The 144,179-nt window shown below is 37.4% G+C and overlaps 1 protein-coding gene, 1 long non-coding RNA gene and 2 pseudogenes across 2 annotated transcripts; 1 reads left to right on the top strand and 3 right to left on the bottom strand.

Moving 5' to 3' along the window:
- Nucleotides 1-18,616: 18,616 nt before the first annotated feature.
- On the top strand, nucleotides 18,617-19,372 carry LOC149162893 (uncharacterized). Its single transcript, XM_089435301.1, has one exon. The coding sequence runs from the start codon at nucleotides 18,617-18,619 to the stop codon at nucleotides 19,370-19,372; it is 756 nt and encodes a 251-aa protein (XP_089291427.1).
- Nucleotides 19,373-43,507: 24,135 nt separating this feature from the next.
- Nucleotides 43,508-57,198, bottom strand: LOC149162894 (uncharacterized). The gene is made up of 2 exons (XR_016261945.1): nucleotides 56,039-57,198; nucleotides 43,508-43,839 (listed from the first exon to the last, which is right to left on the bottom strand). It is a non-coding gene; the product is annotated as an uncharacterized LOC149162894 (long non-coding RNA).
- A 137-nt stretch (nucleotides 57,199-57,335) lies between these two features.
- On the bottom strand, nucleotides 57,336-60,025 carry LOC149162895 (exocyst complex component EXO70B1 pseudogene; annotated as a pseudogene).
- An 8,258-nt stretch (nucleotides 60,026-68,283) lies between these two features.
- On the bottom strand, nucleotides 68,284-68,741 carry LOC149162896 (cyclin-L1-1 pseudogene; annotated as a pseudogene).
- Between the last annotated feature and the right edge of the window lie 75,438 nt (nucleotides 68,742-144,179).

Raw genomic sequence — 144,179 nt, forward strand, 5'->3', positions numbered from 1 at the left:
TCAGCCAGTTTACTTGCTTCTATCGTAGCCTTCTTTGTAACTTATGCCACTTCACTGGCTTCTTCTTCAAGACTCAACCTAGTATTTGGTTTTCCTCAAGTATCATCCTCAATATATTGATTTGTTCTTTCATCTCTGCAATTTCCTTGTCAAGTTCCTCTTGACTCATTCTCTTGCCATTTACCTCGACATCCTCCTTCTTCACTTTTCTTTTGTTGTGGTTTTCTTCAGAACCTCTGCTATGACTATTAGTAGTCATCTTCTTCTCCATCTCTATGAGTTCTTCACTCACTCACTATGAGCTTAACTAAAGCCTCTGCAACAGCAAGTCCTCCCTGTTGCCACTTACCTCACCAAGCTTTCCTTTGTACTTGGTCTTTTGGCAAGCACTTGGTTCTCTATCTCTGGAACCTCTTTTGAGCACTTCTCTCTGCTCCTTCTAGGCTTCAACTCATCTGCACCTTTTAAGAACACAATTGTCCTCTTTATCCAACCTCTGTTGGAATTCCTCAAGGTTCTACCACATTCTGCTTTCATTCAGAAAATTTTACCAGCTTCTTTTATCCCTTAGCAATTCTACCCACATCCTCTGTGGAATTTCCTTTGTGAGCTGCAACAATACCTCTGCAGTAACAAGTCTCCTTCTTGCTACATATGCCTCACTAAGCTTCTCTCCTCTGAGCTCAGTCTTTTGGCATCTCTCTGGTTCTTTCCTCTGGAACCAATTGAGCACTCCTTGCTCTAGGTTGTTGCAATCTTCTCACCTTCTTATGCTACTACCTATGCATCAATATAAAAACCACACACTCTCCAATCTTCAAATCAAATTAAAATAAAAACATACCATCTCACCTTCAAGATCTCTGCATGATCTTGTTCTACCATTCACCTGCACTTTGAATGGATTGTCCTCTGTTCCCTTGCATCTGCAAATTCTCCCAATATTCTGCTATACTTTATCTCTGTGTGCCTACTGTTTTTCATATTAGAATCTGATCTCCTCTTGCCTGCATACACATATTAAAACATAACTCTGTTCTAAATTCTTTTCAAAAAAAAATCACACAGAATTCCCTTATTTTGTTCTGAGATCAATTGTTTCAACCACAATTCTGCTCTGATACCAAAATGATGCCAGCCTAAGCTGACAATACCCACAGTATGCATATAAAATACATAATCTCATTTATCCTAGGAATTTCAATTACCCTACCTAGTCAAACCTTCATAAATTAAGGTTTAAGGCCCCTTAATAAAATCTCATGCGGAAATGTTTCAAAGACTATTCAATAGTCTAAACCTTAATTAACCTCTCCAGCGGAATCTTATTCAACCCTCATAAACTTTGGTTAATTCTTAAACCCGCGCATATTAACCATACCCTCTTACTCTGGTCTCAGATTTACTCAACACTAATCATACCATGGTTAATTGCCCTTAATCCGCTTTATTTCTATTATAACCTCATATAATAGAAATATACATAAACCATATTTAACCTTACCTTTCCACTTTTTCCATGGCCTTGACACATTTTCCGAGGCCCACCTTTATCGGTTCAATCTCCACCATCGATTTCATTCCATCAGATCAACAGTTGTCGCGTGATCTCCACTCATCCTCTGGAACTCAAATAACTTTAACTCGCGTCGATAAACTTCTCAGTTCCGCCTTTCCCACAAATCTTATCAGATTAATTCTCCACCGTCAATCTTACCTTTAATCCGACGGTTGATGTCTAAACCCGATCAACAGAGCTGCTCGGTGATCCTGCGTCGTAGATCAAAACCCATTTGATTCGACGGTCCACAATGATATCACACGAAATCTTGCGCGACATTTACCCGCCCTTACGGAGCTGATAAGGATTATAAATCCTTAATCTATAAAAGTTTGGGTCCGTTCTGAGATTAACATTCCGATCACTTTATGACCCGATATCCGTTGGATATACGAGGTCATCAAATCTACAGCCTGCGGGTCTTCAACTAGCACATGGTTAAAAGCACCTTAACCCCCTGCAGTTGACTGTGATCTAAAATGTTGAATATGAGATTGACGGCTAGGAGTGAGTGCGGAGCTTCAACCACAATCAAGACATCCGAACACTCCTATTTCCCGCAATTGCTATCATCGTCGATCTGACGATCCAGATCTACTCCTCTGTCATTTTCTCCTAACATTAATATCCATCGATCTCAAGGATCTGACGGTTCCCGTTCATCGTCACTTTATTTCTTTGACCTTTACGTGGTTTCTCAAAGTTCTTTGTCGTTTCAGGTTTACTTCAGGGTTTCCATCTTTCGTTGTTCAACCAACAACTCCCTCTTGAGCTTAACTCCACATACTTTAATCATTGTCACTATTGAATCTCAACTGTGATCCTTTGAATGCATTCAAGCGATCCAATACGATCCTTCATATCATTCTTCCTCTCTGTGTTATGCTCGAACTCCACCTACAACCTCTGTTACACAGTACTTACTCTAGTTCACACACAGATATTAACTCAATTACTCCATACATACATAAACTCATAATCGAGTTATTTGTATTAAAAAATAGGTATTTACATAGGAATTCTCTCCTTGGCCTGATCTTCTGTATCAGTGGCCTTTATTTTCCTACCTGCCTGTAGGCTTACAATCAAACCTTTAACTTGCAACCTCTAACTATCTAACTTGACTATCTTGACTAACTATCTAACCCCTGACTATGCCTTTTAGGCTTACATTTATACAAAAGGATTCTATAACCAATTCCTGGTTTAGATCCATAAACTTCTCAACAAAATCCTAAAATCTCATCTTTATCCCCAAGGATCCTCTTTAATCCACAAATCATGAAACCAACTCCTAATCTAAGATTTACAACTGATTCTCAAATCTTTCAACTATCATAAATCTCTCATGTTCTCCAACATTTGAGAACATTTACAAATATGCCTCACAATCTTGATTAAATCCCTATTCTAGCTTCTATCACTCAAAACCTTAATAATTACATTAATTCAACACTTAGGAAACCAACTTCCTTAAAACAAATACCCCCCTATTTCTACTAAAATACAATGATTTTCTTGAGCTGAATGCTCCTGCATTAGACTCTCAAAGTAGAAAACATTCATGATCTCCTGATCATGTGTCTTCATATGTTGATAGAAAACCTCCAAGGTCCCAAACTTTAGTTTGTAGTTGTCTGAATGCTCTGCGCCTTTGTTGTTGTTGTATGTTTGTTGTCTTTTGTTTCATCTTCCTCTCCTTGTCAATCAGGTTCAAGTTCTGATTGATCATCCTTCTTGTTGTTGTCAATCTTCTCCATATGGATTGTTTCATCATCAACTGCCATAGTTCTTCAATCTCCATTTCCAGCACATCCTTGGACTGGTCCATACTCTGCCACTTACTTCTACCTTTCCCTCTTTGTTTCAGGTTGTTGTTGTTGTTCACTAACTCTTCAAACTGTTGTTCTTCTCTTTGAAGTTGTCGAATTCTTACCCTTATTCTTACTTTTCCTCCTATGCTTACTTTTTAACTCATTCTTGCTTCCTCTCTTTCATCCTTACCCTCTTTCATGGTTATCTCTTTCTGCATTGAATCCTGACTTTCCAGCATTCTCTCCAGCAATTGAACATCTCTATTCCATGGATTAAATTCTTCCACATAATTCTATTCTTCCATCTTTACTTGGGTGCTCATCTATGTCAATTTTCCTCCAGCATCTACAACTAAACCTGCACTCACAAAACAATTATTAAAATCAAAAACATAAGGCCTCAGTGCTTCTTCTTCCTTTGGCAACACTTCAGTATGCTGCTCTGATTTCTCCTCTTCTATCAGCACATCAGTATGCTGATTCAACCTCTTTAAAGAATTATCTAAAGAAGCACTTCTCGGTTCCGCCTTTCCCACAAATCTTATCGGATTAATTCTCCACCGTCAATCTTACCTTTAATCCGACGGTTGATGTCTAAACCCAATCAACAGAGCTGCTCGGTGATCCTGCGTCGTAGATCAAAACCCATTTGATTCGACGGTCCACAATGATATTGCACGAAATATTGCATGACGTTTACCCACCCTTACGGAGCCAATAAGGATTATAAATCCTTAATCTATAAAAGTTCGGGTTTGTTCTGAGATTAACGTCCGATCACTTTATGACCCGATATCCGTTGGATATACGAGGTCATCAAATCTACAGCCTACGGGTCTTCAACTAGCACATGGTCTAAAAACACCTTAACCCCCTACAGTTGACTGTGATCTAAAAGGTTGAATATGAGATCGATGACTAGGAGTGAGTGCAGAGCTTCAACCATGATCAAGACATCTAAACACTCCTATTCCCCACAGTTGTTGTCACCGTCAATCTAATGGATCTGTCGATCTGACGATCCAGATCTACTCCTCCGTCATTTTCTTCTAACATTAATATCCATCGATCTCAAGGATCTGACGGTTCCCATTCATCGTCACTTTATTTCTTTGACCTTTACGTGGTTTCTCAAAGTTCTTTGTCGTTTCGGGTTTACTTCAGGGTTTCCATCTTTCGTTGTTCAACCACACAACTCCCTCTTGAGCTTAACTCCGCATACTTTAATCACTGTCACTACTGAATCTCGACTGTGATCCTTTGAATGCATTCAAGCGATCCAATACGATCCTTCATATCATTCTTCCTCTCTGTGTTATGCTCGAACTCCACCTACAACCTCTGTTACACAGTACTTACTCTAGTTCACACACAGATATTAACTCAATTACTCCACACACACATAAACTCATAATCGAGTTATTTGTATTAAAAAACAGGTATTTACATAGGAACTCTCTCCTTGGCCTGATCTTCTGTATTAGTGGCCTTTATTTTCCTACCTACCCGTAGGCTTACAATCAAACCTTTAACTTGCAACCTCTAACTATCTAACTTGACTATCTTGACTAACTATCTAACCCTTGACTATGCCTTTTAGGCTTACATTTATACAAAAGGATTCTATAACCAATTCTTGGTTTAGATCCATAAACTTCTCAAAAAAATCCTAAAATCTCATCTTTATCCCCAAGGATCCTCTTTAATCCACAAATCATGAAACCAACTCCTAATCTAAGATTTACAACTGATTCTCAAATCTTTCAACTATCCTAAATCTCTCATGTTCTCCAACATTCGAGAACATTTACAAATATGCCTCACAATACTTTATTAAATCCCTATTCTAGCTTCTATCACTCAAAACCTTAATAATTACATTAATTCAACACTTAGGAAACCAACTTCCTTAAAACACAAGACCCCCATATGTCTACTAAAATACAATGATTTTCTTGAGTTGAATGCTCTTGCATCATTTGCTTTAGTAAGCTATTCTTTCAAATTGACTGAGACACCCTCACTCCAGTTGAATATTATCGGCTCTAGACACTATATCCCATACTGCATGTATGATTTGCTTACTACATGTAGTGTCAAGTTGCCTGCCAATCTTGCGATAATGAACAAGATAGTTCTCAGAGGTAATTGGGTTACATCCTCTATGCTAATCTTCCCATCCCTAGTAGGAAGTGCTCGAGGTCTGCAATAGGAATTGATATAGTCTTTCACCATCTCGCTACCACTTCTTCCACCTAGAAGAGAGACGAGGGCACCTCACTTTGACAATCCTGTCAGAAAGTAAATATCCTCTACATGTATCTTGAGTAGATTCTCCCCAAACCTGAATGCCTGTGCCTAAATGAATGGAAAAGGTACTTTAACAACTCCATTTGTTACCTCATACCAGGTAGCCAGAAGAATTTCAATAACCCACAATTTTTTAGTGCCTAGATGGTAGCAGGGTCATTTGCTACATTCAAAACTTGTTCCTCATGTTATCTTTCTCACCAGATGAATGCCATTTTGTACTGATGGGTACCTGAAACATCAACAAGAGATCCATTAGGCTCTTTCCCATGCAAAAAACTTGACAAAAATTGAGGCAAAACTGAGAAACATCTTAGTAAAATGCACCCAACGCAACCCAGCAGTGCCTACCAGAGCGTTGCACCTTTGCCTACAGTGTTCCCCTGCCTAGGTGCAACACAGATTTTGACACTATGGGGTGCGTTGGTCCCAGGGCATTTTTTATGAACCCCAGGGACCTCAAAACCTGAAAAAATTTGCATGAAATTACAACATTGGACTAGAAAGATAAACAAAGGTTTCAATTCCTACCTGGAAGTGACGGCACTTGAAATGGTTCCTTAGATTGGCCGCAATCAGCTGAAGATAATCGAGGGAAAAAGGGCTCCAAATACTCATTATTGAAGGTAAAATGTGAAATGGTAAAAATGACAAGTCATTTTGAATATTTATGGTCATTTTCTCATTATTTTATTCATTTTTAGTGTTTTGACCTATATATGCTTCATTTTTACTATGAAATAGGTATGTCTAATCCTTCTTGTGGTATTTTGAGCAGGTTGACAGTCGTTAGCAAGTATTCATTATGTTTTGAATAGGTTACTTTGACCACAGAGTATACTTTTATCTCTTTTTCAAGCTCTTTAAACCTACAAAAAAGGAACCCCCTTGGAGTCCTCTTTCAGCTCTTTTCAGACTCCCAAAATATGAAAATATTGTCGAGCACTTGTCTTTTCAAACTCGTAAAAGTAAATGAAAATACATCTACTCAGTATAAGTTTAACCCTTTTTTGGATTGAGATTAACTAACTACGAAAAAGGAAAACCTTAGTCGAACATGGCTAAGAGGTTCTCTTGCATATTGTATTCTACCTTTTCGGACCTAAGGGACTACCTACGAAAAGCGACATCTGGAGTTTTCTTTTTCACCTCTTTTTCAAACTCTCTAAACATGAAAAACATGTCGAGTTTACCTTCGTTGGACTCGTTAAAACATCAAACAGTGATGGACTCATCGATCATGACAAGCTCAAACCACTTATTCTCAGGGTTCGTTAAATATACTCGAAGGGATTCATCCGAAGGATGAAATTACAGATCAAGCATATGTTATCCTCTTCAAGCTTGTTAAAAAATAAAGAGGTACTGACCAGTATGGTTGGGGAAATTGGGAAAACAAGGGATTCCATTTTGCTAATGGCAACGAGTATCTCTTGAACACGACACTCTTCCACTTCATCGTTGTGGCCATTGGGATGAGTAATATGCTTTTCTTTTGGTTATCATACCATTTTCAGAGCCTCCATTTTGGTTTTGGGTCAATGCTGCCAGCGCCATTTAGTTTCATGTCAGCGTCATTTTGATCATTCTGTCTCAATCATCATGCCTATTTCATGTCATTGATGGGGGATACATCAAGGCCTTCTTGTGATGGTTTGCTTCTTGTCGACATCAGCGCATCATCCAAGAAATTGACTTAAAAACACCCCTTGGTACCTTGGTGCTTGCATACATCAATGGCAAGTTTCTTCGCTCTTGGTGACAAGTTTACATCAATGGCCTTCGACCGAAAGATTTTTTGTGGTGTTCGACATCAACTTATTCATTCACACCATACATATTGTATTGTAGTACCTTGAGAGCCATTAACATCATCGGTGGTTTCTCTCGCATCTGTTAATGACTTACATAATTGATCGGTAATCAAATGGTGTCTACCATGTTCGACTCCAACTCATTGATTCACATGGTTAGACTCATACATTGGTTGGTCGTGCGAATGAGATAGAAGACCTCGGATTTAGTTTCCGTCATTCGGGCTACGATTTCAATATTATACAAAAATCACAATGTATGATGGTCATGATCATATAGACAGTCATTCAATCATGGATCCACTAGTTGCGTCTGTGAACACGTATTTTTATCATTGTACTTGTTATGTTAGCTTATGAGCTGAGTATGGGTATGCCTCCCTCAACAAACAAAGATTTCATGTTGTAAATGTATTGTAACATATGAAGCTCATTAGTTGTCCTTGATCCCTACTTGTCATAAGGTAAATCACTCCAGTCATCAATCATCATCTCTGACTTTTCACTTTAGGGGGCATTCTGTTATAGGCCATTTTTTCACATTCGATCAGTGAGTCTCCTAATGCGATCAATTAACATCCTATTTCCCTGTGTCACCATCTTGCATAAATCCCTATGCATGTACCTATCATTTCCCAGAGTTTGAGCCCTAAACTGCTTCAATTGAGCTAATTTGAGGACCAACGCTCCCTGTACGCTTACTGGGGTGCGTTCACCAGCAAGTTCCTCCAATGTGGCTTGTGTTGGTCACCAGCAGGTTGATCCCCTTTGCACCTGCATTGGTTATAGAAATTCGAGAGAATGATCGGGATTCCGGAAGCTTTCCCTTCTAGGAATTTCCATAAGTTGCTTCAACTACTTACCTTGGATTAAACATTCAGATACTATCATTCCCTACATTAGAGTTTTCACCACTTATCCTTTGATCCTATCCCCCCATCAAAGGTGGATCTCTTACCCTAGATTAGTAATTGGATAAGAACTCCCAACTTACCATACTTCTCTATATATTACTAGGCTTCTATGTGGTTGGGGTTGGCTTTTGGAGAGTGATTATGCCCTTATGCTGCTATAATGAGTGGTCATCATTTCATGCGTTTAGGGTGATTGGAGGAGCATATTGTGACAAGGAAAGGACAAGTCAACAAGTTGGAGGAGCTCTTTTATAAGATCAAGTGCTACTTATGGTTGTAATCTCCTTCGATTTATAGTCATGCAAAGAATTCATTGTTTCCCTATTTGTAATGTTGTTATTTCACTTATTTCAATACCATGTTGATCTATTGAATGAAGTACTTAGATGATACTGCATAGATCTCGTAGTTCCTTGGCTTGTGTTATCTGACTGTGCAGGTTCTAATTTTGGCATTTAGAGCTGGAATTAGAGTTTCCAAGCTAAAGAAGGAGCGAAGTATGTGAAGGATTCCAGGTAGGCTTCACTCTGTCATCTATTTACTTTAAGGAAAAGAATTGTGTTCCTGGTCTCTCTGTTGTTCTAGGTTAGCCACCAACCTAGGGGAGATACTTTTGTCCACGATCGTAAATCTCATATAACAAGTAAACTCGTCGAGGTACTGAATAGACTCGTTAGCAGCAGGGCCATGCTTGTGTAGTACTAAGACAACTTCGTCGGGCTATGGACGCTCGCTGGCAGCGAAACGATGTCAGGTAAATGAGATTATTTATATCAATAAATATATATTTTCTTTACACGTCATATTTGTACATCTGTTGACACTCAAAGAAGGCAAATTTAAAATTAATTATTTTCCTAAAAACATGGATTCATGGTTTTAGACTGGGTTTGTTTCAAGTACTTATCCTTTTAGAACTTATATTACTTGATCAATTAACGTGGGACCCATGGGAAACGTTTTAATGCTTAAAGGTTGGATAGGATTCATCATTTCAACCTTTTGGTAAATTTGGGTTCATTATCTTTCCTCGTGTGTCATCATTGTTGTGGAAAAACAACCATCCCCCATTTTAACTTTATTATGTTCATAATAGTAATAGGGACCCTCTATGTAAATTTTGGTCATTTCACTTCCTTCATGATTTTATTTTGTTATTTTGTGGGATTTTCAGTTTCCTCAGTTTTTTGTTTTGATCACTTCATTGTATGTGGTTTCTTACCAACTTTCCAATGGCTTTGATTTGTTGAATTTGGACTTATGGTTTGAAAATGTCGCTTATTCAAAGTTTGAGTAATTTTCACCACCTGAACTTAAATATGTACAAATTGTATTTTACTTTATTTATAAATTTAACTAATATTTATTTATAAATGCAATCATTTTAATTTACATTAATTAAATTAATTAAAATTAGATTAATTAATTAGTAAATATTAACTTTTATCTTTCCTCGTGTGTCATCATTGTTATGGAAAAACAACCATCCCCCATTTTAACTTTATTATGTTCATAATAGTAATAGGGACCCTCTATGTAAATTTTGGTCATTTCACTTCCTTCATGTTTTTATTTTGTTATTTTGTGGGATTTTAATTTTGGTCATTTCACTTCCTTCATGTTTTTATTTTGTTATTTTGTGGGATTTTCAGTTTCCTCAGTTTTTTGTTTTGATCACTTCATTGTGTGTGGTTTATTACCAACTTTCCAATGCTTTGATTTTGTGAATTTGGACTTATGGTTTGAAAATGTCACTTATTCAAAGTTTGAGTAATTTTCACCACCTGAACTTATATATGTACAGATTGTATTTTACTTTATTTATAAAATTAACTAATATTTATTTATAAATACAATCATTTTAATTTACATTAATTAAATTAATTAAAATTAGATTAATTAATTAGTAAATATTAACTTTTAATTAATTTAATTACTTTACAAAACCACCGAAACCACCGCAATCCAAAACATGTATACATATTGTAACTATATAACAAATTGCATAATCTAAGTTATTGTAAATATTATAAATATAAATATATTTAAAAAATAAAAAATATTAATAAAGTCCTAAAGCCTTCACCCAGAAGAAAACTAAAATCCAATTCCATAGGAGTTATGGTCATTCATGCTCCCTACTACATAATACATATTACACATCATTTATGGTCATTCATGGTCATTCAAGCATCATTCATGGTCATTCATGGTCATACAAGCATCATTCATGGTCATATGACCATGCATCATTCATGGTCATTCATGGTCATACAAGCATCATTCATGGTCATTCATGGTCATATGACCATGCATCATTCATGGTCATTCATGCTCATTCATATGACCATGGTCATTCATGGTCATTCAAGCATCATAGTTCTTATGAACTCACATGAAAGGATGAGGGCTTGGTTTTTATTTTAAAATAAATATAGGCTTGGTTTTTATTTTAAAATAAATATATATTATATTGGAGGGCCTCACCTTCTCTCCCCACTACCATAGTTACTCACATTTCTAATTCCTTTCGAGCTTCGAGACTCCTCCCTCCCCTCATCTTCCATCCTCCTTATAACTCCCTCCAACCTTATAACATCAAGGCTCATTAATGAGCAAAAAAACCACCTTTTATTTTAATATTTTATTAAAAGTTGTTTTTTATGATTTTAAACTAAATAATTTTTTAATATAATTTCTTTATTATATAATTTAATTTAATTTTTTTAATTTTAAATAGATTTTAATTATTTGTATAGTTTCAATTTATTTTAATTTGTAAATATTAATGATTTTATTTAATAATATTTTAATTTTAATTAATTTGCTATTAAATTTATTAAAATAATTTATTAATTTTATATTAGTAATTTGTATATATTATTTTTAATGTATATATATATATAAATATTCAAATTTTACTTTGACATGTATTTACAGTAAACTAACAATTTTGACTCCTTGACTTTGGAGAGCTCTATTTGGAGTTCTACTAGGCCAAATGAGGCCAGGGATGGCTCATTAGAAAGCTAGAATCCTTTAGAACAATATGTGAAGATTAACTCAACTAGGTCTAAACATTTAATAGCCTAAAAAATTAGCGGAAAAATGAGTAATGAATTTGTAACAATAATTGGTTTTTGTTAAGTTTGACTTGGGAAAATTTCATTGTCTTGAAGGAACTATTTTCGCTAATTCATTCTTTAGCTTGTTCAAGTGCTAATTAAATCTCTACAAAAAGCAATCACGACATGGAACCTTTTTGTTTCTTTTTTTCCAATTTAATTTTTATTTGACAATTTGTTGAGAGAGTGATTTTTTATTTCTATTATGCAAAATTAATTGGTTATCATTGTTTTGTTTTTGGATTGGTTTTGGCAAATAGCAGTTGGAAAGATCAACCCCAAAATGTCTTGAATCAATGAGATTGCACCAACAAAGGAAAAAAGGAATTTTTCCAGCTGAAAAATATTGGAGCAAATATGTCTCCCAACAACTCTCCAATTTTAGAATTCTTTTTGTAAATTATAAATTGCGATTTGGAGGATGGAGAGAGGGTTCCAGATCTAGCACTTTATAGGGGAAATTCTGTAAATATTTTCTTATGGGTTGCACTATTGTGACAATGAGACATTTCTGTAGAATTATAAGAGTTGGAAATTATGTCAGGCAATCAATTTTACACTATTGTAAAATTGATTTTTGACAAAATTTAAGACTTTGAATATTGTAAATGTACATAGGATTAGAGTTAATAACAATTGATCTCTTTTCATTTATTTCTTAATGTTTCTTTCAATTTGGTTAGTTATGTGCCAATTAGTATACTAGTGAACTGTATTTAGCACTATTGTTGGTATTGCTTATCTATATGCTAACTGTTGCTCTGTTTAAGGCTATCTTTGCAGAGCTAATAGGATTTGATCATAGTTGGACAATGAATTCATGGAGATTTGGTTGTGGTGACTGATAACTATTTATTCTCTACTTCCAACCTTGTCTTCATTTCCTTTACAATTGGATTAAAATGAAATTTTTCTTTTACCCAACATAAATCCTACAGTGAATTCATTCTATATGATTGTCTTTGGGTATATGCATGAGTTATTTTGATTACTATTTATCAGAATTTTTTCATTATGTATTTGCTTGAATGATCTTTAAGTCATTGAACTATTTTAATGGTTTAAAGGTATAATCTAACCCTAGATACAATCATAGTATTTTCCCCTCTATTAGATGTATTGACTCTTGAGTAGGAGCAAAGTTATCTTTCTCCGATTCAAGATAGGTTTTCCTTTTTTATTTGCATCATAAATTAGGATTTCATCTGCATTTGCATTTCTTTTTCCTTTCCTTTAAGTCCTCTTTCATAGAGGCAAACACCATTGGTGGCTTGGCTGAGCCATTAAATCAACTTGAGGATTGTTTTCTTGCATGTGCACCGCAGGAAGGTAGGTTCAATTTCCACTTCTTGTTGATGGTTAATTAGAGACATCACAATTCAACAGGGAGGGTGAGGAGGTAACTGGACCCAATAGATTGAGTCAAAACCGCCAAATCAAACGGAGAAGGGCTTAGTTGGGGCTCTAATTGGGTGGTCTCCCTTACAAGTTGATGAGGTCATTTTTGGACATCAACACTTACATACATCATCGTATTTCATATGTTTTGCTTCAAGAAAGCATGAATATCAATTAATACATGTTGTTCAAATTAAGTTCTAGTTTCTATTTAAAATTCAAGTGTTTTTTTAGAATTTGGGTAAGAGGGAAAAACCATCAATTATTAGAACTTTTTTGGTATAATTTCCACTAATCTTAGTTGGAGCATTCGTGAGCCATGGGTTTGACATAAAGAACCAAAAATTTTGAGAAGGTGAAAGATGGAGAACAAACCCTAACAAATTTAAAAGAGCAATTAAGAATTCTTTTTAACCTGTTAGAATTAGATGGGTGGCTAGCCAATTAAAAATTCATCCACAAGAAAACAAAATACTTTGAATCTTTTCCATTTCATTGAAACCCTTGCAAAACAAGTCAATATACTCTTTAACTAATTTGATAAATCTTACAAAAATTGAAGCAAACAATCATATTGATTACATATTTCACTTCAATTTAACAAACCCATTTAATCATCATAACAAATCAGGTTCACAACACAATCTGCCATGAAAAATGATTGAAATTGTATTCATATGTGCAAAATTCAAAAATACAAGGTGGGGTTAAAGAAAATACATGTAAAAGGAGCACAAACAGTCCAAGACTCACAGCAAAAGTCCTTCGTTGATAGCCTCAAAACTTCTAGCAGATTCTGAAAATTTTTAACATAGTTTCACCTACAACCCAGATTTCCCCCCTTGAAATTTCAAAATGAGGCCTATATATAGGCACTCAAGACCCAAGACCCTACTCTAAACCACTAGTGGTATTTAAAAACCAACCAAGGATCTTTACAAAATTGCCATTTGTATTATAACTAACTTCTAAAAAAATTTGAAAGATTTGTCGGGTGGGTCCCATTAAATTTGGTTGTACTGGCTCATTCATCTCTCTTTAGGTTGTACATTGGGTCTCTTTCTTCTTGCTTGGGTGTTGCTTGAGCTAGACACTACTTTGGTCAGGATTTCGACGATGTCAGCAATGTCGATGCGAACGTCGGCTACTGAAGTTGTGCCAATTGTTGTGTTTGTTGTTGTGGTGGAGGCCTTGAGCTGGACCCTGATTCAGTCGATGTTCCTATTGGTACTTGTGAAAATCCATTTTGAATTGCCAGCTTGTATAGATTTGACATGCTTCTTCATTCCTTACCCATGGGAACATCGCATGATTGTGCATCCAAGATGTGTCCCTCCATGGTTGTAATTGGCTCATAATCCACTTTTCCTTGCTCCTTAAAGATGTTCTTTAGCATGAACAAAAGCTCAAAGTGGTCTTCACATAAGTTCACGATATCCCTCCCTTGCAATGGACGGTCATCTTCTCCAAAGCCTCTTTGATCTTCCTTAATAGCATTCAAACTATTCACAAGGAATTCTTTCGAGTACGAATCACCATGTCCATCAAAGAAAGGTGGGAAATTTCTCTTATATAACACTTCACATCTACCTTTAAATTCTTATACGTCATCAACCATGGTTTTTTCTTTCTTCTCCACTAGTGCTATCAATTTTTGCTTCCTTTTCAACTGATTAGCCTCGGCCACTAAATGGGATCTGTTGAGGTTCACCTTTGTAACTTCTTTGGTCATAGAGTTGAGAAAATTTATAATCACACCCAACTTTGGTTGGCATCTCCCCAATCATACCTTTGAGTGTATTCATTTCTCTATGGGCCACCCTGACCATTTCTATCTTTCCCTGTATCAACTCTAGATGACCCCAATGCATATCATTCAGTGTCATGATTTTGTCCCAAATGATTTTTCTAGCATGTTTGAAAGAGGATTTGGTAGGGTGTTTTCTCTTCAAAACTTCCAATTCAGCATCAACTTTTCCCTTATCCTCTTGGGCTCAATACATTTCCTTTTTGGTGCTCTCAAGCTCTTCTTCTTTGGCTTTCAATTCTCTCTTTTGACTTGAGAGCAAAGCTTGCAACCTCTTTGTGTTGATTTCTAGTAGCATCGGATGTGCTCTAAGTCTCAAAATTTGCAGGGAGGCTTAGCCATGCATTCTCCAATACCCAGAAATTGTTTTGGGAAATTCCACCCGGAGATAGTTTTATTAAAATAATTAATTATTTTAATGGGACCCTAAGTCTAAACTTAGGAAATTAAAATAATTAATGGGTATTAATCTAAATTGTGGGTGTAGCTTCTAGAAGAAGACGAGGATCAAACCAAAATGAGTTAAATCATTGATTAGAAGTTAATCTGGGTCGTTGGTTGTCCAACAGTAAGATATAAGAAGAGGCTTGAGGGGCACTTAGAGAACCCACAAAGAAGATATCAGAAGTTCGATTTTCTAAAGCAGAGCAGCTGCCGGAGAGATTTTCGATAGCGATCTTTTGCAGAGAGGGGCAAGGATAGTATCTGGTGAGGAGTCTTTTCCTGGGCCAGAGAGTACAAGGAAGAGAGAACAGAACGACATCTAGAGAGAGGCTAACATTGGCCCACGCAGTGCTGACGCAGTGGAAGCGCAGAGCCTAGAGGGAGATGGAATTTCCTGCTGAGGAAATCAAGTTTCAGAAGCCGGGAGCCAAAGTGTGAGACCGGGAGGCTAGAAATCAAATTTTCTTGGCAGCAGAGGATCAGAAGGAAGAGCAGTGAAATCCCTAGTAGAGGTGACGCAGAGACTACATAGGGTTTTATGCGTAGAGGCTGACACAGAAGGGACGCAGAGCCTCTTTCCAGCGAGATCAAGGTCAGATTCTTCCAGTGACATAGTGAGAGCATCTCACAATTTGTTTTGTCCAGTTTTTCCCTGTATCGGATAGCCAGTGGGGCATCCAACGAATTGTACTCGGAAATTACTACTGCTTAATAATAAACCCTGAGTTGTTGCACTAGTTTTCCCACATTGGGTTTTTTCTTGGGACATTTGTCCAAAAATAACTATGTAGATGTGTTGTATCTCTTTCCTGTTCAGTTTCTTGTTTCCGCATATAATTTAATTAAGTGAGGATTGCAGTTGTATTTACTTCGATATTTACAATAGAACACCGTAAATAACTTGCATGGATTAAAAAGTAGGAGAAGTAACATCAGTTTACTGTAGCAGGGATTCCGGGTTTAGGAATTTTCACACTTTGCATCCTCTAACATTGTCAAGGATTCTACTTGTCCGATTAGCACATCTGGGGCATATTAAGATTTTATAGTCTCATTTGTCTTCTCTTTTAGCCCTTGAACCTGCATCTTCAACGGCGTGATCTAGTCCTTATACTGTTTGTTCTTTGTGAGGATTCATGCAACTTTACCCTTAACTCTTGACTTTCCTTTTCCACTACTGCTAGCTCTACCATCTCTACAGGATGTGTGTCATGGATCTTGAGGCAATTTCCTTGTCCTTTTCCTCCAATAGTTTTTTATACTTTTTAACATCCCTAGGATATGTGGCCAAATGTGTGATTTATCCTCTAGGGTTTTAATCTTTATTTTCCTAGTCATGTCGACCATCTTCGCATATTTCAATTGACCATTGGCCTTGCATCTTTTTGGTCGTAATATTTTCTCAAGAGATTACACCTTCTCCATGCACGCCATGCTCATCCTCCATGGAACACGCACTGAATATAAAATCCGTAGGAAAAATTGATAGGTGTAGTTAGCGATAAATGTGCACATTCACATGCATTAATATTTCTATAGCGACATAAAGAGCTTTTTCGTTGTGCTCCCGTGACCTAGCCAACGCCCCTGCCTTCCGCGTTGCCTCCTGCAGCTGCCCTACCTAGCAACTTGTTACTGTCAGGCTTCTTTCCTCCCCTCTGGCCTCCTGCTGGCGGGTTCCTTTCGCGCTGACCTCTCTTGTCCCAGGCTTGGCAGCCTTCTGCTGCTGAGCTTTCCTCTGCCCAATGTCTCATCAGTCGAGGGATGGCCCTTCTTCTCCGAATGGCGAATCAAACCAAGAAGCAGCTTTCGCCTCCTTAATAGTTGATCAGGGAGTTCCAAAATCCAGACCAGTTGCAAGTAAATTCGTTAAAAAACTAGATGAAATTCCTGAAATAGCCTTACCCCCTACTCTACCTCAGAAAGCAGCCATTTCTCTGGCCGAACGGGGACTGGTTGGGCAGTTCACAGGTCTGTGGCCCTCCCCCAGAGCAGTTCAAAAATGGGTGGAGAGAAACTGGAGCGCCAATATACAAGGGAAAATTGCTATCAGGTTCTGTGGAAGGGGCTACTACACATTTTTATTTGAATCTAAAGAAGATAGGAACCTTATTTTCAGGAATGGACCATATTTCATGGATTCGAGAGGCCTATATTTGAACAGGTGGTCTCCGGACTTTGACCCTGAGATGGACATCCCAAATGCAGTGCTGGTTTGGGTTAGGTTGCCGCATCTCCCACTTCACTGCTGGGGGGACGAATCAATCAAAGCTATAGGGAATGTAGTGGGCAAGTATATTGATAGATGTGAACCAAAAGACAACATGCACGCTTGCGCCAGGATCTGCGTGGAAGTAGATTTGGGAAAAGGGCTCTCGGAGGCAATCAAACTCAGGGTGGACCAGTGGATGCACATCCAGCAGCTGGACTACGAGCAAATCCCCTTCAAATGCAAGGTATGTCACGAGTATGGTCATTTCGCTAATAGATGTAGCAAGCTTAAGGATGTAGAGACAGTGGAGAATGCAGAAACCCAAGAAAATAACTAGGAACAAGTGAAAAGGAAGAAAACTAGTAATAAACAAAATGCCCAGATCCCTCCTCAAGCAAATGAAAATACTGCTACTTCCTCTCACCCCCTCATCATCCCGGCTCCTCCGGTTGAACCATCTTCTAATCCCTTCGAACTCCTTGAAGATGACCCTCCATCTCCTCACTCCCCTCCCCAGCTAAATGCTAATGCCAGTGCTTCCTCCCCACCCCCCAGCTTCTCGCCTCCCCCCGCCCCTCAATTGATAGAATCCTCACCAGAAATAAAGTCAAAGAAACAACCAATGCTCTGGAACAGCCAAAAAAAGCCAGGAGGAAATCCAACAAGGAACTTAGAGATGAGGTTGCAGCTAAGGACATGGCTATCGGAACTCAACAGCCTATGGACACCTTCTTGGGCAAACAGAAAGGGAGTGTGGAGAAAACGCAGCCAAAGGACAAGGTTGGGAACCACCATAAACCAAGTAAATAATGATCTTGGTCTCTTGGAACAGCAGGGGGTTGGGTTTTGCCTTAAAACTCAACGCAACAAGAGATCTGATAAAGTAGGAACAGCCGGATATTTTAATGATCCAAGAGACCAAAATCAATAACCGAGAATTTCAAAATTTGATAGCAACCCAAAAAAATTATGAAGGAATAGCAACAGATTCAAACGGGGCATCAGGAGGCATTGGTACGTTGTGGAATAAATGGAACTGGAAAATTATCAGCCAAAAACTCAACAGCAGCTGGGTTAGGACAGATCTAATAAAGAAGAATACAAACATCACATATACGGTTATAAATATATATTCACCGAATCATTATAGAGACAAAGCCTTATGTTGGGAGTCTCTAAAAGAAGAGGTACAAGATGCCCAGATTGACAACCTAATAATGGGAGGGGATCTAAATCTAATCTGGAATATAGAGGAAAAGCTGGGAGGCAGATTCATAGGAGATCCGTCAAGAGCTGCCCTGGAGGATATTATTGTTGAACATAAGTTGCTTGATATCCATCCCAACAACGGAAAATTCACATGGAGCAACAAAAGAACGGGCATTCATAACATAAAAGAAAGGCTTGATAGAATCTTGATCCAGGAGGATATTGCAGCAAGTTTCTCGTCCATAAAGAGTAAAATCATGCATGCCTCGGCTTCCGACCATAAGCCGGTTGCGCTCATTTTGGACAAGTGGGAAAATCAGGGTCTGATTCCATTTAAGTACAGCAAAATTTGGGACAGCAAGGACAGCTTCAGGAATTTGATCAAAGAGAGCTGGGAAGAAGAGGTTCTGGGCTCCCCACAGTATGTTTGGGAGACTAAGCTCAAAAATGTGAGAGGAAAAATTAAAAGGTGGGCCAGAGAAGAAGCTTTAAGGGACAAGCAACGAAAATCAGAATTGCAAGATAAGCTGGAGAAGTGGAACAAAGAAAAGGAAAGTCAGCAAGTTACTGAACAAGACAAAGCTCATGAAGCAAAAATGTTTGTGGCCCTCTATCAGCAAAATAGAAACGAAGAGGAGGAACTTAGACAAAAATCCAGATGCCTATGGATCCAAGCTGGAGACAAGAACACAACCTTTTTCCACAACAACCTCAAGATTCGTCGTGCAGGCAACCAAATTGACAAGATCCAGGTGGCAAGGTAGGAAATCAAGGGGAAAGAGGAAATAAAAGAAGCAGCGTTTAACCACTTTAAATCCCTCCTCACAGCTGAGGATCAGCAAGTGGATAGCGCTGATTTTCTCCATCAAATTAACAACAAAGTCAGCGATCAACAAAACAGCGAGCTCGAGAAGGAGGTAACAGTGGAAGAAATAAGGGAAGTTGTTTGGAGCATGCACCCGGAAAAAGCTCCAGGCCCCGATGGATTCACCATCGCCTTCTACAAGAGCCATTGGGAGACAATCCAAAAAGATCTGGTACGTATGATCAAGAATGTCTTCAAAAAGCACAAAGTGGGGGAAAATACGAAAACTTCTCACCTGGCCCTTATCCCCAAAGAGCCAAATCATGTCTCCTTTGATAGATTCAGGCCTATTTCTCTTTGTAACTCTTCATATAAAATCATCACCAAGATTTTGGCAAACCATCTAAAAAAAATTCTTCCTTGTATCATTTCGGAGAACCAAGGGGGCTTCGTCCCAAAAAGGCAAATAACTGATAATGTAATCCTCATTCAAGAAGCCATACACAGCAACGTCCAAAACAATGAAAGAGGAATGGTTATAAAGTTGGATATGGCTAACGCTTTTGACCGTGTTTGCCATCGTTTCCTTGCAGCAGTTCTACAAAAGTTTGGCATATCAAACAAGTTTATTAGGATCATCGAAGCATGCATCTCCAACCCATGGATCGCACCTCTGATTAATGGAAGACCCAGTAGATACTTTCGCAGCTCTAGAGGACTGAGGCAGGGATGCCCGCTCTCTCCTTTTTTGTACATTATTATGGCAGAAACTCTTAGCATACAGCTGGAAAATCAGCGTTTGAGAAGGGAGATTACAGGCATAAGAATTGCACGAGGTGTTAAAGAAATTAACCACTCTCTCTTTGCAGACGACACCCTTTTGATTGGGGGAGCATCCAGTATAATTGCTAGAAGGTTCAAAAAGGTGTTAGATGACTTCCTAGTTGTCTCTAGAGGTCTTTTGAACAATAAAAAATGTAGAATATACACCTGGAATGTGCCAAACAACATCATGCAAAGGATTTCCCAAATACTGGAAATCCCAATACAGCAAAATTGGAGTCACTTCATATATTTGGGTTTACCACTGGCCAAAGAAGGGATTAAGACAGAGACTTGGAATAAACAAATCGAGAAAGTTAGAGGGAAAATCCAAAGCTGGGGAATGATGTGGTTAAACTTGGCTGGTAGAACCATCTTAATCAAAGCGCTCCTTTCGGCTTTGCCTATCTACCAGTTTGCTTTAATTTTGGCTCCAGCTAGCATCCATAAACAAATGGAGCTCATAATCAGAGGCTTCCTTTGGCGGGGAGGGAGACAGGACTCCAAGAAGTTCAGTTTGGTTTGGTGGGATCAAGTCACTCTTCCATTCGAATATGGAGGTATCTCCATCCGTCTCCCAAATATAACAAACAAAGCTCTTGGTATAAAATTAGTCTAGCGCATGCTAATTGGTCAGGATCAGTGGTGGGGAGAAGCCTTGGCCAGGAAATACCTCAATGGTCAGAGGTCTTCGCTGATTAATGGGCTGATCTCGGACTGCCCTTGTACCCAAATTTGGAGACTTATCAAAAAAACCATCCCCCACATCCAAGATCAACTCTCAAAAAATCCTGGAAATGGAGAAAACACTTCCATCTGGAACGACAGAATCATGGGAGCAGCCCCGTTAAAAGGACACCACAATCTGAATGATCTTCATGACTAGATGGAGGAGAAGGGCATATCTTCCTTATACTCTATTTCGGAGTGGGATCAAAATAGATGGACTGCTTGGAAAAGGCCATCTCTTCCAAATCGCCTCTCTGATCAGTGGGAAGAATTGAAGGCACTTCTATATGGCTCAGCTCCGATAAACAAACAGAAGATGGATACCTATATTTGGGACCCCAGCGGAGGAGACTACTCTGTCAAATCTAGTTACAACTTCCTCCGCAATTATAGCAACTTCGATAATTGGAGCCTCTGGCCTGCTGTGTGGAAGAACGCTTGCCTTCCTAAAGTCAAGTTCTTTGTGTGGACATTGTTAAAAGGGAGGATTCTTACTGCTGAGAATTTGAGGAAAAAGGGCATTCATGGGCCATCAATGTGTGTTCTTTGCCATTCTGAAGAAGAGAGCTCCCAACATCTCTTCTTGAACTGTCCCATAGCCAGACAGTGCTGGAAACAGGTTATCAGCCCCCTCGAATTAAATATTGAGCCAATTGTACAATTGTCTCCGTTATTCAAAAATTGGGCTCACAACTATCCCCATGCAAAGCGAAACAAGGTTGCCATCATAAGTGTTTGGAAATGTCTCCCCTCCACACTTTGCTGGCACATCTGGTTGGCCAGAAACAAGTGTATCTTCAAGGGCAAAAAACCAAGTTCAGGGACTATTCTCTCCAAAACTTGGGCTCAAATTGCGGAAATGATCAACGCCAAAGGTATGCTTCCTCCAGATCAAACCAACTGGACACATGCAGAAAAGGTTTGGTACAATAGGATTCCCTCGGATGGCATAGTCAGGACTTATATTCCAAGGATGGTTGGAAACAAACAAGCAAATTGGAAGCTACGAGGAAATGAAAGGGAAGTAGAGGGATGGATCAAAAACCAAAAAAAATTCATACTCTTCTTTGATGGAGCTTCAAAGAACAACCCCAAAAGAGCTGGGGCGGGTGGGCTAATTCTGGATCAGCAAGGTGAAACAATATCAACGTTCGAGTGGGGGCTTGGGACTCTGTCAAACAATAGAGCAGAGGCTTATGGTTTGTTAATGGGAACCAGTCTCCTCACAAAGCTCCAAGCCAAAGATCCAGACTCTGCTATTATAATAGCAGCAATGGATTCTGGAAGAGAATTTAAAAATCTAGCCTTGAATAAGATAAAGCAGAGAATCAATGATAATGTCAACCTGTTAGGGAAAGTGGTCTATAAACATGTGCTAAGAGTTCATAACCAAGCAACGGATGCCTTAGCCAACAAGGCGGTGGACAGAGAGGTTGGGACAGCAAAAGAAAATAATGTTGTCTACGAAAAACCAATACCATAACCAGTCTTCTGGGGTGATATGGCCCATAATAAAAATCCTAGGAAAAACATCACTCATGGGAAAAAAAGGAAACTCAGTACTATGCAGACCCAGACCATGATTTTCCAGCATATGACAGACACAAAAAATAAGGAAATCCGCCTAGAGCAGCGCGGAAAATCTTCCCCGTTCAGAGTAGTAAGCAGAGGATCCTCATGGGGGAAAAATATCGTCCTCAAGACATGACAGAAGTGGGCATAAGTCTTTTCAAATGTAGGGGAATCAGCTTTGTCTCAAATCGCAATGTATCAGCTACCAGGAAGGATCACGAGGAACCTCCCAGCTTCTTCTATAAGAGGCAGCCCGGGATCAGGTTTCCTCATATGAAGAAGCCTTTCAACAGCGCTTGCAGAAGTTCAGGTTGCAGTGTCTGTTCCTGGAGGTGTCCGAGGAGCATCTTTAGCTTCTCTTATTTCCTTTTGCGCGTCGGCAGAGGTATTGTTGTTTTAGTTATTTGTCTGTGCAATCTTTCTGCTAACACCCTGCTTGTTATTGTGGTTTCGTTTAGTCTTGAGCTCAGGGCTTTTCAAGCTATTTCAATGGTGACTCACTGTTCTTCGCAGTTCAATCTCTCTCCTTGCCCCCAGATCTTCTCCCATCCTCACAGTTTCTTCCCTCCCTCAGCGACAAGAGTTTCTCTGGGCTCCAGCAGTAAATCTGATCCCCCTATCAGGTTGATCCTTCCCCGCTGCCTCATCCTTCCTCTCAAAAGCACTCTCTCCTACAGGCATCAGCAACAGTCAACCATTAGTGAAGATCTGCTCTCCAAGCATTACTCGAGCTGCACAAGACTTCGGATCAAGGGAAAAACTTCGACCAATAACTCTAGAATCGTTGCCTTCCGTTCACCCATATTCAGAAGATCTCAAGCACAGAACTGCATCGAGGACAAGAAGAGCCCCCCCTGCTCTCAACATGTCTGGCAATCCTTTGGATCAGATCGAGAGCAATAGCAATTGCGCGCTCTGCAAGGCAAACTGCTTCATGATCGGACGCTTCATCAAAAATTTCAATGAGCTCAAGGCTGAAATGGAGTCTGAAAATAAATCCAAGAAGAAGAAATTCGAGAAGCAAAAAGCAGAAATTGAAGGACTAAAAGAAAAATGTCAACATCTGGAAGAAGCAGTAAGATATATAAAGACACTGAATCAAAGTGAGCAAGGCGAAGCCTCGACCAAGCTCAGCAACAAGGAAGACAAGCCTCCAGAGGATACTGTTAATCAGTTTTGGTGACCCCTTTGATAATTTCCTATGATATGTAATTTTTGTTTACTGTTAGGGCAGTTCGTTCGACAATATAGTCATTATGTATTTCAAATTTTAAGAAGCTTGACCAGTGATTTGGAAGACGGGACTGCGTTCCCATTTTGCTCCAACCTCACTGACCTTCCCTCTCCATATGTACTGGGGCCTAGTCCCCCTGTTGTTGTTTTATAATATATCAATAATCGATCTTGTCAAAAAAAAAAAAAAAATTGCTTGATGCATTTGTCTCTGCACCAAGTGAGCCACTTGCAAGTTCAAGTCCAATATACGTTATTTGCATGTAAATACATTTGATGTACTTGGTAATTTGACATGGAAATTGATGTTTCTACTTTGGACTGCAGCATCACCATCTTGAAAATGCCCTTTTCATAATCCAATGCACTTTTGAGTTGTGTGGAAAGGAGAGGTTGATATTTTGCTATCTTGATGTCTCTTTTCCTCTCTTTAGAGGCTTGTTTGGAAATCTCTATGAATTGTTCTACAATTGACATGTGTCTGGGCTTGGACACCTCTCATGATTCGGTAGCCTCTAACCCCAACATGGCAGAAGGCCAGGTCTCCACGGTAAATGCTTGCTTCAAGGGAGCAGCCAGTTGACTATTATATAGAACCAAAACTTGGGACTTTATCTCTTCATCATATTCATCCTCTCTGTCCCCTAATGATTTACCTGTCCTGGATTTATTTGAGCCTGACACTTCTCCTTCATCTACATCCATGGGCTCAGAAATGCCCCCCTTCTGGCCAAAAAGATGAGAAAACTCTGACTTGGTCGAATGCATGATAGCTCTGACTTCTTCCCAAATAGTCTTGTTTGCACAATCTTGTACTATAGGATTTGGATCATGCTTGTGGTTCTCTCGATCCTTATCCTTTCTCAATTCATAGATGATATTGTGCAGATCATATCTCCAGGCTCCATCTTGTGGGGAGTTGAAGCTTACTAATATCTTATCTATGAGCTCTGAAACATTCCTTGAATTCACACTGAAAGGTCCCACCTTATTAGGAAGGAAGAATGTGTTTTTTGCTCTCCTTGAGACAAAGTGTACATTGTCACTAGCAAATTTCTGTCGGATGTACTCCAATGTAAAAATGAGAGGAGTCAAGAACGTCGGTAGCTGGTATGGTTGGCCTTCAAACCCATAAATTTTGATGATTATATAGTCCTTGGAAAGGTACTAGTCACCAACTTTAGTAACTGGTGTGTGTTATCACTCTGTAATTTCCCTAGGTTGAGGAGAGAAACCCAGAGGTAACCACAAATTAAAGCTGGGATCTGGCCCTTCCAACTTTAGGGAGGGGTCTCTCTATATGATTTATATTTTCTGCTTCAGATTTTAGGCTAGTTATTTAAGTTCGAGTAGGGTTCTTCAAAGTTTTTGCTGAAAGACGCAAAAAAATTCCATTGGGCGTGGAGTCATAAACCTTTGGGTAATCAATCACAAAATGACAAAGTAGATGTAACAAGGCAGGATAGGCAAACTTTTGGATCTTATAGAGTGTCTGTGGGGTGAATAGGATGAATATGATTTAAGATCAATTTAAATATAGAGCATACTAAGATGAATTCTATACTTAATATCAGAAAGAAAACATTGATATTGTTAACAGGCCAAAGAAAAGTACACTTAAGCAAACTTGTCCCTTAATCTTCTTGCAACATGAAGGAGGGAAAGACATATGGAAACTGAGGAAAGAAACAAATTAACATAAGAAAACACATCACCAATTGCTTAACACGGGACTCCTGGAACAAAACTCTCTGTATTTCTGTAAATTGCTCACTTTGAGTACAATCCACGGCTTATATCAATGTACAACTCTTTTCTTCATACAAGTTCCAACCCTTACTAAGTCTTATTACGACATATTTATAGGCTTCCTATTGAACTAACTTTGGATTCCAAAAAGGAATTGATTACAAAATAATATCTGACAATTTCTAGAAAAAATCTGAACAATAATCTAAAGATAAAATCTATCACTGGAAAACTGCAGGAAATCTGGAACTGCTAGAACATCTTCATCCTTCAAATCTGGAAATTGGTTCATTAAAATTGATCCTCTGCCTTGGAATCTGGTATGGTTGAAGTTGTTTTCACAAATCCTGCTAGCTCCCCTTTCAAAGCTAATTAACTCTGCCACCTATATCAACTAGTTGTCCCTTTAACTGTTATTTCTGAGCCAAAAAAATCTAAAAATAATTGCATGTGTGTTTATGTTTTCCACCTAGTTGATCAATGAATTATTTGTATTTTGGAGTTAAACCAAATTTATGTGTTGAACTTTTTTCCTGTAGTCTTTGCCTTGATCATCTTTTGAATACTTCATCATTGTCGCAAAATATTTGGGAAGAAAATACTTTGATAAATATTTCCAAATATTTTTCTTAAACTTGTAAATGAATTTCATAAATAAAATCTCAAAATATTTCTTTGAATGGTTTTTATAAACCATCCTCTTGTTTTGAAATCCATGTCTGGTTTTACCAATAAGGATGTTCCATGTGGCAGCAAGGTATTGGGCAATATTTGGAGGGAGGATCTCTTAAATTTTAAAACAAGTTAAAGCGACCAATGCACAGGAGGTGCAATTGAGGATTTCATGAATGTGATGAGCACAAATTTAATGAATTTCAATGGAAATTCAACTCACATCCTCGCTTGCAAGGTAAATCCAGCATGAGCACGGGATTTGACTATGGAAAACTAGGGTTTCCTAGTCAACACAAGGTTTCAAGGAGAGCACGAGGGTTTCAGTCCTAAATCCTGAAATTCATGGCTTTTGCAAGAAGACTGGTTTCAAAATGTCAAATTTGTAGCAAAAGTCTAAATGACGGTTCAAATTCTCCAACTCGTGCTCAAAAATCGTGGAATTAAGCAAAGTATTCATATGGGTGCACGAGTGGAACTGTAAGGTGGCCTAAGCAGAATGAAAAAGACATTGGGTCCCTTGGTCGTTTTATAGGAAAAAACTGACTTAGACATGTGGCAGGGTCAGACTTGGCGAAGTTTGGATGACGTCATGTTGACGTTAGCAAGGCGTGGGGTCGACCACATGGATGGTCAACTGGGATGATGACTAAGCGTGATGAGGTGTAACACAGTAGATGACTAAACAATGGGGTGGCCTGTGTGGAGAGCCATGTGGTGCCCTTTCGCAAGGCTTGGACCTCGACGTTGGAAAGTTTCAGGGGCGTTCGAAGGCCACGAGGAGATAACATGTGGTCCCCTCTTCACTTCCCTATGGCATTATCGCCCGTGCAAATCCATGGCACGGACCGTCGTGAGCCGTCGAATGGTTGGGCGCTCCCGCCATTCGATCTGACTAGCGTGCGGGTTTCAGCTTCGATGCCCAAGGTATGGCGTGTCCGCGATGTCGTGCTCATGGTTCTGTGGGTCTATGTTGGCATTTGTTGACAACAACACCCATTTGGCTAACTTTGGTGCCCTTCCTCCTTTAAATTACATAGAATCGGAGATATGAATCTTGCGCCTTCAAGCCAATTTTTTCAAAGTGTTACATTCTTGACACCAATAGTTCCTCTCGAGTTGAAATTCATTGTGATAAAGGTTGAACAAGAGTGTTATTGCCATGTTTAAGACCACTGAGGTTAGGTTAAAAGAAATTAAATGCAATATCGAAGTCAAGCAAGAATGTTCCTTATCCCCTACCCTTCTTGGCATATACATTGATAAGCTAGAAGAATATTTGGAAGATGCAAGTTGTGTTGGCCCCACACTCACTAGTATAGTCATAGCTTTTCTCCTTTATGTTGAAGATATTATTCTCTTGGTGATGATCCATAGCGATATTTGTCAAGCAACTAAGAATCCTCCAATATTTATGTTCCAAGATGATTATGACTATTAATGTTGACAAAATTAAATTCATGTAATTAAATCCAAAAATATTGCATGTGATATTTTCATATATGACAACTACTACTTGGAGAAAGTTCCTCCATACAAATATCTTGGAATCGACATCCATCACAAACTCAATTGGAATTATAGTATTGAGAAAAGGATAAATGGAGGATGGAAAGCTTATTATAGGCTTGAAAACAATTGTAAGCCAATGGATCTTTGGATATGGGGTTTAAAAAAAAAACTTGTCTTTGAGACTCTCACCACTTTCATTATTTATATGGATTTGAAGTTTGGGGTTGCAACATCTCTAGAAATTCATGGAAGAAAATAGAACATAACTACAAGTAGTCTATAACCTCCAATCTCAAGATTAAAGGAAAAAATTATGATCATATCCTCCTTATTAAAGCAACCATCTCCCCCATTAAAAGCATTGCTATGACTAGGTATCTTAGGTATAAGAAGAATTTAAACATTGAAAAAGAGGTTTCCTAAAATCAATGTTGCGGGAACCATCCCCCCTGTTTTGAGGGTGGATTTGTGTCCCATGCAGATATGTGGGTGAACAGCAAGCGGAACCGCAATTCTGAAAACCAAAATTGCGGTTCCATCTTAAATTCGCACTTCCTGGACACTTAGAACCATGACGGCTCCAAACCGCGGTTTCCACACAATTCCGCAGGTCTGAACCATAGATCTTCCATGATTTCGAAAACCACTGGCACAGTTTCAAGGGATTATTTTTTGGAATTTTTGAACCGTTATGTGAGGAACCATGCTTCCCAGACACTCTGTTATCTTTCATATTCATCCTTTTACTTAAATTTTTACCATTACCATGAAATCACTTAGGTTGTTTGAGAGTGGTTACAACCTCATCGGAATTCATATCGAGAAAATAGAATTTCATATCCCATTCAAAATTCAACAAACTTAACAGTGTTCAAGATTTCAGAGTCAATGGGATTGTTGAATTTCATTAGATTATATCATGTATGAGGGTATGTGATTGGCATTTAATCAAGAGCACCAAACCCTATATGTACCCCGGTGTTGGTGGTGTTAATTATTGAACTCCTTTGTCATGGCCTTCGCAAAAATGTACCCTTCACTCACGTCAAAATCATTGATCAGGCATGTTAAGCTTTTTCTACCATATTATAAGGCTTGGAATAGGCAGTTTAATCAAAATTGGGACATGTTAACTAATATACCTAGAGAATAGAAGTAGCGGAAAAGGATAGACAAGAGGAGAGGAATCTAGATTCTAGATGGTCGATGCTTGAATAATCATTAATGTACTATGGATGTCATTTTTATCTTGATTTGTGTATAATAAGCATGCTTTGATATATTCTACAAATAATTTTGCCCTCTAGATGTTTTTCTAAATATATATAATCGACGCTTCTGGAACGCTTCACTTCCAAGGAATTTTGGAAAATGATGCTTCTAATGCTTCGCAAACATCCACACTTCGTGCAACATTGCCTAAAATGTCTTCTAACTCTTAGCCAAAATCCCCACCTTCATCTCAAGCAAGGATGGCATAAGGATGCCCAGTCTTGGGCAAACCGTTGGGGTATAAAGGAGGATATCATTTTGCAAAATAAGGATAATATTAAAAAAAATATTATATCAAAATTTAAGGAGAATTTGTGGGATGACAAGGAGTTAGAGTGAAGAAGGAAAATAAGATATTATAAGGAGGTGATCAACCTTAATCTCAAAAATCAAAAATATCTTTTTGTCTTGACTAATTTAAGAAGAAAATAAACATTGCTAAAATAAGAACAATTCTCATGAGCTTCATAGTAAAACTACGCATTGGTCAATTCCTCAAACACCATTGGATGAAAGAGTCTATCACCTTTGTGACACTAAGAGGGTTGAAGATGAAAAGCACTCTCTTATAATATCCATCATATATTCACATTCAATCCAATTTTCAAAATATTTTTCATATTACCAACCTTCTTGACCTTCTAAATCAACAAAACTATGGTGATTTTTTTAGCATATAAATAAAATGAAGACTTACACTTGTCATTCTAAGCTCTTAGGCACATACCTTGTTTGGGAGATAAAGATGGAATGTTCTTTATGCAAAAACTATATTCCTAGACAATAGTGAATCTCTTAAGCATGCCATGTTTGGGAAATAAATATTAAGTCTTAATTCTATCTCAACTTGATTCCCAAACAAAAATGAAATGGTGTTAAGTTTATCATCTTGATTGATTTATCAATTTCTTCCTTCACTACATCATCATCACTAGTAATTATGAGATAATTAACATAGTCACAATTACCAAGTCCTTCCCTAAGTTTCATTTAGAGATTATGATATAGGGTGATTTTCTAAAATCATTATTTATGAAACGGTTATAAATGTTCTTGCAAGCCTACTCAAGAGGGTTATTTTAAGCTATGCAAATACTTCTTCAACACATGAACAAGATGTTCCTTGACTTTGACCTTACAACCTTGTTGCGCCGAGAGGTGCTCTCCAACCCAGTATGGAAGAGACGTTGTAATGTCTTGTCCTATCTTGTCTTATTAAACATTTTGACTCAGTCAAATTACATAAAATATAAAATAAATTAAAATATGATTAAAGTAAAATAGTCAATTTACCATCCATAGTTTTTGGACTCTAGATTTAGAATATAATATTTTAAAATACAATATATTTATTTTAAAAAATAATATAATATTTTTTTTTTTTTATTAAATTATTCATTTTTTAACTCAATGAAAATAAAATAAAAATAAAAATAAGCTTACCTGAAAACAATTTTATTTGGTCAACATAAAATAAAATTAATAAAAATAAAACATTAAAATAAAAGTAACTTCATGGTATTGACCCATGGTATGAGACCCTGTGGTATTGACCCATGATATTCATATGGAATATAGTCTATTTAAAGGGGGAGAATTAAACCAACCTAAATCCATCTTAACTCTGGATCTGCCAAGCATCAAGAGGAAATCTCTTTTCACTCAAAAAGTAGTTTGCATCTCAAGAGATTTGATCCCTCTTAGCGCTTTGTAGATCTGAAATTAAGAAGGATCTAGGTTGATGGTTACTTCATATACATATTGACTTCTTCAACGTGGTGGTGGTGTTCCTTAACTTTGCTTGCTTCTTGTACATATCATGTTTCATGCCATTGCTTAAGGAGTCGTCTTTAAATCTGTTTGGTGTACCTTCCATCTAAATTATATTGTTGCAAGCATAATCATGAGTTTAATTGCCACCATTTTGGATGCTGTGAATGTTTCACCATATTCAATCCCCTCCTTTTGAGCCTACCAAGTTGCAATTGATCTCTCCTTTACCACATAGTCTTCCTTAAACTCATTAATGGATCAATCTACATCATACTTTTCTTTATAAAATCATTTATACATGATGGCTTCTTCCTCTAGAAATATTTCGAACAAATCCCAAATATTATTTGTCATCAAGGAATCAAACTTTGATTGCATTTGTTTATCCAAGAATTAAACTCCATAAACCTCTTCAATGTATCCAATTCCCTCTTATCATAACTAAACCAAGTGAGCTTGATATCTTCTCTTAGACCTTGTCCTTGTGTTGCCTTCATTTTGTCGAGTCATTTCATCTTTCTTAACTCCTAAGGTTTTGTAGTATCAATTAAACCTTATTTCCTTATATTGTTCTTTAGATAAATCTTCCTTGCCCTTTTCAATAATTTCCTTATCAACTTGATCAAGTGTGATCTCAAAATTATCACCTTCATCAAAATTTGAGTCCTTATCAAACATTACATTATGCTTAAAATAATAGTATTTGATAATGGATCAAGAAGCTTGTGTGCCCTAGAGAATTACAATAATCTTGTTCATTTATGGATCAATAACTCTATGTACCTTAGAGAAATCATTTTATCTAACAAACAAGTACATTTTGCCTCTATTATAGCTTGTCCCCTTTTTCCTCAGGTACATAAGCATAAACAAAGCAACAAAAATCTCTAAAAATATTGGCAAGTGGTTTTTTACCTAACCAAGCAGGACATCCATGTAGTTCATCTTCCATTTTTAATAATATAAGTCTCATTACTCTTTTTGGTGTGTCCTCTTAATAATTTTGATCGTAATCTACCCTTCTCACTTTTGTGCTTGTGCATTGCAAAAGGCACTTTTCATGATGAGAAAATTGTTTAGTCACATATGATATTTGGAGCATTTTGTTTTAGCACTTCCCTAATAGAAAATGCTCTAGCCTCTTGGGCTGCTTGCTTGAAGCATTCTTGTGGATCCTCAACACTCTTGTTGGTGTAAAAGCAAATAGACCCCTTTGCAAATAGAGTGACAAAACAAAAGCCTCTAATCTACATCTATAATTTCAACATATAAATGAAAATAGATTGCCATGATTATAATCACAACATCATCTCAAACAAACACAAAATAAATAAGACTTTAAGCAAAAATCCTAAAAGAAAAAATGTCATCCAATAGATCAATCTATCTTTTTTATTAGTCATTTAGTGGATTTCTACAATACAATACAAAGATATTGCAATTTCATTCTAAGGCCATGATGGCCCACCCTTGTTCTTCTATTTATGCAGCACTCTCCCTCTTTTCACTCCAACTTATTTGTATTTGGCTCTTTAAGTCACCATTTTCGCTAATGTTGTGCCTTCTACCTTCCATCATCTTGTCATTCCTTTCATCTACCTTGAGTGTAACTACACAACATTCAATTTGCATAGTGTTCCAACTTCACCTAGCATCCACATGATGCATTCCTATTTACCAACTCCAAAACATCCTTCATATCATTGTTTGAATGATATATTCCTTCTTATGCTCAAATAGTCAACATGTACATAGCCCTAACTTGTCATTGGGCCATCAAACCTTCCCCATCACAATGCCTTAAAATCCTCATGTCCTTGTATGATGTATTCCCTTATTCCTAGGTGATTCCAATTATCGTAAAGTCCTCCAATGCAGCCTCCCAAAATCAAGCAAGTCTCACCACAAGGCATGGAACCTCCATTGATAATTCCTTTAAAACACAAAGTCGTATACCCCATTGAATGAGCTACCTAGAATATCACCCGCAGTCTTGGTTAGCATGATAGTTCTCCTTTGCTTCTCAAAAGTGTGCTATAATCCTTTTCTTTATAATGTGTTTAAGCTTGAATCGACCACCAAATTTCCCCAACTATATTTTGATTTGAATCCACCTGCATTTTTACTTGAGAATGTTGTAAAGTTTAAATAAGGATTTGTGTTGGTGAATGGAAAAGCTACAATCCTACCATTTATGGATCAACCATACATCCCCCACACAACTAGAATTGAGTCATGTCCCACAAAGACACTTAACAACTACCCTTTCTCATGTAGTGTACACAAGTGCTAGGGTACAACTAGCCTTTCTATGTATGTTTGATAAACAAGGTATATCCTCATAACTGAAACACCTTAAGGTCACTTCTCACGCAAATAGATCAAAGATTAGTACACCAATGTATTATGTGGTCAAAACCCTTAAAGAGGGAAACAATCCATGGCCCCAATAAATGCAACCACTTCATGCAATATATTAATCTAAAAGGAAAATAATTTACATACAAGTTTCTCCCAACTAATCAACAACAACTAACCCACTGTGCTCTTTAAATAAAGATCGTGAACCAATTAGGTGTTAAGCCATAAATCAAGGAGAAGATGAACCATTAAGTCACTTTATGTCTAGAGATTAAATACAATCATAATGTTGGATTAGATAATTACACTGCACAATAAAGAAACACGCTTTACCTAAAGACATATTAGACCTAGTTCATTTTAACTAAGTCCTAAGTGTAAATATTCTAACACACAAAATTGTACAACACAAAGTCCTCTTAATCCCAAATATTACACCTCTCTTCAACTCAATTATTCAAGAAAATTCAACTCTTCATTAACAAAACTCAGGAAGGACATAACCCTTTATTTCGTAGTTTCCATCTTCTTGTGCAACACTTCTATACAATACAAATTCCTTTGCAAGAGTCTTCTCTTCTCTAGCATATCAACATTTGCACCTTTCCTCTATCAACATCATCAACTCAACAACTTTCTAATGTCTCCAACATCTTCATCTCAAGCATCTCATGCTTTCTTAGGGCTTTCCAACTTCCTATCTTCTTCGTCATCTTCATGATTTTGTTCTCCATATACCATCAATGTTGCAGTTTTCTCTAATACTACTAGCAACAAAAGGATATGGGCCCCCCTACAAACAAAGACACATAGCACAAAGCAAGTCATATGTAGCATAATATCTCAACATAAAAATGTAAATATAGTGCCATAAGAACAATCACAATGTCTATCAAAACAACACATATTACTTAGGGAATCAAGTGGAAACACAAAGGTTAAAAACCATTATCCAAGAAATATATCCATCTCTTATATTATTTGTTCTACAGAATTTCTACAATACACTATAGAGATATCACATTTCTAAGCCAAAGGTCATCGTTTTCATTTCCTCGTTCTTCTATTTTTGGAGAGCTCTCCCTCTATGCCAAAGGTCATCGTTTTCATTTCCTCGTTCTTCTATTTTTGGAGAGCTCTCCCTCTATGCCAAAGGTCATCGTTTTCATTTCCTCGTTCTTCTATTTTTGGAGAGCTCTCCCTCTATGACTGCTTCTCATTCATATTTATCTTTGATATCTTCAAGTTGCAATTTTTTTTATGGTTTCCCTTTCACCTTCCATCTTATTGTTATTCCTTCAATCACCTCATGCATAATTGTTTGAAGTACAATCTAGAATGGTGTTCCAACTTTACCCATAGCCATGTGGTGTATTCTTATTCATCAACTCGAAATCCTCATGTGTACCACTACTAAAATTTTCTATCCATTTCGATGTTTTGATGGTTACCATGTATGCAACCCTAACTTGTCATCAGGCCATCAAACCTTTTCTACCACAACGCTTTCACATCCTCATGTTTTGATATAATGTTTCCCTTCTTTCTAAGTGGTTCCTTTTATCATAAAGTCTTTTGATGCAATATCTCGATATCAAGAGGGTCTCACTTCAAGGTGTCATGCCTCCAATAATAATTCCTATGAAACCAAAAGTCATCTCCCTCATCAACCCTACTTCCTCTTGTTGTATCAAAGTCTCAATTCCTTAAGGGTCCACCCTTCCTTCCTTAATGCTTTCATATGCCTTATCAAAGTATCAAGACCTCGAAGCTCTTTCCTAATCTTGCAAAAGCCTTCAACCACATTAATTCTTGATAACACTTGTCTAGCTTGCTATCATTTGATGCCTTGACTCCTACAAACCTTGGGCCCCTCCTTCACCTATGCTCTCAAGCCTTTACATCATTAGATCTATATTTTGATTGGGGTTATGTGGTCCCTTTACCACATCAACTTTGAATACAAACTGAACATTTTCCAATGATCAACAAATGTACATTAACAAATGTCTGCAAAAAATGCACAACATGGCAACAAATGCTCGTCTAATAACTCACCAACAACTTTATCATATGCATGTCAATACTTTAATAAGCATATCAAGGTTGTTACTTCATTCCCCAAACACTTCATCTCTTCTTCTATGAAATATATCCATCTCATTGTATTCTAGGTGGTGACTTCATCCATGTCAAGATGCTCCTACATCACTTACCCTAATAACATCTTCATTTAATCACTTTCATTGTCAACATGCACATGCCATCACTTTTGTCATTCTTGAGACTTCTCTTTGACAACATTGTGAGAATTAGCTCCTTGCTTTGACCATTCATGCATATGCTAGTTTAAATTCATGTTTGCTATGTCAATTTCGGAGAAACTTGCATGATATTAGAAGTTTTTTGGAAGTTAAAATTCTAAACCAAGGCTCTCTTTTTAATCTTTTATTAGATTCGCCAATTCTATAGCACAACATATGTGAGTGTTTTGAATACTACAATACTAAAGTTAAACTCTTTATTGGTAGCTTGTCTACAACTCATCATGGCGAAGATGTTGTCAACATTGGTCATCATTTCAATGGTTGATCTAGTATTCAATGGAATTCACCTAAAAGACTGTTGCACTAAGGACGAAAGTCTCAACATCTTCCCAAATCTTCAATAGAGGCCAAAATTATCAGATTTCATAATCTATTTAAGATGAACAAACTTGTCGTTAAGAGGGATATAGTAATGTCCCTTCTTGTGCACAAGTCAAGCTTAAGGGGGGTTGGTTAGTGAATAATCTTGACTTAAGGTTAGTATTATCACTAGTATCTAAAACTCCAAGGGTTAGCATAATTGGTCTAACCCTTCCTGCTAATATATAATACCCAAAGAGGTCACAACATCCATTCCCACAATGTCTAATATAGTTACCAGTTCGTATTGTGATATACAATTAATACCATCCTCCATCGAGAATATTGGGGAAGAGAGAGAAAAACTGCAAGGCATCAACAAGGTAGCAGCATCCTCATTCTAAATGCTAAAGTGTGGGAGGGTGATGGGTAATTATTTCTTCAGAAAATATCTATATAGTTTTTTTTTCCAAAGAAATAACTTGGCAAAATTCCCCTCATCCTTGAACTCCCAGATAAAGGACAGTATTAATTGTGAGTGTGCATGAACAACTATTAACCCCAAAGGACTTAATGCAAATGGACCTCGCAAACTCTTGCACCTTCGGTAATATGGTCAAACCAATCAGGGAATCCCTTGGGGCTTCTTTATCTCTCTCTTTCATGTTATAATGGATCATTACTATCGTCACCTAAACATTGATTATATTGAATATCTTGCTTAATGCATATTTGTGTATGTAGTGTAGAGCCTCATAAATAAATCCGAATGTAATATAAGTAATTCTAATATCATATAACCTATTACGCTATTCAGAGTGATAGTGACCAATTCCTCATTTTTCATCTCCACCCTAATTGCAACTGACAAATGACTAGTCGTGGAGCTCAACTAGTTGGTCTGTTAGATCCTTAATTCTAGTCAAATGACTAAGTCATAGAGTTCCCTCCAAACGTCTTAAAGCCACTATCCAGTTTCTACGATGCAAGACCCTAGTGACATTCTTAACTTACACATGGACTTCGATCTTTTCCAGATTGTATGGGCATTGCCCTCTCTCCCTTCAAGTGAGGAATCATCTCATCTACTAAAACCAATATGATCGACACAATAGCCTCCTCATCTCTGGTTGGGCCTTTCTTGCTCCCTCATCAATCCCTCCAAAGTCTGGTTTCTTTACCATTACCATTTCCAACAAACACCTGTACTCATGTGCAGTGTTGAGTTTGTGCTTCCAAAAGCTATAAATGACTTCCCTTGAGCTTGTGTCCATCTGCAAAATCTGTGTTACTTATTAGAGTCATATTTGCAGTGAAGAAAAAACCCTACTTAAAAGACCCCCAACTGTGTAATGTGTGATCTCTTAATCCATTGAAAAAAATTATAATGATGGAGCACCCAGAGGGCACACGCATCAATAATATGGAAATATACAGAGAAGGCAACACCATCCAGATAAGACCACTCAACAATATCACCCATTGCTCAAAACCAGCTTTTACTAGAGTTAAGGCAATTTGCAATGCTTTAAATCGACATGTGACGAAACTTAAAAGTCGTCAAAATTCTGACAACTGAATAGGCAACTGCATTTTCTGATGTTCAGGCAATTATTATGGCTTATACACTCTCCAGAATTGAAAATGTGCTTTTATTGCCCAAAAAATTTATCTGCCTCTTAGACTCTTTTACAACATCTTTCCCATATGACCAGACCTTATGACAATGGGAGCAGACAACAAATTTTAATACAAAAAAATCGAACTTTTCTAAATTTAAAAAAAGAGAATATCACATTCAAAAGAATTTAAACTTTTCTTCCCATATGCCATTGACTTGTCTTCTTTTGCGTCGCTGTGCCTGCCAACCGACTTCAAACTACTGTGATGTCCAGTTCACCATCACAGCTACTCTTCTCAACTTCTGGGTTTCTGCCTCCTTGTTTCTCAATCTATTTTTCTTTTGCCATTCACCATCTCCTTTCCTTATTCTGGTTTTTTTATGTCTTTTGATCTAACTTCTGCCACAGTTGACCTGTTGAAGGCGCATTTCTCATTCTATCTCATGTTTGTTCCATTTCTTGGCATTCTGTATCTGCTCTCTCTTCCTTCACTCTCTCCTGCTATCAGCATTTTCTTCTGTTCTTGGCACCTATCTATGTTTTTATGTTTTGTTCATCTACTCTCATCCCTTTCTTAGATTGACTTCTCTCTGCTGCCTCATGTCCTCGTCTGTCTTGTAAACCATTTTACTGCTTTTGGTTGTCTGTCAACTGCATTTCTTCTGTTACAGTGTATCTGCTTTTCTTTCCCACGGTTTCAATTTTATTTTTCCCTGCAGACTAACCGACTTTTCTTTTTGCAAGAGAACAAGTCCAGTAACAGAATAAATGCAATGAACCACCAACCAAAGAGAACAGTTTTTCCCAGCACAAAAATAATAGTCTTTCCACAATCAAATTTCAGTGACAAACTTTCCAGTAAAATACAAATTCTAACCAGCACCAAGAATTCATTAAACTGTGTAAAACAAGGAATCAAAATCTCAAAGGTTCCAGTTGTAAACAACACCTAATCCTATTCCTCAAACTTTTTGGAAGTTTTAAACCTTTCCAGTAAAGCAAAGCACACAGATTCTTTCTAAACAGACAAGTAAAGAAAAACAATCACACAATACTCAAAGATTTACTTTGGAAACCTTTAACTGGGAAACTAGCAAACATTTAGAGCCACACTTCAATCTCTCATTTTATTAACTTCACCATTCACAATAAATTTTATAAGATTTTGCAGCATCCAGAACCCTAATATATTAGCCTGGAATGGATTACAACCTTAATTCCTTAACCAAAATTATAAAACCATGTGCCAAAATAGCCAAAATAACCATGCATAGAATACAACACATACCCAACATTCTTTAATACCATGTTAATTAGTGATAGCATACAGCTTAGCAGCATAACTTCAACACCAGATTGTGACCGAGAGAGTGTGAGAGAATTATTACGAAGAATCAGAGGGTTACATGAGTGTGTATAGACATGTATATACAAAATATATTAGTTGTTAGTTTTCTTGAACCCAGATCAGATTTAATGTTTAACAAAATGTTCTCAGAACAGAAATAAACTTATTTCTTCAGATCTGAAATTCATGACAAGAAATACACTAGGTTTTTAACTCAGTATGCACAGCAGAAATAAATAAACAATAAGCCAGGCACATAAAAAAATTCTTGACACAGTGTTTCCCTAGAAACCCCAATGTCGAGAATACCTTGGAAACCCCAATGTCAGTGAAACCCTGGAAACCACAATGTTAAGAAAACCAGCAAACTTGCACTTTTTATTCAGCTTTGGAAAATTGATTACAGCAAACACACTACAGTAATTTACAAAAGCAAATTTACTTCAGGAATTTCCCTGTAAGGCCCAGATGTACACAGCCTCTTCAACCCAGCTAGCTCATTGTACGACCCCAGCACAATTCAACCTGTACGTCCAGGTGGTTCACGGTCTATACGGACCAGCAAAATCAGCTTGTGCAACCCAGCTGAAATCAGCCTATATGACCTAGCAATTTTCCCTGGTACGGCCCAGCTCAATCCAGTGAAATCGACCCAATTTGGCCCTGTCAAATTGGCCCAGTTTTGCCCTGTTGAATCGACCTATACAGCCTGGGTAATTCAGCCTCCTTGCTTGCTCATTGCTCCTCACTTTGTTGTCAGTTCAACCTCCTGTTCCAGCTGAATGCCCAGTTCTTGTGCCAATCGATCTGCCTCTCCAACAACCTATTTTCTCTTTTATAATTATCTAACCTAATCTCCAAAGTGATGGAGGGTTGAGATTGTATCTCCACACTTGAAATCTATGGTCAAGATATAATCTCAAGTTGACCCTTTTAATTTTATAAAAAAATGGCCAATAAAGTCAAAAATTAAATTAATGATGTTATGCCTAAGGTTCAAACTTAGGAAATAATTAAATAATTGTTGTGAGAAAATTTCTAGTGATTTCCTCCGATCAATGTAGAATCACCTACCAGGCTACATTTTCAACACTCCCTCTTAGCAAGTAAGGTGTTCTGCACCACCCCCAGCTTGTCTCTAAAGAACACAAATTTGCCCTTCATCAAAGCCTTGGTCAAGATGCTTGCTACCTACTCATCCGCCGATACATATTATAGCTTTATTGTCCCCTTCTACACAATCTTGAATGAAGTGGTACCTGACCTGAATGTGTTTCAACTTGTCATGAAACATCGGATTCTTCGAGAGATTGATACAACTCTTATTGTTACAATGAATCATAGTCGGCTCCATTTCCTAATTAAATAGCCCCACAAGAAGCTTCTAAAGCCATATTGCTTCACAAGTTGCCAAGTTGGCAACCATGTACTTGGCCTTAGCAAAACTCAAAGCAACTAAGGTTTGTTTTCTATTGAACCAAGAAACTGCTCTTGATCCCAAGTTGAAACAACACCCAAAAGTGCTTTTCCTATTAACTATGTTGCATGCCCAATCAGCATCAATGTACCCCTCTAACTTCACTCCATCCATTTGAGTATATCTCAACCCATACTCAATTGTGCCTCGAAGGTATCTCAACACATGTTTTGCAGCCACCCAGTGAACTCGCTTTGGCTCTACCATGAACTAACTGAGTGTATTAACTGCAAAACAGATGTCTGGTCTGGTATTGACCAAGTACATGAGAGAGCCAATCAATTGTCTATATAATGTAGGGTCCATTGTCTATATAATGTAGGGTCCATTGTCTCTGGTCTGGAAGCATCAATCTTCTTCCAGTTGGACACTAGTGGCATGGACATGGGTCTGCAGTCCAACATTCTAAATCACTTCAGAATTTCAGTTGTGTGCTTCCCTTGTCCAAGGAAGATCTCTCCAGCCCAGAAAATAGTGCATTAACCCCAAATCCTTCATGTTGAACTCTGTTGCTAGGTCCCTCTTGCATTATGCTATGAGCTTCTCGCAACCTGTGAGAAATAAGTCATCCACATACAGCACCAAAATGAGGCTCACCCTTGACTTGAATGTAATACAAGTTTGGGTCTGCCTCACTCTTGGTGAAGCCCATGCCCTGCAAGTAGCTATCAATCCTGGCACACCACACCCTGGGACCCTGCTTGTGTCCATACAACGCTCTCTCCAAACAACACACATGGGAATGCCTCCCATGCACTTCAAACTCCTCTCGTTGCATAATATAAATCTCTTCGTCAACCACACCAATGAGGAAGGCTGTCTTTACGTCCATCTGGTCAATAGAAATCACTGCCCTGATGGATGAGTATCTAGCTACTAGGGAAAAGGTCTCATTGCAGTCAATCCCTTCCTTTTGTGAAAACCCCTTAGCCACAAATCAAGCCTTAAACTTTTCAACACTACCATCAACAGTGTGCTTAATCTTGTAGACCCATCTAGAGCTAACCACAAATTTTCCCTCTGGTCATGGTACAACCTCCTAGACATTGTTCTTCATGATGGAAGAGTACTCTTCCACCACAACATCCATCCACACCTGATGCTCCGATGCTTATTGGAAGTTGGAAGGCTTAGCCTCAATTAGCACACTCATCAACGCCATATAGCCTGAATATCATTGTGGTGCCCTACTTTGTATGATTGAATATCTAGGAGTACCCCACATACTCATGAGCATCTCTCAGTGTCTGCGCTGCCCACTTGGCCTTCTTCTTCCCTGTGCTGGAAGTTTGAACCTGAGAGAGAGGAACCCTCTTCTCCTCGCCTGCTCCTCCTACTCAGCCTACTCATTCTACTCGCAGCTATGTTTCACAATATCCTGAAGTGTCTGTATTGTTTATGTCTTCAATGTCTCCTTCTCCTATACCTCCAATGTAGTGGAATTTGGGCTGCAAAACCTCCTAAGAGCCCTCTACTCCTCAAAATTCACATCCCTGGGTAGCATTGTTTTCCTGCATGCCGGAATGTAAATCTTATAGGCTTTTGAGGTTTCACTATACTCCACAAGAATCCCCTTCTTCGCAGTAGGTTCTAACTTGGTACTCTATTCTAAAGGAACATGGTTGTATACTAACCAACCAAAGATGTGAATGTGTGACAAATTTCATATCTTTCTTGTGAAAGCCTCCTCAAGTGTCAACCTACCCAACACTTTATGTGGATTCTGATTTTGCAATTAAACAGCAGTGTTGCAAGCCTCTTTCAATAAAAACATAGGCAGCTCTTGGTCATGTAGGATAGCCTTAGCTGCTCCAATCATAGCCCTGTTCTTTCATTCTGCAACCCCATTCTGTTGTAAGGTTGTATGAACTGTTATTTCTTTTTTGACACCCTCACATGTTGAAAATGTAACTAGTGTCGGTCTTCATAATGTAACAAAATGTAACTTTTATCATTGACATATTTATTATTATTATTTATTTTTGGTCAAAGCAAGTTCTTCATGCTTAAAAGAGTCAAAGAGAAATTATTTCGAGTCAAAGAAAATGTACTTCAGTCATGTCCCATTTGGACATTTGTAAGAAAAAAAATATGAAATTTTATTGAGTCAAAATCAACCAAAATGTACAAGTCAGCCCTCCTTGGGAACAAGTCAGCCTGGGCTTACAAGAGCCACCTATTCGACCTCCTGGACAGATATATATATAGAGGACAGTTTGATCACTTTGGAGCATATTCAATCATCATCATACAAATCTTTTGGGAAGAAAAAGCTCGCAAATGTGGGAGAATATGTGAGGAAAGGCTGAAGTTCTGACCAAGTTGCAAGCCTGAAATTTCAAGAGCAAGATTTCAGGAAGGCCTGAAATTTCAGGGGCCGAAATTTCAGGAAGCTGAACAATTTGACCTATGTTGACTTTTGACTTTGGAGGTGACTTGGAGGAGGGTTGGACTTGGAGTTTTGGTGGCAGTTTTAGTCTTGGACTTGGTCTTGGATATCTCATTTTGATCTGATTCTATAAGAGAAAGATTTTTTGGGTTTTCCCCCTTGTGGGGTTTTTCCCTAGCTCGGAGCCTAATTTCTAGTGTCTCTTGTCACCAGTGCGTTATGTTCTCTATATTTTTGCTATTGTGTAATTGCTTGATGACATAACTAAACAAGAAATAATAAGAAAATAATGCATATCAGTCACAAGTAATTACCATGATAAGAAATTCTATCATCATATTTAAATTTCAACATGGTATCAAAGCTATGGTAAGGACAAGAACACAAATGAAGAAGCCAGAAAATGAAAAAGTCTCCGTTGTGATCCAAATTTGTTCAAAAATAAGTCTAAACCTATGAGGCTACTATGATCCGAATTTGTGAAACTACTGTGACAAAGGCATCTGAATTTATGTAGATCAGACAAAGCTACAAAGATATGAAGGAAGAAAGAGACAGCTTGAAGATCGAAGTGTGTGATTACTGTTGGAGGATCTGAAGTCTGAAGTGCTACACTGAGCTCCTTATTTGTAATACGAGAAGCCAATGTTGGTTCTAGTTTGTTGACACCTTGCAGAGTTATCTAGGCCGAGACCTAGAGGGTTGTTCTAATTATAATTCTCTGTGATCCAAGATCTACTTGTTCAAGGACGAGATCTAGCATTTTGAGCTTCTGAAATCTATTTTCTGTGATATGCAAAAATCTTTAGAGCAATATGACATGCGAAAACACTGTATGTGAAGCATCATGGCATGAGAGTTTCCTGTGACACCATTTCTTTATGGAATCCAAGCTACTTGTCCAAATTAGCTGTGGCATCTTATGACACTATAACCTCATGTGAAGACTGAACCAAAAATCTAAGCATATAGTTGTTCGCCTCGAAAGAACCCACACACATCAATCAAGTTATATATCTCTGAAATCTACAAAGCATAAAGAAGGATGAAAGGACAGATTTGAAGGAGAAGTTCGATCAAGCATCTTACTAACAAGACCGAGCCTGAGGTGACATTCTGTGAAGCAATCTGAATCCTCTGGTGGCTTGAGCGAAGATTCTGAGGCATATATCATCTGTAATACATGAAGATTCAAGGCTACATTTGATGCGAGTTCTGCTCCCTACATATGTTGCAAGTCTTGTTCCGATATAAAACGAGTTTTGTTCCTGTAGATGATACAAAATTACTGAAAATGATGCAATACAATCCAAGTTCTGTAATGACGACATAAATTCCTGAGGACATGTAATTCCTGTGGCAATATAATTCTCTGTGAGCAAGTTTTTTGTTATATGATGTATCTTTTTGTGATACTAGTTTCTATGACAACAATGTGAGTTCCTATGGACATCTCCTATGAATTCACGCAAACAACTGAAGAATCAATTTGGCAATCAAAGCATCTGAATAAGAAGGAGACCTCTGAATTTGTAACTAGACTGAGCATGGAAGCTTGAGAGAAGCTTTGTAGCACTATATGTGTTTTTGTGTCACTGTATACGAGGACCTGAGGAACATTTATCTTTACAAAGAACAGACCTATGACATTCTGGTTTGGCTCACTAGAAGGAAGAAATCGAAATTATATGATAAGACTTTGAGAACTCTGTGAAAGAGCTATGACAAGATATCTGAAGTTTTATGAAGCACAAGTATGAGAAGCAACTATGTTACTGAGACTACTTTCCAATACATAAAAAAAGACCTACTACATCTATGAAGTCGACCTATCTATGAAATTTGTAAGGAACCAAGACAAACGACGATGCTAGCAGCTCAAAGAAACTTATGTGGTTCATATTCTAGTTGGATGACCCAAGGTTTAAGGTACCTTTGTTGAAGGAAAAATTATACAAAATATAATCTATGGACTAGATCCCTATGACAGAAGAACTACAAGGATGGACAGGTACTGTTAAAATAGGTACGTATAATCTTTGCAACTTTAAATGACCTATGCTAACAATAGTACATATAATATTAAGTCTTTTAGGTCATGCTTAAGCTAACAATTTCTTGAAAGATATAGATGTGTTAGAAAAGTGGTCTGTGTGGATCAGTGTTGTTAAAATCGCGATAAAATCGCGATTTTATCGGAAAATCGCGATTTTTTCGCAAATCCGATTTTATCGCGATTTTTATCGATAAAAATCGCCAATTTTTTTTATACGCGATTTTTTCCTTAAAAATCGCCAGAGGCGCGGGCAGCGGGCGTTTTATATGGAAATTCGATTTTTTTTTTATTTCATTGAGCAGTCCGCGCGGAGGAGGAGGAGAAGAAGTGAGGGAGAGGAGCTGAAGGGTTGCCGTCGGATTTGGGAGCGAATCCAAGCGTTTTTAGGAGGAATCCAAGCCAAGATCACCAATTTGTCCATAAACCAGGTATGTAGATTAATTTTTTTTTGTTTTGCTTCTATAAAAACTTTGTTTTTCATTGTTTTTAAAGAATTTTTGGAAATTTTTCATTGATTTGGGATGGGTTATTTGTTATGACTATGAGAACCAATTTTTTATTTTTATTTTCTCATTTTTTTTAAACATTGTTTATTTTTTTTGAATTTTCATTGTTTTTTGGCATTTGCCATTGGCATTTGGTTGGGTAACTTGGGTTTGGAAATTGGGATTTTGGAAATAATTAACTTGTAATTTTGTAAATGCTAAATTGTAATTTGTATTATGTAATCCTAAATTCTTATTTCCTAATCCTTATTTTTCCATAGGTTTGCAAATTCAAAAACAAACATGCCAAGGAAATTGGATCCTTTCTGGGAATATGGTGACCCTAAAACTCCGAATGATAGACAAAACTTGTATTGCAAGTTGTGTGGAAAGGAGATATTCGGGGGGGTGTACAGGTTGAAGTTCCACCTTGCAAAAATCCCTGGACGTGATGTGGTGCCCTGTCCTAATACAAATGCTGAAATTATCCGAAAAGCCATGAGAGCATTGGGAGAATTAGAGCACTCTAAAGAGGCCAAAGAAGAACTCAAAAGGCAACTAAAAAGGTCAGCTGAAGGAAGTGGGCCAAGTGGCACTGGTTCTACTGCAGCGTCAGTCAATCCGGTAGCTGCATCATCATTTTTTGTTCCTCGAACCACACCTGGTGCACAACCAACTATCGGTTCAATGATGAAAAGAACTGAAAAAGAACAAGTTGACAAGTTGATGACAAAATTTCTCCTCTGGAGTGATATTCCTTTCAGCATTGTAAGGAATAATCCATTTTTCCAACCTACTGTTGATGCTATTGCCAGTGTTGGCTCGGGGTACAAAATCCCTTCTCTTCATGATTTCAGAGGCCGGCTTCTTCAAGATGAAAAGCGTGACTGCACCCAAAGATTGGAGGATTTTAGGGAATCCTGGGCACAAACAGTATGCACTGTTATGTCAGATGGTTGGACTAACCAAAAGGGGAGAACCCTTATAAACTTCTTGGTTAGTTGTCCCAGGGGGACTATGTTTATCAAATCTATTGATGCAACTCATCAAATCAAAGATGCAAAAAATTTATGTGATTTGCTGGATGTGTTTATTTTGGAGGTGGGTGCAGAAAATGTTGTCCAAGTCATAACGGACAACGCTGCAAATTATGTTGCTGCTGGTAGAATGCTTATGGACAGGCATCCTACTTTATTTTGGACACCTTGTGCTGCCCATTGTATTGATTTGATGTTAGAGGACATAGGGAAAATTCCCTTTGTCAAAGAGACTGTTGACTCATCAAAAAGCATCACAAAATTTATTTACAATCACACATCTGTGCTTAGCTTGATGAGAAAATGCACCAACAACAAAGAGTTGGTGCGCCCCGCCATTACACGGTTTGCGACGAGTTTCATATCTCTTCAATCCCTCTTGAAATCTATGTGGGATTTGAAGAGAATGTTTGTTTCAGAGGAGTGGCGTTCTTCGCCAATGAGCCGCAAACCAGAAGGAGAGGCCGTCTGCAGACTTGTTTCATACCAAGAAGACTTCTGGGCGGGAGTGCAGGAGGTGTGCGCTGTCACTGAACCTTTGGTAAAGGTTCTTCGGTTGGTAGATGGTGAGAAGCCCGCAATGGGCTATTTGTATGAAGCCATGGACAGGGCCAAAGAAGCCATTCGGTCCTACTATGATGACAAGGGAGATGATGGGTTCCAGAGACAACTCCTTCTATGGAACGTCATTGATGAGCGATGGAACAACACACTCCATCGTCCCATTCATGCTGCTGGGCTTTTCCTGAACCCTGCATTTTCTTATGCATGTGGGTTTGATTTTGATGCTGAGATCATGGATGGATTATTAACCTGTGTCCAGAAGATGGTGAGAACTCCAGAACAACGTATGGAGATCTCTAAACAAATTGAGACGTATGAAATGTCAGGTGGCACATTTGGCTTTGATATGGCTATCTTTGATAGGACGGCCAAAATGCCAGGTATTTTTTAGTTTGTAACTTTGTTTCAAATTTCATTGTCTCTTCAAATTCCATTTTTTTCTTATGTTTATTTGTAATTTTGTTGTAGCCGCATGGTGGAAGATGTATGGTGGCAGAGTACCCCTTTTGTAAAAGCTTGCCATACGCATCCTCAGCCAAACATGCAGCTCCTCGGGATGTGAACGCAATTGGAGTGTATTTGAAAAAATACACAACAAGAAGCGCAATAGGTTAACAACTTAACACTTAAACATTTAAAATATTGCAAATTTCCAAATAAATTTTTGAATTCATTAAACAATATTTTTTTTTATAATATTAATTATTAATTATTATTTCATGAACTTTGTACAGGTTGGAGTCCCGTAGACTTAATGACATGGTCTATGTCTACTACAATCTTCGATTGTGGGTGAGGCAACTAGACAAGACACCTGATATGGAAGCCATCTCATTGGATGAGATTGACACCACTGCTGAATGGAGGGTTGAGACCGAGAGGCCTCTCATGGATCCCACTGAGGATTGGTTAGTGCAGGATGAGGGGGAGGAGGAGGAGGAGGAGGAGGGGGAGGAGGAGGAGGAGCAGGAGCAGGAGCAGGAGCAGGAGGAGGAGGAGTTGGAGGAGCAGGAGGAGGAGGTGACACCGCCTACCCGGGCTACCACTAGAGGACGTGGTCTCTGTCTACCTACAGTAGCTGCTACTTCTACAGCTACTTCTTCAGCTTGTAGAGCACGTCAGACTCCACTGCCATTTCCACCACCACAGGCACCAGCATCTTCATCTAGGGGGAAAGGGAAAGCAGTGACATTTTCTCGCAAGAGGGGCAGAGGAAATCAATAGGATTAGAGTCTTAGACTTTCATTTTATTGTATATGACATTATGACATGATGAGATACATTATCATATTTTTTGTTGATATTTTGAGGCTGAGTTGGGACTCAGGACTTACTATTCAGGACATGATTCAATGTTATGTGTGATTTTAGCGCTAGAAATGATATTAAACATCTTATATATTAGTTTTTTTATCATATTTATGTGTCAATGTATTTATTTTATGTTGTAGATGGTTTAGATATTAAAAAAATTGAAAAAAAATGAAAAAAAAATGAATATTTTTGTGCCAAACGATTTTTTCCCGATTTTTCCGATTTTTTCCCGATTTTAACGATTTTTTCCGCTTTTTTCCCGGCGCCGATTAAATCCCGATCGCGCTTTTAACAACATTGGTGTGGATATAAAAGAGATTGTTGATATGTTAGCGTACAAAGTATTTCATTGCATATGAAGACTAGGTTTTGTGATTAAGAAATGAAATGAGTTCCATCTCCTGAAAGAAGATCTTGCTAATAATATTTATAGGGTTTGAAGCTAACTCATTAGTATGCTTGTAGAATTTGCAATTCTCAAATAGCAGATCTTGAAGACTTTGGAGAATCTAGGGCTTGTAAACCCTAGCAAAGATTTGAGTTAGAAAACCATAACTAACCATTTCCGTTGTAAATAGAAGAACCTAGCTCTTGAGAACGACAGGAATGACATCACGCTGATACAAGGTTGATGAAAAGATCCAAGATTAAGAGGGAGTTGACTCTCCTCAAAGAGATAAGTATTCTACACCTCATTTCTTTAATTATTATTGCTGCTATTTTATCTTTGTACTTTTCCTTTTCTTCTTTCATAGTCTTTTAATAAAGGTTGCAAGTCAAGACAAAATCTATCTAATCTTGATTGGCAGATGGAAGAATTGGAAGAACATGGCAAAGCATGAAGTTTAAGGAGGAGGAAGAAAACGTTGATTAAATGGCAACACAAAAGAAGAAGTTCACCTACCTCAGCCAGAAAGAGGGAGCTCTGATTTGTTCAATTCAAGAACACATTGATTGGGTTGACAGTGTTGATGTTGATAGAGATACTATTGATAATTGGGAACTGATATGATCTCTTGGAAGAGCATGAAGCAGAATTATGTTGCAATACGAAGAAATAAGATGTGAAGGCTTGTACAAATTAGCTATGAAAAAGGCATTTGATGACACGTTGAATTCAATATGAAGATTGTCAAAAAACCAAGGCGGCCGAAGCTCGTTATGATGATGCAGATAGGAACCAAGAAGCTACAACAAATCTTCACGGAAGAACAAGTAGTCGATGCATTAATGAGTACTTTTGAGGCAAGCTTAGGCTTGTGGTTATTTCTCCCTGTTTGAGAGGGAGTGTGGATCTCCTCCCTAGGTGAGAGGGAGGGCACCGTATTCTCCATGTGTCATGTACTATGGCCAAAACTAACAGTCGTAAGCATAGTAAAGGAACTGGTAGGGAGAATGGTGGATTGGATAAGCATCTGGGACCGATATTCTTTGACGATTTGTAATTTGACTAGGACTAACCACCATAAGTCAAGTACATTAATCCAAGAAAAGAATAGTCCTAAGGACCGATATTTCCTAGTCTCAAATATTGTGACAATGTATTAGGAAAAAGTCCTGTGAGGACATACCTGGTGAACATCCAAATGGGGTATGTGCCTGAGAGGTGGTGGTGTCCAAATTTATGCCTCTCAACATTGTGCTCTGATCTAGTGAAGAGATAAAGAGTGTTAGTCAAGGCCTTGCTATTTTGACAATGTTGGTTATGATGATGTGAATCATCATTGATGCTTATCAATCTGGATCCTTTCTTATATGAATATTTCAACTTGAGAGTATCCTAGTATCCTGTTGTGTCATTATGAATACTTCCCTAGTTAAGAGGGAGTGTTGAAAATGTAACTAGTGTCGGTCTTCATAATGTAATAAAATGTAATTTTTATCATTGACATATTTATTATTATTATTATTTATTTTTTGTCAAAGCATGTTCTTCATGCTTAAAAGAGTCAAAAAGAAATTATTTTGAGTCAAAGAAAATGTATTTGAGTCATGTCCCATTTGGACATTTGTAAGAAAAAGAATTTTGAATTTTTATTGAGTCAAAATCCACCAAAATGTACAAGTCAGCCCTCCTTGAGAACAAGTCAGCCTGCGCTTCCAAGAGCCACCTATTCGACCTCCTGGACAAATATATATAGAGGATAGTTCGATCACTTTGGAGCATATTCGATCATCATCATTGTACAAATCTTTTGCACCTAACTAATGAAGAGAAGGATGAAGAAGGGAAGGAAGAGCTCGCATATGTGGGAGAATTTTAGTGAGGAAAGGCTGAAATTTTGATCAAGTTGCAGGCCCAAAATTTCAGCAGCGAGATTTTACGAAGGCTCGGAATTTCAGTGGTTGACATTTTAGGAAGTTGACAAATTTGACCTATGTCGACTTTTGACTTTGGAGGTGACTTGGAGAAGGGTTGGACTTGGAGTTTTGGTGGTAGTTTTGGTCTTGGTCTTGGATATCTCGTTTTGATTTGATTCTATAAGAGAATGATTTTTTGGGTTTCCCCCCTTGTGGGGTTTTGCCCTGGCTTGGAGCCTATTTTTTGGTGTTTCTTACCTCTTGTGCATTATGTTCTCTATATTTTTGCTATTGTGTGTTTGCTTAATGACATAACTAAACAAGAAAATAATAAGAAAAGAATGCACATCAATCACAAGTAATTACCATGATAAGGAATTCTATCATCACATTTGAATTTCAACATCACATGCACAAAAGTCCTTGAAGTCATTCGAGGTGTATTTGCCTCCATTATCGAAGCTGAGTCTCTTGATTTTTCTCCCAGTTTGTTTTCTACAAGGGCTTTAAATTCTTTAAACCGACAAAAAACAATGTCCTTCTTATTCACAAAGTATATCCAGGTCTTCCTGGAGAAGTCATCTATGAAAGTCACATAGTAGTGGTATCCACTTAAGGATACTGCTATCATGGGCCCACACGAATGTATCAGGTCCAAGATGCCCTTGGCCCTAGTATTGCTACTAGGAAGGTGGTCTTAGCACACTTTCCTAGTGTGTAGCCGTTGCACACATCTGTTGCTCGACCCTGAACTCTGGCAGTCCTGTCACAATCTCCTTGAGCACATTGACTGCTCCATGGTGCAGATGAGCCATCCTCTTGTGCCACAACTCGCCCAACTCTCGGTTGCAACTTACCAATGCTTGCGCAAGCTCAAACTGAAGTCTGAATAGGTTACCATTTTTTACTCCTATCACCTTGATTATCCTAGAATCCTTAGGTCGAATGTATGCCTTTCCACCCTTAAAGGTCACAATATAGTGCTTATCTTCCAAGGTTGTAACAAAAATCAGATTTTTGGTCATCACCGAAACATAAAGCACATCTTCCACCAGCAAGGGTTTACCAAACTCCCTCTGAAATTTGACAATGCCAACTCCCACTGCCTTGTATTTGACATTGTCCCCAAGTTCTATGTAGAAGTCCATTTCTTTCTCCTTTGGGATGGTGAAATACTCCTTCACTTTTGCCATGTGTCAAGAAGCCCCACTGTCAATATACAACACGATGGTGGCTACTGAGCTCAAGAGACAGGCAATGAGTGAAAACTCATTTTCGAATCTAGTTGTAAATTCATCCACTTCAACTATAGCAGTAACCATACACTTTATCTTACTAGGGTCCTTCTTCTCTCATTTAGAATTCGACCCATTATTTGGCCCTTTCTTTGGCCTCATCTTGCCCAAACCAGTTATGGCAAGAATTTCTTCCTTGTCAAATTTCTTCTTTTGGTCACCATGCTGAGCCCCTTCTCTGATCTCTTCTTGAATGAAATCATTCCACATCCTTTCCCAAGTGGGAAGGTGCTCTCGACCCATGATGCATTTGACAAACACATCTCATTGTTTCATAAAGCCATTCAAGGCTATATGCACTAGTTCTGGTTTAGAAATTTCTCCAACATCCACCATCTCATCTCGTAGTTGAGTGATCTTAGTCAAATAGGAGGTTATGCCTCTTTGCCTACTCACTACCCTTGAAATTAACCTACTTGTTGCTCCTCACTTTGTTGTCAGTTCAACCTCCTGCTCCAGTTGAATGCCCAATGCTTGTGCCAATCAATATGCCTCTCCAATAGCCTATTTCCTCTTTTATAATTTTTTGCCCTAATCCCCAAAGTGACAGAGGGATGAAATTGCATCTCCACACTTGAGATCTATGGTCAAGATATAATCTCAAATTGACCCCTTTAAATTTATAAAAAAATTGGCCAATAAAGTCAAAAATTAAATTAATGAGTTTATGCCTAAGGTCCAAACTTAAGAAATAATTAAATAATTGTTGTGAGAGAATTTCTAATGATTTTCTTCATGTCATGGCACTTGACCAATGTAGAATCACCTTCCAAGCCACATTTTCAACACTAGTTCTTTGAACACTTTACATTTCCACGACACTTTGAATACATAAGTGAAGAATCCATTTACATATATGCATGCATTTGTCAATTTTGTAACACCTCTGGTCTACTCCTCTATATGCTATGATTTGTCACATATAGACACAGGCACACACATTCAGTTTACCATTAAGTTTTACATATGAACAAATGTGACCATTAGGCCTAAACCTAATGTGACCACCACCTAACTCTATGAGTAAGAAAGTTACGGATCTCTTTGGTAGGTAATGTTTGAGAAGTATTATTGTCTTTTGACTTATCTGACAATACAAAAAGCAAATTGATTAGTGGTGTTGACAAGTTTAATAACAACCCTCCTGAAAAGGAAGAGCAGGAGGGATGAAGACCAGCCAATATGTTTATTGTCTTTGTGTAATGTGTAACTCTTATGACAAGCCAATGTGTTTATTGTCGTTGATATGTTTCATGGGCGATTGGTTCCATTATTTATCTTATGCATACCAAACCTAATATATGTTTTTGTAGTGAACACCTTGAGTCAGTGCATAGTTGAGCCTTGACAAATTCATTGGAAGGATGCAAATCATGTGCTCCAATATTTCAAGAGCGTGATTATGGTCTGAGGTATGTGGGAAATGGTGAGTTGGTGCTTCGTGGTTTTGGTGATTCTAAATTGGCAGTAGATGCAAGGTATTGGAAGAGTACTTCAAGTTGTGTTTCAATTTGGGTCTTAGTATGATACCTTGATTCAACAAAAAGCAGGGAGCAGTTGCACTCAGTAGAGCAAAGACATCGTATATGATAGTGTGCTCTACAAGTTTTGAAGTCATCTAACTTCACAAGTTGATAGCCGAGTTGACCAATTAGGCATTGGAACATATAGTTGTGTATTATGATAATCGAAGTTGCATCAGGCTATCTGAGAATCCAATATTTTATAATCTTTAAAAGCACATTAATATCATCTACCATTTCCTCAAAGAAAGTTCAAAGCGTTTAGTGGTTCTTGAGTACATTCATTCAGATTCACAAGTTGCAAATATTTTGACAAAGCACCCAGCTAAGGGGAAGTTTGAGATGCTAAAGGAGAGACTTGGCTAGGTAGATACTGCTTTCCTCACAAAAAGGGAGTGTTATTTTTACCCGTTATCGCTCCGCCATTGCTCTTCATCTCATCTCATGGAGATTGCATACTTCAGTATTCTTCCCTCAGGATCTGAGCACAGGACTGATGACAGTGGAAGACACACAACAATGACTGCTGTATGAGAGTTCTCCTTCAGGACAGCATACACAGCAGATAGAGTGCAGTTATGAGGTCCAGCTCTTTGACATAGATTCTGCATATGAAGTGCATGCATCACTTCAAGCTCAGGATGCATGTGCCCCAATTAGCATATTCTTATTTCTGTTTTTGCTTTTCCAGAACCAGAACAAATATCCTATTTTCTGTTTTATCAAAAAACAGAAGTGTTAGGGAGTCTTTGTTTTTAGCACAATGGAATAGATAGTCTAATGCGTGTATTGGAGGGGTTCTTCTAGAAAGGGGAAACAGATCCCAAAAAAGTCACATGCTCTGGGGCACACTATTCTGTTAGTGGCATGCCTTTCAAGGAAGCCTGCTCATGCAAGGTGGACACTCTGGTTTAGGGTTTGATTTAGTCAGCTCAACTATCAGTGTGTACACTGTAAACCCTATCCCTTCGCTTATCTGTGAAAGCAAGGTAGGGTCTCTCTTGGATACACACGCACTTTGGAGGGAGTTTTGAAAGTGATTTCTTTGTACAGTTCTCCTTCCAATTAATAAAACACAGATATGATATTGGTACTGAAGGCTTCTTCCAGTTTCAGCGGTTCATATATTTAGCAATGTGTTTGTAGATCTAGCATATATATCAGCAATTTTGATAGGTTTCAAGTTTTAAAGCTGTCTAGGTTTTTAGTTTTGCAGGTCTGCTTACCATGTATTGAAAATTTAACAAGTCTTCAAAAACCAGATTTTTCATGTAACCATTACCAATGATGCACTGGACCAACAATCATTGATCTAGCCATCATTTCTAACTAAGGCTTCCTTAATTGTTATTGGATCATCATCGTTCATGAGAACCAACAGAGAATCTGGAGTGACAATATTATTAGATGCTATATTTTTCTTGCCTCTCTCATACGATCTTTCCCGTTACAAGAGTTTAAGGTTTTTCCTTTCGGCTTCAAACATTTTTCGTCTCAATGGGTATATACTATAAATTTTGTGATAGTTACAAAATTTTCAAAGACCCTTAACATTTGGCTAAGATGTACAATCAAATTTTGGTGTTGAATGTTTTGAAAAAGAATAGGAAGAAGGGGCACAAAATGCAAACTACTGTGGAGCTTGTTTTGTACTCGCTTAAATTGCTGCTACAAGTTGCTCTCAATCTTCAAGATGAGGGTTTCATGAGAATCATTTTAATGAAATGCCAGATATATATTTCAATGTTTGACCAGAATTTTGGCAAAGATGTCACTACTATTATGAAAGTTATTTGTAACATCCAAACATATAAACCATTCTCTCATTGCAGCCTTAAACCCGTCTCACCTTGGATGGGGGATCAATTGATTTCAACTCAGCGTACAAAAACTTACCACCATGCAAGTGCTCAATCTTCCATGTGAACTTTTAGAACCATTTTTTTTAAATCCCCATCTAAACGAAAGTAAGTTTCCAAGCTTTGCAACCAAGAATCAATTTTTTCGACATTTAAAACTCCATAAAATGCATAATGAAAATCTTGGTGTCAAATATAAAGGTAGGTTGTTTTATAGGGTTAAGTTGAAACCTTTTAAGTTTTCCCATCATCTAGAAGGATAACCATCACGCTAGTCATCAAGTAGTGATCAAACTGTTGATTACTTTCACATAGTTTGCTGAGCTCTTATGCTAACAGGTACACGATCAGGGATCTCTCCAATTGCCCCCATCTTCATTTATTTCCTTTACATGTATGCATATTTACAAGGAATGAAATGGAGCAGCAGACCAGCTTTCTAAGGAAGGCCTACACTTGACTCAAGGGTTGTGACAGGTAGCTGAAGACTTGGGAGCCGATCACTACCAATTCTACCACAGGCCATTTATGGACGAGATACAAAATGAAGATCATGTTTAATTTTTGAAACTTTCACTTATCAGTTTTTGTGATGCTTCATAGCATATTATGTTAGTATATATGTTTGTTTACAGATTGCTGGCCTTCGGAGCACTATACTAGTATTTCTTTGTGATGTTCAGAAAAATGTAAGAAATATATGATGACAGGACAGTATATGATACTTTTTGATGTAATGCAATAAAGCCACCACAGGAACTGGGTAGTTTCATAACGAATATACACACTGGTGTGTATATACAAAATGTAATTCTTTTCACTTATATGAATGAAATTACTGTTTTTTCTGAAAAAAATAGTTAGAGATGCATGTACACGTTAATGTTAGAAGGTTGAGCATTAAAATAATGTAGTTGAGAGACACTCTAGGAAGACAATTGAAACTTTGAAAATCAAAACACATGTTCTGTAACTAAAAGTGACCCTGCAAGTTTTAAAATTCAAAAAGAGCTGTACCTGAGGGAATATGTACCTGTTAGATGGGGCTGGTCACAATTTTCATGCACTCCACATCAGACATGCCACTGCTTGCATCTCACCATTCCCGTTGGTAGGAAATTTCACAGGACTCATTAATCAAACAATGGTAATTCCGCAGAAACTTAATTGGACTACTTTTGTGCACCATCTGTGACATCATTGATCTATCGCAAAATTTGTAAAAATCGAGGTCAATCTTTCCGAGGAAAGGCCAGCATCACACTTGCTCCACCACATTGCTATACAGTCCATCATGCTTAATTGTGGTTGAAATTTGGACTTTCATTTCTACGGCACCCTACCACAACTTATTGAACGGCTAGGCATTGGCACATAGGAGTTTTGCTTGTCTCAACGGGCAGTTCTGTGACAAATGCAAGGATTGGAAATATCAAGAATTAAAACCCACTGCAGATTATTTAATAGTGAAGCCCCTTAAAAAGCAAAGGGATTGTACCAACATTTTCAAATAAATAAACTTCCTACTTTCTCTGCCCTGGTAGCTATAATTCTTTGAAAGACATGCTGCTCCTAACAAACAGGGAGCTAACAGACAACGCAGTATTGTCAATGTTATTGGAATGGAATTGAAAAATTGGGCCACAAAGAAAACAGGCAAGGAATTCCACAGCAGAGAGCTAACAGACACACAAGTACTGTCAATGTAATTGGAAGTTGAAAAATTGGGCTATGAAGAGAGAAGGAAAGGAAATCGAAAGGTGCAGTGACAATGATGTTTTCAGGCATACTTACATTTCAACAATGTAGCAGGATTTCTTTGGTTTGGGATTGAAGTGCCTGCACGCAGATAAGTACACAGTGGTACTAATAGATTTTATTCCTAACTAGGAATTGAAAGCTCCACGGGTCTGCAATGGAAGTGAGTAAAATGCCACCCTTGGCTGGATATAAACTATAGAACGGAACAGGAGTGATTGTTTTATTAACTGAAACTGAGTAAATCCTATCTTAGAGACACAAGGCCACAAAAGAAAGAACCAAAGAACAAGGCTGTGATACTGATAAAAAAAATTGTTGTAAGCTGTAGAGAAGACGAGAAAGGACAAACTTTCTAAGTGAAACTAAGGAGGCAAAACTTGCTTAAAAAACAAAAACAAAAACAAAAAACCATCTTTATTGTAAGATACAAAACCTCCTATGTAAAATTCCTGAAAGGTGACCTTAATCAGAAAATTACTACTGCATCGCATTGACAATTGATTTCTAACAAACCCTTTGAAAAAGCGGAATATACTAGAAGTTGAATTTTCTCGTCGGATAGGAAGCAGTTCACTATACAGTAACATTCAAAATTTACTATATAAACGTTTAAAATTTACAAAAAGGCATGAGCACAAAATTATAATGCCCTTCACTAAAGTGCTCATTAGCAACAGAATGCAATGAATAAATTGCTATTTGGTTACATAATTTTGCAATACAGGATAAGAAATAGTTCATAAGTTTTTCATATGTGAATGCATTGACTATTTAAACCACAATAAATATTAATGTGGCAGGAAGAGTCCTTTCTCGGCCCCTTCACCCGGGAACAACCTCAATATAACCACTTGTAAAGACTCCGCCAAGGGCTAATTGTTACAGGTACATGTGAACTATGGAAATCGCAGACAAAACACACACAAGACATCAGATTTTTGCAAAAAAAACAATGAATACACGTGTCAGTTAGTTGAAGATTTTCTTCGAGTCATTGAACTTGGTGCCCCTTCAAATAATTCATTGATCAAAGCCTCTACCTCTTCAGGCCCATATTTGATATATCTTTCTGGATGTCTGTCATTTTCTAGGTAATATTGAAACCGGCCCAGAAATTGACGATACGCTGGAATAACCATCTCGGCAACTGAAATCCGTAGCTCTGTTTGAAGTTGATCATCTGCAACAATCCAAGTCGACTGTGCTTTCTGAATCTCTTCAAACAAAGCATTGAAGTTTTTGAATCTTTCTTTCAGCACAGGTTTAGAGACACCACTGGAGAAGTTTCCACCAACATGGATGCCCTCGTCTCTCAAACAAGAAAGGACCTTGCCCCAAGCAACCCTTTGATAGCTTTTATGATACTGTCGGACGTTTGATGAGTGCTGACGCACCCAAGCATCACCTAACAAACTGTGAAGCTCTGAATCTTTTACTTTTTGAACAATATACCGCCCATTGTTCATAAGAAACACATAGCTCAAGGCCGGATCTTTATATAACTTTGACTTTGCATTTAAATTGCTTTCTAAAAGATTCATAATTGCAATTGTCTTCATAGACAACGGTGACAAATTTGTCCTATTGGTGCCATTTCGACATTCAAGAACATCCGAGTGCTCTATAGCACTGACCGATACACCATTCATTTCAGCTCCACCATCTTGTTTAAAGACCTGCTCAAGCGTATCTCTATAATCACATGCAAGCCTCATGTAATTCATAACATACCGAGTAAGAGGATGGATTGCCCCTCCAGGTACAGGATTCTTGGCCAAATCCCCCTGGATGGCATTCTCAAGTTCTGAAAACGTTCCTCGTGCTGCTTCCCCAAGTCGCAACCAGACTGCAGAAGCTTCTGACCTCAATGCTGAACAGACTTCACCAGAAAATATAGGATTTATTTTGGGAATAAGATCCCATAAAGTCTCATACATGTCCAGAATTTTGAAGAGCTTTTCAGGAGACCTCCGACTAATTGCAACAGCTTCACCGAAATTGAGGAATTGGATCATAACCCCTCTCGCGAGTTCCCCAAAGCAGGTCTCGGAAACCGAAGGAAAATCCGCAAAGACTCTGTCACAGAGTATTCGTTCACTCGACATGAAGACATTCACTGCCACTTTTAAAGTCTGCATCCATTTCGAGATCTCGACCTCTAGTAGCTCCCATTGAATCCTTTGTACCTCCTCAATACTCATCTTCTCAAATCCAAGCCTAATCACGCTTTCTTCCAAAAACATTTTCCTGATCATACAATAAACTTGGCAACACTCTGTACTGTATCCGGCACGCACCATGCGCACCACAATTTCGCTTAGCTGATTAACTATCTCAGAAGGCAGAGAATCGATCGTGAAATTCAAGTCACCAACCGGCTGTGCAACAGGCACATCCTCCTCCTTCTCATCATCTGCCAAATTCCGAAATGCCCTCTCATCACAACTCGAGTTAAAGGAAGCCCTGGACGCTGAATCGAACGCACAATCTGGATCCACAGCATTACTATGTTTCTCCAGAAGTGCCCTAAACTCTTCCTCGAGGCAATCCATAGCCTGATGGTGAATATTTTCCAAGCGCTGCAGAACCGTCAAATCCTTCACATCATCCGGTAACTGGCTGAGCCCATCAACTAAACTCTGAATGTCATCAACTGCCCGTAGGTATGAATAAACTTGTTCCAGCTCCTCGCTCCAATTCGAACCTTCCCCAGCAAACTTGAACCCTGAACCTTCCCATTTCCTGATCGTATCCTCCAAAGAACTCAGTTCCTCTTCCAGGTTTACAGGCAAGGCAAATTCATCATTTTTCCCATTGTTTGTCCCATCAATACGGGGAAACCGGCCATCCAACTTAGAAAAAACGCGGTGCATATCATCGGCTAGGGTTTCAACAATGTTTCCCACTGTATCGTCCTCCTCGGGAGAAGCCATTTTTTACCCCTGTTTTCCTTTTTCTTCAAATGTGTTCAATCCGGGATCCCATCCCGGATAGAGGTTCCAAACTTAAATTTGAAAATTGCAAGCAATAACTAGGGTTCGAGACAAATTGAAAAAGCAAAATGAAAAATACGACAGTGAACCCTGAAATTCTCGGGGTCAGGAGAGTATAGTGGACGACAGGAGAATTAGAAGTAGGTATCTGAGACCACAGATTTAAGCGAAATGCAGCAGAAACGTACCTCAGGGAGCCTATATGTAGCCAATAGGCGAATCTCACCTGCCTCGCGACACATGGGATTTGTACGCTGGCTACCCGTGATCTTGCTTTACCAATACCAACCCATCGATTTTTAAGATTCTACCGTATAGATTTAGTTCTAGAAAACATTTCCAAAAAGTAAATATGAATGTTACACTTTTTTTTTATTTACAAATATATATATGGTAAATATGGATGTTTATATATAAATATAAATATAATTTTTTATTTATATATTGTAAATATGGAATATATATATAAATATAAATATGGATATTATCATTATATTTTTATTATATATTTATTTAAGAAGTTTAGATTTCTGTGATCTATATTTGATTGTGAGAATAATTTCAGCAAAATCACATAGAAAATTGTTTCGAACCAACTAATGTGGTTCATCGATTTTTAAATTAGAAAATCATTTGGGAACGCATTTCGAACCCACTACTGTGATTCATCTATTCTTAAATTTCTAGGGTATAAATTTTAGTTCTAGAAAACATTTCAAAAAAGTAAATATAAATATGAATATGAATATGGATATTACTATTATATTTTTATTATATATTTATTTATAATATATTTATTTATTTATTTTTGTAAATAGGAATATTAATTTTTATTATATATTTATTTTTGTAAATGAAAATGTTAATTTTTATTATATATTTATTTTTGTAAATAGAACTGTTAATTTTTATTATATATTTATTTTTGTAAATAGAAGTGTTATAGTTTTATTTTTATAATATATAAAAGGATGGATGGTACAGTTTTAAATATATATAAAAGTGAGTATATTCACATTTCTTGAATAAAATATTTTTAAAAGGAAATATACTTTAACATATGGTTAAAGTCGTGGAAAAGCACTAAAAATTATTTAAGTTTTAAAAAATAAATATAAATGGATATATAGTCAAAGTTATGGAAAAGGTGTTAATAGAATATTAAATTATTTAATCGATAGTAAAGATGAAGTTAGATTGAAAAGTCATTATTTAATTATTAATTAATATTATGATTATGATTATTGTGGAGGTGTAAAGTAATAATAAAATTTAATTTTTATTTTTTTAGGGTAGATTTATTTTTATTTAAGATTTATAAAGTGTCGAGGGGATTAGATCTTTTTTTTATTTTAAATGAGGATTTTGTTAAAAAAAAAAAAAAAATCTAAAAGAAGTTTAGGTAAAACTTTCTTTTCATTTTAAAAAAGGTTTCTCTCTTAAGATATAATTTTGGATCTACCAAAGGCTAAGAGGGATCAAATCTCTTTTCACTCTAAAAAAGGTTTGCATCTGAGTTAATATGAATCTAAGTTGGTTTAATTATTAGTTATTGGATCAAGAGGTGCTTTACAACCCTTTATAGGGTATATGTGTAGGCCTTGGATGTAATGTAAGAAAGATTGTATGTCAACATTTTTAATGTGGACTATATTATAACTAATAATAATAATAACTTTAAAAACAGCACAATCTTCCATGTTCTCTTTAGTCGTTTTTAGTGCAAGAACATTTTTTAGATAAAAGAGAATCATAATACCATGGGCCAATATCATGGTTTATCAATACCATGTGCCATTGATTATTATGTTATGGATCTAAGCTTTCAGTTACTTGTTACAATACCATGGGCCTATTTCAATCTAATTTAATTTCATGATATTTTTTAATTATATCTAAAAGTAAAAAGGTTATAATTACTTTTGAGATATATCTAAACCCTCCATCCCTCCATCCTCATGACTACTAAAAATATTCTCATAGAGATTAAAACAAGCTTTTAATAAAATTTAAAATTAAAATACTTTTTTATATACATAGGTGAAATTTATATAATATAAGTAATATTATAAAGAACTAAGATAGATGCATCTTAAACAAGGATCCAAGCAAAGAGAAAACAAAGTGACTAACAATGATAGAGGAAGCTTTTAATAAAATTAAAAATTAAAATACTATTTTATATACATAGGTGAAATTTATATAATATAAGTAATATGATAAAGAACTAAGATAGATGCATCTTAACCAAGGATCCAAGCAAAGAGAAAACAAAGTGACTAACAATGATAGAGGAAAGATAGTGCATGATTATTTTAAGTTTTTAATCATTGTATTTTCTTTGACATAATTGATCCAAAATATAGGTTTAATATTTTACAACCAATTTTGCTTTTTTAATTTAGATACTTTTTTAAATATAGTACAATGGGATCACATTTAAGAGAGAGAGAGAGAGAGATGGAGGGGGAATAGAGTGGTGGGGGAGAGAGGGAGAGAGGAGTGAAGAGAGAGAGGAGGGGAGGGGAGAAGGAGAGAGTGGGGGAGATAGATGGATTTGGAGGGGGGAAGAGATGGAGGGAAGAACAAAGACATTGTGAGATAGAGGTGGAGAGAAAGATGGTGACAAGGGAGAGATGAAGACGGAATGAGGGAGAGAGGAGATGAGGGAAGAAAGAGAAAAGGAGAGGATAGAGATAGGGAAAGAAGGGGAACAAAGAGAGAGGGAGACGTAGATATCGAGAGGGGGAGAGAGACAAGGCGAGAGGGAGGGAGATAGTGATAAATTTGGAGGGTGGAGAGAGAGCGTGTGATAGGGGACACATAGAGGAAGGTGGGAGAGAAAGGGGGAGAGAGAAAAGAAGAGAGAGATGGAGTTGGAGGGGATGAGAGAGGGAGGGAATAAGAAAGAAATAGAGAGAGAAAGGTGGAGAGGGGGAGGGAGTGAAAAGGGAGAGATGGTGAGACAGTGAGGGAGAGAAGAGAGCGGGAGGGAAGAGATAGAGAGAAGGAGAGAAGGGGGAGAGAGAAAGAGAGAGGGAGGGAGGGAAGAGAGAGGGGGGGAAGAAAGAGAGGAAGAAGAAGAGGGAGTGAGGGAGAGATAGGTAGATATGGAGAGAGAGTGTGTATGTTTTGGGGGTTGAGAAGGAGAAACAGAGTGGAGACAAGGAGAGATATAGATATAGATGGAGGGGGGAGAGAGGGAAGAAGAGAGAGGCATAGAGAGGAAGGGAGGAAGAGAGATAGATATGGGCAGAGAAGTGGAAGAGAGAGAGAAGGGGAAGAGAGAGAGAGAGAGAGAGATAGAGAGATGGAGAGAACTTGTGTATGTTTGGGCACAATTATTTTATAATTGTACTTTCTTTGACATGATGGATCCAAAATATAGGTTTAATATTTTACAACTGATTATGTTTTTTTAATTGACATACTTTCTTGAACACAATACAATGGGATCGAATTTAAGAGAGATAGGGGAGGGGGAAGAGACAATGAGAGAGGGAGGGAGAGAGATGGATTTATAGGGGGGAGGGAGGTAAGAACAAATACATTGAAAGATAAAGGTGTAGAGAGAGAGGGAGTGACAAGGGAGAGGTGAAGACAAAATGAGGGAGAGAGGAGACGGAGGAAGAAAGGGAAAAGGAGAGGATATAGATAGGGAAAGAAGGGGTAAAAAGAGAGAGGGAGACAGATATGGAGAGGAGGGGGTAGAGAGAAGGAGAGAGGGAGGGAGATAGTGACAGAGTTGGAGGGTGGAGAGAGAGTGTTTGATAGGGGGAGAGACAAAGGAAGTTGGGAGATAAAGGGAGATGGAGAAAGGAAAAGAGAGAGTACTTGAGAGATAGAAGGAGAGGGAGAGAGGGAGAGAGAGATAGAGGTGGAGGGGGTGAGAGAGAGAGGGAAGAAGAAAGACATCTAGACAGAGAAAGGTGGAGAGGTAGAGGGAGTGAAAAGGATGAGATGGAGAGGCAATGAGGGAGAGAGAAGAGTGGGAGGGAAGAGAGAGAGAGAGAAGGAGAGAGAGAGGGAGAGAAGGGGAAGAAGAGTAGGGGAAGAGAGAGGGAGAGGAAGAGGGAGGGAGGAAGAGATAGATAGGTATGGAGAGAGCGTGTGTATGTTTTGGGGGTTGAGAAGGAGAGACAAGGAGAGATACAAATATAGATGGAGGGGGGATAGAGGGAAGAAGAGAGAGGAAGAGAGAGGGAAGGAGGAAGAGAGATAGATATGGAGAAAGAGAGAGAGTATGTTTAGGGGGTGAGATAGAGACACAAAGAAGGAGAGACAATGGGAGATAGAGATATAGATGGAGGGGGCAGAGAGGGAAGGAGGAAGGGAGATAGATATGGAGAGGGAGAGAGAGAGAGAAGGGGAAGAGAGAGAGGGAGGGAGAGGGAGAGGGAGAGATATATAGATAGATAATTAGATATGGAGAAAGTGTGCATATGTTTGTTGGTTGATATAGGGAGACAAAGAAGGATAGACAGAGGGAGAGAGAGATAGATATGGAGGGGGTGAGAGGGAAGAATAGAGAGACAGAGAGAGGGAGGGAGAAAGAGAGATAGATATGGAGAGAGAGAGATCATGACATGTGTTTGGGGGGTGACATAGAGAGACAAATAAGGAGAGATGGAGTGAGGTATAGATATAGATAGTAGTGGGAGAGAGGGAAGAAAAAAAAGATAGAGGGAGGGAGGGAGTGGTGAAGACAAAGAGAGAGATGGAGGAGATAGGGAGGGGGAGAGAGAGAATGAGAGAGGGAGGGAGATAGAAGGTGGAGAGAGAGGGAAGAAGAAAGAGACAAATATAGACATAGAAGTTAGATCTAGAAATTCATGAATATTTTGGCTTTTCACTCAAATAGATGTATCGATTAGTGTAGTTGTTGATTTCTAATCCTATTTGATTAATTGCATTAGATGCATTAATTTCAGTGTAGATGTCGATTTATAATCCTATTTGATAGCTTACACTAGATGCCTTAATTTCAATGTAGATGTTGATTTCTACTCCTATTTGATTGCTTGCACTGGATGCATTAGTTTCAATGTAATAATGATTTGTAATCATATTTGATTGATTGCACTAGATGCATTAATTTCAGTATAGATATTGATTTCTAATCATATTTTATTGTTTGCACTATATGCATTGATTCCAGTGTAGTTGTTGATTTCTGATTTGTTGCAACTAGATGTATAATATACATTCATTTCAAGGTAATTAGATTAATATTGTTGTTTGAAAAATTATTGATGGTGTGCATTGACTTCTATGTTACAACAATTCAGACATAAATAGAATACTTGAACTTTCATCCTAAATCAAATGTCACTTACCTTAAATGCTTGCTTCCTGAAACTATAAACTATTTGTAATTGGCTTCTTTCTTATTATTCCCATTTTCCATCATTCAACATTGTTAATCACTTTGCATTCAAATGAGGTAATAGAAAACAACTACCATTGAAAATTATTTGGGGTTTAACACTCCATAAGTCACAATGATTGACTTTGGAGAAAGCTACTATTAATATTGGAGAGCAAGAGAGACAAGGTATGATGTTTACTACAATAGCTTGAGTTAAATATTTGAATGGTCTATGATTTCAACTGCCCTTTTCATATGATCGATATGAAAAGATGGAAAAACTAATAGGTGTGACAATAAGAACAATAAAAGAAAATAGTTTGAGATTGATCACAATGAAGATTGTTTGTAATTGATTACATTATTATTATTTGCATTTATGTCATTCAACATTGTTACAATGTCACTTTGCATTCAAAAAATGTATTTCATAGTTTTTCATCATTCAAGTTACTAACAATCTCTCTCATCTCAAAAAACTGAGGTAACTAAGAAAATTTAAATTAAATTGACTAAATTCATCTTAGACATATTTAGCATATTTAAAATGATCAAAATAATTAGATGTTAAACAAATTTTATATGATTGGATCTCAATGATAAAGTTAGTGTTTTTTGTGCTAAATTCCAATTCATAATATAAAAAAAGTGCTTGAGGATTATGAGGTAAATTACAAGTTAACCATGAGTTTTTATGTCTTTATATGTAATTCATGAGCTTAAACATGGATTAAAACACTGAACAACATCATAACAAGAGAGAAAACATCACCACAACAATAATACACTCAGTAATTGATGAATGATTTCACCCCTTCTGGGCTACGTCTCCTTCGTCCAACTTCCAATGGCTTGACTCAATCTCGTAATGCTCAAAAGACTTCAGTGATAAAGAGTACATAAAGTGTGCTGACATAAAGAGTGGCTAGTTTCCCCTTCAAGGAAACATTCTCCTGCAAATAACTCTCACTCTAAAAACATGACAACCTACAGTCAGTCATGAAACAATCAACAAGAAAAGGGCTCTCAAATCAAGACCCCATACTCCATCTGACTATGAGCATAACAAGTACAACAATTCACTTGAAGTACTAAAAGAGAACTTTCCTCAACAAGACATAATGAGAAAAGAGAAACATGAGCTACACCATAGATGTCACAGCTGCTGCAGAAAACATATGAAGGCTAGAAAACCCCTACAAGGTCCTCTCCATTTTCAAAAGCCTTCAAAAACTTATTCAACCCACTGATTGATCCTAGCACCCATAGACTCAAACCTGCAAAAAGTCTCTTCAGAAGTGCTCCAATGGCTATAAAACTTATTCCATTAGCTTCAGAAGACCCAAAAATGTCTATCTAGCCTCTTCCTGAAAAGACCAAAAACTGAAGAATATATGAGCTTCCCTAGCCTTTCTGCTAGTCGCTCTACAATTTCCCCAAAATCCGGCATTGGTCCTACAATTTCGCCCCAAAATCCGCTAACGGAGCATTGATTTCACCAAACTTGGGGCGAAATTGTTGGAGCTTTTAAATGTCCTCTAAGGCCTTATTTCCGAAAAATATGGTCATGTAGGGGCCACGTGCACCAGGCTAAGTCCAACGACCTGCCCCCACCAACCGAGCCCCCACTCCTCCTCCCGACATGGTCTTATTGCTACCCATATGGCCAAGTTTAGGCCTACGCCTCTGCGCCTATTTCTTCCCGCGCACCCACGATTCTCGGCGAAGGGTCATGTGATAACCGTTATACTTTATATAACGGCTTGGTTCAATGGTTAAGAAGAACCATCATTATCCCATGTGGTTAGGGCACGACTCTTGTTGGCAAGAGGTCTCAGTATCGACTCCCGTGGAGTCCAGTTCATAAATTCAACCATATTTTGGTGGCCCCCGTGCTGCCACATGGCAACCTCTGGTTGGGCCACGTGGCAGCATGTGGTTGGCCACCATCCAACCAATGAAAACATGCCACCTCAGCTCTGTACCCTGTGACATGAGGCAAACACCGATTGGCCAAAGAAAACACAATCAGCTCTGCCACGTAGGCAACCCAGTCAACCTGCCACGTTAGCAGTACATACTACTGATTGTGCAGTGCTGCACATTTTTTTCCAAATTCACTTATTTAGGAAAATGAACAGAACATGTTTCAGGGAGCATATGATGTTTGCTTCACACGAAATGAGTTGTGTTAGATTCAAAACAATGAGCACTACGCGGTCATTTAGGTTCCACACCGATTCGACAACTTTTAATTTTGAGCAAATTTTTGAGCACCTGATCACTCCTCCCCATTGAAAGTTATTGGACCCCAAAAGATCACTTTCAGTTGCTCAAAAGATGAGGGTATAGTTCCCTCACCTTTCCAATCTTGATCCTTTTGGCCTTTGTTGGACACCTAATCCTAAGTGGGTTAGTGTGGAAGTCGAATGGACAAAGAAGTCCAAGAGACCTTGGGATCTGAAACCCAAGAGTCACATAATGTACTATAAATGTAAATCTCTTGTTAATAAAAAAATGTACTGCATGATTTATCTTTCATATCTCTTGTGTTGTCCATGTGTGTTTAACATGGTATCAGAGCAGGCGTATTCCTGCCCTGCATAATTAATGTGAGCCATTTGTCTTATGGCCTTTCTGTGCAGTCATTTCTGCCATCAATTCTGCATCTCAGGAATATTTTCTCATGAATATTACTTCAGCTAAATTTTAGCTGCTCCTGACACTGCCAGCGCTGTCCAAGCGGTTCTGAGATGTCTGTCTGCCACACCTGCGCTGCCCTGACATATTCTATTTATAATTCCTGCGCCCTGTTCAGTTAAATACGCTCAGACTTCAAAACCGTTTCATATTCTCTGCAAATTGGGCTCTGTCCATAATTAACGCCTCTGTCCAGAGCGCTACTCTGCCTCTGCCTCTGTCGCTCTCTGAGCAGTCAGACCATGCCATAATTTCTTCCTCGCCCTCTCTGGTTAAGGTGGCACTACCTAACGCTGAGGCCGTTATACCTGTGCGTTGATTTCTCTGCCCACATGAACGGATTCTTGTAGCTCGCCTGCAATACTGAATGTGCTTGAATAAGCCATTAAACTTGACTCCCTCTGTCCTGAGCGCCTCTGTCCTGAGACTGCGCACTGCCTGGTTTGAACGCCTGCGCTATTTGATATTTTTCTTGAATCCCATCTCTTTCAAAAGGTGGCGTTCTGTTCGGTTCAAGTCCATCTTCATCTCTGCATATTTTTTGGAATGAGGTTCTAAAGGTTCAAGAGGCAAATTCTCTCGCCTGCATTCCATTCGATGAAACACATTCAAAACCTGCGGAATCCTCCGAGGGCTTTCTTCAAGCTTCGCCGCAAGCCAAACACAACTTGCCGCAACCCGCTTGACGTTAAAGCGTGCAAATGATTTTTTGAAATAGAATCGATGAAAAAGAACCTGGCCTGTTGCCATAACTGCTTGTGGCGATCTAAGCAGAATTCCGCTTTCTTGAATCAATTCGCAACCGAATAAACGGAGAGTCATCTCCGTCTGTTCGTCGATTCCATCCTTTCGCGAGGGGAATTGGCAATCTGCTCGTCCGTCACATAGAACGTGTCGATTGCTGTGTAAATCATGGTGACTATGTGTATAGGCCCTTTCTGTTGCAGCAAGATGTTCCTGAGGCTCGTGAGGGTTGTTTACTGAGGACGTCGGGCTAAACTCATCAAAGTGGAGGCAGTGGACCATCTCTGAGGCCTTAACTGAGGCAGCAGTCTATCTCTAAGACATTAAACTACCTCGGAGGAATTAACAATGGCAGTAGCCAATATTTAAGCCAGTTCATTCTAAAGCCTTCTCTGAGCCAGTGAATTGACCTTAGCACATTAATTGTGGCAGTGAGTCCATTCTGAGGCCTTATTTGAGGGTTTGGACGATATTGCTTTGCTTATCCGAGGTGAATATTCTGTTGAGCACTTGTTCGGATTCGAACTCGGATTGTTACCTGGATTGTTTGCCTTGAAGGGGTTTTAGGAATCACCCTCTGGAGCAGTGGAAGGTTACAGAGCTGAAAGACGAACTCAAGAGGCGAAGCATAACATCTAACGGCATCTCCAACTTCATATCCTTATGCAGTGGGGTATTTTCTGAAGCAGCATTGTGTTCAAATGCTCCATAATTGGACGCTGATGTATCAATAACCATGTCTCCAGGATGAATAGTTCGATTCTGACCAAAGTGCTTTTCCATTGCATAAAATATTTCCTTTGTGAAATTTGCTGGTAATTTCTTATCTATGCGCATTGTGTTCAAATTTGCTGGTACTTTCCAAACTGATCAAATTTGCGCCCCTGAAAGAGCAAGGCATTGAAGTGTTTGTAAGGGTGGCAAATGAGTTCCTGAATATCTCGTGTGGAAAATGTCCATGCTAAGAACGCTTTTCTAGCTACAGGAGGAACATGACCAGAGATATGTGCTCCACAATCTGAGTGTTTCCCTTGAGGGGTTGGTTTCGCTTCAAGTAAAAGAGAATTGAACTTACCAGCATTTCATTCGAATGAAGGCACTAGATATCGAATTTGAACTGTTTTGAAGTGATATATATACGGTGATATATATTGGTAGCATGATATATATTGAATGCGTTGTTTTAATTTTGAATGTGCTTTTTATATATGTAAAGCCGTTGGCTGGGCTATCGATTTGATGTAACAAGAGCGCTATCTGAAGTATGTCCATCAAAACGTTTTGGTTTTGAGCTTGAACCTGTTCTTTTTATATATGTAAAGCCGTTGGTTCATGACTTGCCTCTCGGGACGACTTGCCTCTGCGTTAAACATTTTTGCTGACAGTATGATGCCTCTGTGTTAAATATTTTTTGAAGACTATGTTTATAATTGTGGTAGCATTTTACAATAGGAGCAGAGGTATATTATTTGACATCAGATCTTAATAGGGCGAGAACCATTCATTCTTGATAGGGAAAGAGCCATTCATTCTTGCAGGCCGAAAGCATTTCCTTATTTGAATCTAAGGGCATATATTATGTAGGAGTTCCGGATGCCTGGAAGACCGAATTCTTCATCATTTTAGGAGGCTGAGATTCATTGGGGATCATTTGTACCACTGCTAAAAGATCAAGGGCGCATTGAGTAAGGACAAGTCCAAGCCTTTCATTGATTAAAATAATGGGCACATTGTTTCATTGAATTTTGGTCATATATGAATGATGTTTATTGGGTTGATGAGCATTTGAATGATTTGAGTTAGTGGGTTTGAGAAGTTATGAATTTGCCTGCTGATGAGTAGATATTGGAATTGAGATAATTCCATATATGATGACTTTTAATGAAAGTATGAAATCAATGGTGAATGATTTTGAACCACATGAAAGATAAGCTTCCGCATGCAAATGGTACACTTGTGAAATTGCCAGCTATTGAGGTTTTTGATTTGGGTAAAAAAAAAAAAAGTTGAGATGCATATTACTAGTCCGTTTTAAAGAACCTGGATTCTGGGAACTTTTTGCTGATGCTGATTTGAAAGTGAAGGAGTACTTGAAGGATCCAAGCAAGTTTGCAGTTGTTGCTGCCCCAATTGTGGCATTGTACTTAAAACTCACTATAGTGCATTGTTTCCTTGATTCAACTGCTTCATAAAGAGTTTGATGAGCTGATTGTAATCTTTTATGTTGCACTCTGATCCTTTGCTGACATTTATAAAGGATATTGCAGTGACATTGAATTGTGAATGATTGTTGCTTCTTCTTCACTAGTTGATAGTTGTGATCTGTTTCTTTAACTTATAAGATAATGAAGAAAATGACCAGACTTGATAATGCATTAGAGTTGTTAAATACTCTGATACATTCCACTGTTGATGAGATGGTTAAGATCAACAAAACCTCTCTATTCAATATTAAAATATGTCTACAAAATGCACAGGAGAATATTGAGTTTTTGCAGCTTGAATCACAACTGCAGCAGGAAGAATTACAGCAGTGGAGTCATCATTCTGAACTTGTTTCTGTTCAGAACAATGAAACAGACTCCCATAAACAGCAAAACAATATTGCTGAAGTTCATTCAGATCCAGTGCCCAATGAAGCAGCAATTGTACATGCAGATCCAAAAATTCAGTCTGCACTTCCCAAGCCCATCATCAGACCTTGGGAACATCTTGTCCACAACAAGCACAGAACTGGTCTTGGATATGACAAGGACTTGTCCTTTCATATTCCAGACTATGCCAAACCCATTCAGTTTCGGAGTGCTGGATTCATTCATGATAGTTCACCTGCTCTTCATGACAGTTCACCTCCAGCTGTTCCAGATTCTGCCCCTCTTCCACAACAACAACAACAACAACAAAAACAACAGATCGTGAAATGCCAACACTGTGATCGAGTTGGCCATCTGAAAGATCACTGTTTTGATCTTCATCCATGTAAGCACTGTCATAAAACCAGTCATTCTTCAAACAGATGCTTCAAAAACAAACATCCTGCAAGAACAAAGATTCATCTTGGATGGATCGCTTCTTGGCAATGGGCATCAATAGCCAAGAAGATATTCCAAACACATGTCAGAACTTGTTCCAGAGTATTGAACAGTCTTGCAGTTGATTTTTCTCCATCTTCTCACCTTGTATCTGACAGGGGGGGAAATGATGGTCATCTACAAGCTTCAAAGTCACATCAAGCGAGCCTGAGCCACAACCTGCCACACCAGTTTCAGAGTTGTAGCCAGAGACAAAGATGCCTGAACATGCCTTCAGTTGGCAATCTGGGACACTTCCTCTAGCAGAAGACTCCAGCTTCTTGCCAGTTTTGGAAGAGTTCCAGGAATCGCAGAGTTGTTGGTCATTCTTAAACCATCACAGATTAAGAACACTTCCTCTAGCAGAAGACTCTAGCTTCTTGCCAGTTTTGGAAGAATTCCAGGAATTGCATTAAGCATTCCAGAGTTGTTGGTCATCCTTAAACCATCACAGATTAAGAACACTTCCTCTAGCAGAAGACTCCAGCTTCTTGCTAGTTTTGGAAGAGTTCCAGGAATTGCATTAAGCATTCCAGAGTTGTTGGTCATCCTTAAACCATCACAGATTAAGAACACTTCCTCTAACAGAAGACTCCAGCTTCTTGCCAGTTTTGGAAGAGTTCCGGGAACTGCACTAAGCGTTCCAGTGTTGGTGGTCATCCTTAAACCACCGCCCTTTTTTACCAACATTTCATAGAGCACATTCAGCCTAGTGCTGCCATGCATTTTTTGCACATTTTGTATTACAGCTCTCTTCTTGGACTCATACATAACCCTTCGGATTAAGGGGGGGGATGTTGGACACCTAATCCTAAGTGGGTTAGTGTGGAAGTCGAATGGACAAAGAAGTCCAAGAGACCTTGGGATCTGAAACCCAAGAGTCACATAATGTACTATAAATGTAAATCTCTTGTTAATAAAAAAATGTACTGCATGATTTATCTTTCATATCTCTTGTGCTGTCCATGTGTGTTTAACAGCCTTACTTCTATTGCTTCCTTTGAGCCCCACATGAAGGTAGTCCACACTCCCTCGTTTTGAAGTCCTTGTTCTTCTATCAAGAATGGTATCTTGCAGTAGTTCTTCAAGGTACTCAGGAGAGAAATCCTCAATGGAAGGAATTTGAACATTCTCTCCTTGATCTTCAATCAAATGAGGGTCATAAAATCTTAAATTTTCCACATTAACAACAACATAAATTTGCATATATGAAGGCAAATCCAACCTGAAGGCATTGTCAACAATCTTTTCCAGAATTCTGAATGGACCATATCAAATTGGTTTCAGCTTTTTACCTTCTCCTTAGAGCCTCTCTTTGATAATGTGAAGCCAAACTTCATCATCGACTTGGAACTTGTGATATACATGATGCTTGTCGTGCCTTGACTTGTACTTGCCTTGGCTCTTTTCAAGTTGATCTTGAACTCTTTGATGTACCAATTGGATTTTCTCAATGAACTTCTTGCCTTTGTCTATGTCATTATGGCCATCAATAGCAACATCCTTCCCAAAAATGAAATCCAATGGCGATCTTCTGCAAAATCTTTACCAAGGATCAAATCCAAAAAGACTTTGGCAAATAACCCAAACAAGCTTCACATGGAAATACTTGTGTAAATGAGTGCTTGACATAATTGTAACATAATGAATGTGATGCAACTACTCATCCCAAAATTTAGGATGTTTACTAAAATGTCCACAACTGGAAATGCATCTTACAATATGGAATAAATTTGACTCCCAAATTTCCTTACAAATTGACTCATCATCAAGCCAAAATAGCATAACAATTCCAAAGAAATCATTGTTGCATATAAGTGATTCATTCATAAACATCGCTTTTACAAAATTCCCAACTGTGGGGACATGCAACAAGTGAAATACAAAATAAATGCAACCTTTAATTCGACAAATAGTCTAACCATTTCTTACCCAACCATGCTAGGGAATTTTCTTTTTGCACTTCACTTCCTTCTGGAATGGTTATGGCATGCCTTGCACATTCCTCTACCTTCTCCTTCTCGGGCGATTCCATTACTTGTTTGTCCTTCTTTGGATGAAGATGTGGATGTAACTTCTAACACTTTTTAATCCAATGCCCACTTATGTTGCAATGAGTGCAAAAGATTTTGTGAGCTTTTCTTGGCACAAATGTCTTTAAACTTGGATGAGAATTTCCCTTCTTGGTCTCAATTCCAATTGACATATTCAACTTCTTGACTAATGCTTTCCTTTTTTGGCACTTAGCCACACAATGGTTAGGTGCATGATAAAAAGTGCAAGGAAAAACATTCCACAACATGTTATTCAAATCATCATGTTGTTTGTAATCATAAAAAGCCTTTGAATAATTAGGACGCTTATATCTCTTATGGTTGTCCTTTGGCTTATGAGCCTGGTGAGGAGAACTTGACTTAGTTCTTCCTTTAAAGTGCTCATCTCTCTTTGGATATGTTTTGCACTTCATGTCTTCCTTTTGCTTTAGAAACCAAGCTGGTACCAATTCTGGATGCAAATCCTAACAATTTTCCACGTCATGTCCTCTCCTCTGACAAAAAGAACATGATACCCAAGAGCTATCGCTGGAAGACCATTCTCCCTTTTTCAACATTGCCCAAACCTTCCTATTAGGTTCTCTCCTTTGCCTCAATTAGATGGATAATGCCCTAATTGTTCACTCCAAGGACTCCTCCCTTGTAACCCATCTTGGACAAGAGTTTTGTTCTTATGCCTTTGCTATGCTTCTCAAAGGCTGCAAAAGAGCTTAAATCAACATTTTCATGTAAAGAAATTGCATGTAAATTCTTACCATTTTCCTCATCTTTCGACTGAGGGACAAATATGCTCTTAAAATCTTTCCTAATTCTTGAGGTGTCTTCTTGGACTCTTGGTCTTTCTTCTTTCATCTCCTTGGACTTTGGTGCTGATAGAACCTCATCCTCATCATCATGCGGACAAAAGGTGCAGACTTGGCCATCTTCCTTCTCTGAGGGGCTTTCTGCACTAGCCTCTTGTGGGTACTCATCCAACAATTCCTCCTTCTTCTTTGCCCTAGATGAAGCGGTGGAGGATGCTTCAAGGAAACCTCCTTGTGTCCCTGGTACATAGGAGGCATCCTCCATTTGACAAAAAGCACATATACCTATATCCTCTTGACAAGAGCCATAGGTTGCATTTTTGCCATGTCCACAAGCTTGCTTAGTATTGGAGGGACTCTTTGCTGCTATGGTAGTAAAACATTCAACAATCTGTTCCTCCACAACATTCTGCAACATGGGGCGCATATTTTGCTTCTCTTCCTCAGCAGCTTCAAGTAGTCATTTGAGCTCCATGTTCTCTTGTTGGATAAATGCAATAATGTCCTTCGAATATTGGAGACTATAATGCTTTGAACTCATGCCCATGCTCACTGAAACCTCAAGTACAACATGAGGTGAAACTTGTGGTGGAGATTGTGGCAACCATGCCCTCCTTCTCCTTGCTCCAATTTGAGAACCTACACCCACAAGCTTACCTTCTCCTCTCTTGAGCTTCAACCTTGTAAGCATTTAAACACTTGCAAAATAACTAAATCCTCCTTGCACAAGTAAACCAATAGCTCTGATACCAAATTTAATCTGAATGGAAAAGGTAGTGTTTGTTGTGCTAAATTCTGATTCAGAATATAAATAAAGTGCTTGAGGATTATGAGGTAAATTGCAAGTTAACCATGAGTTTTTATGTCTTTATATGTAACTCATGAGCTTAAAACATGAATTAAAACATTGAACAACAACATAACAACAAAAAAAACATCACCATAATAGTAATACACTCAGCAATTGATGAAGGAGTTCACCCCTCCTAGGCTACGTCTCCTTGGTCCAGCTTCCAATGGCTTGACCCAATCTCATTATGCTCAAAAGACTTCAGTGATAAAGAGTACATAAAATGTGTTGACATAAAGAGTGGCTAGTTTCCCCTTCAAGGAAACCTTCTCATGCAAAAAACTCTCACTCTAAAAACATGACAACCTATAGTTAGTCATGAAACAATCAACAAGAAAAGGGCTCTCAAATCAAGACCCCATACTCCATCTGACTATGAGCATAACAAGTACAACAATTCACTTGAAGTACTAAAAGAGAACTTTCCTCAACAAGACATAATGAGAAAAGAGAAACATGAGCTACCCCATAGATGTCACAGCTTCTACAGAAAACATACGAAGGCAAAACCCCTACAAGGTCCTCTCCATTTTCAAAAGCCTTCAAAAATTTATTCAACCCACTGATTGATCCTAGCACCCATACACTCAAACATGCAAAAAGTCGCTTCATAAGTGCTCCAATGGCTGTAAAACCTATTCCATTGGATTCAGAAGACCCAAAAATTCTTGTATAGCCTCTTCATGCTCTTGAAAAGACCAAAAAATGAAGAAGATGTGAGCTTCACTAACCTTTCTGCTAGTCGCTCTACAATTTCCCCATAATCAGGCATTGGTCCTACAATTTCGCCCCAAAATCTGCGAATGGAGCGCCAATTCTGCCAAACTCCAGGGGAAATTGTTGGAGCGTTTAAATGCCCTCTAATTCCTTATTTCCGAAAAGTAGGGTCATGTAGGGGCCACGTGCCTGGGGGCTAAGGCCAATGGCCCGCCCCCGTTGGCCAGGTCCACAGCTCCTCTGCTCACCATGGTCTTATTGTCGCCCATATGGCGGGGGTTGGGCCTACGCCTCCGCGTGCCTATTTCCTGGCGAAGGGTCATGTGATAACGGTTGTTGGGGGCCAGGGCTAAGCCATGGCCCCTTACCCCATATATCCACTGACATATACTTTATATAATGGTTTGGTTCAATGGTTAACAAGAACCATCATTAGCCCATGTGGTTAGGGCGCGGTGCTTGTTGGTAGGAGGTCTCAGTATCAACTCCTGTGGAATCTAGTTCAAAAATTCAACTATATTTAGGTGGCCCCATGCTGCCACGTGGTGGCCTCCAGTTGGGCCATGTGACGTATGTGGTTAGCCACCATCCAACCAATGAAAACACCCCACCTCAACTTTGTACCATGTGACACGAGGCAGGCACCGATTGGCCGAAGAAAAACAATCATCTCTGCCACGTAGGCAGCCCAGTCAGCCTGCCACGTCAGCATTACGAACTGTTGATTATGCAGTGCTGCACATTTTTGCCAAATTTTCCTTTTTAGGAAAATGAATAGAACATGTTTCTAGGAGCATACGATGTCCGTTTCACGTGAAACGAGTTTTGCCGGATTTAGAACGATGAGCACTACATGGTCATTCAGGTTCCACACCAATCTGACAATTTTGAATTTTGAGCTCCTCATCAACGCACAACTAAAACCATCCTACATCCATTTGAACCCCAGATCTATCAAGTGCCGAGACAAATCAAATCTTTTGAGGTGAAAACATTTCCTCAAGTTTTGCATACAAAAAAGGTGTTTTCACTTCAAGATATTTGATCCCTCTCGATGCTTGATAGATCTGAGGTTAAGATGGATCTAGGCTGGTAATTAATTACAATTATAATTATAAATATAGTTATTAATTTTTTATTTTTTACATTTTATTTTATTTTTATTTCTATTTTGACCCAGTCAAAGGGTTTAACATGACATTACAATATCTCTACCATGCTTAGCTAGAGAATTTTATCTTTTATTTCACTTTTACTTTTAATTTTATTTTTATTTTGTTTTTATTTTTATGAGCCAAAATGCTAAATAGGGCATTGACAACATCTCTATCATACTACGTTGGAGAGCACCCAGCTAAATTAATTTTAAAAAAGTTTTTGATATAAGATTAATCTTTGAAATAGATTAAAAGAGTTAAAAGTTTTTTTTTTGAGATATTGAGATAAGGTCTTATAAAAATGATATTTTCAAATTTAAGAACATTGCAAGTTGATTAGAAGAAATCGATTGTAATATAATAGTTTAGGAAGGGTGCCCCCTGTACTTTTTTTGGCGTATACATGTACTTTTTTTGGCATATACATTTACAAGTTACAAGGTTGTTTGGAAGAATGTTGTGGTGTCACTTCTTTATATCATATAGTCATCATTCGTCTTCTTGAAGTTAATTGTTCTTATGGTGGAGCCCCTATGATATAGACAAGCAACTAAAAGTTATGAAGTATTTATACTCTACTACTAGTATGGTTGTGAACATTAACAAAATAAAAGATATGATATTTAAATCCAAAAAGATCACTTACCCTAATTTTGCGCAAGACGGGAAAAATGACTTGATACAAATATTTTAGAATCAATCGTTATTAAAAGTTTAAGCAAAACCATATAATTAGGAAAAGGATAAATAGAAGGCATAAAGGTTATCATGGACTTGAAGACAGTTTTAAATCAACATACCTTTGTTTATGAGATAAGAAGAAACACCTATTTAAGACTCTCATTATTTTTTTTATCTTATATAGTTTTAAAGTATGAAGTTACAATATCTCTAAAAAGTCATGGAGAAAGTTACAACAAATCTAAATGTGTTTTATAATTTAAAATCTCAGAATTAAAGGTAATATACCCTACCATATCCCCCTTATAGAAGTGAGTATTTTCCCCATCAAGAGCATTGTTATGACTAGGGACCCAATGTAGAAGAACAAGATAAACAACATGAAAGGAAAGAAGCTTTTTAAGATATCTTCAAACTCCAATTAAAATCACTTATGGCTCAAGCAAGATTGGGATAAAGATGTCAATTCTTAGCTAAATCATTATGAAATAAAGAAAATTGTCATTTTGCAAAATAAAAATAATATTTAAAAAAAATTGCATTTAAATTTAAAGAGAAATTGTGGTGGAAAAAAAATTGGAAGATAAAAGAAAATTAAGATACATTAAGAAAGTGATTAACCCTTATATAGAAAATCAAAAGTATATGTTTATTTTGATCATCATAATGAAAAAATTCAACATAGTCTTCTTGGTCTTATATCTCTCTCCCTTCCCTTTCTTTAGACCCTCCCCTCATTTCATTATGCTTTTACCTTAAATTACCTTAAAACATCTTTGTTATTTAAAATTTAATTTATTAACCTATTTTCTTCCATTTTACTAACCTCATATATATATATATATATATATATATATATATATATATATATATATATATATATATATATATATATATATATAATTTCATATTCTATTATTTAAAAGAAATCCTCCATTCATGTTTCTTTTATATAATAAAGGAATTAATTATAGGAAAATTATTAACCCCAACTCTATTATGTATTTACTATCTATCATATAATTCGATTCATATACTCTTAGAAATTATATGAACTTTCTGCTTAATACATTAGTATATAATACTCTATTATATAATATGTTATTATACTTTCACATTTATTTCAATCTTCTTCCATAGGTTAAAAATTCTTATTTTTACATAATTAACTTATCTTTCTCTTAGTTAGTCAACCATTGTTTTTATTGACGCTTCATATTCTTTGCTTTCACTATTTATTTACATGTATGCTCTTCACTTTCAATCAAGTCTTGAAGATGGACCTGGATGGAGGTTCTGAAACGTCGACTCAAATCTGTGAATCTATGGAGCTTCCTTCATATATAAACAAATTCAACATGATTAAAATAAAAACAAGTTCTCATAAACACCATAGTAAAACAAAGGCATTGGATGTGAGTGCTTTTGAAAATTGACGGAGAATTGATTGGTAGTGGGAGCGATGGCGACTAGGGTTTCAGTGTGTTACATATCTTCTTTTCCTACCATCATCGTGAACCAGGGATGTGCAACCCTTTCTGTGTAGGTGTCATGGAGTGTCGATAAGAATTTTGGTTTCCATTGTTGCGGGGATAATCTATCCTTATGGCATTCCTCTTTAGTGTATCGTGTTTTCAACTATTATGATGACCTTGTAATCTTGGAGAAATCAAGAAAACTGAGATAGAATGTGGAGCAAATGGTGTTCATCCATGGGTCATTTGTCGCCTAAAAACTCCTTTTCTACCTCAAATCAAATTTGGATACTATTTGTTGGTCGAGCTAGGCATGCTTGGAGTGTAGGCATTTTTCATTTGGGGAGTTTCTTATGTCCCCTTTTCGTATTGTATGTATTCACAACTAGGATCTGCAATATGGATGATTGAAAGGACTGTGACAATGTCTCCTTCACTAGGCTCAATGGTCGCCCCCAATCTTGCGGCTCTGTCATGGTCTAAGTCGAGCTACATCATCACCTCCAATTGCCTCGTTATCTGCTATGTTGGAGGTCCATCTCTGTCGACCTAGCTGAGGGACAAAAGAATGTCAAGTATGTAACCCCATTTCTTGTGTATTATTTATCCTTTGTAGAATGTATGCACGAGTTTTCACAACATTTTTGGCCCATGGGTTTGTGTGCCTTTCACAGGTACTGGGGAAGGGAATCCCCTATGTGTGCCCCTTGCAAATGTGCCCCCCTATGCCACACAATGCTAGAAAAGGATAATAATTTTCATATTTTCATCATAAATATGGGGAGTAAATCAATGGTTGTAGGGGAAAAATCTCAGACTCTGCTTTATCCATTAAAAAGTCCATTGAAGAGAAATGGGGCATACCTATAAAATTCTAATGTTTGCAATATGAGGGGAAGTTCTACATGACTTCTCCTTGCTAAAAGAAACCAATATATCAAGAAATTCATCAATAATATTGAACTCCGGATTATATGGGGGTGCTCCTAGAAATTCATCAATAATATTGAACTCAAGATTATATGGGGGTGCTCCTAGGGCCAGGACAATAAATGGAACTATTGTTTCATTTAAAGGGTTTCTAGTCTGCAAATCGGAGCCATGGTTCCGGGGAAATGTTGATTTATTTATCACTGGTTTCTTGAGTTTGAAGCCACAATAATGGTGGTTACAACCATGTCGATTTGGGTGAGGCTTCCAAACCTCCCCCTTCCTTTCTGGCACCATAAAGTTCTTGAAGACATAGGGAATGCATTGGGAAAATTAAAAAAAGGGATATGGAAAGAACAAAAAAAGGTATTTTCACCTTTGCCAGAATATGTGTGGAAATAGATATGAGCAAAGGACTTCTAAACCACATAATTTTGAAGCACAATAATTTATAGTGGTCACAATTTTTGGACTATGAGAATACTACATTTTGATGCCATAAATGTTTTCAAACAAGTCACCTGTAGAATACTTGCCCACTCGCTAAGAAAAATCCAAAAAATAAAAAGAAGCAACCCAATCGACCAAATGGGTGGCAAATTTCAGAGCTTCCCCTTTCAGAAGACAAAGAAGAAGAACACAACGAGAATTCTCAAGCCCAACATGATGCAGAGAATAAGGCTCATTTTGCTCATCATTTGAAAGAGGACTCCCCGACACAGACATGATCAATCATACAAACTCAATAGGGTTCTTTCCATGTATGCATGCAAATTTCGGATGGGCTTAGGGCCACAAAAAGAGTGCATGTTTTTAGAGTTATAATTTTGATTGTAAATTTCGGTGGATATTCCACTGGACAGTTCGTCACAACATATCAGATAAAATTATATTTAAAATATGAATTTCTACAATATTATAGTTTTAATTATTTCTAGATTTTTTGATTTGTAGAATATTGTTAATATTGCATGCATGCAAATTAAAATATCATGCATAAAATAGAGAACGATTAAATAAAAGCTCACACACACATTTGACACAAGATATGACTTGGGAAACTCTTTTGAGAGAAAAACCTATTGAGAAACCAAGTGCAACATAATCTAACACTTAATTCCTCTTCTTGATAGTTACTTGTAAAAATTAGATGTCTTATTATTTCTTCTTGTGTCTTCTTCATCAAGAAATTATATATTTGTTCAATCATTCAAGAAAATAGAGATCACAATGAGACAAGAGACCCCAGAAAATTAGGCTAGTGACCAAGGAAAACCCCACAAGGGGAAAAACCCAACAATACTTTCCTTATAGAATTCATTCAAAACGATAGATATCCAAGCCAAGACCAATACCAAACTGCCACCAAGGTACCAAGTCAAACCCTCCTTCAAGTCACCTCCAAAAGTCAAAGTCAACTCTAGAAAAATTTGCTCCAATTTGGTCAAACTTGGAAAATTTTGGTCTTGCAACTAGGACTGAAATTTGGCTGAAAGAGTCCACATGTGCAAGTTATGGTAAAGTCAAATTTTCGGTCAACAAAGGAATATTCTTCTTATATTTTACTTGTATTCTCTCTCCTCTAACTAGTTCTTCCTTCTTTGCTAGGTGCAAAAGATATTTCTTGTTGTGATGAATGAATGACCTCCAAGTAGGTCGAGTAGGTCTCTAATATATAGTTGTCCAAGAGGTTGAATAGGTTCCATTTGGAGAGCTAGGCCAACTTGTCCAAGGAGGGTTGACTTGGTCATCTTGTGGACTTATAGACTCAAAAATAAAATTCAATTTTTTTTTTCTTTTAAATTCCAAATGGGACATGATACAAATAATTTTTCTTTTCACTAAAAAAAATAATATCTTTTTTACTCTAGCATGAAGAACATGCTTAACAAATTATAATAAATACATCAATGATAAATATACATTACGAAGACTGAACCTAGTTACAAATTTCTACACTCCCTCTTAATTAAGGAGTTATTCATAATAACTCATCACGATATTCTCAAGTTGAAATATTCTATAAGAAAGGATCCAGATTGATAAGCATCGTTATAAACATCATCATGACCATCATTGTCAAATTATCAAGGCCTTAACAAGTAAGCTTTATCTCTCCACTAAATTAGAGCACAACGTTGGGAGGCATTCAACGAGACACCACACAACTGCCTCTCTGAGGCACATACTCCACCTAGGTTCCTCAGAGTATGCCATCCATAAGACCATTTCCTAATCTGGTGTCATAATACTTGACACAAGGAAATGTCGGTCCACCAGACCATTCTTAAACCATGTCAATGTACTTGACTTAGGGGGTTAATCCTAATTGGCCAAAGTACATGACACAAGAATGTCAGTCCATGATGCTTATCCAATCTACCATTCTCCCTATCCGGGTTTGTGTACTTTACTTAGGGTGTTAGTCCTAGTCACAGTACATGACACAAGGAGAAACTAGGTGTCCATACTCACTCCCTCTCAATTTGGGAGGAGTTATCCACAAGTCCAAGCTTGTTTAAAAAATGTTCATGCTTTCCCTTAGGAAGGGACTTCGCCAATACATCAACTACCTATTCGTCAATGAAGATATATTGTAGCTTCATGGATCCATCCTGCACCATGATTAAAAAATAGTGGTACTTAATGATAATGTGCTTTGACCTTGCATGAAATACCGGGTTCTCTAACAACTTTATACAACTTTTATTATCACAAAGTATTATTGTCAAATCCAACAAACCTTCAAACAAATCAACAAGTAATTTATAGAGCCAAACTACTTCACGACTAACTTCACTAGCTACCATATATTCAGCTTCAGTAGTGCTTAGTGCAACAAAATCTTGTTTTCTGCTCATCCAAGAAACCATAGCAGATCCCAAACAAAAACAACTACCAATAGTACTTTTCCCATCATCAGCACTTCCAGCTCAGTCAAAATTTGTGTAACCTAATAACCAAATCTCATATCCTGCAACATATCTCAAACAATAATGTATGGTACCATGGAGATATCTCAAGATGTGCTTTGCTACCACCCAATGATCGTGTCTAGGGTCCATATGGAATTGGTTCAAAGTATTTATAGCAAAGCATACCTTTGGTTGAGTGTTCACTAAATACATCACAGAACCAATCAATTGTTGATATGATGATGGATCAACAAGATTTCAATCTGAACTTCTCAGCTTCTTCAAATTGGTTATCATTGGAGTTGGCATTGGCTTACAATCCATCATCCTAAATGTTTGTAGAATATTGATCACGTATTTTCCTTCACCAAGTTTCAGCTAAAAAACCTCAATTTCCAAGTAATAGTGCATCAATCCAAGCTCCCCCATGTCGAATTCTACTGCTAATTCCTTCTTACACTGAAGAATGAGTTGCTCTACACCTGTTATTAATAAGTCATCCACATATAGTCATATGATCATTAGTTCATTCTTTACTACTTTGATGTAGAGATTTGTATCTGCAGTACTTTTAATGAAACTAAGCCTTATCAAATAGGGAACCATACCAGCATACCATGCTCTAAGAGCTTGTTTTAAACCATTTAGAGCTTTCTTTAATCTACAGACATGGGATTCCTTCCCATGGGCCTCAAATCCTTGAGTTTATTCTATATATACTTCTTCATCAATTGTGCCATTAAGAAAAGTGCTCTTCATGTCCATTTGATATATATTCCATCCCATAGAAGCTGCAATAGAAATGTTGGGTGTGTGTTATATTCTTTCCACAACTAGTTAAACGCGCGAGGGGGTGATAGTCTCCCCTGTTCGTTGTGTCGGGCACAACAGGGGGGACATAGCCTCCCCTGTCAAGGGGTTCCACAGGGTGGTAGCCCCCCTGTACGGGTCTGGGGCAATGCCCTGGGGATTTTTTTTTTTTACCGTATATTAGGTGGGTGGACCTACCTATGGTTTTTTGCATGGTTTTTGCACATGGTTTTGGGCATGATGGTTTTCTACCCATGGTATTTTGTAGATCTGATTAAGGGAACTACAATTATGTTCTAATCCAGGGTTAATGGATTGGGGTTTATGAATGCTTCGACATGTATATATATATATATATATATATATATATAGTGACATTGAAAGGAACATAATGAAAAATCAATCTGTTAGTCCCGATTTTGGGATCCAGAGGAAATCTCTGTATATTTGTTTTGTGTTTCTCGCCCTTGTATATTTTTTGTTTTTAAGAATTTGTTTGCAGGTAATTTTTGTACAATATTAAAACCTACAAGAAAATAAGAGTTCTAATTGTTGTGTACCTCGTTGTAGGAGCAAACATTTCATCATAGTCAACTCCCTCATGCAGTGAAAATCCTTTAGCCATAAATCTTGCCTTGCATTTATCGATGCTTCCATAAGTTGCATGATTAATCTTATAAACCCATTTGGAAGTCACAACAAATTTACCTTCTAGTCTAAGAATGATTTCCCAAACATCATTCTTCATTATTGATTGATATTCTTCCATCATTTCATTCTTCCATACTTGTTGTTCAACAACCTTTTCATAAGTATAAGTTTCTAATTCAATGAGCTTGGTCATAAATGTGGCATAAATAGAATACCTTTTGGGTCTCTTACTTTCTCTAAATGTTCCACTTGGAGCTACATTTCCTTCAACTTCTTGCAATGTTATTCTAAGCCAAGCAAGTCTCTTTCAAGTTTCTGGAATGATATCAGGGTCCACAGGTTCGCTTGGTCCTTTTGGTTCTTCATGATGATCAACTGAGGGTTTTGGAGGAATATTTTTTGTTGGACTATATTCACTACGAAATATGAGTCCTTATTCATCAGAGTCGATGGAGATATCCTTAAATATTTGTATGCAATGCTTTCATCAAATGTGACATATATGCTTATTTCAATGCGACAATTTTCTTTGATGTAGATTTTGTATGCTTTAGATGAATTACTGTAACTAACGAAGTTCCCCTCATGCCTACGAGATCCAATTTCTTTCTCTTCTCCTTGGGAATATGAACGTAGACTAGACAACCAAAGAATCTAAGATGTTCAACATTTGGCTTCTTTCTAGTAAAATCTTCTTCCAAAGTTATGTCACCAAGATTTTTTGTGAGGATTTCTAATTTTATGTATATTACAGTCATGGAGGCTTCTCCCCATATAATTTGGGAATATATTGGTCATGTATCATGGCTCTTACACATTCTTCAATGGATCAATTCTTTCTTTTGGCTACAACATTCCGTTGGGGATTATAGGGAACTACGAACTCCCTTTTAATCCCATCTTCTTTACAAAAGTCTACAAGTTCTTTAGATGTATATTCACCTCCATTGTCAAAACACAAGGTCTTAATGATTCAAGTGGATATTGGTGGCCACCCTCTTGTTCCACTTGGACCCCCACCACTATTTATTTCAGTTTCCTTAATTGTAGCACAATTTACTATTTTTGGTAGTTTTTTGGGTCCTGAACTTCCAGAGTTGTTTTGAGGCCCTAAATGATATATATTTTCTTTTCAAAAATAGAAAAATCCAACAGATGCAGCAAGGGTTTAAAGTTTAAAGTTGTAGTCCTTGGATAGATCTTTCTGGAGAGGTATCGTACTCGCTAAACAAAGATCGTATGCCAAAGTTACGATCCCAGGAAGTTGATGTAGCAATTTACCCCAATAAGGCCCACAGACTTTTGGTGCCTCATCTCCTACGGTTAGATTTTTGGATGTTTAGGGTTTTCCATTATTTCTCAATAAAAAATATGCCTTTGAGCCTCACTGTAACATAATTCATAAGGCATGTAGCTGCAACAACTATTTTCATAGATAAGATACCATCGCCTAAGCTAGTTTATTTCCATTTTGCATGTAGACAATTTTTAGTACTTTATTATTAATGAATTGAAGTTTTATTTTTGTTGTATCTCTGTGTTTTGGTTTATTTTTGTATTTCATTTTGTTCCTTCATAAACCCAGATCAATGGTATCAAAGCAGTCTTCTCTTTCTCTGGTCGGGGTATAAGGAGTTGGGACTTGAACTGGTTGAGCCTTTGCAAGACCATCCCCGTTGACACCGATGGCCTCCCATGATGGAAGAAAATAAAGATGAGGGAGCAAGAGATCCTATCAATTGTTGCTCGAAGAATCCCTCGAGCGACAAAGGAATGAGATGATGGACAACTTTTCCTAGATCCTTTGGTAGATGCCCACTGGCGATGCATCTTCATCCAACTGTCACTTTGAAGGCGCCGCCCCCTTCAAGGTACAAGTGAACTTAAATATCCCTCTATTTGAAGGTAAAATAGATGCAGATGTTGTAGATAAATGGTTGAATCTGTTGGAAGGTTATTTTTCGGTCCAAAGTTTCTATAATAGGGAGAAGATTACTTTTGCACTACTTAAGGTTCCCCCCCATGTCAAGGACTAGTGGGAAACTTATTGTGAGAAAAGGGCTAAGGAACCCTTTATATTTACAACCACCCCCTCTTGGAAATCTTTCTGAGATGCTTTCAAGGAGTAGTATTACCTCGTGGGGAGCTATGAGGACAAGTACATACAATGGACCACACTACAGTATCAAAGGGACAAGATGTGCATGATTTCACAAATATTTTTCATACCCTATGCAAAAAGTTGGGTATCAAATACTCTGAGCGACATATGGTGTTCAAGTACCATGGTTATCTGGACAAATACATTCAAGAATAAATGGAGTTCATGGACATATCCTCACTTGGTGCAACATACCAATATGCTGCCAAGATTGAACATAAATTTAAACAAAAGAAGCATGACTTTGGAACTGCAAATTAGAAGTAGGGAAAGAGCGCTCCCAAATCATAGAACAAAGGACAAAGCTAAGGTGGAGCAACCCAGGACAACCCATCAAAGTTGCAAGCAAAGAATAGCACCATGAAGACAAAGGAGGACATAGGAAAGTGGTGTGAGTTCCACAAGAGCCCCACTCACAACACGAATGAGTGTCGTGCCAAGAAGTCATTGGTGGTCGAGCTGAAAGCTTCAGAGTCTGATGCATGTTATGATTCTAATCTAGAACCCAACAAGGGGAATGACAAGGGGAGAAGAGGTCATGAAGCAGTTGGAACTACTAACCACACCGCACCTACAATCGTACACCATCGGGTGGCTTCGCCAAGGACAAGATATCCGCATGAGCCAGCAGTGTCACCTTCCCTACAACATCAAGCCCTTCACGAATGAGTTATTGTGTGATGTTATTTATCTTGAATTTTTTGATGTGTTATCAGGCTAACCATACTTGTGGAAGCATCATGTTGTGTATGAGTCCATGCCTTGCACTATTATTATTACTTTGGGCAATAAGTTATACAACATACCAGAGGTAGCCCCGCCTACCACCATCTCTTTGATCTCTGCTAAGAAATGCAGTAAGATCATCTTCTAGACTGGGAAACATGTTTTCTTTTTTATTTGTTCTCAAAGTAAGGGGAAGATCGTGGCCACATCCATGGCTCCTCGTGAAGGGTTCCACTGAGCAGTAGAAGTAGGTGGATAAGGTCATGGAAGAATATAGTGACATATTCTCCTCGCTCATGGGGGTGCCTTCGCACTATTAGGTCAAGCATTCGATCGATTTGGCTCGTAGAGCACCTCTACCCAATTGGCTAATATACCACTACTCTATTATGGAAAATGAAGAAATCAAGCGGCAAATCCAAGAGTTGTTGCAAAAATGGCACATCTTACCAAGTTCATCACCTTGTGGGAGCCCGATTGTACTTGCATAGAAGAAGGATGGGACCTGGAGACCCTGCATTGATTATTGGGCACTAAATAAAATCACTATCAGGAATAGGTATCCAATCCCATGGATTGATGACCTTCTTGACTAGCTCAAAGGGGCCAAGTATTTCAGCAAGATCGATTTAAAGTCTGGTTATCACAAGGTTCCAATAGAACCCACAGATGTATGGAAGACCGCCTTCAAATCCAAGGAGTTCCTTTTCGAGTGGTTAGTCATGCCTTTTGGGTTGAAAAATGTCCCTACAACTTTTATGAGGTTGATGGATGACATCTTTCAGCCCTTCACCAACTCATTCATGGTTGTATATCTAGATGACATCCTCATCTTCAACAAAAGTTGGGAAGAACACCTACAACACATTTTGCAGGTCCTTCAAACCCTGTTGTAGCACAAATGGGCCAGGTCCAATATCTGGCAACGTCGAGAAATGCACATTTGGCATGGGCCAGGTCCAATATCTGGGCTACATCATTGATGAGCAAGGTTTACATGTGGATCTGGCTAAGATCCAAATCATTCGGGATTGCCCAGCCCCAACCACTCTAACAGAGATTCACAGCTTTTTGGGCCTTACCAATTTTTATCAGAAGTTCGTTTTGGGATTCTCTCATATCACTTAGCCTTTGAGTCTACCAAGGGCAGAGCGAAAGGAAAATATTTCTAGTCTGAGTCCCAACATAAGGCGTTTGTTGAGCTAAATCACCACGTCTGCTCTACACCAGTACTCACATTACCAGAACTGCAACAACCATTTGAAATTGAGACAAATGCCTCTAACTATGCTATTGGTCTAGTTCTCACCCAACAAGGGCATCTCATGGCCTATCATAGTGAGACACTTTCCGACATGATTCAGAAATACCCCACCCATGATAAGGAGATGTATTCCATCATGCAGGCTTACCAGCAATGGAAACATTAAAATATGGGGAAGGAGATGGTCATCCACACAGATTACCGACCCTTGCAGTTTATACAGACCCAAGGGAAGTTGTAGAACAATCGCCATCAAAAGTGGTCCACATATCTGCAACAATTCCATTTGAATATAAAATATAAGAAGGGAAGCACCAATCATGTTGCATATTACCTCAATCAGCCACTGATTGTAGCATTGACCATTGTTCTTAACTCTTGTGGCCATAATACCTCCAGATGGCCACAACTATATAAAAAATGATCCATAGTTCGACACCACATACCAAATGCTAGTGGATGGCAAGCTAGTTCCAAAATTCCAACTCGAGGATGCATTATTATGCTACTGGACCACCTTTTTGTTCCTTCAAGCGAGCATTCCAAGCTCATTTGGGAGGAACACTACAGTTGGGTCGTAGGATACTTTGGTGTGGAGAAAATTGTGGCCATACTACATAAGTATTTTTATTGGCCAAATCTCTAGCAAGATGTTGGAAAATACATCAGATCCTACACCATCTGTGCCATTGCCAAGCTAACTATTAAGAAGCAAGGCTTGTATACTCCTTTTCCTACTCCTAGTCGGCCCTGGGAATCCATCTCCATGGACTATATTCCTGGCCTTCCTTCTTCCAAGCATGGCAACAACTGTGTATTTGTGGACGTCAACAAATTTTCTAAGATGGCCATATTAGCTGTCTGCAAGAAGAGTATCACAACATAGGCCACTACCAGACTCTTCTTTAAACGAGTTTGGGTACATTTTGGGATCCCGCAAACCATTATATCATATCAGGATAGCAGGTTCCTATGCGCATTTTGGTCGAGCCTCTGGTCATTGTTGGACACCAAGCTCACTAAGTTGACTACATTCCAATGGCCACACAAAGGTCGTCAACATGATGCTTGTGCACATACTACACATGTACAACTCTAAGCATCGACATACATGGGATGAGATTATTCCTTGTGTGCAACAAAACTACAACAGAGCTCTCCATAACTCGGCTAGCCACAACCCCTTTGAAGTGCTCCCGAGATTTCAACCATTATGTCCCCTTGATGTTGCACTGCCTTTTGCAACTACATGGGAATAATTTGGCCATGTTCAGTCCAAAGATGATAAAGCCACCAGGTTTATTGAGCACATTCAGCACACCTGCCAGTAGGTTAACAAAATATTGGAGAAATCCAATGCAAATACAAACAATGACATGATCAACATTGGGTGCCCCATAAGTTTCAGGTGGGCGACAAAGTTTGGTTACATCTGCAGAAAGAGCGCCTCGTTGGAGTCCATTGTAAACTTTGACCACTCTGATACGAACCTTACACCATCACCAAGGTTGTGGGAGACATCACTTTCGAGCTCAGTATCCCCCCATTCCATGGCTCACACCCCGTATTCAATGTGGACCACCCTTGTCCATACTTTCCACCATTCTTGGACACATCAAATATTGCTACGAAATTGACACCAACAGAGCTCAACCAGGACTGCAATGAACATGCCACAACTGATCGGATCATGGACACAAAGATCAAGAACACTCACACAAATAAAGAACAAATCAGGAACAATTCAAGTTACCAAAGCTGGCCAACTCTTGCACCAAGGCAAGTGGCTCACCAGGGATGAAGTTCAGCAAAAGTTTGCCCACCTCTTCGAGGCACTCAACGCAATGGGGACCATTTCTTCCTAAGGGGGGAGGAATGATCTAGGTGGTATTGGTGGCCACTCACCTATTCCACTTGGACCCCCGCCATTGTTTCTTTTAGTTTCCTTAATTGTAGAACAATTTACTATTTTTGGTAATTTTTCGGGCCCTGAACTTCCAAAGTCGTTTTGAGGCCCTAAAAAACATTTTTCTTTTCTTTTCTAGAAAATGGGAAAGCCCATATCCTATAAAAGAGGTTTGTAGTTGAAAGTTGTAGTTCTCAGATATATATTTCTAATGAGGTATTGTACATTACAAATGAAGATCGTATACCAAAATTACAACTCCGGGAAGTTGATGTACCAATTTACCCCAATGGGCCCACAAACTTTTGGCACTTCATCTCGTAGGGTTAGCTTTTGGGTGTTTATGGTTTCCATTGTTTCTCAACAATAAATAGGCTGTTGAGCCTCATTTTAACAAAATTCAGAAGGCATGTAGCCAACACAGCTCTTCTCAGAGATAAGCTAACATCGCCTGCGCTAGTTTCTTTCCATTCTGCATGTAAACAATTTTCAGTACTTTATTATTAATGAATTGAAATTTTGTTTTTGTTGTATATGTGTTTCAGTTTATATATGTATTTCATTTCATTCCTTCATAAATATGGATCACTTAATCTTCTTTTATGTCATGTTCTCAACTTCGGCCTTGAATTCTTGGAACTTATTGAACACTTCATCTTTAGACTTCAAGAAATAGATCCATGTCTTTTTAGAATAATCATCAATAAAAGTTACATAGTATAGATGACCCCAAGCGATTTTAATAAATTGGGCCACACATATCAAAATGAATTAGGTCTAAACTTTCCTTGGATCTTGAGTCAGCGTTAAAAAATGATTTCTTCACATTTTTGCTAAGAGCACACCCTTTACAAACTCCTTCATGTTATTCTTTCGGCTTGGGCATACCTATAACATAAAGGATGTTGTTAAGATGAATGTTCCCACCAGATTCAACTTGATGGAGGTAGATTTGATGCTTTTCACTAGATAACTATTTTTATCTCCAAGTGCGACCTTGTGAGAGGAACTTCCTTTTAATAGATTATGGAAATGTTCACGTGCACATGTCATATGGCTTTAATCTCCATTATCAATTACCCATGTGTTTTCATCTTCAATTGAACCTATAAGAGCAGAGTAATGACTTTCATCCTTGACTTCTTTGGATATAGACAATTTTGAAACAAAGATGATGATGTATCCTTTGATGGATTCAAGGAAAATCCTTAGAGTCTTGAGGCCTTCTTTTATGTATTTGGCCATAGGAAGAGAGAACTGCTACAAATATGTCTTCAAGAGTGCCAACAAATTGTGATATTCAAGCTTCCTTCCTTCACCTTAGCTTTGATACCATGTTGAGAAACCAAGTGCAATGTAATCTAACACTTAATTCCTCTTCTTGATAATTACTTGTGAAAATTAGATGTCTTCTTATTACTTTTTATGTCTTCTTCATTAAGAAATTATACATTTGTTCAATCATTCAAGAAAATAGATATCACAATGAGACAAGTGATACCAGAAATTAGGTCAGTGGCCAGGGAAAAACCCACAAGGGGAAAAATCCAACAATCCTTTCCTTATAGAAACATATCAAAATGAGAGATATCCAAGCCCAGACCAATACCAAACTGCCACAAAGAGACCAAGTCAAACCCTCCTTCAAGTTACCTCCAAAAATCAAAGTCAATGCTGGTCAAGTTTGCTCCAATCTGGTCAAATTCAGAAAATTCTAGTCGTAGAACTAGGGTCAAAATTCGACCTGCAATAACCTCAAAAAATTTGACCTCTTCCTTAGAAAACAGTCCACACCTGCGAGTTGTAATAGAGTTAAAATTTCGGTCAACAAAGAATATTATTCTTGTATTTTACTTGTCTTCTCTCTCCTCTAACTTGGCTTATTCCTTCTTCACTAGGTGCAGAAGATACCTCTTGTTGTGATGAATGAATGAGCTCCAAGTAGGTTGAATAGGCCTCCAATATATAACTGCCAAAGAGGGTCGAATAGGTGCCACTTGGAGAGCTAGGACGACTTGGTAATCTTGTGGACTTATAGACTCAATAATAAAAATCAAATTTTAGTTCTTTTAAATGTCCAAATAGGACATGATACAAATAATTTTTCTTTTGATTAAAAAAATAAATTATTTTTACTCAGCATGAAGAATTTTTTTGACAAATTACATTAAATACATCAGTGATAAATATATAGTATGAAGACTGAAACTACTTACAAATTTCAACAAAACCCAGCTAGAAGGTGAGGTCGCTCTACTCTCTTTCTTTGAATAGAAAATGTTTGTGAGTACAAAGAAGTATGGCTTGTGGCTTGTGGGTTACTACAATGCACAAATCCTCTATGTGTGATCTATTTCCTATCCCTCTTGGATATTTTGACTCAGCTATGGAACAAATGCATGCGAAATAATGGAATCCGTTTGCTCCTAGTGGCCTGGTTATAACACATCCTGATAGCCTACTAATGGTTGGGTTTGACTACCTCAACTCTTAATCAGAGTTACAATATAGACTCTTCTAGAGTATTATACATCATAATCACGTGGCTAACCCCCTTTCCATGAATTATGGGGGCTGACGTGGCATCCTCTAGAATTATGGTGGTGAAACTAGGAAGGTTAACTTCTGAGCAACATAACTTTTGCATACAGATTCTGATTGACATGATTCTTGCGTCGTTGGAAAGGTCCATGTGTGTAGAATGGGAGAAAAAGGTTATAATTTAAAGCAACAAAGTTTTACACCCCCAAAAAATGTCATTTGACGCCTCAAAACGCTCCTAGAAGGTTTCTAACCCTATTTTGCCTAATTGGTACCCACCAATAAAAATGGTCTTGAGAGTTAATTCCTCCACATTTTTCCACTATGAAAGCATCGAGATGGATGAAGAACAATATAATGGTACAATCCAAATCAGGATTTGATAAAAAGGCCCCCATGTGGATGTAGATAATGCATTGGCTTTGGTTCCTACTGCCCCAACTTCAAATGTTTGGCACAAGGTGCATAAAAAGAAGTAAAAAGATCGGTTAATGCCAGAAATGTGAGCTAATATTCATTGGCTTCTATTATATGTGTGTTTGTTTGTTATGTTTTTTTTGTTTGTTTTAGCTCTATTCCAAGAGGTGTTTATCTAAGGAATGTTGCATAACATATACAAAATGTAATTTTATTTTACCCTAAGATGAATAAAATTACGCATTTTTTTCTAAAAAAACGGAAAAAAAAGGCATTGGAAAATTCCTAAAACTTGGGGAGTGGAATGAATTTATCATTAATAGAACTTTCTTTTAAAAGTGGTTATGTACACTCACATAAATCACAATTTCAAAATATTTGTTATAATATCAATATTCTTTAATCTTTAACTCATCACTTATAGTGATTTAAGAACATTTTTTTTTTAAACTTTCAAAATTTAAAATAAAACTTTAAAACAATCCAAATAATTTTCCATTGTTTTTATAGTTAGACAAAGTAATTTATATTTAAATAAATATTAATTATCATGATCCTTATTACATTTTTATAAGAACTTTAGTATATGTGTATATATAGAGAGAGAGTCGCCTTTGTAGTTGCTTCATAGGCAATATGGGGTAGATGTTTTCCTGTAACTTTACATTTAAAGTAACTAATAATTTAAAAGTAAAATCAAATAAAATTAATTGTTTTTTACTTGTTAATGTGATGAAGATATGTAATTCTCTCACTATTCAATATGGAGTTTACAGATAATATTTAAAATTAATATTGATGTTATAGTTTAATTTGAAAAAGATGTGTAATTCATTTTATATTTAATTGATATGTGACATTTTAAAAATACATATATTAATAACCAAAAAAATATTTTAGTGCCAAACATAAATAAAATATTTTAATATGCATAGTAAGTAGCATAATTTTATATCAACTTTAAATATAAAAAAAAGATAAATTAATTGGAATTTTAAAAGAAATCTTATATTTTCACTTTTCATGGTGAGGGAGTGAGAGAGATAAACGATGTATTCAAATTCCAATATGGAATTGAGACAACATTTAAATAAAAAACCCAAAAGAATTTCAAATACGTATTAAAAATAAAATAGTTTAGCATGCACATTGGGTAAAATATTTAACATCATTCATATATATATATGGGTTACAAATAAAATATTTCAATATGCACATTGAGTAAAATACAGAAATTTCATATTCCATTTATAGGCACTCTCTAATTCCTTCAATGTTTAATATGGAGTTGACATGTAGCATTTTAATAGCTATTAAAAACTAAATTATTCATTGTGTATATGTGTGTTTATGTGAAGTGATCATCCTTGATGAATGATTTCCTTGTGTCATATCTACTATCAATGCTTTTCCACTATTTGCTTTCTGAGTACGTCTTAAGTTTATGTCTTGCTATGTCTACCATATTGTTTGAGTAATGTGCTCCACTATTTGCTTTCTGAGTTGTTTTCTTATGTCTTAAGTTTATGTCTTGCTATCTCTACCATATTGTTTGAGTAATGTGCTTGTTGTGTCACTGGTCAACTTAGTGTGCTAGTTATATATACTAGCCTGTACTCATGGATTTTGTTGAAAGGCAAAACAACTGTTACTTTTGGTTATATGTGGACATGGACTTTTTGGCCGCCACAATCAACAAGATGCTACAATGCATATCAAGTGTAAATTTTGGTTTTTTGGATATTAATAGTAATTAAAGTCAGATATTAGAAAAAATAATTGTAATTCCTCTAATGTTTAATATGGAGTTGACATGTAGCATTTTAAAAACTATAAACAACAAATTCAATGTGTATATGTGTGTTTATGTGATGAGAGAGAGGGAATATGTCCATGGGGTCTTGGATACATGATCGGGTTCTCTTTTAAGGAACTCTGATCTCTTTTAAGGCACTCCTTGATATGAAGTCACTGGTTCAATTCCTTACCCTGATCATGATGAATACATTGGGCATGACGAACCCATTAAACTTACAAAAAAAAGACGAGGGAGAAAACATTTTATTAGTGTGTTGCTCATAACGAAGGAGATGTGTAATTCTTTCTAGCATAGAGTTGACACATGGTGTGTATATGTGCGTGTGTGTGAGAATCCTATATCTATCAAGTTTAAAAAAAATCAAAATTTGAAATATAATCTTATTGTCAAATTTTGCACTTCAAAATATTTAATCTCTCGACTCTCTATAACTCTAAAATTAACATAAATCTATATTAATTATTTTACAATTAATAAATTATAAAATCTTATATAAAATATTTAATGATGTTTCACCAATTAATTTTAATTAAAAAGGGCAACTTTTCCTTTTGTTGGAAAACCCATCAATAAAGATGGGTAAATAATAAAATAAAGGAAAATCCACAGTTTGAACATCTTTATACCAACGTTTCAAATCCCAAGTGGGATCCATCATCAGGGTGGAAGAATAATGATACAAGAAGAGCAAAAAACCAGAATAAATACTAATGAGGAAGAATAATAATCAGTGCTTTTCCACTAATCAGTGCTTTTCCACTAGTTGCTTTGGAAGACAAAGAAGCATTGAGGCAAGAATTTTCCCTCATCATGAGAAAAGCCAATGCTCCCAAAAGCAACCTAAGTAGGGAAGAACAAAAAGCTTTCAAATCTTTGCGGAACAATGACAAGGTGGTGGTTCTTAAAGCAGATAAAGGAGGAGCAACAGTCATCTTAGATAAAGAAGACTATGTGCGAAAAATGAATGATCACCTAAACTGTGGCAGTTATAAGAAGTTGAACAGTAATCCCATTCCCAAAATCATGAAGGATGTAAAAAAGATCATCTCAAATTCTAACCTCGATGAGAAATTAAAGAAGAAATTAACCCCATCCTGTGAAACCGTCCCTAGAATCTATGGATTACCCAAGATCCATAAGGAAGGGGTCCCCCTTAGACCGATAGTCAATACTATTGGCTCCCCTACCTATGAGCTTGCTAAATATGTTGCTAAAATCCTTAAGCCCCTTGTCGGAAATACTGATTCCTTCATCAAAGACTCCCAAGACTTTGTGAATCTAATTAAAAATGAAAGGATGGAGCGGGATGACATTCTTGTTAGCTTTGACGTGGTATCCTTATTCACGAAGATTCCTCTTGATGAAGCCATTCAGGTTATAAAAGGTGTTACTGATCCTGAGACTGCAAAGCTGGCTGAAATCTGCTTAAGGTCTACAGTGTTCACCTTCCAAGGAATATTTTATGAGCAAACATCAGGTGTGGCAATGGGATCACCCCTATCTCCGATCGTAGCCAACCTATACATGGAGCACTTTGAAAAGAAGGCCCTGGAATCTTATCCTTTAAAGCCGGCATGGTGGAAGCGTTTTGTCGATGACACCAACATAAAATGGACGCATGGTAAAGCTGAACTTGATAAGTTTTTCATTCACTTAAATTCCATCTCTCCAGAAATAAAATTTACAATGGAACTTGAAGAAAACATGAGCATTCCATTTTTGGACGTTCTAATCATCAGAAAGGAAGATGGCTCTCTAGGCCACAAGGTTTTCAGAAAGTCAACCCACACAGAAAGTTACCTCCATGCGGATTCCCACCATCACCCGGCCCAAAAGTTTGGTGTTCTAAACACCCTTGCCATCAAAGCCCTTCGAATTTCCGACTTAGAGCACCTAAATGAAGAAAAGAAACATTTGGTTTCAGCTTTTAAGAGGATAGGTTACAAAGAGCATGAGATTAAAAAAGCCTTTGAGAGAGCTGAAAGAAAGTTGTCATCCCATGAGCATAAGGCGCAAGACCAACCTCAGGGTAAGATTTTTCTACCTTATATCCATGGTGTTACTGACAAGATCGCTAAAATCCTAAGAAAGAAAAACATTATCACTCATTTCTCAGCCCCCGGTACCATCAGACAAAGTTTAAAGTCTGTTAAAGATGATATTGACAATCTCCAGCTTAAAGGAGTTTATAAAATAGACTGTTCTTGTGGAAAAAGCTACATAGGTGAAACTGGTCGCTCCCTCCAGACAAGGCTCAAAGAACATGGCGCTGATATCAGAAATGGAAGATCTCGTACCTCAGCATTGGCGGAACACTCCTTGAAGACTAAACACCATATTTGCCTAGAAAGCGCATCCATTATCGCAAGAGAGGAACATCATCAAAGACGAAAGATCAGAGAAGCTCTTGAGATTATTAAGCATCCTCAGAATCTGAACAGAGACAATGGTATGGAAATTAGCGGAAGCTGGCTCCCCTTGATCAAAGAAATTAGAAGTCGCCAACCCATCCCCAGGTAATGCATCCCTTTGGTATGTTGTCCCCTCTCCTTTTCTTTTTCTTTTTCTAATTTTTTACATCATTAGAGTTCTTTAATAATTTAATTAATATATTTTATTATATTAGTTAACTATAAATATTAACTATTTATAATTACTAATATAATTTAAATATATTAATTAAATTTAATTTATTTAATAATTATTATATTAATTAATTATTATAATATTTATTTAATTATCATTATATATTAATGATTAATTAATTATTATATAACAATTGATTAGTCTTATATTAATATTATATTAATTTATTTATTAGCTATTTTTTTTTTCCAAGGAAAAAAGCGAACTTTTTTATAAGGAGTAAAAAAGTTACAAGCAGATGAGTTAACATTCTGAAATGGTCTGCCTAATAAAAGGCCATCCTCCTCTAATGAGGGTCATCAGTACCCCTATACCGTGCTGCTCAAAAAAGAGCACTTGCTCTTGGCCTATACAGCTGTACCCAGAAGGAAAAACATGATCAGAAGTCCGAAATCCAGCTGGGCCTCCTTTCAAGAGGAAAACGACCCAGCTGATCCCATACCGATATTAATATCCACAGTCTGCTCTAAAAAACTAGAGCATCAAAGTATATGAAAGGTGAACAATAAAACCATAGTAAAAACATATGCCACCAGATATCCTATGAAAGACAGATCATCTAGTGCATATAGCAAAAGAAAGTAAAACACTATGCATATGGAGGGTGATTCGACACACGGATCTGATCCTGGATCTGCTCTGTTATTCTCCACGAGCCCATAGTTTGTTGAAGACCTACTTTAGAAAGCCCATCTGCAACCTCGTTGAATTCCCTGTATATATGTTCAATGGAAAAAACATTAAATTGCTGCTTTAAGGATTATATTTCTTCTAAAAGAGGCATCAACATATAGTTCTGGCATCTGAATTTCCCAATAACCCAGTTTACAACATTCATAGAGTCTCCATAAATCTGAATAGTGAGGATATTTTTTTGGATGAGCCAACAGAGCAGTAGTTTTAAAGCAGAGAGATCAGCGAAGTTATTTGTGCCCATTCCAATTCCTACTGAAGCCTTGAGAGAGTGTGAGTTACTAATGTGAATGCATATCCCAGCACCCGTGTTATTGTTTTGTGCGGCACCGTCAAAGAAAGCCCATGGAATCCCATCCCGAATATTGGGTTCTTTCCTCTGGTTATGATTGACATGTTCCTCATCCAAAGGAATGCTGTCGAGAATGGCGGTACTTTGAATGGCCACTGCTGCCACCGGAGTCAACTTTTCTCTGAAAATACTGCGATTTCTTGCAAGCCAAACACCCCAGCAGATGATGGGGGGCAAATTTCTCAAATTCCTCCCCTGAAAATGGTTCCACCAGAATTCCCAAGCTGCATTCATACTGACCCCTTCCCATCTTAATTTTACATTTAGGAGCCTTTCTGCTTCTAGCCAAACCTGTTTTGTGAACGGACATAAAAGAAAAAGATGAGCAATGGTTTCTTCATCCGCAAAACACAAAGGGCATCTTCCAGGGCCCTGTTTAAAACGAGCTTGTAGAACTTCCCAGGTAGGAATCTTATGGTTTAAGGCACACCAGAAAAAAATTCTAGATTTTTTAGGGCATTTTAATTTAAACAATGGTTTTGACCACCAAACAGGAGGATTCCATCCTTTATTCTTCATCAAGAAGTTATATCCGGCCTTTGGAGAATAATGCCCTGTTTCAGCATGTGCCCAAACTAGAGAATCTGGCCTATCCTTTATTCTGACATTTGATCTTCTCAACTCCTGAATAAAACGCTGCCAATCATTTCTCCAGATGAAATTTAATCCTATCTCATCTTCAGTCTTCCAAACCTGACCCCAAATAGATGACTGCTCCGTACTTGCAATCTGACTTAAACTCCTTATACCTATGTCCTCCAGATGAGTGAGCAGTCCTGGGGAGAGGGCAAAATCCTCGCTGCATCCAACCCACGGGTCTCTGCCAATCCTCAAGCTTTCTCCATTTCCAACCCGCCATGCCAGCCCTTGTTCAATTACCTTAAAAGCCTCCGAAGTGGCTTTCCATATGACTGAACAGTTCCTCCCTTTCTTATTTGGCCTTCTAATCCAGTCCTCAAGCGGAATGGGGTCAATGTATTTCCTTTTTACCACCTTAGTCCAAAGATTCTCCATAGTAATGATTCGCCATCCTGATTTAGCTGCTAGAGCCTGACTAAAATCGACAAGATTTTTCAGCCCCCATCCTCCCCAGTCTTTTGGCCTTGCGATCTTATCCCATGCCACCCAAGGGAGTACAGACTCCTCCTTGGACCCTGACCATAGAAATCTGCTGCATAGCTGTTTTATTTTGTGGAGGATTCCTTTGGGTATCCATGTCAAGGCTGCCCAGAAAACTGGAATAGCCTGCAGCACTGAATTCACCAAAGTTAGCCTTCCTGCCCTAGACAGCCACTTGAAGCTCCAATGGGAAATCTTTTGTTCAATCTTTGCTACTAACCAGTTCCAGTCCTGCTTCCTGTAAGAGGATGGCTTGAGCCAAAACCCCAGATATTTAAAGGGCTGCTCCATATTACATGTTCCAAAGGGCAGATGGGCAACAATTGAAATCTCCTCTTGCCTACTAAAGCCTTCAAAAATTAGTTGAGACTTTCTGTCATTTATTTTAAGCCCTGTAGCTTTCAAGAACTGATCAAGAATAGCCTTTATTTCTAATATTTCAGATATATTCCCATTTGAAAACAACAGAATGTCATCAACAAAAAGCAGATGGGTAATGAACAGGTTAACAGCAACTTCCAAACCTTTGATCAAACCTGAACTTTTTGCCTTTGAGATAAGTCTGCTTAAACCTTCTGCAGCAAGAAGGAAGAGCAGGGGGGAGAGCGGACACCCTTGGCGAAGTCCTCTTTGACTCTTGAAAAATTGAGAAGCAGCTCCATTTATCAGGACAACAAAATTTACATTTGTGATGCAACCCATAATCCATCTTATGAAGCCCACTTGGAAACCAAGGTGAGTCAAGAGCATCTTGAGATATGTCCAGCTGACCCTATCATAAGCTTTTGATAGGTCTATTTTGAGCACTGCCCCTTTCTTGTTTGCCTGCCTGAGACTGTGTATGGTTTCTTGAGCTACCCCGATGGCTTCATGAATCTGCCGCCCATTCAGGAACCCAAATTGTTCCTTTGAAATATAGCAGGATAAAGTGGGCTTCAAGCGAACCGCAATGATCTTTGCTATAATCTTGTAAATGGTATTGCACAGAGAAATAGGCCTGAAATCTTCGAAGGAGTCAGGATCTTCTTTTTTTGGAATAAGGGCAATGAAAGTTGCATTAAACGGTCCAAAAATTTCACCTTTAATTCTAGACTCCTCCACCACTTCAGTAAGTTCTGACCCAATGGACTCAAAAAAGTGAGTGTAGAGTTCTACGGTCCATCCATCAGGTCCAGGGCTTTTGTCTTTTGCCATGGACTTTATAACACTCTCAACCTCCTCTTTTGTCACTTCTCTAAAGAGATCTTCAGCCTCCTCCTCCTCCACAAACCGAGGAAAAGCCTGTGCAGTTCTGATGATTTCAGGTAAATTAATACCCCCAGGATCAGAAAAAAGGGCCTGAAAGTGATCTTTCCCCATAATAGACAGATCTTCAAACTTGGAGGCCTCCCTACCTTCCGAATCCCTCAACTTCCAAATAGTATTTGCATTCCTCCTCCCTTTTGCATAATTATGAAAAAATTTTGTATTTTCATCCCCTGCCTTCAACCAGATAGCTCTGCTTTTCAATCTCCACTCTTCTTCTTTATCCAATAAAATCTTCGCCCTTTTCTTTTCCAACTCCAGGATTTTCTCTTTTGAATCCAACGATGCATAGGCATCAGATTCAGGGTCTTCAAGAACCTTCAGAGAGTCATCAATGCTTACTAAGTCTTCAGTTTGTTTTTTCCTTCTATCTGAGGCCCATTCAATGGTTGCTTTCTTGAGTCTTTTTAAGTTTTCCATGAAACGCCCAGCTTTGCTCCCCACATACCCAGGCCCCGGATGTCTCCAGGTTTCATTGAAAAGTTTTATGAAAGAGTCTTCCTGAAGCCAATGAGCATTGAATTTGAAAGGCGCTGCCGGCTTAGGGGGAGGCTTTGAGAAGTCAAGGAGAATGGGAAAATGATCTGAATTCCCACCTTCCCCAACCCACTGCCGGAACAACGGAACCAGTGACGCCAATCTTTCGCTGATGAGAAACCTATCCAACCTTTTAGCAATTCTATGCTCCCCAGTCCTTCTGTTCCTCCAGGTTGGTTTGGCTTTTATAATGTTTACATCAATCAGCTGATGAGACAAAAGGGCATTTGAGAAGAAATCAGTCAGGGGATCCTCCCTTGCAAGCGGTCCCCAGGCTTCAGATGTCCCCATAGAAAAATTAAGATCTCCTCCTATGATGAGATTCTTGTCATTTACCAAACTTTTTGAGAGGAACTCATTCCAGAAAATAGCCCTTCCCTGACACGGCCCGTAGACATTTACAATTGTCAAAGGGATATCAAAATCAGGTGACACAACCTCCATTCCCAACACATTCGGTAGTCCCCATGAGGTTAACACTTTCAGCTTTCCTTTTTTAAAACCTGTAGCAATACCTCCCGAGTGTCCAGAGGCATCCACAGCCATGAACTCCCATCCCGGGAAAAGGGAACAGAGAGATGCTTCAATTTCCATACTTTTGCCTAAAGTCTCCTGAAGGAAAACTATGTCTGGGTTACAACGAGAAATGAGTTCTTTAAGAGCTAGTTTTTTAGGTTTACTAGCTAAACCCCTACAATTCCATGAGAGACAGATCATTTAATAACCGTCTCAGGGGGTTTTGCTGCTCTAAGCGCCCCAGGAATTGTCATCTGCTTCCCATCAGCAACATCAAAAATTGCTTTTGCTTGAGTTTTAGATAGTATTGATTTTCTCCCTCTACTCTTCTTTGAATTGCGTTTAGGGGTCTCAAACCCTAAACCTCCTACCGGATCCATAAACTCATTCGGGACTACCGGCTTCTTGCTTAATGATCTCAGGTTATAGTGCCGGGCTACAGAGGATGGCCCAGCACCGTTCCCCAAAGGGGGAAAGTCCTCACCACTCAGATTTATGGAGTCTGACTCAATAGATAGATTATCAATTTTTTTCATTACGTCATTACAGTTGTTCAAAACAGAAAGCCCCCCAATACAAGAATCAGTTATAATAGTAGAATTCTTTAAAGCAGTTGACGGCATACCCGATTGATCGCCAGTGGCTTCAGCGTGCGGCACCATAGGAGGGGTGTCCACCATCGGCTGACTATCTGCAAGGCGCACCGGATCTCCCTCCTCCTTTTGAAATTCTGCCGCTGTCTGATGGAAGTGCTCCTCCACGTTTGCCCCCGCACGAATGGGCTCCTCTACCTGGAACTCATCCTGCCTCATATGCTCTTCCCGTCCCTCAGCATCCTTTTGCATCCTCCTCCTCCGCCTTCCCATCGGACAGTCTCTCGCCAAGTGCCCATATTCATGGCAGCGGTGACAACGAAACGGAAGATGTTCGTAATCAAGCTTCTGTTCAATTCTGTAATCCTTATATCGCAGGGGTATAGATTTTGCTAGGCCCTCCTTGGGATTGAGTCTTACCAGAATCCTTGCCACTCTTTTCTCAAAAGTATGCAAATAAGATCTATCTGCGTCCAGATATGTCCCCAACACGTTCCCTATCGACTTGAATACCGAGTCCGCCCATAGATACGGGGGAAGATTTGGTATTCTTACCCAAACCGGGAACTCGTCCACCTTCTCTGTTTCAGCATCAAAGAGTGGCGTCCATCTCTTGAAAAAAACCGGCCTATTCCCATATGCCCAGTTCCGCCCTTCGACCCACTCCAAAGCCTCCTTGCTATCGAATCTGGCCATAAACCAACCCTTAACAAGCGCATTTGATTTAAATGTGGCCGCCGGAGAACCCGACCACTGATTCTCCGCCCATTCCTTAAAGGCTTTACCTGAGACTGGCTGTCCTCTAATCCTGCCCACAAGCGTGACCTCAGCCACATCAAGCACATCCTCGACCTGCACATCCATCCCCAGGACCACCTCTGCAAACTCCCTCGTCTTCAATGGCTTTGTTTTCTTCCTCTTTCCCCCTGTCCTTCTTACTTCAGATTCGTCAATCTTATCTCCAGGTTCCTGGGTTTGTTCTTCAACTCTCCTCCGTTCCCCTTCTTCCGCCCCTTCTGCATGCTCAATCCCTTTGCTTGTCGAGGCCTCGACAAGTCCTGCAATCGGGCTTCCACCACTCCCTGCCCCCGAGGGGTCATGAGTTATTCCGTCACTTTCACCCAACACCTGCCTAGCGCCCCTGTCCGCTTCAACCACCTTTGGCCCAGTAAAACCCTGCGCCGGTTCCTTAGGGAACAGATCTCTATTGACCGCAAACAAATGTGGACTCCTCTCGGATTCGGTCCTTGAGGTTTTTAAACCCCCAACAGGTCTCCAGACGCCAACATTTTGAACCGAATTAATAATATCTTCTAAGCCCCCAGATGGACAGAAAATTTTTGAGGGTGATAGTAACTTACCAGTCTGCGGGATAGAACCCTTGTCTTCCCAGGAATGCGGCTCTGCAATGGGAGAGTCTTTCACAGGTTCTTTCCCAATAGGGCCCAGAATCCCCGACAGATCCCAACTTTCTTCCAACAAACCCTTGGCATAGCTTGAGACTCTAGATGCATCCCCCGCGCCCGTAGCAGCTCCTGAAACTTCATTCTTGCCTGTTAACTCTCCCCGTATCTGTGCGGCGAACTCTCTACCCCAAACCGTTATCAGGTCTTCAGGAGAAGGGTCTAGCTCCAGCGCCTCGCTCGAATTTACCATGGTTTTAAAGAAGACCGGAAATAGAACCTTTCAACCGCTGCCCGAGACAATCGCTGGGGAAACCGCTTACAGGTAGCAATCTCAGGGAAGCAGCTGGCCTGGACAGTAAAAACTCCAAGAAAAGCACGGGAAGGTAAAAAAGTCTGAAACCACCCCCGCGTCCAACTAAACCGAAAACAACAAACCGCCAACTTGGAAGGGAGTTTCTTTCTCCAGCCGTCGTCATCGACTTTGACCCACACCGAAACACTGTACTGTCGCCAGCTCTGCAGGCTCCGTACCTGCGTGTCACCTGCGCAGACCTGCGTTACCTAGGCCTAGGGCCTAGGGTTCCAGGATCGAAACCCTCCTTCACCATCGCTCCTCTCCTCAGCCATCGACCCTCTACCTATTATATTAATTAATATTTGAATATTAGTTAGCTATAAATATTAATTATTAATTTGAATTAATATATTAATTAGTTAATTTGATTAAAAAATATTATTTAGTCAATTATTATTAATTAGTCATCTATAAATACTAATCTCCTATAATTTAATTTATTTAATAATTATAATATTAATTAATACATTAATTAATATATTAATTAATTAATTAATTATTATAATATCTATTTAATTATCATTATATAAGAATAATTAATTAATAACCATTGATCATTATTATGGTAATATTATACTAATTTATTTATTAGCTATTACATCAATTAATATTTGAAATATTATATTAGTTAGTTATAAATATTAATTATTAATTATTAAATATTAATTAATTATTAATTTGATTATTATATTAATTAGTTAATATGACTTAAACATATTAATTAGTTTATTATTATATTAGTCACCTATAATCCTAATCATTTAAATTTACTAATATGATTTAAATAATTTACTTTATATAATAATTATATTAATTAATATATTAATTAGTATATTAATTAATTAATTATTATTATATTTAATTATTAATATACAATAATAATTAATTATTTATTATACAATATTAATTAATTAATTATTTATTATATAATAATTGATTACTATTGTTTTAGTTTTATATTAATTTTATTAATTAATATATTAATTATAAATATTAATTATGTTTAATAATTAATAATTAATATGAATAACAAGAAAATATTATTATTATTAATTATTTATAATAATTATTCTATTGTAAATATTAATTACTTATAATAAATATTATTAATATTAATTAATTAATTATTTATAATAATTAATTTATTATAAATATTAATTATTTATAATAATGGATATGAATAAAATAAAAATAAAATATATAAAAATAAAATATATAAAATAAATTAAAAATTCTAGCCGACTCTATGTTCTTCCTTATTCCGATCACTGATTCAAAAGACACAAGCCACAGATCTCTTAAATCCAAAATAATGGAAAACTTGTAAGATTGCGAGAGAACATGAACCTACTTTCAAAAAAGAAAATAAAATATTGTAATAAGTAAATTAAGAAAATATTGCAAATAAGAAATATTGCTAATCAGATGTATTAAGAGAGAGCGCTCTAGAACTTAGTATAGGGTAGATGTGTAGGCATTAGATGTGATGTAAGAAAGATTGTATAGATTTTTAACTTCCACTATATTATAACAACTACTAATAATAATAACTTTAAGAAACAATACAATCTTCCATGTTCTTCTTAGTCTGTCTTAGTGCAAGGTTTTAGCGAAGTAATAAAAATAATAGAATTTAATATGTTATATTTTTTAATAATAAAATTACTAACAATTTTTTAGATAAAAGAAAATCATAATATCATAGGCCATCTAGGCTTTTGATTATTATATTATGGATCTAAGCTTTTAATTATTTGTTACAATACCTTGGGCCAATACCATGACTTATTAATACCACATGCCCATAAACCATAACTTATTTCACAATCAAAATATTTTATTTTAATTACACAGAAGGTGTCCTTTTTTGAAATTGGTCAACTAGGCATTGTCTACCTTTTTCATCTCCATTTGACATTTGTCTGTTTGTTGTTTTGACATGGGTCAACTTTAACTTTAAAAAAATTACACATCTTATTGTAAAACGGACCATTTTGCTAAATAAAATTTGTTTATATATAAATGAATCTTATAAATAATAATGAGGAACTTATCATAGAGGAGCTTATTAGAATTGGAATAATCTAAAATCCATAGGAAATTGGTGGGTGGGGAGCCACGTGAAATGAATATAATTTTTTAAATTTATTAAAAGTAATGGACCATTTTGCTAAATAAAATTTGCTTATAGATAATTGAATTTTATTAATAACAATGAGGAAATTAGCACGGATGAACTTATTAGCACGATAATGTAGGGATAAATATATCTAATTAATTTTTAATATCTAGATTAAAATGATGTTTGTTATTTATTTATTTTTAATGCTTTTTAAAAAGAATAATAATAATAATGATAAGTTAGTTTTAAGATCATGGCTAAATTAGATATTAAATTGATATATGAGATTTTTTCATTTAAAGTTTATAAAGGTATATATATTTTAATCTTCTTTGAATTCGAACCTATAACATTTTACCAAAGAAACACATACTCTTAAAAGTTGTTATATATATATTTTCATTTAAATTTTATAAAGGGATATATATTTTAATCCTATTTGAATTTGAACCTATAGCATTTTACCAAAAAAACACATACTGTTAATCGTTGTTATATATATATATATATATATATATATATATATATAATTTCTCTCATTTATATTTAAATTTTGTTAATATGAAATTGAGATTTATAATTTCTCCATTCCACATACAAAATAAATATATGTAAAATAAACAACTCAATAATATGAAAATTTTCCTAACTATAAATGCATATCATAGACTTAGTAGGTACTCATTCAAATCAAGAGTGAGGCCGTTTACTTATTGTTTCAAATTAAAATGGGGAAAATGTTTACTCACTCACTATTAAAGAAAAGTAAAACATAATAACCAAATTATTAAGAATGTTAACATTCATGTGATGGAAAAATTATCACATCAATTAAATAACACACTTTCATTTAAACTATATATTTCCACTTAAAAAAATATATTATAATTATTTTATTTTATTTTAAATATAATTACTTTTTAAGTTATTCATAAAAAGTTTCCACTTAATCAAATTCACTTTTAATTAGAATTATTTTAAAAATTTTCACATTTAAATCTTTATATTAATAAAAACTTGATAACCTTACTTTTTACAATTATATTACATATTTAAATTATTAAGAAATAAGAAATAAATATGCATCAGTATAATATGACATTGAAAACAAAATATAAATAAGGAGGCTCATGCAACACATCAATTATCCAAGTTATAAAAACTTTTACAAGAAAAAAGGTTCTTATTTTATTAAAATATAATGAATCAATTATCTTCATATTGGAACTAGGAAAGGTACAAGGGTTTTACCTAAATTGATTATGATACCTATAATGTGCAGTTGAATATTTATTTATATATCATAAATAAAAACTAAATATATTCATTTTTAGGATGTGGTTATGGAACTTCATGTTAATCCATGATAGTCGAATATTTATTTATATATCATAAATAAAAACTAAATATATTCATTTTTAGGATGTGGTTATGGAACTTCATGTTCAAAATCCATGATACCTATGATGTAGTGGGGAACAGACACCTTAAATTAAATTTGATTTAAACAAGTCATTTTCGGCATGACATTTTCACTATTCTTGATGCTAGCATATTAATAAATATGATAAGATTTACATTAAATTATGTATTTTTAAATATTTCCTTTAGGTGTTTAAGGGATTTTTTTAGGTAGAATGATATAAAATGTTTAATTGAAAAATTAAATGGGCTTAATTTTGATTTTTTTCAACCAATTTACAGCTAGATCATAACCTAACCAATTTTTTTTATATAACAAAAAATATCTAAATTTTTGGTCAAGTTCGTATAGAAATTTCGGCTTTGGGGATTCTTAAGATAACTCCCACACAAAATTGCTTTAACTAATTATGATAAAGTCCCACCTTAAATCATGTTCAACCTGAGACGTTATTGGGTATTTTTTTGTTTAGGAATGACCATCCTTGACATAAAGACTTCTTAACTATGGTTAACTTACATGGTCACTCGTTATTGTGAGACCCACACAAGTTGTGCAAAGACAACTGTAATTACTTCTGGAAAGATGAGAAAGAAAGAATTTTTTAACGTCCATAAGGCTAAAGATATCCTTTGGACCTCTTTTAGAGTGCAAAACTTGAAAAAAAAAGTATGCACATCAAAAGATTTAATCCTCTTCAAAATGGATCTATATTGGTTCTATATATGCATATAGCATGTGTAACTTTTCATTTTTAAAACAATATTTTTTTAATGCATAAATGGATACAATGCCTTGAAAGTTTACTTGGACACTTGGATTGTGTAAACTACACCACATAAATTTGCAATTCCAACAAATATTTGCTAGACAAAATTTAAATTTAAATTTAAAACTGGAATTAATGGCTCCAAATTAATTTAAAATTTTTAAAATGAGATAGCTAAAATTCTAAAACAAACCCCCTTCTTTATGTTATTGTAGAGTATTTTGGAATCTGAAAGTCACTGTAGTGAAAGATGCTCTTTATTTAATCTCATTATTAACACACATTGACTTTAGTCATTTCCTTTGTGTAATTACATTTTTTATGCGTGAGTGCCCAGGAGGACCTATGGTAATGTTTTTTCTCATTGCCTTGCATGTTATAGCTTGGATATAATATGTATATAAGATTTTGATAGAGTGGTATGATTGGAAAAAATGATCTAGCCAAGTGGTTCAAGCAACATCTGTTAGACAGGCATCGACACAAGTGTGAGACTATTACAGGCTTGAACACATTTCCTCCCCTCCATCCTCCACCCTTTATGTTGTTATATTTCCTTTGCTACAACATTTTTGCACTAACATCATAGGCATGTTCAATTCCCTTGATGTATCTTTGCAACTTTAGGGGCAATTGCTAGTTTAATTTTATGATATTTTTTAATTAAATCTAAAAGCAAAAATGTTATAATTACTTTTGAGACATATCTAAACCCTCCATCCCTCCATCCTCACCACTACTAAAAATATTCCCATAGAGATTAAATCAAGCTTTAAATCAAATTAAAAATTAGACTACTTTTATATATACATAGGTGAAATTTATATAACGTAAGTAATATTATAAAGAACTGAGATAGATGCATCTTAACCAAGGATCCAAGCAAAGAGAGAAAGCAAAGTGACTAACAATGATAGAGGAAAGATGGCGCATGATTATTTTAAATTTTTTATCATTGCATTTTCTTTTACATGATTGATCCAAAATATAGGTTTAATATTTTACGACCAACTATGTTTTTTTTAATTTAGATGATTTCTTAAATACAATACAATGGGAATAGATTTAAGCAAGAGAGGGAGAGAGAGAGAGAGAGAGAGAGAGAGAGAGAGAGAGAGAGAGAGAGAAAGAGAAGGGCGGGGTGGCATAGAGTGCGATAGAGAGGGGGAGAGAGGAAGGAAGAGGGAGAGAGGAGGGGGGAGATAAGGAGAGAGGTGGATTTGGAGGGGGAAAGAGAGGGAGGAAGAACAAATACATTGATAGTTAGAGGTGGAGAGAGAGAGGAGTGACAAGGGAGAGATGCATAGAAAATGAGGGAGAAAGGAGATGAGTGAAGAAAGAGAAAAGGAGAGGATAGAGATAGGGAAAGAAGGGGAACAAAGACAGAGGGAGACATAGATATCGAGAGGGGAGAGGGGGGGAGAGAGAAGGAGAGAGGGAGGGAGATAGTGATAAAGTTGTAGGGTGGAGAGAGAGAAAGGAAGAGAGATAGTACTTGAGAGAGGGAGGGAGAGAGAGATGGAGTTGGAGGGGATGAGAGAGGGTGGGAAGAAGAAATACATATAGAGAGAAAGGTGGAGAGGGGGAGGGAGTGAAAATGGAAAGATGGTGAGACAATGAGGGAGAGAGGAGAGCGGGAGGGAAGAGATAGAGAGAAGGGGGGAGAGAGAGGGAGAGAAGGGTAAGAGAGAGAGAGAAGGGGAAGAGAGAGAGAGAAGGGGAAAAGAGAGATGGAGAGGAAGATGGAGTGAGGGAGAGATAGATAGATATGGAGAGAGTGTGTGTATGTTTTGGGGGTTGAGAAGGAGAAACAAAGGAGGAGAGATAAGGAGAGATAGAGATGTAGATGGAGGGGGGAAAGAAGGAAGAAGAGAGAGGCCTAGAGAGGTAGGGAGGAAGATAGATAGATATGGAGAGAGAAGTGGAAGAGAGAGAGAGAAGGGGAAGAGAGAGAGAGAGAGAGAGAGAGAGAGAGAGAGAGAGAGAGAGAGAGAGAGATGGAGAGATGGAGAGAGAACGTGTATATTTGGGCACAATTATTTTATTATTGTATTTTCTTTGACAACCGATTATGTTTTTTTTAATTTAAGTACTTTCTTAAATATAGTACAATTGGATCATATATAAGAGAGATGGGGGGGAATAGAGTATAGGAGAGAGAGGGAGAGAGAGGAAGGAAGAGAGAGAATAGGGGGGAGAGACAAGGAGAGAGGGAGGGAGGGAGATGGATTTGTAGCTGGAAAGAGAGGGAGGGAAGAACAAAGACATTGAGAGATAGAGGTGTAGAGAGAGAGGGAGTGACAAGGGAGAGGTGAAGATGGAATGAAGGAGAGAGGAGACAAATTAATAAAGGGAAAAGGAGAGAATAGAGATAGGGAAAGAAGGGGGAAAAGGAGAGAAGGAGACATAGATATGGTTAGGGGAGGGGGGGGAGAGAGAAGGAGAGAGGGAGGGAGATAGTGATAGAGTTGGAGGGTGGACAGAGAGAGTGTGATAGGGGAGAGACATAGGAAGGTGGAAGAGAAAGGGAGAGAGATAAAGGAAAAGAGAGACTACTTGAGAGAGAGAATTAGAGAGGGAGATGGAGATAGAGGGGGTGAGAGAGGGAGGGAAGAAGAAAGACATATAGAGAGAGAAAGGTGGAGAGGGAGAGGGAGTGAAAAGGGTGAGATGGAGAGACAATGAGGGAGAGAGGAGAGAGGGAGGGAAGAAAGAGAGAGAGGAGAGAGAGAGGGAGAGAGAGATGGAGATGGAGGGGGTGAGAGAGGGAGGGAAGAAGAAATACATATAGAGAGAAAAAGGTGGAGAGGGAGAGGGAGTGAAAAGGGTGAGATGGAGAGACAATGAGTGAGAGAGGAGAGTGGGAGGGAAGATAGAGAGATAAGGGGAGAGAGAGGGAGAGGAATAGGGAGGGAGGGAGAGATAGATATGTATGGAGAGTGTGGTATGTTTTGGGGGTTGAGAAGGAGAGGCAAGGAGAGATAGATATATAAATGTGGGGGGGGGGGGGGGGGGGGGGCGAGGGAAGAGAGAGAGAGAGGGAGTATATTTTTGGGGGTGAGATAGAGACATAAAGAAGGAGAGACAATGTGAGATAGATATATAGATGGAGGGGGCAGAGAGGGAAGTAGAGAGAGCAAAGAGAGGGAGGGAGGAAGAGAGATGGATATGGAGAGAGAAGAGGAATAGAGATAAAGAGAGAGAAGTGGCATAGAGAGAGAGAGGGAGAGGGAGAGGGAGAGAAAGATAGATAGAACATAGATATGGAGATAGAGTGTGTGTATGTTTGTCAATTGATATAGAGAGATAAAGAAGTCTAGACAAAGGGAGACAGAGATAGATATGGATGGGATTAGAGGGAAGAAGAGATAGACAAAGAGATGGATGGAGGAAGAGAGATAAATATGGAGAGAGAGAGAGAGCATGACATGTTTTTATGGGGTGAGATAGAGATACAAATAAGGAGAAATGGAGTGAGGTATAGATATAGATGGTGGTGAGAGAGAGGGAAGAAAAGATATATAGAGGGAGGTAGTGGTGGAGATAGAGAGATATGGGGGAGAGAGGGAGGGATATATACACAGAGATAGAAGGTGGAGAGAGAGGGAAGAAGAAAGAGACACATAAAGACAAATATAGACATAGAAGTTACATCTAAAAATTCACGAATATTTTGGCTTTTCACTAAAATAGATGTATTGATTAGTGTAGTTGTTGATTCCTAATCCTATTCGATTACTTGCACTAGATGCATTAATTTCAATGTAGATGTCGATTTCTAATCCTATTTGATAGATTACGCTAGATGCATCAATTTTAGTGTAGATGTTGATTTCTACTCCTATTTGATTGCTTGCACTAGATGCATTAGTTTCAATGTAGATACTGATTTGTAATCTTATTTGATTGCTTGCACTAGATGCATTGATTTCAATATAGATATTGATTTCTAATCATATTTTATTGTTTGCACTAGATGCATTGATTTCAGTGTAGTTGTTGATTTCTATTTTGTCGCAACTATATGTATAATATACATTAATTTCAAAGTGTTACATAGTATTTTGTCACACCTCCTCTTCACTTCCTGTGCCACATCCCGAAGTGCCAAAATGTTGACAACTGTGAAGTGCATTCATCATGAAACACATACTGAAACATCCTTGAAGAATGGAAGAAAAACTGCCCTGAGTCAATTTTGGAGAAGGTTGACTGAAATCCTAAATTTCAGGACCAATGCTCTTTGCTCCACTGCTTGCCCGTGTTGATGGTAGGCTGTGTTGGGTGCAGTATAGGGTCTATAAATATACCAACATTTAATTGTCAATCCAGTAGTTCGTGAACTTTGAGACGCAGAACTGGTAATGCCAGAGAGAGCCCCTGGAAACCTACAAAACAAATTCTAGTCTATCCTGTGCATTAATCTTGACAATAAATAAAATCCTGCACTAAAAGAGAATTCGAGAAACACCAATCCAAACAATTAAAATCATGCGGGAAACAAAAGGAAGTCCCGTATTATTTAACAATGCGAAAGGAAATTCTAAGTACGAGAAAACAGAAGGGAAATCAAAACTGGAAACCAAGCATGTCGGCACAATATAAAATAGACTGTAAATGCTGGAATAAATTCAAGAGAAATTCAAAAACCATTCTGCCTGCACTAATTCTACTGCATCTACCTCTGTGTAAAATTAACCTGAAAGCATTGACAATATTTACTGTGTAAAAGTTATGAAAGAAATGGATTTAATATAGATTCTCTCGCCTTCCTTGTCCCTAGAAATAAATCTTGTAAACTTGTCTAGAACTACAATGGAAAATAAACATTATCGTTTTTAAACATGAGGCAGTTTCATTTTCATAAATGTTAGCTCAAGAATCATGACGGAAATATATATGTGATCTCTGCTTTTGAGTAATATATGGTTTCTTGTAAGCATAGACTAAATGAGTGCGTTAATACCCTGAAACCATAAACACTTAAATTGATCTTCAGGTTCTAGAATATAAATTAAATAGATCTGAATCAATTCAAAGGATTCAAGTTGCACATTACAACTCATAAAGGCAGAGTGTCAATGCATAAGCCGATCTTGTAAATTCAGATGTTCTGAAGGGACACAATCCTTATTTGATATAAAGAAAGATTTTGGGTGCAAGAACAATTTCTAATGCAGAAAACCAAATCAATCTTGCAATCGAAAGGAAAACATTACATCAAATTAAATAACATCAGTTTGGAGGAGGAAAGAGACTGAAGGTAATTAAATCCTACGATAAGAATTTCACATAGCAAATAATTTAAACATAATTTAATCTAAAAAGATGAAGAGGGGTGTCGATCTTGTTTGGCGGCCAACCCATACAGCTCACACCCTCTATTAGTAACCTAGTTCACATAGGAATTAAAATCATTAAATGCAACAAACAAATAAACAGATCATGGCTAGAAATGCTTTTAATTAATTCTTGAAAACCCAGTATTTACATCATGAGGTAACACTTAACTCCAACAAATAAGAGGAGCGATCCACAAGTTATAACTGCGTGATGCTACATTGGGACTGACTCCTCCCTTCCACGCATTCCTTTTGTGCCTGTGCTTCTCCTTGTCTCTATGCATGTATATCTATCAATTGATCTATTAACTCCATGCTCCAAGCAGTCTCTTAAACTTATATAGGCATCGATTTACAAATTGGGGCTTTTAACAACCAATTGAAATACAAGAGGGGAAGATTGTGAATCTTAACAATTTTCCAGGAATAAAATTAGGTTTGTAACTAAATGTCGAAATAGGAATCGATTCTGGTAAATTGTTCCTCTTTCCCTGGAATGATGATGTTGCTAGAAAGTGCGATTTGACTAATCAATTTCCTCCACTCAGCAGTAGTCAACGGGATGCTAGAATCTGGCATTGTTGTAACGACATCTACGAAAGGCACTGCTACTTTCATTTTTCTTGCCTACCCTGCAAATCAAGCTATGGAAGCTAACTGTAGACAAAACCGGTTCAACCTTCTCTAGAAATGATTTCCTGCGGTGACATGGTCGTAATTAACAATCTTGATCAAGGGCAATGCTCCTCAATGTCAATGCAAGCTGGAAACTTCGAATTAGTGTACTGTGACTTGAACTCTTGACACGAGAGAACAGTAAAGCCACTAAAGCATTTCTTGAAAATGTTCTCTTCAGGCCGTGTGCTCTTGGTGAATCTGGTGAATGGGACCCTGGTCGAGTAGTCATAGAAGATGCCACAAGGACTACCGTAAAAGTCTGATGTGCTCTAACCCTTGTTTCAAGATCTAGATGCACCATAGCTTGCAATAGCTGATGAAACAAAGCCTTTGGAAAAGCCTTATTATGATAGCTACAATAGTGGCAGTAGAAATATTCTCTAACGTGACAACCATCATGTCCAGAATTGGACCAGCATCACCAATCCATTTTTCCAATTGCACCAAGCATTCTTCAATTGCAACCTGAAAAGACTTGTTCCAGTTGTTTATATCATCACTCAGATTTGAAGCCTCTGAAGAACGATGATGCTCTTGCGCAAATGCCTTGCCATATCACTTATTGCACCAACTATTGCCACAAAAGGTGGTGATTTTGACTGTTGTGCCAGGATAGTGGTAATTTCCAATGCTCATATCATAGTCATAAATGGATGGAGGTGTATGCAATGAACCATACTTATATCTCATTGTGATTTCACCGATGATACTAAATAAAATAAATTCAATAGTCTGACCACTGGAAAGACTTTTAATTCTTCAACATGTTATTGCTTCCCTATGATTCAAATTGTCAGCCAAGTAATGTCGTCCATATTTGAGTAGTCTACGCACTCCTTGACTCCAGTGCAGGAACGTGAGTGTAGCCCATTTAACCAACAACAACGTGAGTAAAAATAAGACAAAACAGAGGCCCAACATCCCCCCATGCTGACCATCTTGCATGTCCTCATGCAAGGAAATATGGTACCGCCACTCCCTTGAAAAAACAAAATTAGAAACATTTGTAGGCATTCAAAACGATGTTCTTGCAATACATTTTATGCACTAGATAAGCTTGCTCTAAAAACAAAGAGTCTGTTGGATTCTTTATTTGCTTAGACTGATTTCAAGAGAATCTAAAACAAAGGCTGCCATGGAAAAACTAAATTGCAAGGATGGTGTTATTACTTGAATAAAATAGACAGCTTTTAAAATTTCCAAAAATATCTCGGAGGCATCCCTAATCAGAAGTTACACTTTAAAATCCTCATTATAAATATGAGTGACATGATTTAAAAGCCATGGTGTTAAAAGTAGACATAGTAATACCTTCCCACAGTGACCATTTTACCATTATCCATGTATAGTTGAAGCTCCTCTTGTCTGGGCACAGTGAATTACCTGCACTAAGGGTCCCACGTCCATAAAAATCATTCCAAAAATATAGAACTCCAAGGTATAATGACAAAAGGATTTTAAAGCCATTCTCAAAGAGATTGATAATGAGTTCAGGGAAAGCAAAAACAACCAAGTAAATTATAGTGTAGAGTTAACTTTAATACCACAGGCATGGCCCTGCTGCCAGCAGGCATCTATAGCCTCGACAAGGATACCTTTTAACCTCATGAAATGCTTGTGTCCCACCTATTAGATATAGACTCAAAGTTATTTAAGAGCATTTACTTTTTTCTCTTTTTAGAAGTTAATTGAAGGCCACTATCCTGGCTTGGTAACCAGCTAACGATAGTGCCATTCACAGGAACTAACAAGAATGAACAAGCCGACTCGCGATGAGACCTCTTGTCTTCTAGCTTCTTCAACTGAAAGCCATTACCCTGGCTTGGTGACCAGTGTGGTAATGTCATTCTCCTTAGGACTCATGATCATAGTAGGTCGGCTCATAATGAGACCTCCTATCCCTCAACTAATTCGTTTATGTTTGAAGCAAAAACTCTGATTATGATTAACCTTAGATAGGTTACTTAATAGGTGGGGAAGCAAATCTACTCCTTAAGAGTGCAGGATGGCGTGAAAAGTTTTTAATTACTACTCTTTACTGGTTGGTCGTGCTACCCTAAAGACTTATTTAAAAAATATCTAAGATAATGACTAAAAAGATTCCTTGAGTTGGTCATGCCAGGGTTCTTTATGAAAGCTTATTAGAGTTTTGTAGGCGTGGTCCACCATAGGAGGTTCCTCACCGGTCCCTTCGAAGGGGGACTTGAAAAGGTTTTCTCGATGATAGCTTGTTTGAATAGGAGAGACGTTTATATGTAACTTATAACAATACCCTTCACCGACATATTGATCAACAACCAAAGTCACTTTAAAATATGAGGCATTAAGTGTGAAGTTATTCTGACAAGTCTTACCATGAGAATGTATAATAAAATTTTTAAAAGCTGTGCTTTTTAGGGAATCACAAGTTCAAGAGTGTTGTTATACATCTTTATTCATTATTCTCATATTACCCTACCCTATTTTTAAAGAAAGAAATATCACCTTTAAGTGTAGGTGTACTTCTAATGAATCCATGTGCGTAACAGAATGCTAATTATACTCACACTTAATTTTAAAGAATAGACTTCAAGACATACCAAAACGTGAGAAACCAATTGCTTCAATTGACATGGTACCAAGATTTTCCAAATGATGAGGAAATAAGGTGGCTTGATGATTGCTCGAAACCAGGATTCAATGGAATCCACATATATATGATTCTTCAATTGATGCAAGTCTTCCATAGTTTGATAGTCACTCTCCTGGAGGCACAAAGAATATGGTGAAAGACAAACGATAAATCCCTCAAGTTCAGGCTCTATGCTTTTGAGCTTCAACAACATTTTGAGAACAAGTTCCAATGAAAGATTTCTCCTCTGGTGGTCTTTGAATTGTATCTTCCTTGGGTAAATGTTCAACAGTAATGGGGGAGGTTTCCAAATTCATTTCCTTTCCCAACATGGAAGATATGACATTTTGTTCGATAACAGGAAGAATAGGTGTTTCAAACTATTGTGCAACCTAATGGTTTAAATTAGGGTTTAAAAGATGGTTTGGGCTAGGGTTTTGGTTAAGGCTTGGACTAAGCTTTCGATTTGGATTGGTGTTAGGATTTGAACTAGGGTTAGATCTAGGGTATGGAATAAGGTTAGGGTTAGGACTAGGGTATAGATTATGGTTAGGTCTAGGGTATAGATAAGGGTATGAAGTATGGTTAGGGTATGGATGAGGGTATGGAGTAGGGTTAGGACAAGGATTAGGGTAAGGTTGCACATGCAGCTGGGACCATGGAGGAGGATGACTTGATGGTGCATTGGAAAGAAATTGTGGTTGTTGATGGTGCTCAAGTGATTGAACTTGAATGGGAGATTGCCCTACAGAGAAGGATCCAAATGATTCTTGAGGACATGGAGATATCTGGCTCGACGATGAGGGCCACTGTGGCCATGAAGCAGGGTGTTCAATTGGAGGAGGATTAAAAATTTGCCATGAAATTGCAGGATTATAAACACGTTGAGGAACTTGCTTAGGATGATAAAAATTATTCCAAGTATCAAATGGTGATGGGTTTTGAGTTATACCTGGTAGTCAATTTGATTCCTTGATTTTTTGAGTGCCTTTAGTAATCCTGGTAGTGCTGGGCAACGTTCTATTAGATGATCCTCTTCACAAATTTTACAAACTTTCAAGCTACTGAGTAGACACTTTCCAAGGAACTGCCTCTTTCTGCAGTCGGCGCAAAAGATAAGCAATGGTTTGTCATCCTTTTTCTGCTCTTCCTGCCAGTCATCCAATTTTGAAATAAAAGATTTAATAATATCATTCTTATGTTCAATCAAAATATTAATTTTTTCAATTATTAATTCTTCATTGGATGAATTGTATGTCTCTATAGCATCATAAAAATTCCTCATTAGATGATTCCTCAAAATACCATCTTCGTATTTTTAACAAGCCAACTGGTACATTCGTTAGCACATGAATGGTGTATATATATATGTAGGGTGGGTAGTTCTTACAACATCATAGAAAATGAGAAACCTCAAAGCAACAGTGCAAGAAAGAAATAAATTCAAAGAACATAAAATTGCAAGAGAAACTAGGTGAAGGAAAAAAACAAATGCATTAGGTCACCAAGGTCAATCCCCTAAGAGCCTCCCCGGTAATGGTGCCAAAATTTTGGGTGCAGTATAGGGTCTATAAATGTACCAACATTTAATTGTCAATTTGGTAGTTCGTGAACTTCGAGACACAACACTGGTAATGCCAGAGAGAGCCCCTGGCAACCTGCAAAACAAATTCTAGTCTATCTTGTGCATTAATCTTAACAATAAATAAAATCCTGCACTAAAAGAGAATTCGAGAAACACCAATCCAAACAATTAAAATCATGCGGGAAATAAAAGGAAATCTTGTACTATTTAACAATGCGAAAGGAAATTCTAAGTACGAGCAAATATAAGGGAAATCAGAACTGGAAACCAAGATGTCGGCACAATATCAAAAAGACTGTAAATGTTGGAATAAATTCAAAAGCAGAGTTAAGGCTTCTGTGATCCATATCAATTTAGATAAATATTCTTCGGCGAAAATCACATAGAATCTCATTTGATGAACCACACTAGTTGGTTCGAAACGCGTCGACAAATGAGATTCCATGTGATTTTCGCCGAAGAATCTTTCTCTAAATTCAAAAGCAATTAAAAAACCATTATGCCTGCACTAATTCTACTGCATCTACCTCTGTGTAAAATTAACTTGAAATCATTAGCAGTAATTACCGTGTAAAACTTATGAAAGAAATGGATTCAATATAGATTCTCTTGCCTTCCTTGTCCCTAGAAATAAATCTTGTAAACTTTTCCAGAACTACAATGGAAAATAAACATTATCATTTTTAAACATGAGGTAGTTTCATTTTCATAAATGTCAGCTCTGCAAGAATCATGACGGAAATATATATGCGATCTCTGCTTCTGAGTAATATATGATTTCTTGTAACCGTAGACTCTCTTTGTTAAATTGAAGTCATAAACAAGTATGTCAACATCCTCCAATTGTAATATGTCTGTGCGGCAGCGATTTATATTTGTACCCTTTCTTTTTCTTTTTCCACCATTTTTTTTGTCAACTACCATCTCTGGCTTATACACACCATTGAATGGGTGTGTATTTGTGGCATAACAATGTACTTCAACACCTGTAACATCCTCATTTTCTGTAAATACCTTTATAACTTTAGCAACCCAAAATGGATAGCCTTTGGGATCTCCATCTGTTAGCACTGCAATCATGCAACCCTCCTTAATATCATGTACTGAACCCCTATAAAGGTCTTCCATGGCTTCACGTTGTGCACGAGATCTTCTGGAACCAATATACATCTCTCTTTCCATTGCCTGTGAAGAATTAATAATACCTTGAGTTTGTTGTTGTTCAACAATGTTTACTTCCTCTTGTTCATTCGACACATTTTGTGGCCAAATAAATGGATTTTTTCAAAGGTATATCTTCATTGGTTGTTGTTGAAATTATATCACTTTGATTATTGAAAAATGACTCCCACCAAACTGAATCAGCAATGTCAAAGTACTCATATGTATATCTAATACATTTTTTAATTTCTTCTAGGCAATCAGAATAATTTATATGTCTATTCTGTCTGCGTGCATTCTGAACTTCACCAACTGATTGTAATAACAATATTTTTGATGCAAATATTGGACGATCTGGAATGAACTTCAAAAATTGCAAACCTGATGACGGTGCCCATTCTGTAGTAGTTGAAAACTTCTTGCCCCATATTAGTGTTTTCCCATCAATTTTTTTCATACGAAATTGATGTTGGAAGCTAATATCATTAAGTTGTTCAATGCGTTTCCCCTCACCATATGATCCTAGAATAAACCTTCGCATGTCAACAGTTTCTTCCAACACTTCAAAAGCAGGCTCTGGCATGTATGATTTCTTAATACATTCAATTAGTGATGGCAAGCTCCCAACTTCCTTCCTCCTCAATGTGACTGAAAAACGACTGAACATCTGATCAATATGGTCATGAGTGTGCCCAACAAGAAGGAAACCAACCTTTACCTTTTGAAAAATTCTCAATTCAACAAGCATGTTTAGATACCCAAAAACAACCTGATTTTTGTTTTCACGGCAAGTGTTGTCCAATTGTAGATACAAAACTTCAGGAAGATTACCAGACCAATGAGAAATCACATCATGAATTATGGTTATGGTCAGATTTGCATCATTATGAATATTTGGAGCTGTGAAGTACACCCTTGGCAACATTTTCCCATTGAAGACCATACAACCGACCAAGTGAAACTGAATAAAATTTTCCTCTTGTAGATTTTTGGGTGTGCGAACAAAATGTGGTAAAAGTGTTTTCTTCTGGTCCATACCATCAATTATCAAACCCAACTATTTATTTGGATTATCATAACACTTCTTTCGATGCTTGTACAACTTCTTCCTTTCATTTTTTTGTTGTTCACGATGCTCCTGAAGTTCTTTGACAATTAAATCTACACAACATAAAAGAAATTCATTAAGAAATATGTTTTCATAGTTGATGACTATACAATTTTAAAAGTAAAAGTTATGAACACTTACCTCTTTCTGAGCCTTCACATTTGTCCCTTTTTGATTTAAGAGAAGCACATGTACTGCAAATCCCCATCCTTGTCTTCTTAGGAATACGAACATTATTGAATTCTTTCTTCCATATCTTCACAAAATATTAATATGTAATAAATTGGCCCTGTCCCTCAGCACTTTCTGCATATTCTTTGTATAAGTTGTAGATTTCTCGTCTTGAAAAATTATCTGGAATATGTATTGTCTCTCTATTTGGCATACACTCTCCATGCTTTGAAAAGAAATCTTTCATCCATGACATTGCAATATTTGATAATGGCCCAAACTTTCTTTTATAACTTACTTCTGAATAAAATGTGGGATCCTTTTCCAAATTTTCTTGAATTCTCGAGAGACGAAAATTCCCAATTGAATGAAACATTTTGAAAGCTTTTCTACACAATAATAAATTCCTAATATGATAATCATAACCTGACAATGTAGATTGCATGCAGCCAACTAAATATGAGTTTTGCATGCTTTTATTCATTGACAAATATCTCTTCCTGCTTTCTAATGCAAATGTGAAATCCATACGTTTCAAGCAATTTTTTTGGCAACATTCACTTGAAATGAGAGCGCTGATAGAACTTCTTCTCGTCAGATATTCTGCTCTACCCCTTGTATAACTAGAATAGTTTTCATTGATACGAAAAGGTCTGCTCCTACTCCTCGATACAATATTTCTTGGCAACATCTCCATCAATGGATCATCACTGTTTCTCTCATCCTGTTCTTCATCACTTCTGCTCTCATAGTCCTTAGAATCAGGACTAAGAGGACATTGTGATACTCCAATCTTTTGAAAACCATCATCCCGCGCTTCATCATTGCTGCTCTCATAGTCCTTAGAATCGGGACTAAGAGGACATTGTGATACTCCAATCTTTTGAAAATCATCATCCCGCGCTTCATCACTGCTGCTCTCATAGTCCTTAGAATCAGGACTAAGAGGACATTGTGATACTCCAATCTTCTGAAAATCATCATCCCGCGCTTCATCACTGCTGCTCTCATAGTCCTTAGAATCAGGACTAAGAGGACATTGTGATACTCCAATCTTTTGAAAATCATCATCCCGCGCTTCATCACCGCTGTTCTCATAGTCCATAGAATTAGGACTAACTGGACACTTTGACACTCCATTCTTTTGAAATTCATTATCACACTCATCATCACTGCTGCTCTCATAGTCCTTAGAATTAGGACTAAGTGGACACTTTGACACTCCATTTTTTCGAAATTCATTATCACACTTTTCATCACTACTGATCTCATATTCCTTAGAATTAGGACTAAGTGGACACCATGACACTCCATTATTTTGAAATTCGCCATCATGCACGTCAAAACTGCTGCTCTCATAGTCTTCAGAATTAGGACTGAGTGGACACCGTGACCCTCCATTCTTTTGAACTTCGCCATCACACTCTTCAAAACTGCTACTCTCATAGTCCTCAGAATTAGGACTAAGTGGACATCGTGACACTCCATTCTTTTGAACTTCACCATCATGCTCTTCATCACCACTGCTTTCATAGTCCTTAGAATTTGGACTAAGTGGAATCTGTGACTCTTTATTAATTTGAAATTCTCCATCCCCTCTTTCATCAGTGCTGCTCTCCTAGTCTTTAGAATCGGGACTAAGTGGAAGAATTGACTTTCTATTCATAGTGGAAGAATTCCCGCTATATTCATCAATATGAATAGAGTTGTTACGCGATGAAGATGTTGATGGTGTATAAACCGAAACTTCACCATCAGAACAATCCATCCCTTTCAAATAGAAGATGTTGAATGATACAAATGGAGTCTCCTAAGAATATTATATAGCTTAAATAATGAAATATTCCCTCCAAAAGTTTGTTAGATTTATTTACCTTTATTATTTTATTCTACAATTCATTGAAAAACATAAACTAAATTTTTTTATGAAATCAATCACTGAAATTCGAATTGTAAACTACAACTTCTATATTAATTATTCTAATAGTTAAAGTATATAATATTTACTAAACAACTAATTTTTTATTTTTATTTTTATAATATATTCTAAAACAAATTAATCCCACATTCAATCCATTGTAAAATAACTCTACAGTATTCGCTCTATAATAATTTAAAACAAATTATCCCACATTAATCGTACAGAAAAACATCTTCGTAATTTCACTTATATATTAAATTTCGTTATCACTATTACTTGCCTCACATCCAGGTTTTCTGAAGTTTGTTGAAAGACTTGTGAATTTGTGGAGCAGTTATATTGCTATCAACAACATATTCAACGAAGAATTATCGCAATTGAAAGGTAAGTTCAATTTTTTTTCAAAATTTTCATATTAAATTAATTTAACGAAGAAGATTTTTTTTTTTTAAATTAATAATTTTTCCAAGCCAAAATAACAATTATGTCAATCGTGAGCATGGTGGACCCAATCAAACTCAATCACCCAATAACCATGGGTAGGCCGTTGTCGTGCCCCCTTCCCCCAACCCATTACCAATCTTTCCCATTCACCCATGCCCTCTTCCCCCTTCTACCCTACCCATGCGTCAGCCCTTGCCACCCCCAACTCACCCACCCATGCACCCTTTCCCCAACTCTTCCTTCCCTACCCCACAACTCTCCTCCCCATAAGCCCACCCCCTAACTCCCATTCCCCTCCAATCTCAACTCCTCCTCCCCTTCCTTAATTCCGGCCCCATGGGCCCCACCCCCTAACTCCTTCCCCGTGCCCCCTCTCCCTCCAGCCCCTTCTGCCCCCCCCCAACCCGCAACCTACCCCCCCACCTTCTGCCCCTACCCCTACCCCCCCCCCCCTACCCCCCCCCCCCTTACCCCCCCGCCCCATCCCCCTACCCCCCCACCCCATCCCCCTACCCCCCCATTCCCCCCCTGCCCCATCCCCCACCCCATCCCCCTACCCCCCCCATTCCCCCCCCACCCCACCCCATCCCCCTACCCCCCCCATTCCCCCCCCGCCCCTCCCCACCCCGCACACCCTTTGCCCCCTACCCGGCCCACCCCTCCCCCTCCCCCGCCCCCTCCCCGGCCCCCTCCCCCACCCCTCCCCCTCCCCCGCCCCCTCCCCGGCCCCTTCGCCCACCCCGCCCCCTCCCCGGCCCCCTCCGCCCGTGCAGGGCCACCCCTGGGCCGCCCCGCCCCGCCCGACCGGCGGCGGGGTGGCCCGGGGGTGGCCCTGCGCGGGCGGAGGGGGTCGGGGAGGGGGCAGGGTGGGTGGAGGGGGAGTGGTGGGCGGGGAGGGGGCGGGGTGGGCGGAGGGGCCGGGGAGGGGAGCGGTGGGGCCGGGGAGGGGGCGGGAGGGGGCGGGGGAGGGGGAGCGGTGGGCGGAGGGGTGGGGAGCGGTGGGGGAAGGTGGCCGGGGAGGGGTGGCGGAGGGGGAAGGGTGGGCCGGGTACGGGGCGGAGGGTGTGCGGGGTGGGGAGGGGGCGAGGGGGGGGTAGGGGGATGGGGTGGGGGGGTAGGGGTATGGGGCGGGGGGGGTAGGGGGATGGGGCGGCGGGGGAATGGGGGGGTGGGGTAGGGTGATGGGGTAAGGGTAGGGCGCGGGTAGGGTAGGGGGGGGGTAGGGGGATTGGGGGGGGTGGGGGTAGGGGTAGGGGCAGAAGGTGGGGGGGACGGGGGGGGGTAGGGCGCGAGGATGGGGAGGGGGGGGGGATGGGGTAGGGGTGGGCGCAGTGGGGAGGGGCGGCCGCGGGGAGGTGTTGGGGGGTGTAGGGGGTTTGGGGGGATGGGGGGCGGGGGATGGGGGGGGAGGGGGTTTTGGGGGCGAGGGGGGATGGGGCGCGGGAGTGTGGGGGGACGATAGGGGGTAGGGTGAGGGAAGGAGAAGGGGGGTCGGGGAGGGTGGGAAGCTTAGGGGGTTGTGGGGGGCGCGTGGGTAGGGGCTCGCCCATACTTGCCTAAATGTCTACTTAGCCTCATTATCCCTCACCTGACCTCCCGCTCGCCCATCAACCCGCCTGCCCGTTAGAGGTGGCTGGGCAATTCTGATTATACAAATAAAAAATTTATGGTATATTTTTGTTATTAATTTAAGTTAATATGTTTTTTTATTTACTAATTTATGTGTTTTTTTTTAGGAAAATGGCATCAAGGAAAATTTTTGTGAATCTTTCTGGACCAAAGAGTCTTAAAGGTGTATCTTCAAAAAACATTGGTGAACGAACTCCACCTGAGCTCATGCCTACAAATATTTCAAGTGCTTCAAGTGATAAGAAGCTAATCTCAGATTGGAAAAGTTCAAAAGAGGTGAAATTTCCATCAAGAGTCTGGTATGTGAAAGAAAGAGAGAGTACAACTGTGAATATATATCTATACATTGATATACCCCATAATAATGAAAATTTGGAGGTGATGGGAAGAGTCATAGATATGTGTTCGGTACCAAACACTGAAGTTGTTTACGTACTTACAAAAGCTCCCAAGTCACATGAAAGGATTAAATAACGACTATCATATTCATTATATGACACGAGAGAGGTATCTACAAAGTTGTGTAAACAAATCGTAAATGAGATGACACAAAACATCGTAAGTGTTGTTATTTGTATTTTTATTTTGCGTTTTGAAAGTGTCTCGCTATATTTTTTTAACTTTGTTTATATTAACATATGATATTTTGTTTGGCAGAATTTTGTTGAAAGCTGTTCTATTAGGTTGGGAGGCATTCATTTCATAGAGCATGATATCATGAAAGTTGTCAGCCATTTTTACTTAGGGTCAGAAGAAGATATGGAAAACATGGAAAATGTAGTAATTGATTATGCTACAAAACTACATCCAAATAATCAGAAAAAAAGGCCTCTGGTGGATAAATCTAGCAAGGGTAAACAAGTTACTTTTGAGGACGATGAAGTTGAAATTGACAATGAAGCATATGTTGTCATTACTGAAGATGACATTGGAACTGAAGAAGGTCGTAAAAGACCAAAAGTAACAATGCCCAAGAATAGATCTCTTGAGAATGTTATGACGAAAAAAAGTAGAGTTGAAGATCTTGAAGTAGTCATTACCAGCAGTCAAGAACCTAGTGAAACTTCAAAAGGAAGCAGAGAAATCATTACACCAGGAGCTGATTTAGATGATGGAATAATCAAAACAAAACAAAATGCCATTCGACAGAATTTGACAAAGAGAAACTTAATTGATGGTGGTCGTACATTTCAGTTAAATGTCAGACAAACCTATAAGGCAAGTGAAGGACAATGCCAATATCAAGTCAGAAAGCCACATCATCTGCATGTTCACAACTTGAAGACATTGATGAGGTACAATCCATATGCTCATGTGGTTAGTTATGTGCTTCTTGTTGATCCACTTCAAGTTCCCAACAAAGAAGCATTTGATAAGTCAAAATGTTTTGAATACAATTATTATGTGCTTGGGGGGAACCATTCTGTTGAAGCTCAAAGACAATTGATGGAGGAATATCCTAATAACCCACATTTTGAAACAATGAAATGTATCATTTATGCTGGTTTAAATGAAACAGAAGCAAAGTTAGTGGCATGGGATCATAATTCAGATAATGAATATATGATGTCTATGACTTTGATCCAAAAGGTTAGATTTATTCATAGTGAATTCCTAGATAAATATTACTGCAGATTTCCGAAAGGAATGTTGTATGGAAATAGGCTATCAAATTGAAGAGAAAACCAATTCAAAAGGTGGAAAAGGCAGCAGATATAGCGATTTATTCAGAGGTGTTGATAACATTTTCCAATTGGCATTTAGAACTGGAGATATTTGGAATTTGATTGATGACATTTTTAGCATGTGGGAAGACATTGGCATTAAAAACCAGAGGGTCAAAAAGTCTAAGCCATTGATATGTAGCAACAATAAATCAGCTCCTGAACTGAAGCAACTTCCAGACGATATGACCATCACGCCTTGGAGGGCGATGCAAGGAGTGAAAGATGAAAAAATTGTCAAAACAATATTATCTCATGTGAGGTCAGGGGAATTATCATTGGAAGAAATGTCTGAAGAATTTCAAAAGTAAGTTTTCTGAATTATTTTTACTTATTTCCAGGATTATAGTTATCTTTTAAATAAAACATGTTGTTATTGGTAGTATTTGTTATACATATCATTATATTAAATTATTCTTACTTTATCTATGCAGTCACAAAGTTTACATGAAAATTCAGGAACAAATGGTTAAATTGTTGAATGAAGATAGTTGGGATGATGTTGTACGAAATTATCCAGATTCAAGTTCTACATCAACATTAAAAGCTTTTTATCTTGAATTTAAAAAGGTAACTTGATTTATACATTCAGTTTTAATCATCTGTGTACTATTTTTAATTTAAAACTTACACATACATTTGTTTGTTTGGTAAAAGATGAGGAAAGAAGATAATGGAGCACCAGACAGTTTCAATACTTTTATTGAAAAAATAAAGATTGAAAGACTGAGAAAGCAACGTATTAAGAATGTTGAACTTGATCCAACTCTTAATCATTTCATTTGGAATGGGCTAGACACTATTCAATATCAAGTAATACAAGGCGACTGCGAAGACATTGCTAAACTCGTACCAAAAAGGGATTATGCCCTGGTTATTGCAGATATTCCCCATGGTTTCAATATTCCAAACATTTACTATGATAGTGACCCTTATACTTATCAAGCTTTTAATAAAGTGGTGGCGGGATTTATGGAAGTGACGTCATCACCATTATGGAGATTTGTGACATTTCATTCAGACACACAATTGGCAATGGTATTGTCAAGCTTCAAGGGGAAAACAAATTCAAGGATGCAGCTTACATGGTAAGATGTTTAAAGGTATATTTGATTAATGTTGAAAAATTCATTTATGTACAAGTTAATTGAACTTTTACTATTTTATGTTACAGGCAAAAGTCAAATCTTCTTAACAATGAAGATCAACAATTTATAAATGACTGTGAGTTCATTCATATTGATAGTTGGGCAAAAGATGATAGCCATATGTTTATGATTTTTAATCGGGTGGACAGAAAGAGTCATAGCCAAATACTGACTTATGATGCTGTTGTGAGAAAACTAACATATGAAGACAAAGAAACGAAAGGAGAGACAGTTAACATTTATCAGAAACCACAATTATTGATTAACTATCTTATAGACATATGTTCAAATGAAGGAGATTGGGTTCTGGATTTATTTTCTGGCTCAGGTAGGTTTTGCCACATGGAATTGAATTTCAATATGTTCTTTTTTTTAATTAATATGTCATTGTACTAATTTACTTCATTATTTTTTTGTGCTTGATAATTAGGTACAACACTAGCATGCTGCCTTCAAAAAGGAAGAAATTGCATTGCAATTGAGAAAGATCCATTACAATGCAATTTCATTCAGCAAAGAATTAATGCTCTTCAATTTCTTCCAGATGCAATGCAAGAAATTGGGTTGAAGAAAGGGGACTTTAGTGAATCACGTGTGGCAAAAAAGGCAAAGGAACCCCAACCACCATTACATGGAATGTTTGGAAAGACATATATTGGGAGATTTGCAGACATCAAAGACCCATTAGAAGAGGAAATTGCGCAAAAGGAAGCAGAAAATATTGTGGAAGATGACAATGATGAAACTCTAGAGGACGAAGAGTTTGGATTACGTAACATTGTTGATTAAATTTAAGTTATACCTGGAAATCAAGCTTTGCAATGTTTTGACTCTGACATTTCATGAAAAGAATAATCAATGAATTAAAGTTGTTATGTGTTCAATATTTGTAATTTGTGATTTTCGCATTGATTTTTAAGTTAATTATTATTTTTTGAAAAAAAAGTTGTTATTATTATTTTTTTGACATGAAATTCATAAAAAAAACTATTATTTGACCATTTTTAGTTAATATTTTTGTATAAAAATTGTGATTTTGACATGTTAATTCTAGCAAAAAATTATCAAAACGTTTAGTTTTTTTGTTATATTTATGTTAAAAATGGTTATTTTTATGTCCATTGTTAAAAAATGTTGTTTTTTAGAAACAATTATTTCATGTGGATTGAAAAATTAATTAAGGATGTATAAATATGTAGATTATCTAAAATTCAAACTATCGACTTTCTAATTTAAAAACGCAAAATAATAAAAACCCCACTAAAAAAAAAAATTAAGATAGAGAACAAGAAAATATGAATAAAATGACCACTTCAAAAACTATAAAATTTAGAAAATAATTTTTTACATTTCACACACTAGAAAATTTAAAGTCAAAAAATAGGTCTTTTAAAAAAAGGGTGTGATGCAGAATACTCACTTTTTAAAATCAGCATGAAAATCACTACCATTCTAAAACTTAATGCACATGAAAAAAATTAAAGTTCCAAAAACCATGTTCTAAAAAAAACATGTGTATTCTGCATCACCACTTTTGAAAATCGGGTCATTTTTTTGCTATCTCTATGAAACGGGTAACAATATCAGTTCCCGTTTCAAAGTTTACATTGTTGACTATTTACTCAGTTTTTCAATGTAATCTTCATGTGTCATTAATTTGTCATGTATGACCAGAGGACTAGGAAGTCCTTTTTCTTTCAAAATGTCATATTTTAACATGAAGCTGTCAATGTCTGCTTGAATGCTTTGAAATCTTTTCTCCAAATTAAGCATCAGGTTCCTTTTAGTAAGAACCTTCTTTATCTCAATAATAGTTGTTGTTCTGTCCTGAATCTCTAATTCATCCAACTGGTACCTGTTTCTACTGTTCAAAAAATCTATCAACTGATTTGCTTCCTTAGGCTTGTCTCCCAGTTCTTCCTTTGTCTTTTGTATGGCTTCCATGGCTATTTTGACTAATTCAATTTGCTAAAAAATAACTTGAATGGAAGACCAAATATAATTGATGGAATCAATGATATTGGTCCACAATATATCCTTGATGTCTCCCAATGGATTTTCTAGAGAATTACTTTTTAGGGATCCTTATTCTTTCTACCATCCTTTGGTTTTTCCGGGTTGCTTCTTTGTGCTGTATTTCTGCAAGTGAACAATTGGTTTCTAGGCTTGTGACTTGCTCTCTGAGTTTCTTGAGTTCTGTGGCCTGGATGCTCATTTGTTCCATAGCCTTAAACAATTCATTTGCCTTTTCTATTGTTATCCCTATACTGGTCGATGTACCTGTGGCTGAAGTAGTACCTGCTACTGGCAATGCTGTTATTGTTGGAATTGTTGGTGCCAAGGAAGCTTCTAGGGTGGAGGGTACTACAGTGGAAACTGTAGGTATTACAGTTTGAGGAGTGGTGGCCAGCTCACTCTGCTTGGACTGTATTGAATTCTCCAATTCTTTCTCAGTTTCCTTTAATTGATCATTCAACTTAAGGACTAGGTCCATAAATTCTTCCTCCTTTTTTTTTCTAAAACTTTAGGAGTTTGAGGATGGTGAAGAGGGGGAACCTTGAGCTGCTTCTTTAGTGCAGCTATGTCATCATTTTTCTTCTTTATTAATTGCTCTGCTGCTTTGACATCCTTGGGATCATGTCCCAGCTCTATGACCAAGTCTTCCAAAGTCTTTATTCTGGTGTCTTTGGCCTGAGAAGAGGCCTTTTCCAATTGAAGCTGTGCAAATGTGTTATTTAGTGAGTTTTGTAGTTGATGAGTTGTGATTGCTTTGTTGGTCAATGTGGAGTAGACCATTTCACATGTCTGTTTATGCAGCTCTATTTGGTCAATAGGATGAATATCCTTTGCCAAAACTTCAAAATTAGTTTTCAAATAGTCAGCGATTGATTTTGGTTGTTGCACAGTTTGCTTAAGAAAGCTCATCTGCATCTTGCCTTCCTTTATATCAAAGGATAACATCAACCTTATTTGGTTCATTGGAGCCATTCTGAGATAATGAGCATAGGTTTGAGCCTTTAGTTTTTCATTCCTTGCCTTGATTTCTTTGTACTTTTCTTTGATATCCTAGCTCTGACTAGAAGGAGCCCTGAAGGAAGATACCTCTGTGCTCTATTGCCTTTGTAATACCTGGAACTGTGAGGTAGATGGTGTACCTCCTGAAGGGATAGTATGCACACTATCAGTTCTTTCTACCACTGTGTTGCCTGCTGTTTCCTTAGTGTATTCCTATTCAGAAAATGGATTTAACCTTTGCCTCTTAGCATAGGTTTGATTAACAGGTATGGTGGAAGGAGTGGCCTCCTCTCTGTTTCTTTTTGGATTTTTCTCCTCATTTAGAGGAGTCTGCAAAATGGGGGGATTGCTCATATTTTGTTCTGTTTGATTGAGCTCCTCTGAAATCTCAGGTAGCTCTGACTCTTCTGCCTGCTCTGATGATCCTGGTTGGCCTGATGGCCCTGCTTGCTCTGAAGTCTGTCCACTGTGTTCCTGTGATTGCCTTTGAGATGAAGTTTCTCCAGGCACCTGTACAAATAAATCTTCATCAATCCACATGAAACTTTTTTTTAATCTCAACCTTTGGAGGATTTCATATGCCTCCTTTCCCGCTTCTCTACTGTTACAAATGAAAGGGCCAAGATGATATTTTATTCTTAATTGGACCTTTTTCTTGGTTCTAACAAAATGTACCTCATCTGAATTGATTATTTGTCTATAGTACTCCATAGCAAATAATCTCATGGGGAGGTACTTTGGCATTTTGTAAGGTGGTAACTCACATCCATAGATTCTGATTTCTGTATGGTTTTGGTACAAGTACCAATCCCCTACTTTGTATTGCTTTGACAATTGCAGGATCCTCCTGATGTCTGCACTGATTCTAGGAGGAGGGCTTCCTAGCAACATGGTAGCCACTGGGTGTACAAATAGATCAATGAAATCTGTATATGGGTAGGGAGATTTAGACCTGTGGAATAGAGGGGTCCAGAAGATGACAAATCTAGGATTCCCTTTGGTATCAAATTTTTGGACAGAGAAGGGAAACTTATCAGTCTGATAGTAAAGAAATAAATGGTACAAGACTGATGAATATTTGAACACTCTTTCATTTTCCAATCTCAGAAACTGATCATGCATCTTATCTGAGATGAATTTTGCATAATCAAATTTGACTGCAGGAGGCTGGCCAGGGGTAAAAATATACACATAGGAAAAAATGATATCATCTACATATTCACTAGTAGTAAAACCTAAAATGCATGATATCATTGATGTGATATCTTTGCCTAGACTAGAAAATAAGGATGACATGTAAGGAGTGGGGTCTTTTGGCATGTATTTTTCTTCAACAATGAAAGTATGGAGGATTTGAGTTCTTCTGGAACTAGATAGCTTGGAGAATCTATCAAGCAAACCGACAATGGTAAGGGGGGTTAGGTTTTCCCTGGTTGTAACTGTAACATCTCATTTATGGATTCTGCAGTGATAGTGAATAGGGCTGTTGTAACTGTAACATCTCATTTATGGATTCTGCAGTGATAGTGAATAGGGCTTTCTGATCTAGGGACATTAGAGCTCTCATGATAGGGTCATAGTTTGCATGACAGTAGTGGATAATCTCTGGGAAGACATGAACACTAGGGAATTGATATTTGGGCAGGTTTGATTCCCAGAGGTCTATCTTATCTGCATGGTTCAAGTAGTTATCTCGGTGTCTACAATGCAATTTCAAAGGGGATTCTTCAAAGATGAGGTATTTAATCTGAAAATCTTTGTCAGCCAGGGGAAGATGGTCTAAATCTCTGTGGGGAGTAGTAATTGGCATGACATTCAAAGCAATTGGGGCATCCATCCGTGGTTCTTGTGGATTCAAGGACTGGGGCAAAGAATTTCATGGAAATATGGAAAAATGGATTATCACAGAGTATCTTAGGACTACCAGACAGCTTAACTTATCAAATTACTTAATTTTTAAAGCAATTTAGCTCAAGTTTGGCACGAAAATAGGGTTTCTCAGTCGAAAATAGGGTAAATACCTAGTTTCGATTGTCTAAATGGATTAATGGTACTGGTGCATTGTTCGCAAGGAGCGCACGGGTTTGCAATGGTAATCTGGAGTTCAGCGGCTTCGGGAGGTTGACGGTTTGTAGCAGGTTGACAGTTCGAATGTACTCTGTGTTTGCATGGAGAACAGAAGGTTTTTTCTTTTGATAAAAAACAAAAATAATGAGTATTTTTGGTTTATCTGCAAAGTCAATGATTTTGGCGGGTATAATGGAAAAGCGATAGTTGGCGCCAACTGATGGAGGTGACATTTTGTCATGTAGTGAAGGTGGTAAGTGGAATCTATCGCACCGCTTTTGGGGACTTGGCGGTATTGGGAGAGGTCCGCCCAATGCCATTCATCAGGCGACACGTAGCGACGGGGTGAACAGTAAAACCACTCACATCGGGCGGATAAAGTTCGGCATCGGAGGCCGCCCGATATGAGCGACAACTGTTAGATCTGAAGGGGTCAGATTGTACGGTGATCAAGAGTGTGTTTTGATCGGGGAGTCAACGGAGGGGCCCGACGGGATTTTAATTGTGGGTTAGGGCAGCTTAATGACGTCAGGGGTGAACTGATTGGAGGAAGGTTATTAATTAATCACGGTTTGATCAATTAATCCCTTTTTGGTTTGGCGGGGGGTTTATGGCTCTTAATTAGTCGCAAATCGACTAATTAATCCGTCTAATTTATTTAATTAATATGGTTTATATTCCAACCATCGGGGCGGGATATTTATATAGGGGTTTTATTTATAATTATATACGGGAAAGGGGTTTATTTTTCGGGAGTTAAATATAATAAGAGTTAAAGTTAATATGAAATGGAAATGGGAACAAATTGCGCTAAGTATAATGTCTTGACATATTTGTTCATGCATTTAAATTTACACATTATAACTTAGGCTTAATGATTTTTGTGGGTTTTTATGTAAACGAAGGGGGTTTTAGGTAAGGTTTATTACTTTCCCTAGGTAAATGATGATTTCACCTTAGGAAAAGGGATTTTTAGTTGAAATGGATGAATTATGGAGGGAGTGAATGTTTGTAAAGGGATTGTAGTACTTAAAATTTATAAGTCATTGGGTCGAGGGTCTGGTCCCTCCAGAAGTTAGAGAAATGCTTTGAGCCCCTTTAACTTAAGGTTTTAGGTACTTTGATTTTTGCTTGTGGGAAAGTAGTAAAAAGGTAGAATGAATGGGGAAATTAATCAATTGACTTTGTAACTGTCCCATTGTCATCCATGCTTTAAGAAATTTGATGATGTAAGTAAATGACAATGATTGTATCCAATAAATCACCATAATTCTGCAACCATTCACCTACTTACCCATCTACTCATCCTACCATTTTTTCTACTCTTTATTAGGGTGCACTTAAATTGGCAAACCCTTATCAAAACTTTTCTTTTTCTTTTACAATAGAAATCTATCTAAATCTATCCTTATTACATCCAAGGGCTCAGATTAAACTGTTGAGCTCTTTTTTTATTTACTCTACCTATCTACTTATTTGCCAAGATTAAACAGTTTGGTCATATTTTATTCTCTATCTCTAAGCATGAAATTGAAAACATGGAATAACCAAGGTTAAATTGTTTGGTCACCATGGATTGTGGCATAAATAACAATTTGCACACAATCGTTATTGTACAAAAAATAAAATAGTAGTGGCATTTGGACTTGCACACTTTCATGGTATTTTTGTTTTTGGGGTTCATATTCTTTCATTTTTTTTTGAACTTTTTTCATTCTTTTTGTCCTTTGATTTTTCTTTTAGGACATACCCTCTTTACATCTTTTAATTTTTTTTGTTTTTTACAAATATGGAAAACATTTGCAGAAAGGAAAGGTATGTACATATTACCGTTTTAACCTTATCCATTAAAAAATTATGACATCTATTGGTATAGGAACATAACACATAGAACAATCTAAAAATTTAACAACTCGGAGTATGTCCTCCACATGACCATTTCCTAGTTCGGTGTCACAATACTTAACACAAGGAAATGTTGGCCCACCGAACCATTCCTAAACAAGGTCAATGTACTTGACTTAGGGTTTTAATCCTAATCATCCAAAGTACATGACACAATAATTTCATTCCATGATGCTTATCCAAATCTACCATTCTCCCTATCCAGGTCCATGTACTTGACTTAGGGTGCTAGTCACAGTACATGACATAGGGAGAAAATAGGTGTCCATCCTCACTCCCTCTCAACTTGGGAGGAGTTATCCACAAGTCCACGCTTGTTTTGAAAATGCTCATGTTTCCCTTAGGAAGGAACTTCATCAATACATCAACTACTTGTTCGTCAATGGAGGTATGTTGTATCTTCATGGCTTCATCCGGAACCATGTTTCAAATATAGTGGTACTTAATCATAATGTGATTTGAACTCACATGAAAGATTCGGTTTTCTAAAAAATTTATATAGCTTTGATTATCACAAAGTATTATGGTAAAATCAAACACACCTTCAAACAAATTGACAAGTAATTTACGAAGCCAAATTGCTTCACGACTAACTTCACTAGTTGCCATATATTCAACTTCAGTAGTGCTTAGTGAAACATGATCTTGTTTTCTACTCATCCAAGAAACGGTAACAGATACCAAACCCAAAAACTACCAGTGGCACTTTCCCCATCATAAGTACTGTCAACCCAATCATAATCGTTGTAACCTAATAATAGGATCTCGTTTCCTACAACATATCCCAAACATTAATGTATGGTACAAAAAATATATCTCAATATGTGCTTTGCTACCACCCAATGATAACTCCATCTAGAACTGGCTCAATATATTTACAACAAAGCATATATCTGGTCAAGTGTTCACTAAATACATCAGAAAACCAATCAACTGTCGGTATGATCATGGATCAACAAGATTTGAATCTGAACTTATTAACTTCTTCAAATTGGTTATCATTGGAGTTGTCATTAACTTACAATCAATCATTCCAAAATTATGTAGAATCTTGATCAAATATTTTTCTTGACCAAGAAATATTTCACCAGGTTTCTGTCAAACCTCAAGTTCTAAGTAATAGTGCATCAATCAAATATTATTCATGTTGAATTCTGTTGTTAGTTCCTTCTTATACTGAAGAATGAGATGCTTTACACCTATTATTAATAATTCATCCACATATAGTAATATGATCATTGGTTCATTCTTTACTACTTTGATGTAGAGATTTGGATCTGTGGTACTTTTAATGAAACTAAGCCTTATCAAATAGGCATTCATATGAGCATACCATGCTCTAGGAGCTTGTTTTAAACCATATAGAGCTTTCTTTAATTTGTAGACATGAGATTCCTTCCCATGGACCTCAAATCCTTGAGGTTGTTCTATATATATTTCTTCATCAATTGTGTCATTAATAAAAGCGGTCTTCATGTCCATTTAATGTATATTCCATCCCATAGAAGCTGCAATAGAAATAAGAGTTCTAATTGTTATGTACCTCGTTGTAGGAGAAAATGTTTCATCATAGTCAAATCTCGTGTGTTGTGAGAATCCTCTAGCCATAAATATTTCCTTGTATTTATTGATGCTTCCATCAACTCCATGCTTAATCTTATAAACCCATTTGGAAGTTACAATAGATTTACCTTTTGATCTATGAAAGATTTCCCAAACATCATTTTCGTTGTTGATTGATATTTTTCCATCATTTCATTCTTCCATACTTGTTGTGCAACAACCTTTTCATAAGTAGAAGGTTCTGATTCAATGAGCTTGGCCATAAATGTTTCATAACTAGAATACCTTTTGGGTCTCTTACTTTATTTGAATATTCCACTTGGAGCTACATGTCCTTCAACTTCTTGCAATGTTTTTCTAAGCCAAGCATGTCTCTTTTTTCTTTCTGGAATGATAACAGGGTCCATAGGTTGGCTTATTCCTTTTGGTTCTTCATTATGATTAGCTTAGGGTTATGGAGGATTAATTTTTCTTGGATTATCTTCACTAGGAAAGACTATTCCTTCATTAGAGTCAATGGGGATATCCTTGAACATTTTGTATGCAATGATTTCATCAAACGTGACATCTCTGCTTACTTCAATGTGATGTTGGTCTTTGATCTAGATTTTGTATGCTTTAGATGAATTATTATAGCCAACGAAGATTCTTCTCATACCTACGAGATCCAATTTATTTCTCTTGTCCTTGGGTATGAATGTAGACCAAACAACCAAAGATTCTGAGATGGTTAACATTTGGATTATTTTTAGTAAAAGATTCTTCTCAAGTTACGCTGCTAATAATTTTTGTGAGGACTTCTGTTTTGTATGTATATTGTAGTCATGGAGGCTTCTCCCCATAGGAATTTGGGAAGATCTTAATCATGTATCAAGTATCTTACACACTCTTCAAAGTATCAATTCTTTCTTTCGGCTACAACATTCTATTGGGGATTATGGGGAACTAGCAACTCCCTCTTAATCCCAACTTCTTTACAAAAAGCTACAAGATGTTTAGATGTATATTCAACTATATTATGAGATCTTAAGGTCTTATTCTTCTTTTCTGTCATGTCTTCAACTTCAACCTTGAAATTCTGGAAATTATCGAACACTTCATCTTTAGAATTCAAGAAATAGATCCAAGTATTTATAGAATAGTCATAAATAAATGTTACATAGTATAGATTACCACCAAGCCAATTTTCAGACATTGGGCCACACACATCATAATGAATTAGGTTGAAAATTTCCTTGGATCTTGAGTCACTACTAGAAAATGAATTCTTCACATTTTTCCCAAGAGAACAACCTTTACAAACTCCTTCATGTTCTTCTTTCAGCTTGGGCACACTTGGAACATAGAGGATGTTTTTGAAATGAATGTTCCCACTAGATTCCAACTTGATGGAGGTAGATCCAATGCCTTTGACTGGATAACTAATTTTTATCTCCAAGTTAGACCTTGTGAGAGGAACTTCCTTTTGATAGATTGTTGAGATGTTCACATTCACCTGTCATATATCTTGAAGCTCCACTATTAATTACCCATGTCTTGTCATCTTTAGTTGAACCTATAAGAGAAAAGTAATGACTTTCATCCTTGAATTCCTTGGATATAAACAATTTTGAAATAAAGGTGATGATGTATCCTTTGATGGATGCAAAGAAAATCCTTAAAGTTTTGAGACCTTCTTTTATGTATTTGACAATAGGAAGAGAGAGAGTTGCTACAAATATGTTTTCAAGAGTACCATCAAATTGTGATCTTCAAGCTTCCATCCTTCACCTTAGCTCTGATACCATGTTGAGAAACCAAGTTCAATGTAATCTAACACTTAATTCCTCTTCATGACAATTACTTGTGAAAATTATATGTCTTCTTATTACTTCTTATGTATTCTTCATCAAGCAATAATATATTTTTTTAATCATTCAAGAAAATAGAGATCACAATGAGACAAGAGACGCCAAAAAATAGGCAAGTGGCCAGGGAAAAACCCATAACGGGAAAAACACAAAATTCCTTTCCTTATAGAATTAGATGAAAATGAGAAATATCCAAGCTAAGACCAATACCAAACTACCACCAAGATACCAATTCAAACCCTCCTTTAAGTCACCTCCAAAAGTCAAAAGTCAATGTTGGTAAAATATACTCCAATTTGGTTAAAATAATAAAAAAATTGGTCCCGCAACTAGGCCCGAAATTCGGCCTACAATAACTTCAGAAAATTCAACCTCTTCCATAGAAAACTGTCCACACGTGCGAGTTGTAGTAGAGTAAAAATTTTAGTCAATAAAAGAATATTATTCTTGTCTTTTACTTATTTTCTCTCTCCTCTAACTCAACGTCTTCCTTCTTCGCTCGGTGTAGAAGAAACTTCTTGTTGTGATGAATGAATGAGCTCCAAGTAGGTCGAATAGGTCTCCAATATATATCTATCCAGGAGGGTCAAGTAGGTATCACTTGGAGAGCTAGGGCGAATTTTCCAAGGAGGTCCGACTTCGTTACCGTGTGGGCATATATACTCAAAAATAAAAAATCAATTATTCTTTGTTTTAAATGTCTAGACGGGACATGATACCAATAATTTTTCTTTTGAATAATTTTTTTTTTTTTTTTTTTGACTCAACATAAACAACATGCTTGAAAAATTATAATAAATAAATCAATGATAAAAATACATTATGAAAATCGAATCTAGTTACAAATTTCAACAAAATCTAGCTAGAAGGTGAGTTGCTCTGCTCTCTTATCTAAATAAAAAATGTTTGCGAGTACACAGAAGTATGGCTTATGGCCTATGGGCTACTATAGTGCACAAACCCTCTATGTGTGTTCTATCTCCCATCCCTCTCAGCTATTTTTGCTCAACTATGGAACAAATGCACTTGAAGTAATGTAATCCCTTTTCCTTCTAGTGGTCTCATTATAAGATAGCCCAATAGCCTATTAGTGGCTGGGTTTGACTACCTAAACTCTTAACCAGAGTTACAATATAGAATCTTCTAAAGTCGTCTACATCATAATCATGTGGCTATCCCCCTTTCCATGAATTATGGGGGTTGACGTGGCATCCTCTCGAATTATGGTGGTGAAAACAAGAAGGTAAACTTTTGAGCAACATAACTTTCGCATACGGACTTCGATTGACATGATTCTTGCGTCGTTGGAAACATATCTGATGGGTCTCTAAATTAGACATAAATTAAGGCCCATGCCTCTAAATTAAACATAAATTAAGGCATATGACCATCGTTCAACACATTAAACCTCTCTTTTTGCATTAGATAATGTATTTTTAACTTTAATATATTCATTAGGAAGGTTTATGAATAATTGCATATTTGTGCCTAATATTATTTATTTTTGTGGAATATTATGAGAATATTGGGCAGATTATGAAGATTTGGAGGATGAGATAATTTAGGAACTTTCTCCCTACTACAGGAGGATCACTATTAAATAATAAATCAACAAGATATTATGGAATTATGACACAGATTGTGGAACTCCAATGATTGAGAAAATCTAGGAATGTGTTCCCTGCCATTTAATGCAGGTTCCTAGTATTGGGAACCAGATCTGCTAATCAAGGGATTTTGGTGGGGAAAACTTCCTCCATTCACGGGGAATGATTCCTAATCATCTTGTATAAGTACCAAGTCGAATTTTCCTCTAGGGATAGATTTTGATTAGTCTTCTTGTGGAGAGAACTCATATTTTTGCAGCTCCATTGTATTTTCTTGCAGTGATGTAATTGTATTGATGAAAAAATTGAAGATTGGTGTCATGTTTAGCTTCTAAATCTTGTTCTTCTCCATAGGTCTATGATTTCCCTTGGGTTTGGCCATCCCAAGAGGCTCATAGCCCTTTGTATCATTTTCTTTCCTTCTTTTCACTTCTTATTCACATGCAACTCTTGTTTTTATTTCTTTCTATTTCTGCATTTAGTATTAGTGATTTCTTGTTGTAGGATTGGGTTAAATGGCTGATGTAAGTTCTTTTGCAGGATCAAAAGCATCATTTCATCCTTGGAAAATCTTTGGAAGGTCATAGTAATAATTGAGCTACTTGGATTAGCTTTCTTATTCCCAAATCTAGATTTCTGGAACTCCTTTGTGGCAAAGAACAATAAATTTCTGCTATTTTTTAGAGCATGCTAACGAGCTTCAATCGAGTTGGTTCCACTTGCATTAGATCAAAAAAACATTCTATTTCATAACAAAAACTACCCCATTGCATTTTCACTTGATTAGGTTAGGCATTTTATAGATTTACTAGCTCACTAGTTCTCGAATTTCTAGATTTTCGACTAGTAATTTTCTGCTATTTTTTAGTGTGGGTTAACAGAGGTATTTTTGAGTGATTCCACTTGGAATGGGGACCTAAGACATCCTATTCAATAACAAAATTTGTCCCATCCAATTTGGATTTGATTTTCTTGGTCATTCGATGAATTATAATTTCGTATAGTAAATATGTAACATCTTGTAGTAAAACAGGGGATCCTGTAGGAGAACTAGGGGATCCTGTAGGAGAACTAGTACATCCTGTAGTGGCCTGTTTTGAGCCCAAATTGAGAAAAATCATCATTTAAGCTGGGATTAGGCCCATACTTGACCTCTAAGCCATCAAAATCATTGTACCCCTCTTCCTCCACACCTGTCTCCCCTGCTAAAGATCAAAGATTAGCATTTGCATTTATAAAGCAAAAAGATTTAAAAAATGAGTTATTTTATATTTACACATGCACACAACAATTAGTACTCTCTAGATCATATTTCATGCTTAGATTAGTTAAAACATCACATGTGACAAATAGGGTTAAAATAGGGTTCTTTTGCAAGCAAAGTGTGTTAATAAGTAGATAGAGGATTTCATGTTACTTTACAAGCATTTTTAAATTCAATCTTTCATTCCTGCAAATAGTCGACATTTATTTTCTCTCATGACAACAAGGGAAGGACACACTATATGCTACACATATAGTGTTGATACCTCTTAAGTTTGTATGAACCTCAGGTTGATAATTAAAGGCAGTAGCCTTGGGAGTTGCAACATTCTTGTTGCAATATTGAGGCTCATCAGTGTGTGTGTGTAGAATAAGAAAAAAGGTGTGAAAGGAAAGCAACAAAGTTTTACCTCCAAAAAATATCATTTTATGCCTCAAAACACTCCCAAAAGGTTTCATACCCTATTTTTCCAAACTGCGATCCGCCGGTAAAAATGGTCCTAAGAGCGCATTCCTCAACTTTTTCCATTATGAAATATCAAGATGGATGAAAAAAAATATAATGATATAACCCGAATCAGGCTCTGATAAAAATGCTCCCATGTGGATGTAGATAATGCATTTTCTTTGTTTCCTATTTCCGTGGCTTCAAATGTTTAGCACACGGTGCATAGAAAGAAGGGTAAAAAGATTAGTTAATGATGGGAATGTCAGTTATATTAACCCGCTTCTATTATATGTACATTTGTTTATTACACTTATTTTTGTTTTAGGTCTATGTCATGAGGTGTTTATTTAAGGAATGTTGCATAGCATATGTAAAATGTAATTATATTTTCGCCCAAGATGAATAAAATTAAACGTATTTTTGTACGATAAAAAAGAAAAAACAAAGGCATTAGAAAATTCCTAAAACTTGGCTTGTGGAATGAATTTATCATCAGCAAAACTTTCTTTTAAAATTTGGTTATGTAGACTCACACAAATCACAATTTCAAAATATTTGTTGCACCGAGAGGCGCTCTACAACCCAGTATAAGGTAGATGTGTAGGCATTAGATGTAAAGTAAGAAAGATTGTATGTCAACATTTTTAATGTAGACTATATTATAACTAATAATAATAATAATAACTTAAAAAAATAACACAATCTTCCATGTTCTCTTTAGTCGTTTTTAGTGCAATAAATCGGTTTCAGCCAAGTAATAAAAATAATAAAATCTAATTTGTTATATATATATGTATATACTTTTTAATAATAAAATTACGAACAATTTATTAGATAAAAGAAAATGATAATACCATGAGCCAACATAATAGTTTATCAATACCATGGGCCAATACCATGACTTATCAATACCACCTGCCCAAAAAAACATAACTTATTTAACAATCAAAATATTCTATTTTAATTTTATTTTATGATAATTTTTACTTAAATCTAAAAGCAAAAAGGTTATAATTACTTTTGAGATATATCTAAACCCTACATCCCTCCATCTTCACTACTACTAAAAATATTCCCATAGAGATTAAATCAAGCTTTTAATAAAGTTAAAAATTAGAATACTTTTATATATACATAGGTGAAATTTATATAATCTAAGTAATATTATAAAGAACTGGGATAGATGCATCTTAACAAGGATGCAAGGGAAGAGAGAAAGCAAAGTGGCTTACAATGATAGAGGAAAGATAATGCATGATTCTTTTAAGTTTTTTATCCTTGTATTTTCTTTGACATGATTGATCCAAAATATAGGATTAATATTTTATAACCAATTATGCTTTTTAAATTTAGATACTTTCTTAAATACAGTACAATGGGATCATATTTAAGAGAGAGAGGAGGGGGGGGGGGGGGGGGGGGGGGGGGAATAGAGTGGGGGCGAGAGAGGGAGAGAGGAAGGAAGAGAGAGAGGAGGGGGGGAGATAAGGAGATTAGGGGGGGGGTGAGAGAGATGGATTTGGAGGGGGGAAGAGAGGGAGAAAAGAACAAGCACATTGAGATATAGAGGTGGAGAGTGTAGAA

Source organism: Pinus tabuliformis, chromosome 5_2, assembly GCF_031772625.1.
Source record: "Pinus tabuliformis cultivar Carrire ecotype Pingquan chromosome 5_2, CPIR1, whole genome shotgun sequence".
NCBI lineage: Eukaryota > Viridiplantae > Streptophyta > Pinopsida > Pinales > Pinaceae > Pinus > Pinus tabuliformis.

Bases quoted from the DNA above. Each gene is read 5' to 3' on its own strand.
- LOC149162893 (XM_089435301.1), top strand. From the start codon at position 18,617: ATGGGAGGGGATCTAAATCTAATCTGGAATATAGAGGAAAAGCTGGGA.